Source organism: Ostrinia furnacalis, unplaced genomic scaffold (assembly GCF_004193835.3).
Source record: "Ostrinia furnacalis isolate ACB-3 unplaced genomic scaffold, ASM419383v2 OfSCF5861, whole genome shotgun sequence".
Taxonomy (NCBI): domain Eukaryota; kingdom Metazoa; phylum Arthropoda; class Insecta; order Lepidoptera; family Crambidae; genus Ostrinia; species Ostrinia furnacalis.
Window position 1 is genome coordinate 417253 of NW_021136100.1, and position 144179 is coordinate 561431.

The following is a 144179-nucleotide window of genomic DNA, read 5'->3' on the forward strand; positions in this document are numbered from 1 at the left end:
ACTTCACGAACGGCGAACATCAACGGGATACAAGCTCACCGCAGCCAACGGGACGACCATCGACACCTACGGCTACACGCATCTCAATCTGGACCTCGCACTCCGTCGTAACTACCCATGGACTTTCGTAGTAGCCGACGTTACCAAACCAATTATAGGCGTAGATTTTTTGTGCCACTATAACCTTATTGTAGATTGTAAAAATCAAAAGTTAATAGATAATACTACATCAGTGTCAACTCCAGCTTCACTGGCTAAGAATAACAATAATATTTTATCGGTAAAGATTCTGACCGGCGATTCTCAGTATCATCACATATTAACTCGGGAATTTCCAGAAATAACGCGACCAGCTGGCACACTGCGTACGGTACCACACAACACGCAACACCACATCCGCACAACACCAGGTCCCCCAGTCCACATTCCTCCCAGGCGACTAGCTCCAGACAAATTAGCTATAGCAAAGCAAGAGTTCGAAGCCATGTTAGCAGATGGTACAACTCGGCCTTCAGATAGTGCATGGTCTTCACCGCTCCACCTAGCGCCAAAGAAAAATAACGGCTGGCGACCCTGCGGTGACTACAGGCAGCTCAACGCCCGAACCATCCCAGACAGGTATCCTATACGTCATATTCATGACTTCGCTCACAATATCTCTGGTTGTACTATTTTCAGCACCCTAGATTTAGTGAAAGCCTACAATCAGATACCTGTCTGCGCGGAGGACATACCGAAGACAGCAATCACCACCCCCTTCGGTATGTTTGAATTTCCCTTTATGACGTTTGGTCTGCGAAACGCAGGCCAAACATTCCAACGGTTTGTAGATGAGATGATGCGCGGACTAGACTTCGTCTACTGTTATTTGGACGATTTCCTAGTGTTTAGCAGACATAAAGCCCAGCACGAGGACCACCTACGTCAGGTATTTACACGTTTACGAGAATATGGCATGGTAATAAATGTCTCCAAGTGCGTCTTTGGAGCTCCCGAGGTAACCTTCCTGGGTTATCGTATTTCGGAGAGCGGAACCAAAGCACTTGACGAAAAAGTACAAGCCATACGCGACTTTCCCCCACCCAAGGACGTCAGGTCGCTTAGACGATTCCTAGGTATGGCCAATTTTTATAGGCGATTCGTACCTAACGCCGCCCAAACTCAAGCACCCCTCAACGCCCTTTTGATGGGAGCGGTCAAAGGCTCCACACCGATTACCCTAGAAGGCGATGCTCTAAAGGCTTTCTCAGACACAAAAGAAAGTCTCTCTAATGCAGCTTTGCTGGCACACCCAGACTGCCGCGCGAAGCTTGCATTGGTTACAGATGCATCAGACACAGCAATCGGGGCCGTCTTGCAACAATTGCGAGACGATGCGTGGGAACCGCTAGCTTATTTTTCCCGTAAACTTAGTCCTTGCCAACAGAAGTACTCACCGTATGATCGCGAACTCCTGGCGATTTACGAAGCCATAAAGTATTTCAGGCATATGCTCGAAGCCAGGCACTTTTCGGTCTACACCGATCATAAGCCTCTCTGCTACGCCTTCCACGAGCGAAAGCTCAATTGCTCGCCCAGGCAGTTCCGCCATTTAGACTACATTTCACAATTCACAACCGACATAAGGCATATTTCCGGCAAAAATAACGTCGTGGCGGACACCTTATCTCGAGTTGATGAACTGACAGCCCCAATTAGCTTAAACGATCTAGCCCATGCGCAGGAAACTGATGCTGAGCTCAATAAATATCTCACGGATACCAGCTCATCTCTCCGTCTCAAAAAAATTAAACACGCTGGAAGTCAGACATTACTGTACTGTGATATCAGCACACCGACTCCCAGACCGTTTGTTACTAAAAACTTCAGGAAGCAAGTATTCCATAGTTTACACTCACTGAGTCATCCAGGTGCCGCTGCGACCGCCAAAATGGTAGCTGATAGATTTGTATGGCCTGGAATGAGAAAAGACTGCCGGGAGTGGGCCCGAACGTGCCTATCATGCCAGCGAGCCAAGGTGAGTCGACACGTGTCCGCTCCATTGGGCACTTTCGAATTACCCCGGGCACGCTTCAAATTCGTCCACATCGACTTGATTGGTCCGCTCCCCACCTCACAAGGATTCAGGTACTGTCTGACGGCTATAGACCGATTCACACGGTGGCCAGAAGTCATTCCTATACCTGACATCACTGCAGAAACCGTCGCAAAAGCTCTCATTGCAGGTTGGATATCCAGATTTGGCTGCCCGACCGATATTGTCACAGACCGCGGCCGTCAATTCGAGTCCGCACTGTTTCAATACCTATCAAAAACCGCTGGATTTCGACACAGGCGTACCACAGCCTACCATCCAGCTTGCAATGGGCTCATAGAAAGGTTCCACAGACAGCTAAAGGCATCTATTACATGTCATGCTGACTGCAATTGGTCTGAAGTTCTTCCATTTGTGCTCTTGGGGATACGAAGTGCCTTTAAGGAGGACTTACAAACGTCGTCAGCCGAGCTGCTCTACGGCGAGCCGTTGAGACTCCCTGGAGAATTTTTCGATCCAGGCCAGCAAGGTACATCAGACATGTCTGACTTCTCTGCTCGCGTACGATCATTTGCTGAAAATCTTCGACCAGCTCCAGCCTCTCGTCATGCTAAGCATAGAGTATTTATTTTTAGGGAGCTTGCCACCACAGAACACGTCTTCCTTCGTGAAGACGCCACACGCGCGCCATTCCAACCCGCATACACAGGCCCTCACAAGGTCCTGGAGAGAGGGGATAAGGTGTTTAAACTCCTCGTAAAGGGTAAACCTGTCACCGTCACCCAGGACCGCCTAAAACCAGCCTACGTACTAGCCGAGGACCCATCAGGCGACACCACTATATCGCCGTTACCAACACCAAAAGATACAACAGAAGATAATCCCGAGGTAACGACTACCCCTGTTGTCTCAACGCCAAGAGTAACACGATACGGACGACATGTCCGGTTCCCTGACTATTATCGCCCCTAACTAGGGCTCTGGGGGGGAGTGATGTGGCCTTCCCCCACATTATATTATAGCTACGTTACATCATAAATAAATATATACTATAAATATTAATATATACATTCTTTCAGTCACACATATTTAAACACTTACNTTTAAACTAAGCGGTATATCCTGATAAAATAAAAACAGTAATAATGCTAAATAACAGGCGATGCTAAAAAAATACATAAAATACACAAAAAATGCCAAAAAATAATAAAAAACGATATTTTTGAAAAAAATCTGCTTAAAAATTCGTGTTTTTTTGGTTATTTGACAAATTTCTCCAAAAAATGTCCCTATAACAGGTGGTTTTTATTACTTTGTATTATTCTCTATCGTATTATCTTTGTAAAACCAAAAATCGCATGTCTCTATCCCTATCACAACATTTGCTATGATCGTTTGAACAAAGGCCTGCCACAACATTATTCTCCGCTACAGGTAGAGACAATTTTAATTTTAACTAAAATGCTTATTTTACTTCGAAATCTTTTGTTTTTATTTGAAATCTAACTTGTCTTTATCAAAATTACAAATCTAGAGCTATTTTCAGTTTTGTTGTTAACGAAGCGTTGAATGGCGCGCTCGGAGAGGCTTAGTTCAAACGATCATTGCAAACGTTGTGATCGGGATAGAGACATGCGATTTTTGGATTTACGAAGGTTATACGATAGAGAATAATACAAAGTAATAAAAATCACCGGTTATAGGGGCATTTTTTGGAGAAATTTATCAAATAACCAAAAAACACGAATTTAAAAGCAAATTTTTTTCAAAAAGTATTATTTTTTATTATTTGTTGGCCTTTTTTTGTGTATTTTATGTATTTTTTTAGTATTGGCTGTTATTTAGCATTAATACTGTTTTTATTTTATCAGGTTATACCGCTTAGTTTAAAAGTTATTACCTTTTCTTTACAATAAGTAATTGGAAGAAAAAAAATTCTATAAAAAATTTAAAAAAAAATCTCAAAAAAATTTTGACCTCTTTTTTGTCGATAAAAATAGGTCTAGTTTCATCAATTTTCATATGTACACTTTAACGTGACTCACACTGTATACCATGGACATTAGCAAAAACAACAAAACTATGTGTAAAACAGGATTGAAAAAAAGTGGTCCAAATTACCGGACTCTCCCTTATTAATGTATTTTGCATGAAGAAGCTTTGGTATTAAGGTGATTTTATTTAATGTGTTTTTAATTAATGTTTACGTCATAATAATTAGCATTAAGCGGTTTTTTTTTACAAAATTCGCTTTTATCAGTCTTTTTTATATCAACAACGGGTTATTTAGAAAAAGTTTTAGTCACATGATATTCATAATAGGCTTATCCTATAATAAATTGCTTATTTAAATAGAAATGAATAATTTCCACATTAATTACAAATAATTCAGAAATTTAATTAATTATGTTGTATTGTAAACAACTGGAGAGCTGTACATTTTTATGGCTTCTACGGCAATTTCACGAGCTTTTTCAAAGCAGAGCGCTCCATGCGGCGCTATGACTCGTCTCAACCTGACAGATGCACGATACGATTCGCGCCGTCGCGTCGCAATATTTAATAGTGTAGTGATTTTAATAGACGCTAAAATGTATTCTGGCTAATTTAAACTGAATATATGATTACCTACTACAATATTAGCTCGATAACCACTCTTATTCGATTTCATTTCGGTAAGAAACAAGACAATTTAGCGCTTTGATACTTGTACGTACATACCTCAAAGTTGTCGTTGTTCAATGTAAAGTGTAGGTACTTTAACCTTATCATATAGATAGATATAAGTATTTTGCACATTATGTACTTATTTTTTAATTTGTTTTAGCTTTTATTGAAACTCAGTTTTTTTACAACTAGGGGTGACGGCTACTACACATCGAATTAGAGCGTGGCGTCAAATACTGAACTTGGCTCCAAATATAAGTTATTATGTATAAAATTCAGTGAATTTCGCCACGCAACTCTATCTAATTTATAAACATACGTAACCAACTATATTACATACAACAGTGGGTCTAAAAAATAGATAATTGTCGTCGTTTTTCGAAGACACATCGAAAAGTTCCTCTGTAAACGTTTAGTTCACAGGAACATACTATAAAGAATTTAAAAACTTTGTATACTGGTACAAAATTATCAACAAGGTTCGTCGGGGGAGGTGGGTACGGTCTCGGGAAGCCGAGACGGAGGCAGGTCTCAGACGGCCGGCGGCGGCTCGTCGCTGGCTTCTGCCTCGGGCTGCTCTATGAGTATGCAGGTGTCCGCGGAGGGAGGCGTGGCGGGCAGCGCGCAGGGCGTGACCACGAGGCGCGGCGAGGGCGGCGGCGAGCACAGCGCGGGCGCCGGCGGGGCGCTACTCGCGCGCAATTCACTGTCGCTCCTATCGGACGACAGGTGAACCATCTCCACGGAATCTTTGTTAGCTGCCTCATTATTGTAGTTTCTAAAACAATTTTACTAGTAATTATATATTTATTTGAAATGGTATTTTCGATTTGTTTAATTAAACTTACCTGACTGTGGAGTCGTCCGGATTATGTATGTTGTTTATGCTTTCGCCAGGTGTTGCTGAAAAGACAACATTCACGTGATCATACAAAATACATCTCATCATTGAACACAATAATTGTTCAATGATGGCCATATGGGATGGGCACGGTAAGTAGGTACCTATTACATAAGAGTAAAGCAACTCTCACACAGTCACTACAAGAGTCACGTTATTAAAATATTTTGTAACAATGTCAAAGTAACGTTTGTACGTTAGAGCAATAATGCTACGAAGCTTTTTTGATGCCAACGCCCTACGATGCTACGCTACAGATAACGTTGATCGTAGCAAACGGTTCGTAGTGCACTAAAAACCGTAGCAATTATTCGTAGCACTAGCACATCGCTATACTACGACGCGACGGAATCTGCTACAAAGCTACAAATAACGCAGATTGTAGCATACGGTTCATACTGCCGTAGCAAACCGTAGCAATTATTCGTAGCACAGATACATCGCAATACTACGGCGGCGTCAGCTACTACGCTACAGATAACGTAGATCGTAGCATACGGTTCGTAGTGCCGTAGTAAACCGTAGCAATTATTCGTGGCACTAGCAGCTACGAGCTTAGCAGATAATGGTATCCCAGTAGTGGTAAATGGTCTCAGCTCAGATATAAAAGTTATTACATACAAGTGGTATTTAATCGTATCTATTGCAAATATTTGCGTGTCTGATATAGGATCAAAAGCGGACCAGAACTTATCTCACATTAGGTAGGAAACATGTAACGTGTGAGACCAAACTACTTCAAAAATCAAAGTAATAAGGAATTCTTTGGCCGGTAAAAAGTTGAAGTATCTGTTTACTGCTTAATATTCTGCTATTTTGGTATGGCTTTAGTAGGTATTTTCTGTATTGTTTTAACTTTTTTCATATATTGTAGTTATACTGCATGCTAAATGGTTTTGTTTTGGATTGTATCTTGATATGCTATTTGTGAAAACTATGTAAGGCATTTTTGATCTTAACCGCCTCATCTATTAATAATGCATATATGCTGTTTGTTTTCCATAAAATAAATAAATATATAAATAAATAAATATAGGTACATATTTACAGAAAATAGTACTTACGATGCAGCGTGTCCTCCCTTAGTCGCTGCTGACGAGCGAGCGGGCGGCGTCGCGTGTTGTCGCGCACGCGCAGCGTCACGCCGGCGCACGCGCCGCTGCCGTGCAGGTCCAGCGCCAGCGACGACTGCGACCCGCACTCCGACTCCGCTGCGCTAGCGCTGCGAGCCAATACATTTTGTAATGATCTATGTCCAACACGCTAATTGCTTAAATTTTCATTTTGCTTTACTCATGGACAAGTCTGACACTATACATTTTTTTGGTTCTAATTCTGTATTTACTAGGGCAGTTAATACTTTTATAGGACAAGTACGCAACGGCGCTAACTAATAACGGGGTTTGAAAGCAGGTGAGAATGACTCGATGATATATGGATAGCGGTAGAGTTACCTGACGGCGGACTGCGGCGGCTCGTCTACGGAGAGCGCGTAGCGGCGCAGTGGGCGGCGTAGCGCGCTCGCCGGCAGCGCTGCGCGGGCGCTTCCCGCGCGCAAGTCCGGCGCAGACCCGAACCGCGCGCGGCTCTTGGCTCTGTCATCGCTGGTTCTGTGCCACACACACTCAAAGCCTATCGGCGCCAAAGGAGGACTGCGAGCTGCCGTCCTGATCCTTACGACTCAATGATGTTACCACGATTTCGATTGATAAATTGGTTAATTTTTAAATACCATGTCGGTGATTTTAACTCGAATTACACATGAACATGGATTACTACAAGTAAGCAGGAGGATCTGCATAACTACATCTACTTCTCAATGGTATTTTAAGTACAACAGAACAACGACTCTATCGCGAGAAAACAGCATTTTAACAAGCTTTTATTTCTAAATACAGTTGTAGTTGACGCCATTCACATTTAACTATCGATTAATATTATTAATAACAATTATTATGCAAGTATTATTATGACGTAATAATGTGATTTACCTAATTAAAGTCCAAAATGAACCGATTCTGTGATCTTCAAAATGATCTTAATTTAAAAACAATCAGAGGCTTCCTATTTTGAGCCAGTAACGTAAATGTTGTTTATAATGATTTGTAAAATGTTTTTCATTGGGTCATTAAATGGCGTCAAATACCGTACAGCGTGAAGTTTGCTCGCGATGGAGGCTGTCGGCCGCGGCAGGTACCTGGAGGCGTGCGGCGCGCGGTGCCTGTGCAGCGGCGCCAGCGGCAGCGCGTGCGGGAGTGGTAGAACGTGCGGCAGCCGATATACTCCTGCAAACGGAACGGTTCGGAACAAACTGCATTGAATCTATATTGCATGTTGTGTCAGCCTATAATTGTTGTTGCATTGTAACTTTGTTCATAATTGTAATTTTTAAGTGTACATGTTGTAATGTAACAATGTTGGTAGACCTAATAAATAAATAAACGAACAGTGGTAGATTACAAGGATTAGATTAAGTTTTTGCGAAAATTGGGTTGGGTTTTCCATAAAATAGGTTTTCAGGTGTTGTTATGGAAACCTAACTTGTAACCGAACCTAAAAATATTCAAAGTCCTGACCTAACGTAATTTTTCAAAAACATACTTCTGAAAACCTATCTTTTCCAAAACCGAACATACCCCTAACTTTTCGGAAATACAACTCTCTGAAATCTTAACTTTTCAGAACCCCAACTTTATTTAGGTAACTCCGAAATTTTTGAGAAACTTATCTCTCCGAAAATAACTTACTTAAAACCTACCCATACCCAACTTTAACCAAACCTAGAACATTTTGAAAACCTAACTTAGCCTAACCTCTGCGAAAACCTATGTTGAGATTTTCGTTTTAAATAGTAGAGAGAAAGTTAGGTTTTCGTTTTAAATAGTAGGTACTGGGATTTGAGAGTGTTGTTAAGGATAAGTTAGATGTCCGAGGTTAGGTTTTTATACCCTTACTAATAAAAATTAAACACTCGTTGAACAGTGTTTTAAAAGTGACGTTAAATATGAAAATATCTTTAATACAGTATTCAACAAGCGTGTAACTTTTTATAGAGGGTTAGTATTTAGAATCGGTCCAAAAACTAAATTTTCGAATAGTGCAGTTTTCAGGAAGTTAGATTTTCTGCAAGAGGTTTTCAAAAATGTATGTTTGCTGAACTTGTTTGGGGTTTCGAAATGTTAGGTTTGTTTACAAAAGTTCTATTTGAATTAAAGAAAAACAAAAATATTTCTTAGTTACTCTGCTTTGTAGGTTTTGTTTTTTGCAGGACCATATTATGCCAACTGCAAACCACGATTTTCATGTGATTGAATAGAGAAACCTACCAAGTTGATCAAGTCGTGCAGGCGCCGCGCAAGGTGGGCCACGCCGGGGTACCGGCCGCGGCATCGCCTGCGGCCGCGCGGGCGTCACCTTGGCCGCGCTGTCGCGGGCCTCGAACGTCATCACGCACGCAGCTACTACGATGAAACCTGAAATATTTAGCAAAACTTGTTATTTTCTAGCCTCCATTAGGTGTAGGGGACCTCAAACCGACAAAAAAGGGCAAATCTATGCTGCCATCATCTAGATTCTGGATGCTGTCGGACCAAGGCGAATAGGTCATGTAGTTATCCCACCCTCGTAGGACCAACCCCCTCCCGTTTAGAGACGAGTGTAGTTACTATTTTTTTCCCGTCACAACTCTGGGGTAGGCAGGTACAAAAAGGTAAATCGATACTATGTAACAGGTACTGGTCTGGTTACTGAATTAAAGTTAAATTAATATAAATATTTATTTCATTACGAACACGGTGGTATTGTGAATCAGTATAAGGTAAAAAACATTTTTTTTAATAAATTATTGTTTCTGGACTTAAAATTTTGGACAACCCATGTGCAATATATACATTTATTGACACAACCCTTGTTTAAAGGTCCGTCTATAGCGGGATCTTAGACTATTATCATACATTGAACATATAATAAATAAATTAGATACACTTTACCTCCAAACCCCATGACAATAGGGCCGGCGTAGGACAGGTTGTTGAGGTGGAACCCGCGCGCCTCATCCTTCACGGAGATGGTGGAGTTGCCGCGGATCTCCTGCGCCACCGACAGCGTGTCTGCATAGTACCCTGCAAAGTGAAAATAGCGACAAAGTTTTTAACTGTAACGTAAATACGCAATACGAACGAATATATGTTAGTTAACAACATTATTATGTTAGTTTGGTATGTGATTATGACTAAGCTATGGTACATTTTAAGAAGTTACGTAACCACCGGAATTTTGGTGGTATTTGTACATGGTATTAATAGATTCGTAGTTGGACGTTGGTTTGCCTTGTTTTTACCCGACTGCTTCAGAAGGAGGGTTATGTTTTTGTATAAATACCTACCTGCTCATAAAAGTATTTTCTTATTCGATTCGATACTTCGATGATACAAATACAATGAAAAAAAATCTAAAAATAGAAACGTATTGAAGCATCACCCAATAATGAAATGTCTGACAATACCAGAACTTATTCCGGTAGCAAAGCGAGTCCCATCAGTTCAACAGGCAGGACCGGAGGCATCAAGCCGGAAGTGTCAGCTCCGGAACGACCGCTCGCTGACAGGAAGTGCTCCCCCACTACCCACATCGCGTTGCTCTCCATGAGATGTGGGGGAAATAGGTGTGTTAGGGTTGTCATTTGTTCAAGTATTATCAAAACCTAAATTAATTAGGTTGTTTCTTGCTTCTTAAAATCTTTTAAACAGTACTCAATGATCAGAGATGAAACTCAAAAACTACTGAATGTATCTCAAAAAATATATCATCATCAGAATGCTGCATTATCCCTGAGTAACAATATATATGAGGCTATAGTGAATACACGAGCAAGTAAACAAAAGATGTGTGCACATCAATTTATTACGTTAAACCAAGCATACAACCCTATTGTATTTGTTACACGTGTACATGTATTTATGTATGGCTGGTATGGCCAAGATATAGTATGAGTTTATTACGCCAAAATACACCATTATATGTGCACAACGATTCGAAAGAGAAGCGATGGAAATTGACGCTGTTTGTATTTTCGATTATTGATATTTTGTTATTTTTATCTCGTAACTTCTTGTTATTTATAAAATAAAAAAATAAAAAAATATTTAAGATTGAGTTGGGTCAATCGTTCTTATGACCACTAGCCGGTTCCTTAAAAAAGTAAAGCAGAAGAAAGAGGTACTATTGGTTTTATTGGAAGTTGCTGGTAGGTACTGTTCAGTGAAATTAATAGAGACTGGGCTGATCTAATATACTCAACCAAACTCATTTTTATTCATAAATTAATATAGAACGTAGTTATAAAGTTGTGGTAAAAAATTAAAAGCTTTATGTAGATTCGAAAGTGCTTACATAAAACTAACTCTAACTTATAAGATAACACTTTGATGAGTCGTCCTTCGTTTGTATCTTTTTAGAGGGGTTTATTTTTAAAGTGCTTTATTAACTCATTGCGTAGAGGTAATGTTATTACTTATAATAACATAATTTTATGTAACTTAAGCACCTGAATGGATTTTTGTGTTTGAATATGATTAAGAAATCGCGAATAAAAGGTATTTAGTGAAACTAAGTACTTATCAAATATTTATACCAAAGTCACGACTCCAAACAGTGTAGAGATTATAAAATACATTATGAATACTAATAAAGTTTTTAGTGAGGAATATAATTAGGTACCTATCACTGCCATCGCCGCTCCTAGCAGCATCAGAAGCAAGCCAGCGGACAGCGCGCGGCAGGCATGCCACAGGCACTGCGAGCTCATCTTCCCCCGCACCACCTGCAATCGGTTCATTACGACTAAGGCTGAGTTTCACCACCTTACTATAACCATAACCGTTGTTTTTTGTATGGAGTTTCACAGAATTTTGACGTTTGTTATTATTAAAGTAAGATGGTGCTACACAGCCTTAGTCACAATATCGTAACAATTCCACAATACACAGACGCAATCTCGATTTCAATGTTGGTCTAACCTTTGCCCTTTTCCATGCAACTAAACTAAACTTTGGGCGTTTCAAGACTTTTTATCGACGTGAGGTGCTTCACGAGATTTCTATAAAGTACGAAATAACTACGAAACAATAAAAAATAAAACATTTTTTCCAACAACAATGTACTTTTATAAAGAGGGAAACCTGTCATTGGCTATACTATCAGTCTAAATCTTATAAAGCTAACATTTTCAACGTATCGCTGTTGGTTTCTATAAATAAATTAAAAATGACTAATTGCATGATTACAATTCCAAATTAAATACATAATATTTACTTTTTATGTTGTTTACCAAAATTATTTTTAACATTGACAAATTCTCTCTTCAGTTTTGAATGTAAATAATCGATCGTGATTTGTGTTACATCTCGTATCTGCGTGCAAAACGTTGAAGAGAACAAGGTTTTGAGGGTGCTGTTTGCAGAAGCATTTATTTCCATGGATTGTTTAAAGACTAATATGTTCCAATGTATTCAACAATATCAGACAATAGTTTTAATATATTCAAGAGTGTGAGTTGCGTGCGCAACAAGTTCTCGGCCAACTGTTGAGTCTGGGTTTGGTGGTCACAGTCGCGAATTGCACAAATACCATCAAGTTTTGACAGGTTCACCAGAAACTTGGTAGTTGGGAGAGGAGTACATCTCGTATTGGGAGGTCGGAGATATAAGTGGCGGCTGTGGGTAGAAGATGATTAAGGGAGGTGGTAGCTGCGTGATCGTAGTGTACCTGGACGTTCCAGGTGGCGCCGGAGGCGGGGTGCGCCCGGCGCAGCGGGCCGGTGACGCTCCGCGCGCGTCGCATGTCGACTGCCGCGCGCCCGCTTCGCACGCTCTCCCGCCGCTGCGCGCGCATACAGCCTCTTTGCTCCAGGCCACCTGTGTCCCAATTTACTCAACAAATCGAACCTTAATCGTAACGATATCGAATGACACAAAACACAGTCAACGAAATGTCCAAATATAGGGACCTACTTACTGATTTCAACACAGCACTCTAAGTTATGCAAGCACGCTAGTCTTCACGCATTATTTACACGCGCGCTTATCACCACGCGTACTCCTGTAAGTACTAGATGCCCATAGCTGCATCGATTTCGTATTCGTTAGGTCATAAATTGTGACCTACGACGATTCATGCTGTTTGTCGGACGGATGTTGTTCCAGTGCCAATGAACTCGGTTTGCTAGGTCAGTATTACAAAACCGAGTAAACTTAATTATTTATTAGTAATTATTTTATTTTAGTATAAAATATTATATGCATTGTACTATTTATGGATATAAATTGCACACTCAAGTATAAAGGAAAAAACAAAGAACACTTTCTTTGTCCGGACGCGGCTGTTGAAATTCGACATCTTGCTAACTAAGCTCTTGGGGTCTAAAATAGACTGAAGTGCCCGTTACGACCCCTGCCTCTCGAACGTAGGCGTAATGGTGTGTGAGGTAATGTATAAGTACCTAAGTTTGTTATTTTACTTACGTTTTAATTAAATCAATTATACATATATTTTTAAAATTAATTAAAAACTATATTATGATATGATTTATGATACGAAAAGTAAATTCAAGTAGGTAGTTTTAAATAGTTGTCTTAATTTCAATGAACATTCAATTTCGTAGCTATGCTACGAACGTTAGAATCGTAGCTTTGCTACACACATTGCTACAAACATTGCTACAGTTTTTTCGTAGTAGAGCTATGCTACGAGCATTTTACCAATGTCGTATTTACTACAAAAACACCATAATAATTTACTGTTTTTCTAAGAAAATGCTTGTTATAAACAGTGAATGGAATATCGTACGTGTACAGTATTTAATGTGAAATGAAGTGTTAACACACTCATCCCCGGGGACTTGAGTAGATGGCTCAATCTACGCTTATTGATAGGAGGATTTTTTACAATATTACCTTTAAAGAAATCTACATATTTTAATAACTAATCTAAATATAAAAGCGATATTATTTTGATTTGTATTTTTTGATAGCAAATAAATATTTGTTTCTTTCTTTCAAAAATACCACTGATTAATATCGAAATCTCAGAAACATAACAATAACCTACAGGCTAGAAATTTGGCAGGTAGATTCCTTATAGGGTATACAGGGTGGAAACGTTAAGTGAACGGTAAGAAAATTCAATGTTTCCAGCTTCCATACTAAATGTATGCCAGACACACAATATTAGAAGTGTATTTTTTTTTATTGAATAATAAACTCTTAAAATAAACTCGTAAATTGTATTATTATGTAAAATTCATGGAAAACATTGGTTTTAGGCTTTACTTGCTATAATATTGTCAAGAGATGAGTGTCATGACTGTGGTAGTACTAAATGCATGGAAGAAGGAAACATCGAATTTTTTGGATAGATCCAGTTTATTCTGTAACCTATTATTGATACCATTGAATAGAGCTAGTGAAGCACTTTTAGAATCAGTAATCAGTTTTACGATAATATCATGTGTAGTTTTTAAAATAATGTGATTTTACCAAATGTATGGAAGCTGGAAACATTGAATTTTCGGATAGATCCATTTTATTATGTAACCTATTATTAATACCATTTGATAGAGCTCATGAAGTACTTTCAGGATCAATAACTAGTTTTTTGTTATCTTGTATAGTTTAGAAATAATCGAGTGAGATCACTTATCGTTTCCACCCTGTATAGTCATCTGCTAAGAACGGATTTTACGAAATTCCACCCCTAAGGGGGTAAAACGAGGACTATGCGTTCGAAGTCGCAGGCGGGCGTTAGTGTGTTAACAGTGATTTCAACCAATGTTATCGAATAAATACAACTTCTGCCTTAATTGGATTAGAAGCATAAATAACTTGATAAAAATATCGTTACCTACACACCTAACATTCCTACTCGTATAACGAGCTATGGTTTTATAACGATAGCGGATCTAACACGATGTACCCATGAGAAGTATATCAAAACTAAGATAAAATTACTTAGCTTAAGACATAGGACATATTTTCTTATACCTACGTACTTGAATTCTAAAAGAAATAATTAAAAAACTAGTCCACAATTTAAAAATAATGCTAATAAATAAACAACTTCTACGAAGTTAATTTTAGAAAATTGTAACTTGTCATGTTTCAGTAAAAAAATAAGTAAGTTAATTACTATTAAGTTATTTAAGATTATAAGCTATTTATATGTTTGTTTATATTAGGGGTCATTTGCAACCCGCGCGCTATTTAGGTTGGCCAGTTTGAATTACACCCATTACAGAGCTACATTGTTTTGCGCAGTCCAGTAATTAATATGCAAATAGTGCACTGCGTCGCCCTCGGAGGCTACACTCGGATGCGAGAGACATTCGCCGCGTGTTAGTTCATGGCGCAGTTCTCGCAACTTTTACATATTTCGAGGAAATGTGCATATTATATTACCGAAACTTTTTTACACATTACTTGTTGTAACTCTGGGTGCTTGTTTATAAGACAAACATATTATTATACCATCTAGAGGAGATTTTAAATATTCGTTATCCTAATAAACTAAACAATGAAATTGCTTAACTTATTAGTAACTGGTTATAAAGATAACGGAAAAACTAAATAAACTTTGCTGTTTACAGTTGCAAGAGAAAATAAATAAATCGAAAGAAACCCCAAGTAATAATACTAAACTTTCATAAAGATTTTCATAAAGTATTGTTCTTAATATTGATAATATTATTAAAATAATAAAACGGAGAATTTCCTGTCTCTTAAAAAAAGAAACAGAATTTTGAAGAGTTTACATAATGTGCGTACTTTATCATAACTTTGGAGGAACTTATGGTACCTAACGTTAGAATGAGAGAAGTTCAAAGCTCAAGAGATCCATATTTTGACAAAGGGACCCGGCAATGTACTCGTTCCAACTAAGGTTCCAACAAACTAGTCACCATTGACTCGGGACAAAACTATTTGATTTATTGCTTCCGGAATGTTTTTACCAAACGTATCCACCTAAATCTAATTCCCTATTATTATGCTCGTGGTAAGAGTTGTTGTTATTAATGATGTTCCCTGCGCCGGGAACACAAAGGATTTTCTTCGTAATCTCGAATCCAATTTCCGACTAATGTACCTATGTCGAAGAGTTAATTGATGGCTGACGATTGTGCATCTGAAAGATGTTGTCCGGCGCGGCGGGAGAGGAGGCGAGCGCGGCCGGTGCGGGCGTCGCGGGGCGCGGCTGTCACGTGGAGCTCGGGGCGCCGGCGCGGCCGGGCCGCCCGGGCCTCGCGCTCAGCCGGGCTCAGCGCGCGGCATTCCCNGAAGAAGAATAAATAAAATATTTTATAGGTACAAGCAAGTTTTTATTCTGAAATGCAGTTGTACTAAAACGAAAAAAATAATGCAAAGTTCAAATAATTTCGAAAGCTTGTAGCGCAAACCGAAAAAAAGAGGAATAAATTCCATGCGCGATAATAAAATAAAAAGCTTTTCTTCAAATACTTACATCTTTTTGAAAAAAACTACGTTTTATTTAAATTAAATTGATGGTTTCAAAAAATTACCCAATATTCGAAAAATCCGGATAATCCGGATTTGTACGTAACACAAATCCGGAAAACCGGATTTAAGAAAAATCCGGATTTTGCAATCTCTAGGAGAGGAGGCGAGCGCGGCCGGTGCGGGCGTCGCGGGGCGCGGCTGTCACGTGGAGCTCGGGGCGCCGGCGCGGCCGGGCCGCCCGGGCCTCGCGCTCAGCCGGGCTCAGCGCGCGGCATTCCCCTGCCGGCTGCCGGCCGCGACGATGCGCGCCACCACGCGAGAGCCCGCGCGCGCCGCGGGTCGCCGCTCACCGGCCGTAGCGTCCCGGGCCAGCTGCCAGTGCGAGGGCTGCGTCGGCGGCGCCGAGCCGCGCTAACGGCCGCTTTGTATGGTGGAGCGAGCCGGGCGGGGGACGGGGCGGCAGGTGGCGTCGCGCAGGTGCGGCCCGCGCCCGGCCCGGGGCCGCATTCGCAGCGCGCGGAGGCGCGGGCTCGCCGCGGCGCGCGGCCGCCCGCCTCGACGCGCTCATGGAGCCGCCGTGGGAGGTGGAACTGGAACTGCGGCGGCACATCGAGTCCTGCGCCTGCACGTGCGACCACATGGGCTACGGGAACTACATGGACTACCAGGTGCCGCCGGCGGCACACGCCTGCCTGTGCCGCGCGATCACCTCGCCGCACGCCCACGTACGTGTGTTGAATGCCTGCCCGCTAGCCGCTGCTCCGAGCCCCGGCCCGCATGATCCCCGGCGGTCCGCTAGGGACCGCTTCCACGTTGATTTTGTTTGTAGAGTTCACACCACACATGTCACCCGCACTCGCATCGTTAATGTTTGTAAATGTGTTGTTTAGTTGGATAGTCGCTGTTTCAATGTTCAAGTGAATACTTACTCGTACTAATGTAGTTTTTACTTTCATACAATCATCTGTAAATAAGTTTCTGTATGTTGTCAATACACAATTTAATTTGATTCTTATATTTAATTACTTACGTATTCATATTTACTTAAGTTCATAATCCTCAATCATTGTCCTTAGCCACTAAATCATACCTAACAGCAGCTTCTAGTGTTTGTTACCTGCAAAGATACCTAGGTACCTATAATTCGTAGCAACAACCACTCAATAATTTTATCATTAGTACCGTGTAGTGCCTAGTTTTAAAAAGCTAGATGTTTAGTATTATCACACTCTTACATTTTAGTTAATATGAGTAACGTGGTCCTAATTGAGTCCTCCTGTAGGTCGAAGGTAGAGTTCAATACTTTTTTGTAACGAAGTAAAATAAAACCATACAGTATAGCATTAATATTAAATTTTTTAAAAGAATTATTATTTTGAATTCATAAATTAAAGATGACAATGATGGTCTTAGCTTAATTCATTATGATACTTAAATAATAAAAGTAAAGATAGGGACAGATCGTTTAATATAAGAATCGGTTGGCACTAATACAGATAGGTATTTGGAGCTAGATTCATCATGGTATCAGAACCCTTTTGTGTGGCCCTAAAAATAATTATTATTTACATTAGTTAACAATAATTTAATTTTGTAAACTCCTAGTGAGTCGAATGAGAAAGAATGTCCTATTCTTTTACGTTTATTCAGTTCACGCCAACTTGTAAATATTTAACATTAACTTTGAATAAATTATTTAAAAGTTATTTATTTTGAAATAAAACAAATAAAAAGCCACCAATACGTATTTGTTTATTATTCATCAAACCACTTTAATCGACCTCTTCCAATGCTGGCCAGCTAATATCTGGACCGTGGCTACGAGCACGACATAGCGACTATGCTTTGCAGCGCTGCGCTGCTTGCATTCATTATTTTCTTACATTATCTTCAAGGGCCAAGTTTGTCTGTTGTCTTTTTGATCTGTATAATAATATGTCAAAATAAATTATCCATTGTCGCCCAAGATAAAACTGAAATAGGGATTGGGTTTTCAGTATCTCTACATTACCTACTCTAGAATTTATTTTTGGAAGGTTTTTAGACACCGGTTTGACGCTAGAGTTGGAAGTCGCGAGTAGGTATACAAAGAAGCTTTAAAGCTACCCAAATATCGCAAGAAGTCTTATAATTAACGTATGATAATTTCCTTTCCTACTTCGAATGCTGTGCAAAGAAGTAGGTACTTAGGTACCCAAATATTAAGGAGCACAAGCAATTTGGGCATACTAATATGAAAAGTTTGAAACTGTCTAACTCGTTAAACTGTGTGTAAGTACACACATTCATATGCATAAAATATGTATCCGTTGAAAGTAAAGATCTGTTTAGAAGCGACTACGAGCGTAATTTTATTTTATATCTTTAGGCCAGACCTTGCTATCAGTAGACCCACGCAATGGGTTTCGGAACCTACTTAACATCTTTATTATTTTGGGAGTCTATATATTCCATAGAAATATTTGAGCTGTTATAAATTTTTATATTGTGATCACACTTGGTTATGAGCTAGCTAATTTATTCAAATTCGCCATCGTAAAAAGCATTTGAAGTAGAATGATATAATTGGAAAACTATAAATAAATAAAATCTTTGCATTAGAAAATAAGAAATCAAGCGGTTTACAGAATAAGTACAACAAAAGGTATTCATGACGTTATAAATCGTCCCGATCCTCGCAGCGATGAAAGTCCTCTAGCAAGAACTGTCTCCGGTTACACACTTGATTTCACTCCGAGGCGTTTGCTTCGCCGAGTTCATTCATCCCTAACGCTTGTGTACATGTTATCATGTGCTTTATATTTACTTTTTCGCTACTTTTTGGAACACAATCAATGTTTGCTCTAATGAATGAAGAAAACTGATTAGAAGAACTCCCTACTCCTAGAGACTCCGAGTTAGTTTTGAGAGAGTTGACTAAAATAGAGATAAGTAGGTGCCTACTTAGAGTTATTATAATAAATACGAGTATTACTGGATAGATCTTTAATTCAAGTTGTTCAAAATACAAATAATCGTTACTTTTTAACTCGAGCAGTCATAAAAATCGTTTTACACGCTGGTGTGCTCATTTTGAGGACGAATACTAGACTTAAACACTTTCGTTCAAGGCGATAGTAGTAAATTTTATAGTCTAGTAAGGCTTTAACATCATTCCTTTTAGATTTCCCCAATCCACACTGTAAAGTACGAGCGTAAAAATTATATTGTCCTCAATCTCAACAATAAAGGTCCGTCGTCCTTGGACATACTCGTAAATCTTGAGAGGGTGTTTTGTTAAAGTAGAATGTTAATATATTGTCATAGAATAGGTAGGTACTTAGGTAACATAATGGTAACTTATTACTTACTTACATTGATATGCTTTCTCTACCACTAGAAAATAATATGTTGTGTAAATGATTTTATTGATTTTATAATTTCTTTTTCACGCTTAGCTTGTGCTTTTAATGTTGTTGTTATTGTTTTTATCTGAACAATTTTGGGGCTTGTCGCTATAGGAGAAGTATTTCGTACCTACCTATATTCGTATTTACATACATTTACATTATTGCAGACAACACTATTTTGACTCCGTTACATATTTCTACGTAATGATAAACTAGATAGATATAAAACTCGTCTTTGAATAAACAAAGATTCAATCTGCATTGTTAAACAACAATGAAAGTCAATGGCCGCTGTGAATATCCCAGCATCTACTGTGAAAACTCACCCTTACACACTATCGTTTCGTTTACTCTCTAGTCCAAGAGCTTTCTCCGCCCTTGAGTGAATGTACCTACTTAATTATTTCTTAGCACTCGTCCATACAATGTATCCGTCTAGACTTGGATTTCTTTGTGTTCATAGAAACAACAATTTAACAAGCTCTGACTTTAGTGCTTCCGTGTAACGTAGTTTTATAGAGACACCTTGTTTTATTTGTTTTAGTGTGCCTACGCGCGGGCATCTACAAGGTAGCAGTCATTATAATTTTATCTTAGTGTGATTTTATCTCGAGCTATTAGGTAGAAAAATTCCTAACCTAAAGAAAACCTAAGAATTAGATATTATTGGGTACAATTTATGATAAATAAAGATTAAAGAAATATTTATTTAGTAGGTACCTCTAAAGTGATAATAGTAACTACTACGAAATATTACTGCGAGCCTACCCAATACATTTTGAGTCTGACAAACTGAGCTGTAAATGGAAAGTTCTATTTTAGCGTTGGTGCAATAATAAGGTCAAACTATAGTTAAGTAAATCAATTTTGTGTAGATCCGTATTAATGCAGTTCGGGATAACTAATATTAATCTAAGTAGTATTATGTTATCAGCGATAAATGTTACAGTTTGATAGTAAAATTCTGTGGTAGTAGGCACAGTGTGGTAGTATACCCTAGGTATATCATAATATTAATAAGTACGGTTGTTGTTGTTATTACTAGAATACTTATTTTGTTATTTATGACATGTTTGCTCCTATGAAAGGTAAAAGGATTGAGACACAATCTTCTAATCTTATCATATAGAATGATTTCTGAGTGATATACTGTAAGTAGTTACCTAAGTTTGTGCCATTTCTATTCTTCGAGGTAAAAGTTTTTGTTTGATGTAGGTGCCTAAGTAAACACTATATTTCCAATGAATTACGGTGGTGAAAGTTCTTAAACTTGGTACTTACTACCTATTCGTGCAGGTACCGAAAGGAAGGAAAACATCAGATATCTCTTCCTTAATCATGGCGGGTAAACGGTTCTCCTCGCTCGCTTCTTTTAACAAATATTTTCCTGGAACCATTTTATGAGTTCCTTTCGGCATAGGCACTTAATGGTAGGTATTACGAGAGCCCTGACGTCCAAAATATACGGACGGTTCACGTTTGTTTGTATGTTACAAGATCAAAGTGGTGGTATGCTTCCTTAACACTGTTTTGGTGTAGACTGACTATGCAATAACACAGTAGCAAACGGTCTATTTGAGATATTGATCGGCGCTATCTTTGTAAAGCATTAGAGCAGCGGTTGCTTATGAGGGCGGCATGGCTCATCTAATTTTAAGGGATGACCTAGTTGAAAAATTCGGTCATCCAAAAAAGAATCCACTAAAAAACGTGACAATGCATGCAGAGGGTGAGCACCTAATGTTGTTGAAAGCCTCATCGTACCCACATGCTTACCTGGAAAATATGGCCCACATTAGTTGCCAAAGTTTGTTTCAACACTTTGACAGGTAGGTAAAATTTATGAGAACAGCAAAAAAAAGCAGGACACATTAATATTTACAAAACAGACGAAGGAAATATATATTTTTTAACAGAGAACTCAAATGAGTACCTATTGGTAGCGGTCAAAGGCAACAAGAAGTATAAAATTGCAGTGCCTAACTTACTATAGGACCATATAACCCAATACTCAAATAAGGTCTCCTGAGAAATCCTTTTACGTCATGAAATTTGCATGGAAACAGCTAAGGGGACATTTGTATAGAAAAGAAAGGCTCTTACAAATCAGGACCACACCGAAACCCATAAAATATGGATACGAGTAGAACCAAAGGTCCTCTTTTATTATTTCGTTTGTTTGTTCAACTAAGTAGGTCTATCACGTCACTTACTAAGCTGTGTACGGTGTCTCGTTTGCTATGTTTACTTTTACAGTAAAGAAGATCACTAGGTATACTCTATAATTAGTTAAACTGTTGTTGTATGGACTCTTTATAGCCACCTAAATGAGTGTGCTTAATCAACTTGAAAATAAATATTATTATTAAGCTCAGTGTGAGCATAATACGAAAATTGCACATAATTAACGCAATTACGCGGTTAACCGCGCACCCTAGAATGCCGCATCTCGGTCATCATCAACACATTATTAACACTTTTTGAATATCAAAATATATCACAAAGTTATTGCTACATAGCTGAGTACCTGTAGCTTACAAAGATTACTGAGATATGAGTAAAGATGAGTTGCACATCCATGTATTTATACATATGGTGGGTTGTCTTGTCATACATACAGTACGTTATTTTTGGAACATTGCCTAACTCGTTAAGTGCATAATAATATGACCTCGATTACAGGAATTTCTTTTAAAAAGTTATGAATTATTTATAGTCGCCATATTATTTTGAACTTTGCTAAAATAATCTAATAAGAATAATTACATACCTAATGTTAATGTTTAACACAAGATTTGAAGAGTTAAGGCTTTACTTAACGAAAACTTACCTGAACGCGTTATTACTCATAACTAATTTATAAACTACATATACATATTAAGATTAAGTAATGAATCCATTATTACAATTTTTTACTGTAGTGATTTTTATGACAAAGTGCAGTCACAGTACAAATTACTAGTATACTTAACTGCAAACCGTAAACCTTATTCCTATTGGTATGTATTTTAACCCAACAAGATAATGCGGCTACAGAGATTTTCAATAATGATGTAGTGATTTTCAATGCCAGTATGAAACAAAAACACAACCGGTTTCAATTTCCTGCAAAAATAAAAACGTAAATATCCGATCCAGTTCCATTAACATCTCGTGATTCTTAATATTTATCGGAGCGTGGTCCATGGAGCATCGAGGTCCGCGCTCTATAAAGCGCTACGGGAGGCTGGGTAGTGGGAAGGTAACAAAGGGGCGCGAATTTCACGCAACATTATGCCGGCCGGGGCAGCGGGCGCGTCGGCCGCACGCCACACTGCTGCACGGTCACGGGGATCGCAAAAACTGCAATATCATTTCGTGATGAAATAGCACTTAATGTCGCGAAATGTGGCAGCAATTTAAACTTTTTTCAAAACCCAACTTCTACAAAGTTATAACGGCACTTGCGAAGTTTTTTTTTAGAAAAATATTCTTATTTTCTTGCGCAGACGGGTTATTAAACTCGCATCTTCGTTGTTTTATAACTACGTGTTAATTTTAATCGTTTGAGAGCTTCGTGCAGCTCAAAGCACCTCATTACCGTTGGCTCGACACGATTAATTTTGTAATAGTGTCAGCTTTCATGCATGTCTTCGTAGGATATTAATTTATTAACAACTCACTAAACAATAATTTTAACTCACTAAAACTCACTTATAAAGCAAAATACCAACACATGACTAATTTTCATTTCGTAGCAGACATTGTTTGTATTGACTGCAGTACCGAACTGACCATTCTAGACACGTACCGTTATTGGGAGACAGGTCATAGAACTCCAAGGGTAAGCAGGGCACCTGGCAACATCATCCGTGCCGGGGCCGGCGCCTGGCTGCAATCGATGCAGCTACGCGGCCGGGCGGTGCTCCCAGCTGCCGCCCGTGGTCGGACGCGGCCACCACTTCAACTCCGTCCCAGTGGTCGTAACTTACTTACGTTTTATGCGAACCCAATGCACTTTGCTGGGCTGGGAATATGGGGATAGCTGGCTAGAGTAAGATATGTTTCTTGAGTACCTTAAAGATGGTCTGTTATTTAGTAAAAACAGATAAGAAATTGAATACAGAATTTTATTCAGAAAAATTCATGACATTTTGAAAATGGATTCGGAGAATAAGCTGATAGGTCTCCGCTATTAATAAAATAAATGACTAAAGTAAAAGACAATACATATAAAATATACTTGCTCAAATGGGAAAACAGGTTTATTAGCACAATACGAACTGTTTGAAACGCTAACGAGCTGGGACTCGACGCGATAAACTTAATACCCAAATCGAGTCTTGTTAGCTATTAACTACTGCTAAATGCTATTAATTGCACCCGGGAGCAATTTGCATCCCTGTCGCCTGCACACTTGATAGAGCATATTACTGCGAGTATGCGGTAGACTATAGATGAATATAGACTACCTCCATATACCCAAGAATTCGTACTGTTCGTACAATCAGCTATAAGTGGGGCCGCGTCGTAGGTAGGTTCTGGATAGAGACGTGGACAGCATCAGTGATTGATAATGAGGCTTTTATTATAAGCTCTCTACATCTCAAATCATACTCTCAAAGAAATATTATCTCGTAACTCGTAATTTATCGTATATCACACTTTACTCTTTTATTATGTAAGCTCAGAATAAAATACGCTACTTAGTTATTACAATAAAATAATCTTTACTTAAGAGTATCATGAAATAAATTATACTTGGTACTTAATTATGTTGCGGGGGCAAAAGGAAGAACTACTTACTTATTTACGTTGAGGTATTCAATAAAATGGTTACGATTTACTATGGTAGAGCTCCATAACAACGTTATTTACGATGATTAACTAACTTTCTTATATTTATGGCCATATTTTGTGTGTCGTTAATGTAAGTTAGCATGACTCTAATCTAGTGTGAGTGAGAGTGCCAAGTCGTCCTTTGATATAGCGGGTGGTATGTTTTCTAAACCTTTCGGCGAGGAATTTGCTTTGTGTTTTGAACCAGGGAGCAAAGGCACAGGCGTGTTAAATGTTCATTCCACTCTATCGGGCGAACGAAATTGACCGAGCCAACAGCACAAAGCGCGGTGGGCCTACCTTAATAACCGGAACTGCTTAGGTCGCCATTTTGCCTTCATCCCAGCTCCAGCACAAGCTTTAATGTATGCGCACAGATACATGCATACAAAAGAGGGCTTGCTTGAGCAAATAACAATAGGAAGAGATACAATAGATATTTTCCATTCTTTATTCTCTCACCAAGCCTTTCGTATGAAAATATGACCGTTTTGTTCTCGAGCATTAAATTCTTCGTTGGATCTTGTTTTCATTCCTCCGTGGGGCCATAAAAACANCAAAAACACTTTTATTTAGTCTCACTTCAAATGCTCAAAATAATTAAACATCTTAATTACCGTTTCTATTCTCATGGTTTATTTTTTGCACGGTACCTTATCTATTTATTTCTATAAGAAAATGTGTTCTTTGTCTTTTCTCATCGCATAAGTATCTTCATATAATTTATTTATCTGAAGCGGAGGCAAAGTAGAGTCCATTACCTACAGATAATATCATTTGATTATTATTCTCGATTAATTTAATTACTTTTTACTGTTTCGCATTTTGCATATTACCGTAAATGTAATTAAGCAGAATAGGTATTTTTATTAATCAACCAGATTCGTCCATTTTGAGGAATCCAACCAAATCAGAAGTTTCGTAGCGAGAGCCGCACGTGCCTCCGCTCTCATGTCACGGACGAACATGGGTACTTCTCATTTACACTCAAATTTGATGGTCACACAATAATAGTTCATAAACGGTATAAGTTAGAACAATAACTTTGAAATCAGATGATAAAATATCTATTTAGCTACATACAAAATAAATTTTATCGTAATAGAAGCAAAAATAATACGAAAAAATCACATGAAACGATAAAAAACGGGGTGATTTTTCGCGTTCTCATCGTGTCACACCTTCGGTTGCAATGAAACATTTGGTTACTGCATTCACAATTTTCATTCAATTTGTGTGTAGCATATACTAAAATCATCGTAATTAAATCGGCCATTCTCACGNACAACAAAAATACGAGGCCCTCTGGCCTAAATAAAAAAAAAATGTTGAGAGACTGATAATCAATTAGAGTTCTTTTTATTGAGGTATTGATAATCCGTTTTTTGCTTCTTTAGCATTTCAGAATGCCACCAGTGTCACCCTTAAAACCAATTGCGTAGAATCTTGTAACTTAGTAGGTGACGTAATCGGTAAAATTTTATCTTGTATTTAAGTAGGTACCTATTTATATTATGTTATTGCTATTTATCTATGAAAGTAAGACAAAATATTATGTTTTATAAACACGTATGAGTCATTTACAGTAATAAAGTTTGAAAAAATTATTGCTGTGAAGTACAGAATCACTTTCGTGGCATCAAAAAATTCAAAACGTTAAAGCTTCCAAACGAGACTCACTATTTGACTGATTTACTGAGAATACAATCTTCACATCAAGCGCTACAATTTTTGTTTACAAAAAGTTGAAATAAGTTAGAAATAAAATTCACCACGAAGGTGACGATGAGAACCGTGGCGATGAGAAATACCCACATATTTCGTATACTTGTGTATGTCGAGACCCGGGAACCGAGCCCGGCAGTCCCTGCAAAATTATTATGTTGCTCTCAATTAAGTAGAACCAACGAGCACTTTTTCCCGCAAGGACTGCGAATTACTTTAGGTTTACTTACCTATTTGATAACTATCATAAATACTTAAATGGATGGATAATCTCGTGTAGGTACCTATTGTTTAACAAACACTTTTTTGTACCTAAACTAAAATCAAACTGTAAGTTATATGCCCTTTGACTGTCGCAACAAACGACTGCAATATGAACAGTGTAATATCACTCAGGGCTGTCACCAACAAGTGAAATCCCAGCGACTGCAGGCCTTCGCGCCATTTCTCTGTAAATGGGTCAGAGGCTATTCAGCTCACCCCTACCCCTCCCCTGTCTGCAGCCCATTCTCCGCGTGTGCTCCTTGCATAATTGAACACGCGCAAATTATTGTCACGCCTGACATCTGCAACTCCTCAAGTCACCTCATTCGCGGTCCCGCGTGTCCTGAATAGTTATTAGCTAAGCTCCGAGCACACGAGAACTACCCTTTAGGCACCTTCAAGCACCCCTTAAAGTGGTGTCGGTTATTAGCTTGTTTATGGTTTTATTATGTGTTTACAGCGATGTTGGCCGACCTTAATTGTAAGCTAATTTAATTATTAAGTTAATTATTCGTGAACCTGTTGTTGATTACACAGAACTGATTAAATCTCTACTTAAGTTAATTCTATAAAAATCTTTCTGATCCTTAATTAATTACGCAAGTCGAAAACTTATAGCTAATCGTGTGGAATAATGGCATTGAGGATTATGCGATTAGGATATATACCTATAGATCCGTAGCTAGGGAACCTAAGATTTTTGAACTAGATATTATCTATGTTAATATTTGTATATGTTACCTCTTGCTTTCTGTGTTAGGCTTAAGATAAATTATTGAAGACGTCACTTAGTACAATATGCGAGTCATTTAAATCCATTGTTATTTGAGCGCCTCGCATGTGTGAGATTATATATTTAATCAGGAAACATGGTGCGGGATGAAGGCACACGCACGAGCATAACGAGTTACCTACTGTATATTTATTAGGTTCGCATGTAACTAAATTGCTTACGCACCTTTGTTTATTTGCATGTTTTAGATGACTTACTAGGCTTAATGTGATGTTTTATGTTGCATAACCCAAGCATAAAATCTCACAAGTTATAGCTTAGCCTACAGCATTCCCAGTAGGTATTAATCTTGTTGATTATATTACGACATATTTAGCTGAAAAAATTGTGTCAACTTATATACGACTTTTGAACTGAGACGATGCTAATAAAATTACCATCAGATTTAACAAAATAATGGAACTGCCTCATCAAGTCAACTATTACTCGTATGACGGTTCTTAAAACTTTAACGTGTGCGTTATTTTTGCAGGCCGCGGTACCGGAAGGCATGACGTTCCCGGGCCCCCTGCCGGACGTGGCCGAGCGGTGCGGGCGCTGGGCGCCGGACTCTCTCTCGGCGTCGGCGTCGGGCAGCTCTGACGAGAAGCCGACGCCGCGCCGCCCACGCTGGCGCATCGCGCTCGCGGCGCTCGTCGTGCTGGCCGCGCTCGGCGCCGCGCTCGCGCTGCCCCTGGCCCTCGGCGGCGGCGGCCGCGCCACCCCAGAGCAGCGGCTCACCACCATACGCCGCATGCTACGCGACTCGCCACTCGTCGATGGACACAACGACTTGGCGTGGAACGTCAGAAAATTTCTACATAATAAGATTAGCGAATTCAATCTGAGCGCCGGCCTCGAAGGACTTGAGCCTTGGGCGAGGTCGCGCTGGTCGCATACGGATATCCCGCGGCTGAGGCTCGGTCAGGTCGGTGCTCAGTTTTGGTCAGCGTATGTTCCGTGCGGCGCGAGAGACAGGGACGCCGTGCAGTTGGCTCTCGAACAGATGGACGTTATAAAACGTATAGTGGAAATGAATGCAGCCCATTTAGCGTTGGTCACAGACGCCGCCGAGCTGCTGGACGCTCATCGCGACGGTCGTATAGCTTCCCTCATAGGCGTGGAGGGTGGTCATGCGCTGGGCGATTCTTTAGCAGTGTTACGCGCTTTTTATCAACTAGGAGCGCGCTATCTCACCGTCACCCACACATGTGACAATCGGTGGGCTCGAGCAGCTGGCACTGCTGGTGGTTTAACAGAATTCGGTCGCGCCGTCGTACGGGAGATGAATCGTCTGGGCATGATAGTAGACCTTTCGCATGCAGGGGAGGAAACGGCGCGAGACGCAATAGAAACTTCACAAGCGCCGGTGGTCTTCTCTCATTCTGGAGCGGCGGCACTCTGCAATTCAACTCGAAACGTTCCAGATGAGCTGCTGCGTCTGATCGCCGCTAACGGGGGCGTTGTAATGATAAATTTTTACGCAAAGTTAGTGACGTGCGGTGAGCGAGCAACAGTGGAGGACGTGGTCGCACACATAAACCACGTGCGGAGAGTGGCCGGTGTAGAGCATGTGGGGCTGGGCGCGGGCTACGACGGCATCGACGCGCCGCCCGAGGGGCTGGAGGACGTGTCGCGCTACCCGCACCTGCTGGCGGAGCTGCTGCGCGACCCGGACTGGAGCGAGGAGGACGTGCGCAAGCTGGCCGGCATGAACGTGGTGCGCGTGCTGCAGCACGTGGAGCGCGTGCGCGACCAGTGGCGGCGCGCCGCCGTGCTGCCCGGCGAGGAGTCGGCCGGCGCGCGCCGCGGCGACTGCGTGTACGGGCCCGCGTGACGCAGGCTGAGCGCCGCGCGGTACCGCGGCCAACCTCGTACTGCTCAATATTGACACTTGTTGATCGTAGTTTATACATGTATATTAGTGTCCAAATGTGATTTAGTGATTAAAGTAATCTCTACCTGACCTCGATGCACAAATTGTTTAGCTAAGGAGCCGCGCGCGCTGGGCGCTTCGTCTCGCCGTCGCGGCGTCGGCCCGCGGCCTGCCCGCTGAACTCTTCTCCATCCATGCACACGACTTCGTTGACGAAAGCCCAATGCGATCCGCGATTTATATGATGTGAGCCATTGATGATATAAAAAAAAGGAATAATGTGTTTATAGAAAAATAAATATTCTTTATTTATAATACCCATGGCTTTTATTTATTTTATGGAATAGAAAAAGGTTCCTTGTTGGTTTTTGTTTAATACGTTTGACCTACATGAGAATGAGATTGAAAAAGGAAGATTCAATTCATGTTATCTGAATGATGAAGATTTTGATTTCAGCTGCATGGTCACTCAATTACATAACATTATTTAATGCAATAAGAAACATTTGGGAATCAATGGGCAGGGCACATAGTACGCAGAACTGACGGCCGATGGGGGCTGGGGCAGCAAGGTTCTAAGAGAGGAGGAAGTACCGGAAAACCCACGAGGTGAACCGACGATTTGACCTCATACAGGAAGGGAGCTGGATGCAGGCCTATGTTCAGCCATGGACGTCCTGTGGCTGAAATGATGATGTTGATGAATGTCAATTGGGTATCAAAACATTAACATAACAAAGTTGAATCAATGTGTATGACCTATCTCATTTGCAACTTTGAAGAAAAGAGATGCTGAATGAAGTCACTCTCATCATCCTACATATAAAAACCCCAATGTAGGTACTTACTTAGTTAGGTAATTAATTCTTTCGGTTTCCATTATTCGTTATTCTATATTCTTTTAAACTTAGTAGGCAAATAAACAATTTGAATTTGAATTTGAATTTGAATTTAAATTCTGTGTCCAAAAGGAAGTGATTAAGTAGGTAATTCGTTGCATTATGCTTAGAGATTGAGGTTGAGGAGGTGTAGTGTGAACTGTGTTGTTGAGAAATATTGCCACAGGTTTGCTTGCTTACAAGGCCCACCGCGCACCTTAAGTACCCGCATTGTGTCTACGTGATTGGAATATTGCCCAAACTACGGCCCAAACAGTCTTAATGACAGTAGGGTGCGACCTCGACAACGCAATTTCTAAATTAGGTAGGTACCTACCTACTTACCATCCAGTCGCGGGCATTAATTTGATTTCGAAGATTAGAAAATATAACAAATAACTAAACTTGATTACATCATATAAAACACTGCCTGCCAGATCTTGCTCACAGCCTAAGTAAGGCCATATGGTTCAACATAAAGACTTCTACATACTTATCTGCTGAAAAATTTCTTAGGATTTTCACAACGACCGGTAAGTAAGTAGGTGCGCTGCCCGCATCCAGGCGCTTCCCGCGACCTTCATTCGATCGTCGGTCAACCTAGAGAGAATTACAGGTACCTATAGAAATCAAAACTAAAGATCAAAGGTATCTAAAATTAGGTAGGTAACTACCCTATTTGGATATTATTTTTTAGCGGTTGTTACACAATTACTTAAATTACGATTGCTGGAAACTATTCGTACGAATCCAGTAGGTACAATATCTTCAGGATGGGATGATGTTGGTTTTACCGCGCTTTTGCAATGTATCAGGGATGTTTGCAAAGTTCCTATCCTACTAAACTGATGGCTTCGAAGCCATATTCATTCATCAGGAGAAGGGGTATAGGTAAATTCCCGTGATGCCTACTTAGTCATTCTTATTCTTCTTCGCGGTGAAGGGACACTATCTGCTAATGTTTTCAAGATGCCATTCTTCACGCCCATCAGAGAACTTCTTTTGCGAATGATGGCTTCGAAGACAAAACAGAAATTTACCATCTCTAGGCTAATACAATACAACTGGCAGAAAATGCCTTTTCTATAAGGCATTAAGTTCGTCTTATCGTACCAATTAGATGGCATTAAATCATTAATAAATAAATATTTTCTTGTGTTGATCGCCACAACTTTTTCTGCACTTGGCTCAATAGCTTATTGCTTTTGCCTTTTCCTATAAAAGGAAAAGCAAAAAAAAAAGCAAAGAAACGTCAATGTCAGGATTGTCAGGTGATGTGATTGATTGTCAAAAATGTCATAAATAAATAGTTTTAATCTAACTCGTACGTGAAAATTAAATAAATACTTAGATTCAAAGAGTAAATAATAGTGAAAACGATCAAAATATAATTAACACTGTGGGCCAGTTTAGTTAATCAAAATAATTGACGTCGATTTCTCGTGATAGAACAGTACTCATCAAAAATAAATGCAGAGGTAAGTTCATGTTTTACAATCCTTATTACTCTTGTGTGATTATCAAGTAAAATAGCTTCATGCACGATCGTTTCATATAATTCCTCTGGTATTGCATGCAGCGTTACCTAAACTGAAGATGGATCCTAAGCAAGGTTGGTTCCACCAACGAATTTACGTAGAAAAGCTCATAGAAAAGAACATAAAACAACATTATTGACCTTACTTTTCAAGAATTAAGTTTTTTTAGGATTTGTGAACTTATTGGTATTACAACTGTTGTTGTTTCATGCCATAATATCATTTGGATTGCTGTGATGTTGATACCTACACCTACTCACATCCAACACTAACATTGACTTCCAAACACTGCAATTATCTATCTAAACAATATTTCTTACATGCTACCTACTTTGTGTTTTTAAACCATTTTCCTTGATAGCACTTAAATAGATTATTATCTGGTAATAAAATTGTTGTACTAACATAATGATAATAATTTATTGGATACCTACCTATTCAAATAGCATGGTGCACTTTTTGACATTTAGAAATGCACAAAATATTTCATACATCAATAAAAATATTTTGTTAAATATTTTGTTTTGGTTTTTGCAGGTACTTTTAACGAATCTGTATCTACAATATTAGAGAGGAAAGTACGTGGTTGGCTCAGCGGAGTTATAGACGACATGCGGCGCAGTAGTCCTGTGCAGCAGTGGCTAGACTCGCTCCCTGCTGAAACCGTTCTTGACAACAGCAAGTTGGATGAAGAAACCAAAACTCTTGACATAAAGTCTGATGAGAGCAAACCCGAAGAATCTGTTACTGAAAACACAGTTTTGGAATTCAATGGTGAAGATAGCACCCTTGTGGATAAACAAGAAAAACCACAAGACGACAATAATTTAGAAGTTCCAAGCTCAAAAGACATAAACAAGAGAAAATCTTTAGAGAGTGGCTTATTGAGTGGCAGATGTGGGACGGTTAAGAAGTTGCAGAGAGATTACTCTGTGCAATCGGAAGGTTGTTCACCTAGATTAAAAAATCCTTTGTTTAGAGATCATTCCCTTCAGGTGAGAATTTTACACTTTACTGTGTTATCACATTAATGGTTAGGTATTAAAAGTACTTTTGTTTATATTATCACTGTTGTGCAAGTGACCTTCACAGATAACTTAGTTTATTTTTATAATTTTATTTTGTTTGCAGTCTGATGCAAGCGGATCGAGTGGCAGCTCAGTTTTGAATGTTTTGGGCGCAAGGAAAGTGGATGCTGAGTCAGTATTGATAGCACTAGGCTTTGGTCCAAGTGAGAAGCAGCAAAAATTGCAAAGAATTCCAGATAGATTTCTAGTACCATCTAAGGTAATTAATTGTTATTACAAAATATTTCAGCTTCCAAAGGATAAATCTGCATATTATTTTCAAGTTCTATTTGCAGGAAATAATGTCATTACTAATTTCAGACAAGTTTTATCTGCATTGGTTATTTTTAGCCGAGATAAATTTATTCAGAACATGAATGTTGTGTGAATATGCAAATGATTTTTGTTATATTTCAGTTAAAAGGCATCAGTACAGAAGAATTCATAAAAAATGAACAACATTCAATGCGGATGCATGACTGTGGTGTTTTTGGTTACAGAGGATTGACAGGTATTTTCACTTAATTATTTTAAATACATTAAAATACCTTTACATATTAATAATCTTAAATTAACTTGTATAACAATCTGACAACTAACAATGGTTTTGGTAATCATTTGGTAAATAGTATAAATAATATGCTGTATAGTATACTGTGTAATGTTTCATGTATATTTACATAGTTCTTTAGTTTACTAACCAAATATCATATCATTAATAACGATGGGTGTACTAACAACTAATGCTATTAACTAACAGAGCACTGCACTCCAGTTTGCCGTTTTATGAAACCTGTATCAGCTTGTCACAGGTCATACCAGGTTCCAGAGATTGCGGTGCAGTGAGTATTATTAACTGTGTTATCTTTATAATTTAAAATTGTTTTTAATACTGTAGTAATATATTAAGAGCAACATAAATAAGTAAAAGACTCATAGGATCATGATTTCTGCTTGCTTGGGATTTTCTACTGAATTAAGTTTTACTGTCCTTTGACTGACTCTAATATTTTATAGTGTTTACCTGTTGGGTTATCTACTCACTAAAACTGTAAATACAAAGTTCCTTAATATTCCTATTTAATGTTTGGACTTGTGTTTTAAGGACACTGATAGTCCCCTAAAAATAGAATGTGTCGTATCGTAATTTTAACCTTTGAACGATGACTAAACATTGGCATGGCATCTTATTTATAATAAGTGGGAATGCAACAAAAATGTATTATTTATTTTATACTAGCTGTCCGCCCGCGGTTTCGCCCTCGTGGAATTTTGTCTGTCACAGAAAAACATTATCGCGCTCTTCCCTGTTTCAAAAACCGGGACAAAAACTATCCTATATGCCCTTTCACGGGACTCCAAATTTAATCAAAATCGGTTTAGTGGTTTATGCGTGAAAGCAAGACGGACAGAGTTACTTTCGCATTTATAATATTAGGATAGATGTTGTTAACTGTACATAAAATGAACAATTCAGACAGAAATTTAATGGTAAATTAATTATTCCAGGGAATCCTCATGTTCCACCGTCGACAATTGTAGCTAAGATAATGGAGCGGATACTCCAAGACGACGTGTGCCGCGAGGAGGCGCTCACGAAGGCGCGCCACTCAATCGGGGATATGCGCCTGCCGCCCGCTGCCTACGGCTTCCTAGCGTCCCGGTTCCGAAACAATTGAACACCAGTAAGTTTATATTTGAGTGATCGCTTAATGCTGCAATAACGCTGGTCTACTTCTTAGGGCCCTCGCCCACGGCGACTTTTTCGACAGCATCGCTACTAACGCGCGTTAGTCGCATTTGCAACGCACTACAGAAGTGATGCCAACGTGCTATAGCAGCGCGACTGCATCGCTACAAAAAGTCGCCGTGGGTGAGGGTCCTTAGACAGCGATGGATGGCGGAGTCTTGTTTAGCGCGGAGCGTGTATTAAACAATAAATTAAAAATTTTGTTAGGAACACATTTTTTGGCATGATAGAATTATGGTGACTTTTCCGAGCGCCGTTGTGATTTAGTAAAAATTACTCTGTTCATTTTAATTTTACCACAATTTTAAAGGCCACTGATTGTTGTTTGAAAGAGATCACGAAGCTACGTGGCGAGTTGCTTCTTGATAGTTATGCATTTCATTTAAAATCAAGTTGTCCTGAAAAGAAAATAAAGAATACACACAGTGTTAGAAGTATACACTGTCATACTTATCAAAACTGAAATTATTAGTAACATTTTCCAATATCGAACTCCAACTATGAAAATTAGATTAACTCGCCAACAACTTAAGCGGACTTTTGTACTTTCTGATTTTATGGTTTATCTAGCTAGGGTACTTGATGTGAAGCACATGTTCGGCAAACGCGTTAGCGGTAGCGCTCATGAAATAAACGAAATGAGGTAATAATAGTCCATCGGTATCGGACTTCCGATTCGCGATTTCGTCATCTCCGTCGACCGCAGGATTATTTTTGTATAAGTTCTTGCAACTCACGAAGGCGAGTGAGTTTTACTTCTGTGTGTACGTGTACATGCACAACTATAGTGGAATCAAAACTTTTGAAAAACGAACAGTAGCGAGCCACTACACATGTAAAGCTCACTCGCCTTCGTGATTTGCAACAACTATAAATAAACCCATTCCCGACCCAAGAAAATATTTATCTCATTTGGAGCGGTTAACAGGAATGTGACTTGTTACGAAAGTAATATATCAGACACCTGTGACAAATAATATTCCACTGCCGATTTATATTATCCGGGATAAGGCAAATAGGTTATCGGGGTAGGTTTATAAACTATACAGCAGTGATTTATTAATATGCTTAAATGAATTATTTATTACATAGTTTTATATCCCATTTATAAATAATATAGACCATGTTTATACTTGTAGAGTACGAAATTATTTACAATAGTAATATAGGTACACATGTAATATCATAATACCGTATAAAAGCTAAATGAAATAAAAATAAAAGACAACTATTACGAGTAGAGATTTAAAGTCAAATCTATATGTACCAGTTTCTTATTCTTAAGTCTATCTGTAGTGAGAATTATAATATTTATATATTTTTATCTTTATGTGATTATATCACACTAAGTGATGGTGATGGACGATGATGATGAATAATAGATTATTATTAAGCAAGGCGCGAACACACCGCGTGTATATTCATAGAAATATAAAAATAATAATGATAAATTTGTCAGTATGAGTATGGATTAAATGGTATGGTATGAGTAATCGCTTAAGAAAAACAAAATGAAACTATTGTCGTGAATATTCTAAACTTGTATTTTTACTACTACGATGTTTCTAAAACATTACTACAAATTAATATCAACTTTGGATCTGATACTGAATCTTACAGGCTTAGTCTGTTTAGGTTTTAACTATTTATTGAATTTAATCCTTGAGAGCTTACAGTAGATTCACTAGACATTTTTCTATAAAACCTGACTGATGAGAAAATGTAATATGTATCAGCGTACTTATCATGGAATGTATCTAGGTCAAATACTTATATTTTTACATTTGAATAAATTAAATTCTTAATATTGGTGTCAAACTTGCCTCTAAGTTACATTAAACTCTTAGATTTTTAAGTGCTTATATCTAATGAAAACGGACGTAGTACAAAATTAAATGTCTACTTACATTTTAAATATAGGTCTTGAAATACTTAAAAACATTCTTCCTTGAGTAGTATGTAAGTAGTATTAAATCTCTGATAAAACTATTTAGGCGACGAGTTATAGAAAAAAATTAAGAAATAATTTAATTAGTAGCATTAGTTTTTCAGTAAACTAATAAAAGATGTAGGTATTTTGTGTTCGGTTTCTGAATCTTTCTGCTAATGGGTTTTAATCGCTTTGCACCAGTTGTTACTCTTATTTATTAAAAAATGATCATAATAAAGAGCACAATTTATTGTAATGATCAATTTATACTGTTATGTGATGTCTTTGTTATATTATATGCCACTTACAATTTTATTAGAATAGATGTAGAACTATAAGATTTAATGTTTAACGCGTGAATGTAGAGAAGGGATGGCTACAGAAAATATCATTTGACACGTGCCTTATTGAACTAGGTACATAAAACTAGAATAAATTGCATGTTTTGTTTTGGTTTAAAGTGATTATTCGCTATGAAATGTGTCCCTAATTATAATAATAATGTATAACAGCTTGGCTACGTTTTTACTCGGACAAAGAAAAATAAAATTTAATATTGAATTAAAATTGATTGCACAGTCAGCGTCAAATGCCACCACTTTGGGTGTGACGAACTATTTGACCCTGACTGTATCTCATTGAAATAACAGAATAATCATTGAATAATTATAATCTGATAATTCTACTATCTCCGCCACTGATATAACTGACTGCGGACTACTATTATAAAATAAAAAATATACCTAATGTACTCAATGTAGCCAGACTGTTCAGATATGAGCAATAAAAGTAACGTAGCTAGACTGTTTAAAAGTATCGATGTTTAGACTCACTTTATTGTCGCTACTGTCATCCCTATCGTTTAGGATATTAATTGTTGAGCCTTTTGTGATCATATTTTACAGTGACCTGAGTGTTGCGTTTTTGCTCATTTAAATTATTGACTTAATATGATTGTTAATGGATTGTGGTTTATGTGGGAACAAAGTTATGTGGAAATAAATATCAATATGGATTCCAGTTTTTTATTAAACAATCCTTTACCTAGTAGGTATACTTAATTATGTTTAATAATAGGTTAGATCATTGTACCAGCCTTTAAATAATTTCCTGCGAATGCAATATTTTCTGAACTCGTCAAACGCAAACATGAAGGCTGAAAATGGTAAAGCTAGGAACCACCTGGAAACCACGATTCTAATTGAACTCGTAGGCTCTTTCAAAAAGTTTCATCAAGTTCAAAAGATTAAATACCTTGATACTTGATATGTATCTACTACATATTTAATTAATACCTGAAAGTGGATCGGCTACGTAGTTTGGGAAACTAGTTAAATATTCAAGGTACCTATTAAATTATACCATAAAAAGTTGAAATGTCACTAACCATCTCCATTTTAATGGATACGTCCGGAAGAACACATTAACACTTGGTACGTAACATATAACACTAGATAATATGAGTTCGAATATCAGGCCAGCATTCAGGACGTGATTCTTCATTCCTAAAAAGACAGTTTTAGTATAGGGATCGAAGGAGCACGTACTTATTCCTTATTTAACAAATTAAAACATAAATAATAGTCACATTCTTACCAACATGGAAGAGCGAATTGAATCGAGTCTTGCAGATGATGCCGTTCATCATTTGCGTGACGACCACGGCCACGAAGTAAGCCGCCTGACACGCTCGCTCCAGCTCTTTGCGCTCAGCGTACGTCCACTCTTGGCCCAGGGAGTCTTGGACGTCTGTCACTGCTTCGTTGTCCCATCTTCGTCTTATACCTAGGCAGTATGGTTAGCATACTTATAAAAAAANGGTATAAAAAAAAAGCTTAACTTACTTTTAAAAAAAATATCATTAAGATTTACAAACCAATGAATATTACTAAAGAGCCAATATAGACTATTGCTATATTGAAAGCGAATAACATTCATTGGTACTGTCTGTAGTGATTTTAGTAACCTATTTTTATTGCAATACTGAGATGGTTCATATTTATGTTAGACTAATCTAATAACAGCATTTAGAAATAAGCTTATTTACGAAATTGGCGTATTTCTATTGGCCCATCACTTACGTATTTTGACTACTTATATTGNTAAAAAAAACGTTAATTTACTTTAAAAAAAATATCATTAAGATTTACAAACCAATGAATATTACTAAAGAGCCAATATAGACTATTGCTATAATGAAAGCGAATAGCATTCATTGGTCCTGTCTGTAGGTAGTGATTTTAGTAACCCAATTTTAATTGCAATTGGCAATACTGAGATGGTTCATATTTATGTTTTAGTCTAATAACAGCATTTAGAAATACTTATTTATGAAATTGGCGTACCTATTCTACTATTGACTCGTCACTTACGTATTTTGACTAGTTATATTGTTCATGTTCGAAATCGCCCAAGTTACAAACCGAATAACTGCGGAGGATAGAACCCATGTTCAGCCATGACTATGAAGTAGGCGAACATTCCAGCGGCGAACTCTACCAGGCCCAGATGCCCATACACGAGCGTGAGCATTCGGCAGGACACCAGTGGGTCGTCGGTGCGAGGTGGACGCGCCATTACATCGGATTCCGCTTTTTCGTGAGACAGAGCTACAGCAGGCCACATGTCCGTGCCCAAGTCTATGCAGAGAATCGTCATTACACCTGGAAAGTCAGCGTTTTAATATTACAATTCGGAATTGCCAATTCCTGAAGAGAATGATGATTCAGGACTACGATCACGATGACGGAAACGTTCCATTATCCTAGTGCCGGTCGTAGACGTACCTAAAGGTACATTGGGTGTAATATTTGTATCGTAAATTAAAAATGGCTATACGTATAGGTACCTACTTAATAAATAAACGAAGTTGATTATCTAAAATGTACTAACCTAGTGGCAGAGGAATGGAGAACAAGATAAACATTAATACTGGAAGAATTTCAGGTACGTTCGATATTAGGATGTAACAGACGGATTTCTTAAGATTATCAAATATTTTTCGACCTTCCTCTATCCCTACAACTATTGTTGCGAAGTTGTCATCCAAAAGAATGATATCTGCGGTCTGTTTGGAAACCTGGAATTTGAACCTTTGTTACTTATGTACTCTATACGTTAGATACGAGTACATACAATAATACAAACTTATTCTAATTCCACTAAAACTACTTTTCTACAGGAGGTACATGTAGGTAGAGCACATTACAATTAAAAGAGAGAGATAAAGAAGGTAATCACGCACTTGAGAACCAGTGATGCCCATAGAGATGCCGATGTCAGCGCGGCGCAGCGCAGGCGCATCGTTAACGCCGTCGCCGGTCACCGCCACCACTCCCCCGCCGCGTTGGCACGCTTCCACAATTTGCAGCTTTTGAGTTGGAGATGTTCTAGCGAATACTATAAAAGATGCACGAAAATACTTATGATTAAAAACAAAATAGAGAATAAATCAGAATATAATAACTCAGACGCTACTGAAGCTATCTCTATATAGGTAGGTTGTTCTTAGGTAGGATGAGCTGAAAATGCTGGGTAAAGTTGTAAGAATTAATGTATGCTGGTATTCGACCTATTTCATAATGCTTCTCAAGTGTCCAATTAAGCAAGTCTGGAGTCATATTCCGGAGTTCAGAGCCGGTTAGTACACGACATTTGGGTGAAGTGGCGATGCCGACTTCTAATGCGATTGCGCGGGCGGTGGAAGGGTGGTCGCCCGTCACCATCATCACACGGACACCCGCTTCTCTTACCCTTTGTATTGAATTGCGCACCTGGAATGGGAAAATTTGGTATAATAAAAACAAGTGAACCTTTAAATAAAACGACAGAAGATTCTTGGCCGTCTTGTAACGTCATGTTAGTAGGTAACTCCTAGTTACCTCTTCTCTTGGTGGATCCATCAGTCCCATAACTCCCAAAAATCTTAGGTTTTGCATAGGGAAATTAATTTCTTCAGTATCAAATGGATATTTCAAGGGAAATTCCTTGGGGTCAAGATACAAATCGGCGAAAGCTAAAATTCTTTCTCCTGGCAAAAGTGCATAAAATTGGTTAAAAACATTTTAGTTTGAATAATTTTCAGTGTTATTTTCACTTTAAGTAAATCTTTTATGTACCCGTATTTGCTAGAACATCGCTGGCCTTTTCAGCGGCCACTCTGATTTCTTTCGTCAAACTAATATTATTGTTTTCTAAAGCTAGAGTCGTGCAGCGTTCGAAAATACATTCGGGTGCGCCTTTCATAACTACTATGTACCGTGAAACATTAGTATCTAGATGTATACTGAGCTGCAAATAAAATATCAGCACATCAGTAATAGTTTTCTTTTAAACGGAATTGTTAAATGAGATAAGTATTATGTAATACCATAAGAAAATCTGCGGGGAAATGGCGTGTAGTTATTAAATTACGTGAGACTAGACTACAAAGTAAACCCTGCGATATCTTTTAACTTACCTGTAAATTATTCTGATGTGCATGCTTGAAAAGTAGATAGGTATAGACTTACGTATGTCCTAGTATCAAAAATAACTTACTTGATATTTGTTCACTGAGTTAAAAGGAATTTCAGCGACCTTAGGATACTTATTTCTTATTGCAATCAAGTCATCGTACTTGCTCAAAAACTTTAAAATGGCGGTTTCAGAAGCATCGCCTGATACACCTTCAATATTGAGTTTTGCAGTGCTGCATAAAGCACCACATAGTTTTAACGCGTTAAACGCTACAAGAAAATGTGATTTGAATGTTTCTAATACTAGCGTAAGTAGAATAGGTACAACGTCAATTTTAATGCTAATTAAGCATTGTAATGAAATGAGACGTAAATTACGATTGTTTCATGATCACTGTATTCCAATAATATTATTCAAATTAGACCCACCTTGGTTATTTTTCACGATATCTGAAATGAAATAATAATTGGTACCTAATGGTGTCTCAGAAATACGAGTGATACTTAGTTGGTATAATATCATCCATCACACAGGGTTTCTGAGTGCACATTTACCTATTATAATTATTACTTACTTCATAATTAATTCAAGTTCAATAGATCAAAATCAAAATTTATTTTATTATTAAAAGAAAATCGAGGATGACGTTGATGTCTTTTGTAATAAAATACTGTATGTATCCCGTAGCAAGGTTTTTTTGGGGATATTATTTAAAGTGGCTATGTAAATAAAAATGTACCTATTCAAAGGGGCGAAACATTAAGATACCTTAGATGACTAGGAATTAAGTAAAAAAAGTGGAAACATTATTTTTTCATGCGGACCAAACTTTAGATTAGAAAACTAAAAAGTTTTTGCGCTTACTTAGGAATTGTGAATCTGTCACGGAATAAGTTTTGTTGGCCATCCAAACATGTTGAACACACATCTTGTTTTCAGTGAGCGTGCCGGTTTTGTCAGAGCAAATTGTGGTGCACGCGCCCAGAGCCTCGATCGCTTCCAGATTCTTGATGAGGCAGTTCTTCTTGATCATGTGCTGAGCTGTCAGCGTAAGCGATGCTGTGATTGTGGGTTGAAGACCTGTACATAACATCATACTCGTACCTATATGTAGAATAATGTAGATAGTCCACCCACTGTAGCGATGTCTTTCAACGTAGAATTTTCTGTGAATTTCCACTTATTCAGGTTAAATGGTTTAGTAATTTAAGGCTGAGTTGCACCGCCTTATTTCAACCGTGATTATGATTATAACCATCGATGGTGGTGATCGTTGGTGCACCCCAGCCTAAGTGACTCAAATAAATGAAAGTATTTCTTGGGCAAGAAGACCACCAGATATTTTGTAGGATTTTATAGGGACGCAAGAAAACAGTAGAACACTACGCTTTGAGTATGAACAAAACACATGCAGAGCATGTCTGTTTTTAAGTTAAAAGTTCAATATTTTTTGTTGAATGCTTGTCACAACACAAAAGGTCTAGTAAGGTTCAAACTGCTGACCTTCAGGCACATTAGCGACGATCATTCCGATGACGAATACCGTGGTTTGCATAAACGGGTAGCCCAGGGCAAGCGAGGCTGCAGCTATGAAAACTCCCAGGCTCAGAGCCCACACTGACACGTAGCGCATGAACCGGGATATTTCCCGGGACAGCGGGGACGGCGCGGGACGCAGGCGGGCCGCGAGTCCCGCGACGCGACCTAGGGCTGTGAGATCCCCGCAGCACATAACGACACCTGGAATTTTGAATTAGGTGAAGCCTAAAAACCAATTGACTTTCACTTAAAGGTGGCATTTATGATAATGACTTGAGCATAATAGCTAACATGTTACAATGGCGTATTACAGAACGAAGCTCAAAATATGATAACATGATCAAAGATTTATGCATTGTTTTAGCTATTAGGAGACTATAAAGTTATGAAGTTATAACGCTAGCTTATTACATTGTAACATCATAATATAGGTAGATACTTATTCGTTCGTTTCAGCCAAATGACGTCCACTGCTGTTTGTCAGATACTTAAATAAATAGAAATAGGGTAGACCGGGTACAATAGTACCACGGGTCAATAGTACCATCGGCGATATTTCTTCATACAAGCGACGTTAGTTTGTGTGCATAGCGTCAGAATATGCGCTTTTTGTGTTTCCATCCGCTCACCAGTCGGCGGCGCTTGTGCTGAGAAACGAAGGTGCACAGGAAGGATTTTTGTTTTTTGCCCAGTCGCTGTAAGTTTTTACGTCAGATATATGAGCCCATAAGTTGCCTAATATGCTATTAGTTACCAAGGTATTGTTGTCAATAGTTTATTCGGGCTCTAAACTTTGTATCGACAGCGAATTATTGGCATTCACTGTGAAAATGACTGAATTTTAGGTGAAGATCTCTTGACTACCTACTTGGAACAATTGTACCAGTCTCCATGGGGTCAATTGTAGCGGTACAATCAACCCCGTGGTACAATTAACCCCCGGAACCTTATTTTATACTTACTACATAATATTTTAAATTGGTTTTAAAGTACCTATACTTATAATAAAATAAGTTATTATAAAACATTCACGTGTTTATTATTTTTACAATTATAGGCATACCTACCTACTGAAATAATAGTCTAGGCTCATTCATAGTTGCATGCATTAAGCATTAATTAGATACATACTTAATGTGTTTTATTAAATAAGTAGGTAGAGGTTGATAAAAAGGTGATATAAGTACCTAAATGCCTACTTAAAATATTTTAATATAGGTTTCTAAAACCCTTTTGAATATGTACATTTTAGCTTAATTCAGTAAGTAACTAAGTATTTGAACGTTTTGTTTTAGATGCCTCGGCGTAGAGTCATAGTACGGATCGCGGATCAACGGATCTATTCCTTTATGAACAGGCTTATGAAAAAATCTTAAAAGGTCGAAGCAGTAGTAGGTATAAATAATCAGGGTCAGTTGTACCAGGGGTCAATTGTACCCTCATACAGATTTGATATTTCTATCATTGTTATTATGTTTATTGTTGTTTCAGAAGCAATATCCGAGCCAAATAGATGGAATATTATGTAGAAACAGTTAGTTTTTTCGTTTTTATGGAAGAAAAGTTATTGTTTTGTTTTTAAACTTAAGTGTTGATTTTTCATACTTGTTCCTAAATANATATTAAAAGAAAATCGAGGATGACGTTGATGTCTTTTGTAATAAAATACTGTATGTATCCCGTAGCAAGGTTTTTTTGGGGATATTATTTAAAGTGGCTATGTAAATACAAATGTACCTATTCAAAGGGGCGAAACATTAAGATACCTTAGATGACTAGGAATTAAGTAAAAAAAGTGGAAACATTATTTTTTCATGCGGACCAAACTTTAGATTAGAAAACTAAAAAGTTTTTGCGCTTACTTAGGAATTGTGAATCTGTCACGGAATAAGTTTTGTTGGCCATCCAAACATGTTGAACACACATTTTGTTTTCAGTGAGCGTGCCGGTTTTGTCAGAGCAAATTGTGGTGCACGCGCCCAGAGCCTCGATCGCTTCCAGATTCTTGATGAGGCAGTTCTTCTTGATCATGTGCTGAGCTGTCAGCGTAAGCGATGCTGTGATTGTGGGTTGAAGACCTAAGTACATAACATCATATTTATATGTGGAATAATTTAGATAGCCCACGGCAGCAATTTCTTTCAAGGTAAAGTTTTCTGTGATTTTCCACTTATTCAGTTTAAACGGTTTAGTAATTTAAGGCTGAGTTTCAACCGTGATTATAATTATAACCATCAATGTTTTTTGTGGAGTTTGACAGATTTTTAACGTTTGTTAAAGTTAAAGTAAGTTGGTGCACCCCAGCCTAAAGTGACTCAAATAAATGAAAGTATTTCTTGGGCAAGAAGACCACCAGATATTTTGTAGGATTTTATAGGGACGCAAGAGAACAGTAGAACACTACGCTTTGAGTATGTCTGTTTTTAAGTTAAAACTTCAATATTTTTTGTTGAATGCTTGTCACAACACAAAAGGTCTAGTAAGGTTCAAACTGCTGACCTTCAGGCACGTTAGCGACGATCATTCCGATGACAAATACCGTGGTTTGCATAAACGGGTAGCCCAGGGCAAGCGAGGCTGCAGCTATGAATACTCCTAGGCTCAGAGCCCACACTGACACGTAGCGCATGAACCGGGATATTTCCCGGGACAGCGGGGATGGCGCGGGACGCAGGCGGGCCGCGAGTCCCGCGACGCGACCTAGGGCTGTGAGATCCCCGCAGCACATAACGACACCTGGAATTTTGAATTAGGTGAAGCCTAAAAACCAATTGACTTTTACTTAAAGGAGGCATTTATGATAATGACTTGAGCATAATAGCTAACATGTTACAATGGCGTATTACAGAACGAAACTCAAAATATGATAACATGATCAAAGATATGCATTGTTTTAGCTATTAGGAGACTATAAAGTTATGAAGTTATAACGCTAGCTTATTACATTGTAACATCAAAATATAGGTAGATACATATAGTAGTAAATAAATAGAAATACTAATAACAAGTACTGTCGACTGTGTTTGTAACTGTGTTCTTTATCAGCATGGACTTTACATCAACACGCTTATAATGCCATCTGCGCTTAATGTTCATATTCTTTATCGATAAAAATGGGTATGATAATGACTTTACCTTATTTAGCTATCGCCTATCTACCTATGATCATTTCGTTCGCATTTTAGATAGGTATTTCGAATAAACCGTCTACCAGAAAAACCAATAAAAAACCTATTTACATACTTACAATACCTAAATTACTAATACTTACTTACCTATTATAATAAACGAGAAAGTTTTTAAGGATGTTTGTTATTCTTTAACGCAAAAACTACTGCACGGAATTTCATGAAATTTTACAGGCTGTAATTTATTTAACGATTTCAGGCGTAAAGCCAGTTCTTAAATAAACAAACATAAGGATAATATTATGTATGTAGGTACTTAGGTACCTATGCTAAATATTTATTTGCGTCTGTTTCATCGTGACCTTCCTTAGATAACACGTTACGGCTTACCTAATGAAATTGCGCCGTGCGAGGCGTCGTTCGTTTAGTAGGTGTCATTAAAGTTAATGCTTAATTTCTTGTGTAATGTCGGTAGGTAATCGTTTGTCAAAGTAGTATTAATTAAATATTCAAATCTTTTTACCTGAAGCCCATCCTTCAACGCAGAGGGTGGAGAAAAATGCTACGTTAGGCGATTCGAGTATATTTGCAGTTCCTTCCAGGTTTCCTCGGGAAACAGCCACGCTTTCTCCCGTCAAGGAAGAGTTATCCACCTTTCAATGTAATAAAGAAAGGTACTTGATATGCCTATTGGGCATATGTAAGTAGTATTCTAAGAGTGAGCGGAATAGATTAAATACGAGGTTCTTAATTAACAAGTTTTGTTATCGTAATTTTGTGTGTCTTGAGTAGAATGTGCGATAGCCTCTAAGTACATTATTGTCTGTTTACCAAGAATTGATGGAATAGGTTAACTTACTTTGAACCCTTTGCTATCAATAATGCGGATGTCTGCTGGGACCACGTCTCCAGCCTTCACATGAACGATGTCGCCTTTCACAAGATTTCGGACAAGCGTGTTGGAGTTCAGAACCCCATTTCGAACGCAAGATGCATACTCCGGTATCATGCTATTGAAAGTTTTCATTATCTGTGAATGTTTCATTAGTATTGTCATTAAAGGCAGGTATTGCTACGATGGGAGATTCCATAAGTACCTATCTAATTGTATCAGAAACGAACGAGTGTCTGTGTAAGTAGTTAGGGAAAGCCTTATTCCAGCCGAAAACTTACCTTCGTACTCTTAAAACTTTGGTAAAAACTGAAGAGTCCACAAACAACATCAACTCCAATGAGCACACATCCCAAATACAAGTTGTCTTTGCTAGCATTGGCCTTCGTAGACGTTTCTATCAGATATGCAAGGAGGCACAACAGTGCGCCAAACCATATTAGAACGGAAAACCCTAAAACAAACGTCTAATGAGTTATTACGAGCATGCTCAACATCAGTAGACATTGGTATTTGGTAAACATCATCTTTTTAAGATGTTAATGTAGAGCGCTACCCCTTTACAGGCTGAAAAATTCTAGCGACCATTTAATCTTGGACCATAGGTACACTAGACAGGTAAAAAGCATGCAAGCAAGACCATCCTTCTCACTGAAATTGTGATAGCTAGTAAGACTTCGCGACCCCCTAAGAATAAACTTTATGTACCTGTACATAAAGACAAAAATAAGACTCGTGGCCATCCGTCTTGCGTTGCTGGCGTAAGGCAGTTATGCCCATAGTACATCAACAGTTCAGCAGCCCTTGCACTTGATAGTCCTCGAACGGGATCAGTTCCGAGAATTTCGTAAACATCCTCTAAATAAAAATAGATTGAAATTAATACGTACCCAGGGGCATAGCTACTAAGGGGCAAGGCGGGGCAGTGCCCCGGGTCCAGAAAATCTCAGTTGAACTGAACTTTGAAAATTTCTCTCATTTTCAAAATAAATAGAGAGAAATTCGAAAGCTGTATCAGGAGTAAGTAAGTTTAATGTCAATAAAGATAAAATCTAACCAGTTTAGATTGCAGTGGGGCCCCATGCCCCATTTTTATTTGCTCCAGAGGGCCTTGGTTACCTAGCTACGCTACGCCACTGTATATGTATGTACCTATTTAAGGTTTTGCATCATATTGATGATCCATGATTCGGAATCTTGCGAAAATAATGTGATTTTACGAAAGGTAGAGACTGGAACTTACTTAGTGGTATAAGATGTATGTCCGTTTGGATCTCCTTTTTCAGTACACTCAACCGAGTGCTACTAAGGTCTCGAGACCTCAATCCCTTAGGATTGTTGGGTCGAAATAAATCAGATATGGATGAAAAGCTTGAGCTTCTGGAGTTCATTTTTACGAGGGCTTATGAATTGCAGTAGAGTAATTGACGGTTTTTAATCGGGAAGGTCATGCGTACTTAATTAAAATTAGAAACTAAAAAGTATAGATTAAACTGTATCATTGAAACATAAGCAGATGTAAATGAGGTACGAGTACTTAAGAGTTACTTAATTAAAATAAGTTCTAAGAGAGTTCTTTTAACTTGCAAGTAGATGGCATGGACTAATATCTCAATTGATTGATCCATGTTGTTGGTCACTAAAATTGTCTGTTACTCTACTTTAATTTGTTTGGGTTGCTTTACTTTAATTAGCTTGAGGGATTGTTGTAGTCAGGACGCAGCGGCAAGAGGGACTTTGAGCGTAAGTACCTACTTTAGTTGCAAGTAAGTATGTTACTACTACTAGCGTACCTACCTACTAGGTATAACTTACTTAGTTCATAGAAGTCAAATTTCTAATGTGTGGATTTTGCAATGATAAAGATGTGTTGTTGGAATAAGAATAAGAATAAGAATAAGATTTAAGTAGCCCATACTTTAATTAAAGCAAAATTAAGCAAGCCTTATTTTAATAAAAATATTTTTATTTTTAATCTCTCAGAAATAATATACGACGTATTTCATAAAATTCACACCCTATTACAATGTCTTTCAAAGTTTACTTTTTCCTATTTTTTTAAGTGGATGCATATCATTTACAGTTTTTAACTCTTTATCATTTATCTCTAGCAGATGGTCTTTTATTTGACCCCTTATCAGCTTTTTACTTTCAATCAAAGATTCTCTTTTCATGTTAGTCACTTCAATTATTTTGTCCCAAACTTTGTGCTGCAATTCTTCAGGTTTGTAGAGCTCATTAACAAAACCACATTGTAAAGCTTCAATAGCAGGCATTTTGTAATTAAATAGTAACATTTCCAGTGCCTGAGAACAAAGAAAAGTACATAAAGAACAAAATATTTATATTACACATTTATTAATAGGTACTTATAAAAGTTGTTTTACCTTCCTTTCTCCCATTATCCTTGAAAATGTAAATGATGAACATCCTTCTGCAACTATACCCAGTTTTGTAAATGGAGTATAAAAGTAAGACTGAAAAAACATAATTTATGGTTAGATACCTACTTAGGTACTGCACACTTTTCAGATCTGTCCTGTCAGTGATTTTTAGATCATTTTCCTCTTACCTACTGCTCATTTAACAATAACAATACTTACATTTTCTGAAGCAAATACTAAATCACAAAGTGGTAAGGTTGTGGCTGCTATGCCAATGGCAGGCCCATTAACAATTGCTACAAGTATTTTTGGAAATTCAATAAATGCTCTGATGAAGTCTCGTAATACGGGATAAAGATCGTAAACTCCTTCATAGTTGAATGCCGCTGTGAGGTCATTGCCACTGCTGTAGAAGTCTCCGGTGCCCGTTAGCACTACAACACCGACATTATCATCCCTGGACGCTTCTTGAAGAATATCTATCACCCGACGGTACATGTTCAAGTTCAGTGCATTTTTCTTCTTGGGTTTGTTGTATCGTATCAGTATGATACCTCCGTCACATACCTCGGTTATAATATCTTCAATATCCATTACTTGATATAATTTGGTATAAAATTATTTATTAAATTTATGTACACAAAGAAGTAAAATTCGGAAACATTTGTTAGTACAAAATAAATTATTAAAATTGTTGATAAAGCACCACACACCACACTCTCCCACACTGTTGTCACTGTTTGACGTGATACGTGATAGTCTAATGTCATGTCAGATTATCAGCTGCTTGTCAATGTTATCAGTGATAGCACGCAATAGGGTGAGGCCATTTTGTTTCTTAACACTGTATCTATAAAGGTCAATATGGTACGCATGTTGTATGAATGAGTATGTGACAAGCAAGGGATGTAGAATATTGTGAACACGTGACCGGCATTTGAATTGTTGATAATTTGAAACTGCAATTAATAAATCGATACTGTGAACTTCATTTAAAAAAAAAATCATAGACATGAATGATCATGATACGAAAGAGAGCAAAATAGATCCTTCCTGCTTATAAGCATTTCTTCATTCTTAACAAATGAATGTGTCGGCGCCGGACACAGATGCTGCAAATTATTATTGATGATTAATAGTACCAATCTTAATATTATGTTATCTGTAGAAATCTGTAGAGCAGAAGGTTTGTGATTCCTAAACGTAACACCCGACTGATGCGCAGAAAAAGATAACTGTCAATCAGTTGTGTCATGTCAAGTGTGAGCAAGCGGCTGCGAGGTTATCTTTGAAAGCGTGTTGAGTTTGGTGGAACGTTAAATGGGGATGTTGCCTGGGTCAAAAAGGAAGAGTTTTAATTAGTCCGTCAGTTAACTTATCAAAAAATACTTTACACGTATTTTTCACTTTTTCAAACTAATGAAAATTTAAAGAGATATAGCGCCCCAAAGTTCATAAGAAGAGGCCCGTGACGTCACCGCTTGCTTAAAAATGCCGCACGTTGTGACGTCGTGCGAAACTTCAACGCACCATAACTATGTAATTATTTGTTAGATTGACAAATAAAATTATATGTGTCCAATATTTTTTGATATTAAACATTACGGACTAAAAAAATTTTTTTAGGCAACTAGCCATTGTCAACCATCCAAGATATTATCTCCTTGCCCGTTAACCCACGCCAATGGAGATTCCACCCCTAGAGTTCCTTCTGATAGAGACCCAGTGCCTTTAAATGTATATTGCGCCGCTTTGAAGAAAGCAAAGTATGAATTTAAACAACTTATTATTTTTAATTTACAGGGTGTTAGGTAAATGGGTATAAGAGCCGACACTAGCCCATGTTAACATGGGCATAATTATAAATGGTATGGTGAAGTCAGAAAATTGATATCTTCAATTTAATTATTTTAATTTTCATACAAATCGGATTTTATAAAATGTATTTTGCAAATAATTTTTATAATATGTCAAAGACTGATTCTTAGCTGTTTGCAGTATTTTTATCCGTTCGTATACTGCTGCCTATTTTATTGATTAAATAATAATTTTTGAAAAATCTTTCGTTCCAAGGAAATGGAAGCTAACCTCTTTGCCTCACGGAAACTTATTTATTTTATTTTAAATAAATAATTTCTATGTATTTTGAGTTTTTATAATTTGAAAATGTAATTAATCGATTTCACGAGCACATCACTAGAACATTTCAATCAAATTTTCAATGTCATTTTAATGTCAATTGTGACAGCCGAGCTAGGTTTACGATTTCATTCAGGTAAATTTTTATTTACTTTACTATGTATTTAATTTTTATGAGTAACTGAGTGTAATAGTTATGTTAAAGTGTATTAATAACTTTCGGGTCTGGAAAACTTTGTATTCTATTGATAAAAATATTTTTTACAGTAATGCAATAGCGTGTGGTCAATCAAGAAGTTTTAGCGTGTCCAATAAAATGTTTAAATCTGCTGTATTTAACCTGCAAGATGCTACAAAAGATCAAGTTCAAGAATTTCTGAAGTCTTTTGATACAGTGTTAACTGATTGTGATGGTATGTAAATAGTTTGTGCACTCATTTTGAAATTATTTAAATATGCAATGGCTCAATGCCAGACCATGATTCAAGTAATTGAATTTGATTTCATCATTAACAATACAATTTTCTTATTACAGGGGTGCTATGGATCGATAAAAATGCCATTCCTGGATCAGCAGATGCTATGAACTATTTTCGGAAATTGGGGAAGAAAATATTTTATGTGACAAATAATTCCACGAAAACTCGCAGTGAGTTTGCTGCTAAAGCTCAGGAATTGGGCTTCATTGCTAGCCAGGTATTTTTTTTATAAATATTAAATTAATTAGAGAAAAAAATATATTTGTTCGATTTGTTACTCAAGTGCTCATTATTAATTTATTGTTTCAGGAGGAAATTCTGTCTACTGCTTTCCTTGCAGCTCATTATCTAAAAGGTATTGGATTCACAAAAAAGGTTTACATACTGGGTTCAAATGGAATTGGGGAGGAACTGAAGGCGGTTGGCATTCGGAATTTTGGTGTTGGAGTAAGTATCCCTCTTATTATTGTAACATAATTATTAGATTAACATTATTAAAAATGTTATTTGTCTCATATTAGTAATTTGTGTAATACCAATTACTAAATCAGTAAATCTTTTAAACAATTATGATAAAAGAAAATTATATGATATATGTTATGAATAAGAGTTAAGAAAGCATCTGGTGGCATATGGTTTGATTTTTTATTAATCTATTAGTAATAAAACTCTTTATTTTATTACAGCCAGATCCTGTGAAAGCAGATTTCAAAAATATGCAGCCATCAGAACTGGACCCAGAAGTGGGAGCTGTGGTTGTGGGTTTTGATGAGCACGTCAGCTACCCCAAGTTCATGAAAGCTGCCTCCTATCTCTCTTCTGAGGAATGTCTATTTGTTGCCACAAACACTGATGAAAGGTTCCCCATGGCTGGCTCAATAGTGTTGCCTGGTACCGGTACCCTGGTGCGGGCAGTGGAGACATGTTCAGAGAGAAAGGCACTTGTGTTGGGCAAACCTCATGCTTATGTCAGAAAGTATCTAGAGTCATGTGGACTTGATCCTGCTAGGACCTTGATGATTGGTGACAGGTAATGCAATCATTACTAAAAATAATTTGAAAATATTATAGTAGTTACATATTTTTTTATGGAAACTTGATAGTTTCTCTGCCTACTGATTTATATTTGTTTTTGTATTAAAGAAAATATTATAATATTTCAGATGCAACACTGACATTGAGCTGGGTGTACGCTGTGGGTTCCAAACATTGCTTGTACTCACTGGTGTCACCTCTAAGAAGGAACTGGATGACATTCGCAATCAAAAGATACCACCTCTACCTGATGTGGTCCTACCCAAGCTTGGAGATCTGCTCTCCCTAATACCTTCATAGTACATTTAAATAGCAATTCTGTTTAGTGCAAATCAATAGGTCAATTCTAACCATGTGATAAGCTTAAGCTTTTTACGTAAAAGTATTTTAAGTATTAAGTTTGGTTATTGTTATACATACTATTTGCTGTGATCGTGGGCCATGTGCCATTTTAAACAGTTACTTTTGTAATAAATAATGTGTTATGCACTCCACACAAGTCATTAAAAATTTGGTAGAGTTTGGAACTTTAGATTCTAAAGTTTCACCACAATAAAGTCGGCGACTCCTGTCTGTGGAGTGCCTTATTTTGTTCTCAGTGATTATTTTTGTTTCCATATATTTTAAATAACGAATTACTTAATATATTACAATAAATACAAACCTATGTATTTAACAACTGGTAGTTGACGTAGTGTGCTTATTAAAATGGATTAGTTAATACTCAACAGTAATATTCATTTATTTAGATACGAGCTTTTTATGTAGGTACATTTAATATATCAATGCTGTTGACGCTGTTGCCGTTGAATTAATTGTTTTTTACGGAATATATAATTTTGTAAGAATTTTATTTTGCTGTTTAATTAATAATATCCTTAGCTCATTAGCTGATATGAATATGTCTGATATGTTAGTAGTGGTTCATTATAAAGGCCTTAGTGACCAATAAATCGTAGCAATAAAAGAAAATTATCTGGACGTTTTTTCTGTGATTTTTGACAGAATTTGAATTCAAATTTTATATTATTTATTTTTATTCGTTGAATGTTTTAGTACTTACGAAAGATTTTTTCATAAAATGCAAGGAATGCTCAACGAAGTCCATCTATTAATTTGGTATAGGTACATACATTGTTAAATAATTGTAACGCATTATGAACCAAGAGAGAACCATTATTAAATTCATACGTACCTAAAGGATAACCTCATAATAGTTTAATCATGAGTTTTCCTACAGACCCTACAGTAGCCACAGTTACATTATACTTCACTCAGCACTATAGCAAGCATGATCGCTACAAAAGCATGACACGGTATTTCGAATTCTATTTGTGCTTTCACTGTCTAATAATTTTATGCTGCAGCTGAAATTAGAACATCCCATTCATCATTGAATATCAAAAGCGGGTCAACTGTATAGAGCTGCGCGAGTTATCTACTCAAGAATAAGAGCACGATTCAATGGGTGTTTTCATGTGGGTTGCTATGGGATGGGACACAGGATGTGAAACGGTTACCAACAGCATTATAGTAAAAAATTGTTCACGCATCAATGGCTGGAACTAACGAGCGTAATAAATAGATATATTATTTTTATTCTGGACGTTTTAATGATTATTATTATACATAGGTGCCTACCACCTTGTTAGGGTTGGTAGAACACAATATTGTACATATCTTAGGTCCTTGTAGGGAGGTGACCTTGTTATGTCTTTATGTCAACAATAAAACTTATGCTATTTTTGTTTACAACAAAATAATAGCAGTAAGACCCAAGAGAAGGAATAAATAATGTACACAAAAGAGACTGCACAATTTAGGCGAACTTATTGCTATGAAGCGATCTCGTCCAGACGGGAACCTAGGTACCGTGGTTTAAAAAAAGAAAACTACATTATTCTCTTCTTATTTATTAGTAGAGCTAATCTTCAGTAGACACTAATATTCTAGTAGGTACCATTTAGCACTATAATCGTTGCCAAAGTTCTCAAAAAGCCATTGATTGTAAGTTTTTTCTGCTATTAGGGCAGTTTCATGCCTGCACTATAGGGGCAGATTCGGAATTTTTAATTTCATTAAACCTTTTTTTCAGTTCATACTTAATCTGAGTAGGGAGGTACGGTTTGTTTTAATCAAGAAGTAATCTGTTTTAAGGATTTTAATGCTGCATATTACAAGCAGCTAGCTAAGCACTTAATTAGAAGCCCCATAGTATAGCCGGAAGACTGAGGATTGCGACGCATGCGTCGTTGTCGGGCTGGGCGAACCGCGCGGCGCATCTCTGCTTGTCAACAATATCCGCGGCGTTTCGCGCCACCCGCCAGTGCTAGTGCAACCGCGATCACGCGCGCCGCCGCCACAAACGTCCCGCACACGTTGAATGTGATCTCATACAACACATCTCATTAACTGCACAGAGTAAGTCAATATTTGCATTCATATCCTCTCGTACTGAACCACCCCCGACGGAGGGTCACGAAGAATGACCCGCCATTTTCGGGTTAAAAATAGACACAGATTTATCTGGCGAATTTTGTTTTGTCTAAATATTATAACCAGTTATTCGCACTTGTGATTTATGAAACTTACATAAACAAGCGAAGATAAAACAAGTTTATCAACGCATAAAATTGAGTGGAATCGAAATTCCCATTTGGTGCTCAAATTCGCTTGCCTCAAACAAAGAATTTGGACAGTAGAGGGTGTAGTAGAGCCACCCCCATGGATGTCTCGACACTCCCCCTTGTAACACAATATTAAACGAATCGTTTCTCGTGGGGATATAAAACAGTTTTCATGGGTTTGACTATTTATATTGCTATTAACCCATATTTCCGTACGCTTAATTGCACTGTTTGCGAAGTTTTTCAGGACTGTGAAACTGATAACTAATAATTAGTTACTCACTATTTGGATAGTTCTAATATAATAATTCAATTTAATTACGAAAACAAAAAGTAGTTTTTAATAATCAGTGCATAATTTTATTAATACTCGTAAGTGACACGGTGTAAGCGATTATAAACAATATGTGGTTTCCTGACGATAAGCCTTATCTGAAGTATCGCCGCACTCAAATTTGGACGAGCAATTACTGATATAATCCGATCAAAGCTGTTGCATTAACCTTGGTTTCGTCACGTATAAGTAAAAATACACAAAAGGTAGTAGGTCTCGTATGTGAAATCATGCGGAAAGATTAGCCCCCATAGTAAAAGACTAGTAGAAAAAATTGATCTAACTATGCGTAACTATTAACTACCGATACTAACGAACCTAACTCTATCCTATAAGTAGTAAGTAGTATCTTAATCCTGCAAAGTTAAGTTTCGCAGCGGTATTGTGTCACAATTTTGTTATTTCAGTTCTTATTTTACAGTAGTTGATGTCTATAGCTCTCTGACAGTGTGTCATTTGATTTGCATAATTAAATCTTTAGTCTACGTATAGGTTCAATTTAAATGACATTTAAGAGTATCTATTGCTCTTGACGAAATTAGTTGGATTGATTTAATACTTAGGTACTACATACTCACAATTATTGTCATTATACCTTCAGTTAAGTAAGTATTACTCGTATACTCGTACGTACTCTACCTACCTTCTTGACTTCATTTAAATTAAAACAAAACTAATTAAGTATTGGTTTCTTTAATTGAATTCATTTGCACGTCTGCTCCGATACGAGACGTGCTAAGTTTACAAGTTAGCACATAAATTATATCGGTGAACAGCCATCATTGACGACAATAAAATTTCAAAGTCCCAAAATAATGCAAACTCTAAGAATAGGTACCGTAATTCTTTTTATTAGATTTTCCCTATATTTTTTAAAGCGGGATTATTCGTATGAAAATATCATTTTATATTTATTTTGTTTTGTGAACATGTTAAGTACTTAGTTGAAGTTAAGTTACGTCCGAGGTTGAGACACCTTTGTGCCACGGTGGAAAACTAGACACAATTATAATCATTTTCACTTGGAAAAATTTGATCCATTGAAGAGTTATATCGAGCAATACGAATAATACTCATATTGACAATGAATTAAATTTTAATTGTTACGGTGTTTACTTAATACATTCATGCATCTGTGTGAATGTCGTAAGCGACAGGGAAAGTTTGTATGCCTAGTCTAGAGGTTATAGCTATAAACTCGATTATAGAAACTTGCAAGGCCGTTCACGTTTGTGTCTAGTTTTTCGCACGCTACACACTTTCCCGATTTCCCCCCATTTGTAGAGCAACACATCCAGTTTTTAAACCTTTCGCTTATCGATTTGGTAAATACATATTACTAAGTTATGTAGTAGCTGTTTTAATATAAGTATGTATAAGTACTTACTTACTTGAAGTTAATAGCTACTCCATCAAGTATCTTTTCACAACAGACACGTTATGGAACCAATAACCAAAACCAACTTTTGACGCTATTAATCTGATGGCATACCTATTTTATTTGATACACTATACAATTAAATTAGCAGGTTTTAATGTGTAGAGCTCACTCATTTTAGACTTTTCAGTGCTTAAAGTGTAATTTTTTGTAGGTTTATTTATATTAAGAGGTGCCACTTTCAACTCCAATTAAAACTGAAATAGATAACTACTTAATGAGCGACTACTTATCTACAAAAATATTTATTTAGGTATAATGGTCTCGTGTACCTTTAGGTGATGTTAAGTTTATAGGAAATAGTTTCAAATGGTATTAAGCAATATATTGCTAAGCTTATATTGTTAAGCAATATTATTCGCCGTCTCTGACATCACTCAGACATTGATTAATTTCGGATTGTAATGCTTTGCACGTACAGTTAAATAAAGGTGGATGTCCATATCTGATAAGTACCTGCTTAACTTTTATTCTTACAGCCTATTATGATGACACATCACTTGACTGGTATACATAATAATGTTTACGTAGAGCCGTCAATATTATCACGGTTAGCGTATTATTTTTGTTGTGCTAGTTAGGTATCCCTGATATTAAATAATATTCATCACTATTTTACAAAATATTAAAACAGAAAAAAAAATATTTACACTTATCAAACATAAATGGTCTGCCCAAGTGCATTAAAACACCCGTATCAGTAGATGATATTGATATTTTAAGAATGAGGTAATACCAACAATGATAAAACATTATTTACGAGATATTTACCAACGAGCTACTTGATTGTGAAAAACTTGATTGTATTCAGTGATTTAAACATAAGCGAGCATATATTTTGTTAATTAAATTGATTAAATAAGTTTAATACAACTAAATATAGTAGTGACTTTAGACGTGCTATTGCCTGGATACCTAAGTTCAATAAGGTAGGTATTAGAATTTTTGTTGGGTTTCTTTTTGACTAAAATATGTTTTTACTATTGTTAGATCTAGTAAAAAGAGAGTGAGTCATCATTATAAATGGTGACGCAGAATGACGTCAACTTGCCGACTGGGTCACGCGGACGCGCTATCCTATTCCTATCCTATTCATTAAAATAAGTTTGGCTTACTAATAAATTAAGTTTTCTATTTTTTTCTTTTTTTGTAACGTAATTTNCGGGAACGGGCATTAGCGGGAAAATCCTTTTGTATGAAAAATCTAAACCGCTTAAGTTAGACGCTTGAAATTTGGCATGCAGGTACCTTAGTAAACTTAAAGCTTAGTTACAACAGGATATTGCAAAATTCCCTCGGGAACTGGAATTAGCGGGGAAAAACATTTGTATGAAAAAATCGAAACCGCGTAAGATAGATGAAGGGGGTAAAACGGGATCCACGCGTACGAAGTCGCGGGCGGCCGCTAGTAATAAATAAAGTAATTTCTAAATTAGCCTTGTACCAACGAGCGATCACCATTACAGTATTAGGTACTGAATTATGTCCGGAACTGTTAAACCTTACGGATATTAATAATAATATATCACTGTGCTATCGCGTTCTATCGTAACTTTTGTTATTTATCAACGGTCAGCACATTCTCTAGAAGCCTAGACATTTCCACAAGTAGCTATGTAATTAATATTATGTACCTACAAATATAAATGCCAGTACTAATTAAGCATAGAAAATAAAAGTACAGCATTTAGGTGATTGTTCATGCGTGTAAGAACGTATATTTATAACGTGAGGCCAATGACCCTAGGTGCATAAGTAGGCTAAGAGCGAAGTAATAGCACAGAAAAGTTTAGTTAATTATATTCTAATCATTAATTCAAGAAAACTATAAGGGGTTTCCAGAGGCATTATTAATAAAACAAACCAAGGAAATTAATAATATTTAATTTTAAACCCCCAAAACATGCAAATGCTAAAACAATTTATTGAAGTCTATGCTACGACACTGAAATCTCGTAGCAGCTCGTAGCAATCATCCCTCAATGAACAATCAACATAATAACAATCCCTCAATATTTTGCGAGTTAGATTGTTGCATTTGCAACACACATTTTACAGTTCACAGACAAAAGCTTCACAATCACTATCTAAACAGATATTGCAAAAACTTCGCTTGTAGTAAAATATCTGCGTTCTAATTATATTATCGTAGAAACAACACCAAGGAACTAACTAGGTCGGGGAGGTCTGTGGCATCGACCGAGACACGTTATATGGCCGTCATTTAATAAGTATGCCAGCTGGTGCAAAACAAACAACTATGTAACTATTTGCAGGAAGCGACTAGTTTGTGACAACGGGAAATTAATAGAAGATTGTGCATTTAAACGATAAGCGTAGTAACAGGATAACGTAGCACCTTAGAGCTGGTATCAAATACATCAAAGAAAATTACTTAATACTTAAGTAGGTACATGCAATTAAATTGGTATATTGCGGAAACATTTTTTCGTACAAAGATTTTATCTTACGTTAATAATAAATCGTTACACACTCGTAGGTAGTTTTTTGGCAATACCGATGGGTGATTGATATCTATGACTAACATTTGTGTGCTTAGGTAATTAAAGTAATGACCACTCAACAAACAAGATGAGGATGACTTTGTTCTTTGTGGTAATTTTATAGTAAAGGAAAAACCGGATAGTTTAGTTCCCGAGTTAATAAAAGTAATCAATTTTCTGACTCTACGTTAAGCTCTAAAAAAATGTGTAGGTAGAATACTCAATCTATGAAATACATTCATTGTTCATTGCAAAGAATAACAGTCGCAGTGCGACTTATTGTAACAACAACCAAGGACATAATTTTCATTTCAGTAACCTTCTAGACTAGACAAATGACTTGTATAAACATGCATAGAAATAATGTCTGCCAATTGTTCCATAACAAAACGTAAATACCAAAAGTAATCTAAAAATAAGTACATGAACTGAGTATAGGAGTTACTACAGGTTATTATTAGTATTTCATAGGTTCTTTTTCACATAAATCAAAAGACAAACGATCAAAAATGCGGGACCGGTATAGATAAGTACGATACGATAGAGTGTAGAGCTCATGAATATTATAATTTAAAGATCTCAAGATTGGTTGGCCAGTGGTCGTGGTAATGATTGGCTCCAGGACCTCCGTCGCTTCCTACCTTGATCTGTATAGGTCAGATCATTTAGCCCGGCTAATAGTCAGGGCACCCACAGTTTTAGATCGCGGAGGTGTTTAATAGTGCATTGTTACAGCCCCCACATGCGCTTAAGTGGTTGATAAATGAATTTGCTTCTAGCATATTATCTAAGAGGATTTATGGTGACATGATGTGCATTATGCTATTTCGTTAATAGGATTGGTCTTTGTATTGGTTGTTTACTGTGGGTAAAAGGCTTATGTTAGTTATAATTAACGCATTAGAATTAACTTACAGGCAATAAGTTTGTACAAGTACCTACTTATAAGTAAGTTACTTAGGTTGTTTAAAAGTTATTCAATTGTAAGTTACTTGTCTATTATACAAATTGAAAGCCAGTAGTAAAACTTTTGTCATAAAGCCTTAAGGGATGAGCCTCCTGTTTTAAAATCCATCAAAGTATTTTGTAAGTCGTAAACTTCGAACATTTCAATCAGTCATGAATTGAAGGAGTCTTACCTACTTATTGAGTTCGCTAAGCAAATCTTTGCGTTTCTATAGAACTGACAAGAATCTCAGCTGATGTTTACAAGTTTGCTGCAAAACGTTTCGTTCGCAAGGTCGATGATGTAATTGCCACATTTAGCACCAAACAGCCGCTATAGCTTCGATACTAGATAGTATGTTTGGTTATTTTTGTATGACATCACGCCCGTCCCGATCGTTTGCGTGTTGCCTTGGTGTTGGTAATGGACCAAACATTTTTATGTAGGTAGGTCACCTAATATTATTTCCGGGACGAATGGACGAAATAGCCAACTAGATGGCCGCTTAAAATGAGCAAGTAGGCAGCTTTAAGTAGCTCATGTATTTGATTTCATGAGAGTAAGGCCATACCAATTTTATTCGTTACATGCATATTTTTAAATTACGTGCTTTAAGTGGACTATTTGTTACCTATCCTACTGTATGATTCAGGTTCGTTAGTTTTGAAATTCAGCCAGAGCCTTTCATTCACATATCATTTTCAACGAATGGGCAAAACACAATTTCACAGCGACAAATTTCACAATAAACATGATGATATGATGTCCTGTAGGAAATTTAAGTGAAAATTGACTTATACTAGTAACCTACGTAATCTTAAGCAACAGGGAAAAGCAAGTTATGAGACTCCAATGTTTAACAAACAAGAGAATGCCCCAATCTGGAGGATATCTGCTCATAGTCACGTATTTTAGATTTCAGAAAACGCAAAGATGTCGGAAGAATTAGCGCAGGCGCAGGACTCCGTGGAGCAGGTGACGCGCGACGTGAAGGACGTCTCGCTGGAGAACGGGAACGGTTCGGCGCCCGCGTCGGCCAACGGAACGCCCGCCAAGAACGAAGACAATGCCGTGCCGCTTAAGGTATGCACTCTATAATGTATCGTATAACCAAATTACGTACCACAATAGGTAATTCTCAAACAATGTAAAACAATGAATCACACACACATAAAATCGAAAGTTTATAAGTGTGTATATTTGTTACTTCTTCACATCTAAACGGCTGGAGCGATTTTATAAAATTTGGTATGGAGTTAGCTGACACCCTGGATTAACACATAGGCTACATTTTACCGCGGGTAACACCGCGGGGCACAGACTAATATTATAAATGCGAAAGTAACTGTCTGTCTGTCTGTCTTGCTTTCACGCCTAAACCACTGAACCGATTTTGATGAAATTTGGCATAGAGATTGTTTGAGTCCTGGGAAAGGACATAGGATAGTTTTTATCTCGGTATATGAAACAGGATCGCGCGCGATAAAAATATTATCTGTGACAGACAAAATTCCACGCAGGCGAAGCCGCGGTAGGAAAGCTAGTAGCGAATAAAAGAAGAATAAATTTTAAGGTGATAAGGCGGTGTCGGTGTCGGACGGCTGATTCAAATTCTTTGAATACAAAATAAATGTAAATACGAAAATTATTTCAAATCCAATTGGTGTCTGGGTATGCTAGGTCACGGCCATGGGTCACGGCGGTATAAATCCGACGTCTATGGACCTTCTGATGCCAGGCTGTAAGAGTATCCCGAGACCGTATTGTACATACACGTCGGAGATAGAAAAAAATTGCTCAACAAAATTATTTCTGAAAAGGAACGAACAATGCACGTTGCACGTTTGCATACTAATAAGGAAACTTCAGTTGCGGCGCTAACTAGGACTAATACCTCGAGGGGAGACAATGTTATTAGTATCCATATAGGTACTCATGTGGGCTTTACATTCCATCTATGGCGGTTATGAAATCAGATACATGGAATCAAATACCTAAGCAATCTTTAAGATTACCCGCCTGCGACTACTTAATGGCTTTATTCTTATATCCGTTACAGAGATACCTCACTTATTGTATCAATTTTCACTTGATGATAAAAAAGGGGCAGACTATTCACCATTCCTTATCTACAGGTTCGAATTCAGAGGGTCAATTTAAAAAAAAAATGTTTTGAAATAAGTTTCGTGCGTGTGCTGCCGAAAAACCAGTGTCTGTAACTGTATACTTATTTCAATGAATTACTGAAGTAATTAATTTAGTTTAATGTTTAAGCATTTAATATATTAAATAAAAATAAAAAGTTGTTATAAGTTATTCAACAAACTAATGTTTGTTAAACATCTACCAAAGTACGCTAAACAAAGCCTCTAGCGAGTCCTTGAAACGCTTTTTCACTTTTGCCATTTATTATGCTAATGTAGCACCTAACACGCCTGAAAGGGTGGAGAAATATATGTATAGGCACCCTTGTAACAACGCGAAAGCGGCCCACGTCATAGTTTTAGTTGTGTTGGTTCAATAAGCTAGTTCTGTACGATCGCAGTTTAAAACATAGAATATTTAGGAGGTATGAAAAATATCTTACGAACTAACCATTCAATGTTAGTAACGTATTCGTATTTCTGTTCTTGCAGGATGCGTTCAAAGCCTTTTCTAAGTTCGGCGATCCAAAATCTGATGGGAAGCACATCACTTTATCACAAAGTGACAAGTGGATGAAGCAAGCCAAGGTGATCGACGGCAAGAAGATTACCACCACAGACACCGCCATAAACTTCAAGAAACTTAAATCGCTCAAAGTTGGGCTTGAAGATTACCAGAAATTCCTCGAGGAATTGGCCAAGAGTAAAAAGGTCGAGGTTGAAGACATAAAAAAGAAACTCACCACTTGTGGACAGCCAGGAATAACATCTCATGTAAGTCAATGTTCAACTCAGCTTTTGTACGGTATTCCTTGTACCGGTTCTTTTATTTCTTCTGCAACACTAGTTTCTGTTGTCCCCTTCTGATGCCTACTGCATGGAAGTTTCGCAACATAGCAACTGCTAGGTCATTCCGCTGTACTGAAAGAAATTTTATCTTTATAATTAATGCATGAGATGTGAGCAAAAGTTACCCCAAACATAGGTTAACGTTTCGAATAGCGAATGTATGTAGGTAACTTTATCAAAAAGATTATTTAACTTACTTTTAATCAATGCTACCTATACAGGTGACAAAATCCCAAGCCGCCGCAGCAGCGGTGGACCGACTTACAGACACCACCAAGTACACCGGCTCCCACAGGCAGCGCTTCGATGAAACCGGCAAAGGCAAGGGCATCGCCGGCAGAAAGGACCTCGTCGACGGATCCGGCTACGTGTCCGGGTACCAGCACAAGGACACGTACGACAAAACTCACTAAACAAAACTACATCATTCTATAAAGCGGCTACAAGGTATTCGTAACCACGTATGTAGTTCCCAATAATTGATTGTCAAACACAAACGATTTGATTCGACCTGTGTGTGGCAAGAATTGGCGTCCATTTCAAATTAAAAGTACGCGCGAAAAATACGACCATTTGTATAAGTGCATAAATTAGATTGTGGAAGAGTTTCATTCAGTGCCATTATTGAGTGGCATTCCTCATCCTCTAGCATTCCAATAATTCGATTCAATAGCTTTCTTAATATCTATTACATTACACTATGTTACTTCAGAAAATTTTGGGGCACTGTTAATGCTCCCTGTTTTACCTAATATTTACGCACACATAGACCAATATAAATTACGCCTAACTACAATCTAACAAATACTAAAAAATAAGTTCTCAAACAAAGAAACTAAGTACCTACCGTTTGAGTGACTGATATTGCACAATATTTATAACTCGCATGTTTTACCTCTTTTATAATGTAACTTTTTTCTAAATTTACATTTACGTGATTGAATAATTTAGAAAATCATTCTATAGTTGAACAAAGATCTCGTTTAGAAGTGCAAAAACGGGAATAATGTAGTCGACCATTTATCAAAAATTCTATACCTGTATAAATCGATAAGGATTTCCGCAAACTTTTTAAAATTTAATTAACGGTTAATAATACATATAATTCAATAATAAATATATCCGATTGAATAAATTTGGTATTTCCAAAGAAAAGAAACAAAACAATCAAGTAATAGAAGTTTTAACATAGGAAATAATGTGTTGTCCGTTGTTATTTTATAAAACAACACTGCAAAACTACTAAGAGAAANATAATACAAAAAAAAATTATAATAATTTAGTTACGTATCGCATTTTATGAAACAAAAATACATGAAAAAGCTAGGGTGGCAAACAGGTTTTTGTATGAAAGGTAAAAAAGGACTATTTTTAAAATACTTAAATATTTGGTAATAAGTAGGATTATAGCTATAATTCTTCGTTATCTTAAAGATTAGTATTCATCCTTCAAAATTGTGTGTGTGTTTTTTTTGTGGGATGATTTATAAATATAAAACTTTTGAACTGTTTCAAAGCACACTTTTTTTTTCAAAATGTACATTTTTTTTGAGAAATACTCATTTAGCAAACCAATACAGCTTTGTATGTTGTGCATTCCTTCACATCCTTAACTAGGATTTATTTTTATTCAAATAATATGTAGTAACTTACACTTAGATAAGCACTCATAAGATTCTTGAAATATATTTGTTTTCTAGTCCTAAGTAAGCTGGTAATTATCTATGTTGGTATCACTAAAAGGTATTTAAAATTTTCAAGTATTTACCCTTTATAATATGATCATGAATTCAAATATTTAAGTCCAAAACTTGTAAGGAATCAAAAAGTACAAATTGGAGATACTACACAAAATTTGTATAAAATGATGCAGCTACGACTTCATAAATATGTGATGTGTTTTTTTCAAAAGGTTGTTTTAGTATTTTTTGTACATAAGCATTTTAGTAAATACATATAAAATACGTATGTTGTAAGTTTATTTTAATGTAATATCACACTCACATATTGTTGAGGTTTGTGCTTTATTTATTACTTGAATGGTTCTTGTAAACATGATAATAAGATAACCACTAGGTGTTACACCTAAAATGTATTTTGTTATTTTATCGAAATAAACATATTTTACTTCCAGTTTTTATTTCTAATATTATGCTATATTTTTCCCACCCAGTATTTTTATAAAAAAATACGAAAATCATTTCAATAGGTACCATTTATTTAACTTAAAACTAAAAATACATGGTTAAAGCCCTAACATTTTATGAAAATAATGGTAATACAGAAAATCCTACTTAAATTTTTATATAAAAACAGAATGCTCAAATAATTCTAAGTCTTAATCCACAGAATGTTTGAATTTATAGTTTGACTATAAGAATAAAGCATAATATCACATCAAAAACAAATAAAAGTCTGCTAGCCTTACCAGTCCAATAATCAAGATGTATATTTTCATAATGGCCTGTAAGCGGTCGATGCTTTACATTATGACCGCGGTAAAATCTCTTCGAGTCTTGTTTAGGTTGATAAAAAGCAAATAACTGCAAGATTTTCTAAAACTCCAAAAAGGTTTGATCGCGGTCACAATCAAGATCAGCTAAAAAGGTTCAGATTATACAAGTATCCGAGGCATAGCTCGTCCGTTAGCATAGCGCGTCTGTAAAGTATCTTAAGCTTATAACACACTGAGGCGGAATCTAGAGCCTTATGGGAATTTTTGTAATGTTCGAGTTACTATGTACGCTTCTCGAAGATCCGCTAGCGGACACTTACTGTACCAGCGTGTTTTGGCTTACAACTTTATGTGGTGATTGGCAAAGTAGAAATTCACAGGAAGGAGCTTTCATTCTGAATACGCTTTTTATGTTACATACCTAATAACGTAAAACGACGAGAACATCATTAAACACTGTTCCTGCATTTTTATTGTAATCGTATAAGATTACAAGGAGGTAAGGCTAGCCATTTCGATAAAATAATAACAAATATAACAAGACCCAGCATGGAGCTAGGTAGGCAGAGTAGCAAGCAAGGTAGTAATCTACTTTTTGACTAAATATTCGTAGTCAAATATGAATATAATAATGTACACTCGACGACACAACAATCGTAACAGTTACCATGCCAATGTATTATTATTTTTTAGTAATTTGGGTGCTAATAAGATCAACGTGTAACGTTTCATGTGTTGTTGTGTGTACCTATTAAAAAAACTATTCGTATCGTCTTTACAGTAGATTAAATACAATTTTATTAACAGTAAGTAAAGTTAAAATGAGGGCTCTATTAAAAAACCAAGTCGAATAATGCATGCAAAATGAATTGTTATTTATATCGTAAAATAATTAACATTAAATAACTGCATACACTATCATCAATGTTTCGAAATGTTTATAATTGTTAACAATAATACAAAAGCAAAAGGACATGATTTGAATATACAGGAAAATAATATATTCAATGTATAATCGTTTTGAAAACGTGCATGCGTATAAATCCGTCAAGAGTCAGTCTTTCTTCCATGCTATTTGTGAATGCGTTAATATGAACCTATCTAAAGGTAAACGCACACTTCACCGCAACAGGCTCACGCCTTGGACCAAGGCTCACGCTCACACGTCACATCGGTAATTGGCTAATTCTTTCGGTTCATTCAGTGCAGGTTCGAGTGCGTTCACTTTAATGATTGTCGTGTTTGGTGAAGGATGAATGACAAATAAATGTGAGAGAACTCAACAGATGTCATAGCAATTCAGAACTTATTTTCATGTCACAAAATACAAAATAGAGTAATTGGATTGGTAATTTCATTTAACACCGCCCAATGGTTTAAACGGCTAGCACGAAAAACTTTCGAGTTCAAATAGTTTGCGTACTCGAAACGCCATCAAAAGATTTAGTATGAAAACTACAACAGCGCCCTTGTGAACGTGTCGTAAAGTGAACTTAGTATGAGATGTGGTTGCACAAAACTTATTTTGAGAATGAAAATTGTCACTTTATCGTTTAATTCGAAGATTGAGTATCGAATTTTATCCAGTACGCAAACGATTCGAAGACGAAAGTTGTTCATGCTAGAGGTACTGAAATAAATAATCGAATTACATGTATAAGCACACAATCACAAGAAATACCTTTCAATTTATTTAATAATCTCATTGCTAATAATATTATACTATAACACAATATTATACTATAGTCGAAAACGGTGCAGGAGTATTTTAATGATTCGTATAATCCTCCAATTCACTATGCTTGGTTATTTTAATTAATTTGACCTAGCTAGCGCAGTATGTAACGAAGGAAACCCATCATTCATATCACACCATCTCTATATCACTCAGAGCGACCAAATTTTCGCGACTGAGGTCGTTAATAATAGCGTTTTTTGATTCTATATTTTAACTCTCCATATTTTATTAATTAGCAATGAGATCGCATATGAGTGTAACAATTGATGCAACATGTTTAAATTTAGCTAAATTATGGTAAGTATTAATAATAATATTACTATAATTCAAACAAACTTTTAATATAAATTGGTGATTTTTTCAATATTCACACTCTAATCAACCAATCAAACAACAAACTATACGATTTTGTAGAGCTTAAAATGGATACACTAGAGATTTTTTTCAAATGTTTATCATCGTTAATTGAAATTGAGGTGTGAATTGAAAACCGTATGTAGACTACAATCACCCATAGCTGTCTTTAAATCCTTACAACTGCGCGGACTGACCTCAATGGCCACTGATGTTAATATACCGCGATATTAGTAATTTCGTATGAATGGAAAATTATCAACATTAGTATTATCTATTAAAGAATTCATACACACAGTCATCGACATAATATGTATTCGTTTATTCGTGTTTTATAGTCTATTTTTGTTTTGCGTTGTCTTATCTAATGCAATATTCTTTTACTTCTTTTTATTCAATTTCGGAATTAGAATACATAAAAGAGGCCTGCAGTTATGGTCTGCAATCGGCTATAATCTCGCACCTAAAGTCATATAATGGCTATATTATATTATTCACTGCCTGTAAAGCAGATAAATTATTGTCCTAGAAAATCTATTGAAAATTTATTGCTGCCTATGTCAACAACATACATGATTTGTGATTGCTTGATAGTATGTGGTATTGTAATTAACGCATTAAAATACGATCACCATGCACGATAAGCGACACTCATAAATTATTGTGTCATGGCATTTAAAAATATATAAATTAAGATCCATGAACCAGATATACAGTAACCGACAATGATAACTTTGCTGAATTTAGGTGATCAAGTCAACAACTTAGAAGCTATGAATATATTCTATCGTAGTGGCTGTCGATCAATACATTCCTATAATAATAATATTTGAAATATTAACTCACCGCCCGTCACTGCATTGGTTAAATTATACATTAATACAGTATAAAACCAAACTACATAATAACGCTGGTTACAATATGGAATCGAGAAACCTTTTATATTTTCTAGTCATACAAATTTTATCACAAACTATGTCGGTAATAGTTTACATGGGGCCCTCGATCGTACTCACTTTCATCGCGAAGTAGTAGACGGCGCGGCTGCCGAGGAGGAATGCGACGAGGAACGCTCCGACGTAGGCGACGTAGACGCCGCCGCCGTGCGACTTGGCGGCCGAGAGCGTCCCGAGCGTGACGCCGATGGCGATGGCGAGGAAGATGAGCGCGAGCACCGCGAATATTGTGCCCTTGACGCGCGCCACCCGCGACCCCACCGACGACACCTTGCGGCAGTGCGGGCACCGCACCGGTGCGTTCTTCAGCAGCTGATACTGAAAATTTTAAACAGTGCTTATAGCAAAGAGTTTATTAAGTAGGCAGTAGGTAGGAAATACATAGTTAAACGGCAGTTAGAGGTAAGATAGCCATTTCCTCCGTGGTTGAGGATTCCGGGTGAAGCTCGCTTCCACCTTCGGCCTGATCGTCACTTATCATCAGGTGAGATACAGGCCAAGAGCTTCCTTGTTGTGGATAAGAAAAAATGTTGGTGGCGGTTATGGAATGACTAAGTACTTGGCCTGGCTGCACACGCGGGTCACTATGGACATTGGACACGCGAATAAGATTTCATGTTTGAGTACAATGCGTAGCGCCCACCCCGCGCCCGCGTGATCATTCTCGCCAAGCATTAAGAGGCACACTTAATTATGAGATAATAATTTATTGTTTACTTTTTTTTATACATGCAAGGCGGGTATTTGTTCACAATCACACCTGGTGTTAAGTGAGAAGATGCAGTCTAGGATGGTACATATCAGCCCTGTAAGTGCATATTCACTCTCACCTTGAAAAGGCCCGGATTATAGTGTTCAGGAAAGATAGCATTACATTATTTGTTTAACAATGTTTCAACAGCTTTTATAATTGAATTCCTATCTGTCGTGAAAAATGAATTCCTAATAATGACTGAAACTTGTTTTGTGAAGAAAATAAAAAATGTAGTTCAGAACAAATCAAAATCAACAATATTTATTCAGTTTAGACCACAAGTGGCACTTATGAACGTCAATAGAAAATAATAAAAAAAGAAAGGTAGCCCTTATGGGGCACTTTACATGTCTCCTAAAGGGCTATTATGGCAAAGTCAGCTCTACAAACCAGTTTTCTAAAGTAATGCAAAGCCCTCATCTTAAGAATTAACACATCTAAATTCGACAGTCAGGTTTTGTGCTGAATAGAATTACCATAAATGTCCAGTTTAATGAGAATAGATTTTAGAAGGTATTACTTTAAAGCTATGGTTAAATATATCTTACATTCACATTTTATGTTATAAAAATCAATGTAGGTATGTTGCCTATTTAATCACTGACATATTTTTTCATGCAAAAACTACTGAACGGATTTTGTTGAAACTTTACAGTATTATTGTTTGTAACCCAGATTAATATATAGGCTTAAATTTATGGTAGATATATAAAGGTACAAGTTGATAGGGTAAAGATAAAACTACAGTTATACTTTATTTAATTGAACAACATTGTATCATTATCAATAAGTTGTATTATGAAATTACTCAATATTTTTTCTTAGCTAATAAGGAAACAAAATTCAAAATTATAATTGAGTGACACAGTAAATGTCCACTGCTGAACATATACCTCCCCCAATGATTACTGATTAATTATACCTACATGGTATTGATGACACAAATAATTTACACAATGGGAAAACAGTTGAAAATGACACAAAATGCATAGAAATATCTTTTTTTTTGTTTTGCAATCAGTTGCCAGACTATAATCAGATGTATTGAGTGTCTTTTTATTATTAAAGAGCAGGTGGTCTATGCCAAGCTGTCTTGACATAGGCATATCTAAAATTTTAAATGAATTATTAAGTAATAATGCTAGGACTCACCAGAAAAGTGTCTTGGCAGTGAGCACAGATGACTCTGCACATGCCAGGCAAGGTCGGTACTGGTGGTGTTACAGGCGATGGCGCAAGGTTGATAATCCTCTTGCAGTCTGGTCGAGGGCATGCAATTCGTTGAGAAGAAGACTTGCAAATTAGCAGGCAATTACATGGACAACGAACATATTTTTTCCCTGGGGGAGCATTCCTTATAGGCTGTAAACAAACAAAAATATAATATTAATTGGTGCAAACTTTACAAATATCTTCACTAAAATTAACTTAAGATACCGTATTAACATTGTAAAGGAACTTTCTTCAGTATAATTTAATCTCAAGAATATTGTTTCTACAAACTTATCAGCGTGGTCTCAATTAGTAAAGATAACAAAGATGTCCACAATATGTTTACAATTTTTATTTATAGATGTATCAAATTGAGCTTCATTTGTGTTAATCAGGCTGACTTTAATGTAGTTTGGCTTACCGTAGCTTCGTTACAATCAGAGCATTTAACTACATGTTGTTCTTTCTTCCCGGAGATGTCTATCATAGCCTGACATACTCGGCATGTCACCATGGGCGTCCCTTGCTGCAGATACGGAGGAGGCAATTCGTCTGGTCCAATTGGAGATATTGTGCTGACATTCACCTCCTCTGTCAATGCAAAATTCTAATTAGGCGTGCTTCGACGGAATACGTAACAAAGTTACCGATCAACCTACAAACTTGCACCGAATAACATACATAGTTACACAACACGAGGATTTCGAAAAACCTGTTCACAATCAGCTAAAATCATTTGTTTAGCAACAAAAAATAAGTCTTGGTTGAATCATCAGCTGTCAAAACAACGAAATCTTTGTACACCTACCATCTCGCAGCAAAGGCTGATTTTCACTTTGTCCGTCACCCATTTTAAATTAAACACGGTAAATTTACAAACTCCGACAGCAATTACTTTAGTTGAAACAAATAATCCGATGAATACAATTAAAATTTTTGTATTCCGTCATCTGAGATTTCAACTAGTGTTGTGGTCGAGAGCAGTCGATGAGTCGAGAGACTGAGACTCCGAATCGTAACGAAGGGGCATCATCATAAGGTTTTTTTCTTACCGGTAACCTCCGGTTATTGTATCGTCATATAGCCGTAGCATTAAAAACGTTTAGAAACTGTGTTTAGAAATACTAATTTTTGAACGGAAATTATCCCACATGGTAAATAATGTCAAATTTGACGTTTGACAGAAAAGCGGTCAACAGCGTGCTTTGCAATGTTTTTATTATTTTTCCATTAAATTATTGTATTAAATAATTAAAAATGGCTAGTAAAATTCATAGGGTGCGGTATTACAACCCTACTCCTCAAATAATTAACAGCATTTCTTACAATAAAACAAGTAAAAACATTGCTGTGGCGAGGTTAGTGTTACTTTTATTATTTCTATTTGCTCTTGTACTTAATTCTAGGTTTGTAATAAAAATACAATATTAAATATTTTAGGGCAGATGCTTCCATTGAAATCTGGGATTTGAACTACGCGCCTTACTTGGTGAAATTCATCCCGGGCGTAGAAGATGGATCGGTGGAAGCCCTTGGCTGGGTTAACGATAGATTGTTGTCTACTGGACTTGGCGGTGCGCTGGTGGAGTGGGACCTCGATAAGCTAAATGTCAAACAAACTGTGCTGCTTACTGGATATGCAGCATGGTGTTTAGACGTGAACTCATCCAACACTTTAGTGGCCGTGGGAACAGAGCAAGGTTATGTCAATTTATACAGTGTTGAAAACGATGAAATTGTGTACAAAAAGCTGTTTGACAAGCAAGAGGGCAGGATAATGTGCTGTAAATTTGATAAAACTGGAAGCATACTAGTAACAGGTTTGTAAAATATAATGCTTTTTCTGTGTTGTTTTTCATATTCTAGTAGTTCCCTTATTACTTTAACCCATTATTACTTTCAGGATCCATAGACACAATAAGGGTATGGAATGTAGAGACAGGGCATGCCACTAGCCGTATGCTGGCCAGTCGGCGAGGCAAGGAAACCATCGTGTGGTGTTTGGCGGTTCTCTCTGATAACATTGTAGTTTCTGGTGACAGCCATGGTAGACTTACATTTTGGGACAGAAAGTTGGGAGAGCAGGTAATTTTGCATTTTCATCTAGTCATAACAATAGTGGTGTTATTTTTTAAAATCCTTTTTTCTATATTTAAACTTAATAATATAGCAGACCATAATACTTACATAGCAATAGCAGACATATTTATGTATAAAATATATGAAACAAATATGTATTGTTGTTATTTTATGGTAATTTAAACTTATTTCAGATTGAGTCCTACACTACTCACAAAGCAGACATACTATGTATAGAGGTATCAGAAGACGAAAGCAGTCTGTACTGCAGTGGAGTAGACCCTGTTATTACTAACTTTATCAAAGTAAACAATAACACTAGTAAACATCCTACATTACAGTGGGTTAAGAATGTCCAAAGGAATATTCATGAACATGATGTTAGGTAAATATTATAAACCTCATAAATATATTTACTCAGTGTGATATGCTTGGTGAACTTTGATATTTTTCTTACAAAAATAAGAAAAAATAATCTAAATATCAGAATTTACACATTACAAAGTCGTGTTAGTTACTTCGCTTATAACTCAAGAACGGCTGAACCGATTTAGCTGAAAATTGTCCGGGAGGTAGTTTAGAGCCAGGAGAAGGACATAGGATACTTTTTATCCCGTTCGAAATAAAAAAAAAGTCTGCTTATTTATTGCCATTAAGGCGGAACAAAGTTCGCCGGGTCAGCTAGTTAGTAATAAAACATAAATTTTATAAACATTTCATTAATTAAATATACTTTTAATTAGGTTTTTATTTTGAATTCTTTTCCAGGGTATTAGCATTGAATGATGACAGACTTGTGTCTGTAGGAGCTGATGGCTACATCACACTTTCCAGTTACCCCCCTAAATGGGTAATGAGGATACCACCCATGATACCTGGCCCTAGGTCAGCGGTCTGTGCTAAGAAAAAACTTTTACTGTTAAGGTTAAGACTACCTACATTCAATTAATTATCTCTTAATTTATTTATTTGGACCAAATTGTGAATGTGAACCCATATTAACAATTGGTTTTTTTCCCACAGATATAGTAATCACTTAGAAGTATGGAAACTTGGCTCATATGCCACAACAAACAATGGAAAAGTAGTTTTTTCAAACCAAAGCACAAAAAATGTTGAACAAACAGATAGCAACAGTCAGCTTGAGAAGGACACTCCAATTGCTATTTTAAATAATGCTTATAATCAGAACAACAAAAATAAGAATTTAAAGCTAACAGACAACCCAGTGAAATTGGTTTCAGTTCAGACCAAAGGCAAAAAACAGATGAAATGCTGTGAACTATCACCAAGTGGAGAGTTCATAGTTTATTCAACAGAAAATACAGTGAGAATGCTGAAATTAGATACTGTAAGTCAACAATTTTATTTGACAAAGATTTTCCTGAGATATTTAGTGCACATTAATTAAATATAGGCCTATTTGTTTATCTGTGTATTTATTCACATTATCAACATAAAATACATACTAATTTATTTCAATATTTAGCTAACCACTTCAGATTGACTGATTGTTTAATCTGTCTTACGTCCTGTCTTGAAAATTGATCCATATTGCTCACTGTGAGTTTGTAACAAATTGTAGGATGAAGATCAACAGAACACGTCACTATCAAAAGTACTGATCAACGGCGTGTCGTCGTCCTGCGACCGCATCGCGTTTACAGAGGATTCCCGCACAATGGCTCTGCACTGCGCGGGCAGTATCCTGGTCTTACAGGTGGACCCGCAAGCTGGCGCCACTGTCGTTCAGACGATTTCTACCACCAAGCGTAAGTTAATGATTTTAAAGCTAAACTTACCATAGAATAGGGTATTTGACCTGAAGAGTACGTCAATTGACCACCAATCAATGACGTACTTTTTAAAACTGTCAAAATGAGACTGTCTTATAGATTTTGTATGGCAATACTAGCCTGTGACGTCACTATTTTGTGTTTTTGGGGAATGGTGTCAAATACCCTATTAATCTAAAAGGAAGATAGTTCATGAGCAAGAGCAATGTTAAAGAGGCAACTATGGTTTTTAATATAAATTCACAAACATTTACAATAGATTTCATATAGAATTGTTAAAATCGTCACAGTCGCATTAGAAAAGTGATTCTTGCTAACAATGTGGTTGATCAACAAATAATCTTGCAGATCTAAAAGCCTCATCAATACTACATCTTCACATATCGAAGAAAACTTCGTCAGGAGCGATATATTTGGTAGCGGCCGACACGCAAGGCGCCATCGCTGTGTGGACTAAAGCGAAGAAGAAATATGAGCATTACGTCACATTACCGAAGTATAAGTGTGTTCCTTCGGCGCTAACAGTCGACAGTAAACAAGAAAGTCTCGTAGTAGTTTACGTAGATCAAAAGGTGAGTTACTTTTAAACGCCACCAGAATTTTTGTGATAATTTATTAAAATTCACTCAATGGAAATATGGCCCTGAAAAAAAGAAGCAAAGAAATTGCGTGCTTTATTTTTGTTATTATTTTAAAGTAAAGTTGTCTTTGACCAACATTTTACCTGTTGAAAAGTGATGCAAAGTAACCCTGTAAGGTGCGTACCTACTGCCCGGCGCTACGAAGCGTAATGTAACATATTGCAGAGCGAGAATACTTGCTATCTTTACGGGAAAACTAGCGAACAGAAACGGTATGCTCGATGCGAACGTTACATTACGCCTCGTAACGCCAAAAAAGTTGTAAAAAGAACCCAATTTTACATACTTGTCCCTGCTTCCAGATCGTCGAGTACGAGTTAATTACAAAGAAGTTCGCCGAGTGGGTGAATACGGCCCTACCTCCGGCGTGGCTGTCGCGCGAGGCGGCCGCATCGTCTGTGGCGCCGCACCCCGCCCGCGAGGCATTGGTTATCGCCGATAATACATCTCTGTGGGTGCTGGAGAGAAAACAGGTGAGTTGCAAGCAGTTAAAATATTACTGTTATCATAAGTACACCCGCGAACCATTCGTAGTCGCCGAATAGGGTCTCCGTTTTTACGTGAACACAGCCCTACCGCCCGCGTGGTTGTCGCGCGAGGCGGTCGCAACGTCCGTGGCGCCGCACCCTGCCCGCGAGGCGTTGGTTATCGCGGATAACACGTCTCTGTGGGTGCTGGAGAGAAAACAGGTGAGTTGCAAGCAGTTAGAATATTACTATTATTATAAGTACACCCGCGAACCATTCGTAGTCGCCGAATAGGGTCTCCGTTTTTACGTGAACACAGCCCTACCGCCCGCGTGGTTGTCGCGCGAGGCGGTTGAAACGTCCGTGGCGCCGCACCCCGCCCGCGTGGCGTTGGTTATCGCCGATAATACGTCTCTGTGGGTGCTGGAGAGAAAACAGGTGAGTTGCAAGCAGTTCGAATATTACTATTATCATAGGTACGCCGAGTAGTGATGCCCGCGAACCATTGGTAGTCGCCGACCACGTGTCTATGGGTGCTGGAGAGAAAACTAGTGAGTTGCAGTCTTATTTTTTTTTTTAAACAATAGTCCCGTTAACTCGTTGTGGTAAGCTAAATATGCTTGATTTACGAGTGGGTTCACTTGTGGTGCCACACCCCGCCTGTGAGTCGCTGGTTATCGCCGACAACACGTCTAGTTACAACCTTTGATGTTGTTATATCATAGGTATACTCAGCAGCGTAAGCAGTTACCTTTGCTGTAGGTTGGGAGCAGTAGAGAACTTAAGTAGTCGTAGGCGTTATTGCTGCTGTTGCTTGAAACCTACGAACGTTACTACCCAAAAGAGTCTCCGTTTCCACGTGAACCCAGCCCTACCGCCCATGTCGCCCGGCTGTCGCGCGAGGCGGCCGCATCGTCCGTGGCGCCGCACCCCGCCCGCGAGGCGTTGGTCATCGCGGATAATACGTCTCTGTGGGTGCTAGAGAGAAAACAGGTGAGTTGCAAGCAGTTATAATATTACTGTTATCATAAGTACACTCGCGAACCATTCGTAGTCGCCGAATAGGGTCTCCGTTTTTACGTGAACACAGCCCTACCGCCCTCGTGGTTGTCGCGCGAGGCGGCCGCATCGTCTGTGGCGCCGCACCCTGCTCGCGAGGCGTTGGTCATCGCCGATAATACGTCTCTGTGGGTGCTGGAGAGGAAACAGGTGAGTTGCTAACAGTTCGAATATTACCATTATCATAGATACGCCGAGTAGTGATGCCCGCGAACCATTGGTAGTCGCCGACCACATGTCTATGGGTGCTGGAGAGAAAACTAGTGAGTTGCAGTCTTATTTATTTTTTTAAACAATGGCCCCGTTAACTCGTCGTGGTAAGCTAAATACGCATGTTTTGGTTTTGTTGGTTTGTGCGACGTCAAAGTTTCTTTACGGTACAAAATAATCGCTTGTTGATTGCTCTTAAAAAGTATATCAATTGATTAATGGCATAAAGAGCCTGCTATTTACCGTTTCGCGTGAGACCCATATGAGGTCGTGGGTAAGCTGTATCCATATTTTATCGTACCTTGGTCCAGCTGGCTTTCTACCGTCAATTGATCAATAGTATCCTCAGGCGTCTCTTCACAATTTTAAATGTAATTTTTATTCAGTTTCAGGAACCGACAGAGCCAGCATCTAAAAAGAAACCAAATTCGGGCCAGAATGTGGGCTTGAAAATTGTACCCATAAAGGTGAGTTTCCATGATTTGAATCATAATTAAAGTTTTCTAAATCCATATTAATAAATGTATGTGTTATAATAACAAAAAATGCTTATTTCTGGTATTTCTTTCCAGTACTTGGCTGGTTTCCATTGGGTAGGCGACGACGAGGCAGTGATAGTGGAAGTACTCCCGGAGAACATAGTCTCACAGCTACCACCAGTGATATCCAGAAAATAATTATAAGGGGAAAAGCCATATTAATGAAAATACTTGTTTGTACACAATAAATCGTTTATTTTACATATGATATTGATTTTCTTTTTCATCGTTTAAATTATCTTATTATTTGCGCTAACTACTAAGTCGAAATTCCAATCGTTAATAGCGGCTTAATGTATTGAGCTAAGCGTTTTCTGGGATAGAATAGAGATGCTAAAAGGGGAACTTGCTAAAGAACGCCACAAATCGTTACTATATCAAATTCAATAAAGTACACAATTTCATTCTAACTAAAGCAACTATGATCAAATTCAATCAGTTGCCTTGCACAATATTAGTGTGATGGATTTCGAGTTCAAAGATAAGGTACCCTAGCTCACAAAAATATTGTTCATGGTTTTAAATCATTCTTTTATGGCTTATTTATGCAGTCTTAAGATTCCTGAAAGCCCTCTCCAAGTTGTCCCTGCTTAGCGGCATGACCTCCAACTGGTGCGGGCGGGACCACATCTCTTCTGGTATCTCGGCCTTCGCTGGTGGAATGTTATATGAAATAGGATCGCCATCGACGCTTCTGTAACCATTAAAAATATATAAAAGTCTTAGTTCTNTTTATTAAATAATCTCTGGGTGTTGCTTAAGATAGTAATTCATGCTTCCAAAATCTTAGAAATTCGCACGAAAATGTAAAATGGCTCTTAACAATTGTTTTTTTCCCACAGATATAGTAATCACTTAGAAGTATGGAAACTTGGCTCATATGCCACAACAAACAATGGAAAAGTAGTTTTTTCAAACCAAAGCACAAAAAATGTTGAACAAACAGATAGCAATAGTCAGCTTGAGAAGGACACTCCAATTGCTATTTTAAATAATGCTTATAATCAGAACAACAAAAATAAGAATTTAAAGCTAACAGACAACCCAGTGAAATTGGTTTCAGTTCAGACCAAAGGCAAAAAACAGATGAAATGCTGTGAGCTATCACCAAGTGGAGAGTTCATAGTTTATTCAACAGAAAATACAGTGAGAATGCTGAAATTAGATACTGTAAGTCAACAATTTTATTTGACAAAGATTTTCCTGAGATATTTAGTGCACATTAATTAAATATAGGCCTATTTGTTAATCTGTGTATTTATTAACATTATCAACATAAAATACATACTAATTTATTTCAATATTTAGCTAACCACTTCAGATTTACTGATTGTTTAATCTGTCTTACGTCCTGTCTTGAAAATTGATTCATATTGCTAACTGTGAGTTTGTAACAAATTGTAGGATGAAGATCAACAGAACACGTCACTATCAAAAGTACTGATCAACGGCGTGTCGTCATCCTGCGACCGCATCGCGTTTACAGAGGATTCCCGCACAATGGCTCTGCACTGCGCGGGCAGTATCCTGGTCTTACAGGTGGACCCGCAAGCTGGCGCCACTGTCGTTCAGACGATTTCTACCACCAAGCGTAAGTTAATGATTTTAAAGCTAAACTTACCATAGAATAGGGTATTCGACCTGAAAAGTACGTCAATTGACCACCAATCAATTGACGTACTTTTTAAAACAGTCAAAATGAGAGTCTTATAGATTTTATATGGCAATATTAGCCTGTGACGTCACTATTTTGTATTATTGGGGAATGGTGTCAAATACCCTATTAACCTAAAAGAAAGATAGTTCATGAGCCAGATCAATGTTAAAGAGGCAACTATGGTTTTTTAAATAAATTCACAGTCGCATTAGAAAAGTGATTTTTGCTAATAATGTGGTTGATCAACTAATAATCTTGCAGATCTGAAAGCCTCATCAATACTACATCTTCACATATCGAAGAAAACTTCGTCAGGAGCGATATATTTGGTAGCAGCAGACACGCAAGGCGCCATCGCTGTGTGGACAAAAGCGAAGAAGAAATATGAGCATTACGTCACATTGCCGAAGTATAAGTGTGTACCTTCGGCGCTAACAGTCGACAGTAAACAAGAAAGTCTTGTAGTGGTCTATGTAGATCAAAAGGTGAGTTAATTTAAACACCACATGATTGTTTTTCTAACACTTTAAAGATTTGCTGGAGATAGTATCATGTATAGATTGAAAATATTATAGACCTAAAAATTTAGGGAAAAGAAGTTTGCGCGCTTGATAACTCTTTTATTATTGTTAAAGTAAAGTTGTGTTTGACCAACATTTCACCTGTTGGAAAGTGATGCAAAGTTACAGAGCGAGCACATGTGCTGTCAGTTCGGAAAAACTAGCGAACAGAAACGGTTTTTTAGCAGATGGCGTTACGTATGCTCGCTGCTAACGTTACATTACACCTCGTAACGCAGAAAAAGTTGTAAAAAGAACCCAATTTTACATACTTGCCCTTGCTTTCAGATCGTCGAGTACGAGTTAATTACAAAGAAGTTCGCCGAGTGGGTGAATACGGCCCTGCCTCCGGCGTGGCTGTCGCGCGAGGCGGCCGCATCGTCTGTGGCGCCGCACCCCGCCCGCGAGGCGTTGGTCATCGCGGATAACACGTCTCTGTGGGTGCTGGAGAGAAAACAGGTGACTTGCAGCACTTATAGCCTCTAATATTATTATATCATAGGTATACCGAGCAGTGATGCAGCACCCGGCTCGAAAGGCGCTGGTTATCGCAGACAACACGTCTCTGTGGGTGCTGGAGAGAAAACAGGTGACTTGCAAACAGCTTAAATGATAAGAATCAGTAAATACAGCATATCTCAAAATTATCACGTCACACGTTAGGTACTGACACTAGTAGCTGGGTTTTGAGATATGACCAATTTTAGTCATAAATGTCTATAGAAAAGTTTGATGAGTTTCGAAATATAACGAATACGTTATTAAAAAAATACTTAATAGTCTTGTTCGATGCGTCTTAGGCTCATTTACCTCTGGTCTCAGTGTGACATGCTAATTTTGGGACATCCCGTAGATAGCAGAAGTGTAGAAATAACGAATAATGTCATTCGCAAAGTTGCTTCTGCGACGGCCTTTTCGGTTATATTTTGAGAAAGAGGATTAAAATATTTTATGGTTTCACTTGAGACCCATACGAGCACAAGGCGTTGGGTAAGCTGACCACATATTATCTTGTATCTTGGTTTGGTGGCCATCCTGCTGACAATGTCACTTTACTTTATTAATGATATTAATTATCTTATTTATTTAGTTTCAGGAACCGACAGAGCCAGCATCTAAAAAGAAACCAAATTCGGGCCAGAATGTGGGCTTGAAAATTGTACCCATAAAGGTGAGTTTCCATAATTTCAATCATAATTAAAAGTTTGCTAAATCCATATTAATAAATGTATGTGTTAAAATAACAAAAAATGCTTATTTCTGGTATTTCTTTCCAGTACTTGGCTGGTTTCCATTGGGTAGGCGACGACGAGGCAGTGATAGTGGAAGTACTCCCGGAGAACATAGTCTCGCAGCTACCACCAGTGATATCCAGAAAATAATTATAAGGGGAAAAGCTATATTAATGAAAATACTTGTTTGTACACAATAAATCGTTTATTTTACTTATGATATTAATTTTCCTTTTCATCGTTTAAATTAGCACTAACTACTAAGTCGTAATTCCAATCGTTAATAGCCATCCAATGTATTAAGTTATGTGTTTTTCGGCAGTTATATTTTATTAAGTGGGATAGAATAGAGGTGCTAAAAGGGGAACTTGCTAAAGAACGCCAAAAATCGTTACTATATCAAATTCAATAAAGTACATCATTCTAACTAAAGCAACTATGGCCAAGTTCAATCAGTTGCCTAGCACAATATTTAGTGTGATGGATTCCGAGATCAAAGATAAGGTTCCGTAGCTCACAAAAATATTGTTCATGGTTTTAAATCATTCTTTTATGGCTTATTTATGCAGTCTTAAGATTCCTGAAAGCCCTCTCCAAGTTGTCCCTGCTTAGCGGCATGACCTCCAACTGGTGCGGGCGGGACCACATCTCTTCTGGTATCTCGGCCTTCGCTGGTGGAATGTTATATGAAATAGGATCGCCATCGACGCTCCTGTAACCATTAAAAATATATAAAAGCCTTAGTTCTTAAATCATCAATACTTAACGATTCCTTTAAAACCTTAGATTAATAAATCTATGTTGAAAACATACAGTTTCACAAAATTAGTATGTTTCTATTCACTAAAATTGATAGGAAAATCTTATCAGAAATATTTTTCACTTGAAGTACTTAGGTAAATACGGCACATTAAACAAAACACTGATAGACTGGCAGGCTACTCTACATTTTAAGTTCTTTAAAAATTATGAAAAAACATTAGTTTAAAGAAGTCGGTTAAAAAACCTATAAAAATGGTGCAATTTATCTTCCTGGCACAAAAATTTGTATTTACACCAAAAGAAAAAAATCTATTTTTAACGCTAATCAATCGAGTGTCAATTTACCCCAAAAACACTAAAGTTTGTTTGTAAGGGTCGTAGATCTGGCCGGGGCGCAGTGGCGGGCGCGTAGGGTAGTCGCGGTCGGTCTTCACCAGCCTACCGTATCTCTCCAAGGGACAGCTCGCTCGACGCCCCACCATAGCTGAAACATTTTCATTTCATTTCATTTAAAAAAACAAAAGCACATATGAAGTTTTTCGTCGTCAATATATGTGAAACAAAAGCTGAAAAGCTTTCAGTTGGATCGAAAAATCTACTAAATGCTCGCTGAAACTCGTACGTAGTGCCTTCCGCATGACGTCACTCAAGTTGCTCGTGTGTAGTGTGTAGCGTGCCAGTTTTCTATTAAAAGTTAGTAAACTAAACTTTTCTAATTCTAACTGCGACTCGCGATTCCTACCTAGTACTTTTATTCAAGCGTAAAATTTTCACGTCAAACACATTCTTCGATCTTACCTGAAGAAGTAGGAGGAAGTGGTTTTGGTGATGGGTCCACAACGACTGGGTACGTCTTGGGCTCTGGTTTGCAGCTGACAGTGCGAACAGCCTCGCGGTATTCTTCTAAGGACATGCCTAGAATAGAAATAGTTTTTTTATTAGTTAGTCATCACCTAATAACAATAGAAATAAAATAAACTTAGTAATAAAAAAATAAGATTAGGTAATTCAATTGACGCGAACATAAATGCGATGTAATCAGAAGATAAAAGAATAAGTCGTAATAATTCAACGAAAAAATTATGGTTAATTTACTGTAACTAAAATAGGCAGGTAGCTAATGTACTGGAAAGAAAGACGTTAACATTAAAATGATCGTTATCACCAAATCGGCCTTAATAGTCATCCTCAATAATAGGTATTTACCCATTTTCTGAGCTTCCTCCTCTTGTATCTCTCGAATAAAGCTGTAAAAGCCCCATCGTGACTGCCACAGCTTCGCAGCGTCTCTCGTTTTCTTGGTCACCGACCTCCTAAAACGCCAACAAAGGATTTACATCTCAAAAATTTAAACAACTCTTGTATATTTATTACTCGAAAAGAGAATGGAGCGCTTTTGTCAGAATTTAATCTAAACATCAAAGGGCCTTCTTGTGAGATAATATCTTGAATTATGGAAGTATACGAGTATTACAGAACTCCTTGAGCCTTGACGGCATCTATGGACGGTTCGCGGCGGCCTCCCACGGCGACGGGCGCTGGGGCCGGAGCTTCCATTTTGACTGTCTTCGATATGGCCAAATTTAAAAATATCTCCACAAAACGAAGGCCTTGAACGTACAAACAATTTCAAAGAATAATAAATAAGCATCAACTCCCCCAGGAAACGGGTTGCTAAGCGTTTTAATCGATCAAGCTAATGCAATTGTAATTTAAGTATTGTACCTACCTAAACATCTTTTAAAAAACTATTTGCCCAAGCAAATTATTCATTTTACTTGCTTTTTATCATTCTGACATTGAGTTCGGAAAGGGTTGCGTGTTTGATGGCCATGCCGGGAGATATTAATGTCTGGCGCAAACGAACATCTGTCTTTAGTCATTTGCTTATCTACATTTAACTCTTTAACAAAGAACTTCCTTCTATAGATATAAAAACACACACTTCCCGTGTTTTGTTACGTGAATTTTATTTTATTATGTTAATAATAATAGTGTAAGTAGGTAGAAGCGAGATGTTGAGAGGAACGTGGCGAGGAGGAACCTCGAGGAACGAGGCTACGAAGGATTCTACTTTAGCTGTATTCCAAATTAAGTTAAAAAAGTTAGTCAGCAACTCCTCAAATTTTTGGCGGCCTGAGTGATCTCCCAGTTAGGTGATCACTCAAGTTTGCCCTGGATAAGTGGAAGGGAAATCCTGATGTGAAACAGGTTAGTTGTTCTGAACTTATACCGTCTGCGTCCTACCTACTCAAATCAAATCGAAGTAAGCAAGCAAAATCCTCACGAAATACCGCAATTCGATGGCTAGCTACATTATTAATAGAAAGAAAATACCTAGAGCCATATCAAATTAAATGAGGCAGTAGAACTTATTTAAAATTGATTTTACGTCTTCGATTTCAGTGAGCTGAGACGTAATAAAAGCCGTGATAGATTTTATTGTAAGAGGAGTATTAAGGAAAGCAATTTTATTTAGTTTTGGAGCCTGAACCTCGTTTCACTGGCTAATTAATGAAACTGTTTCCACCAAGCCGGGAACTTGTTTTTACTTTGAAAATAAGTTCAACATAGAATAATCGTGCTAAGTTTTTATCAAGATTTAAATTAGGCAGTGTGAAAATTAGGTAGGTAGTTCTTACGTACTATTTTGGTCCATGTTCTCTAAGCTTAGGCTGACTGGCCTATTTTCCTACTTCTAGGTAAATGTAAAAACACGATAAAGTCCTTTTTCTTAAGTGTACGAATGTTGGTTCAGGAAAAAGGGATTAGGGCTGACAAGGACTAGAATACTACTGAAAACTTTGAAATAGTCATTCATCAGGAAAATCATAATAGGTACACCTACCTACCGAAATATGAGTCAGGCTCAGGCAAAACCAACTTTAAAAAAATGAAATAAATACTTAGTTATTTATAATATCCACATTACGCATAACATCCACAATTCTAGGTATATCGGTAGGTTGGTAAATAGTAATACTTGGGTTTACAGGTTTATGCTTTAATTTATGCTTCAATTACTATAAAAACATCTTAGTCAATTACCTCCTTATAATCATAATATCAAAAAGTTTTTTATACAACTTTGACTCAACCCTATAATATGACCTCTTTTTACTACTATTCCAGCCTTTGTTTTCGTCTGCTTTACAGCTCGTCGGTTTCTAGTGAACGATTCGCTTACGTTTATTTTACGTTCATTGTGACCCCAAAACCAGACAGGTTCGAAGATATAGTTATTCTGTATTCTGCAAAGGCAGAGCGCCTACGAAGGGCGACGGAAGGGCAGACGCTAGCCTGAACCTTCAAACAAATAGGTATATTTCATCTACGTTGAAATCGTTTATCATGGTTCAATCGTTTACAAACTTGTTTGCACAATCATGTTAGGTTTTTCTTCCAAAGTAGTCTTAAGATTTTCAACTTACTTTTTCAGCCATAAAGACTGAAAATGTTTTGTATTTTCAGAAATAAGTTTAACGCTATCTTTCAAGTAAAATTGGCAGAGTACTTATTTAGGTACCGATGAAGTTGTGAAAACAAAAGTTATGATTTACCCGACAGATATGCCAGGTATTTGCTAATCATAATACAATAATATCAAGTTAATACTTAAAACTGCAAAATAGGAATGTATTTTAACGACAGGCACACCGCCACTTAGGGACATGTTACCTACACAATAATACTGAAATGTAATACTGCTGTTAGCTCTACCTGTGTAAGCAAATTATACCTACTGGATTATTTCCCTCAAATGCGAAATAAATGGCGGGCATTAGTGAAATACATTATTTATACAGGCGAGTCCGCCGAACTCCGCCTACGAAAAGAAAATGTATAAGTCGCGTGTTATTTGAAACCATCTCTGGTAGGTCTGAGCTTTACAGTTGCTTGTTGCCACAGCCTGAAAAAATAGCCAGTTCAATTACGCCAGCACTACCTGAAAATAATGTTGGCCGGCCATTTTCAGGATTATGGTTTACATTTAGCCGTTAATGAGATCAATAGAAGGAGTTAGGGAAGACGTTAGTTCAACAGTGGGAGAGTGCGATTCGTGCTTCAAACTTTTAGGTCTTTATTGCGTAAATCAAGTTACTCAAAGTCACTATAATGTACGTACTTACATAATTACTGTAGAGCAGTGGTTCTTAACCTTTAAGTCATGAGGGACCATTATACCAAATGTATGTCTTATCAGGGACCACCTCATAATTGGTCAAAACACTGCAAAAATCAGTTAAAAGTGGTTTTAACCAAGGTGTGCAAGTGCACTTCGTGGACCACTTGGAATGTCTCCAGGGACCACCAGTGGTCCGCGGACCACCGGTTAAGAACCACTGCTGTAGAGCAACAAATTAAGCCGTATTAAGTACTGTTTTATTTTGGCTTCGCAGACGACCATTACCGCGAACTTTCATGCCGATCCTAAATCACTTAATCTGCCTACAAATAATCGTGTCGAATATAATTCACGGAATGAACCGACGGTGACGACTTTTACGACCTTGCGATATTTTATCGGTTGCTGTAAAACTTTCTTTTCTGCGCATTAACTGTACTTACATTAAAAGTTTTTAAGAATTACAAGGTCATCTTTCCTGTAAGAGTGGCTTATTATTTCGAACTTAACCCAGTAAGATCGATCAAAACACTTCTGAAGTCATTATGTCGTTGAAACATCCTGAATAATTTAGGAAATCTGAAATACTCGTATAAGCTCATATATTCTAAGCGTATTAACTCCGATTTCATAAAAGTTACACTAGGGTGTAACTATGGAACTTTTACCTTTACAGCAATTTCATTTCTCTTTAATTTAAAAATCAATGCTTTTTCATTTGGAACGATTCTTTCGGTAACAACGAGGAAATTCAATTCAGAAAACTTTTTTACACCGACCCCTTTTACGTCCGACTCGTTTTTATCCATTCAAGCTTATTCACATTTGTTCATTATGCCGCGTGACCCAATTTCGTAGATCACGTAAGCTCTGGAGCTGGCTGAAGGGGTCGGGAGTATCGTGGAGGCCTATAAAGTGCTATGTACCTATCTAACCTTCCGCTCGCCCGCCGCCCCCGCGTCTAGACGTCAAGGTATATACCTAGTACATTTATTCGACCTATGCTCACAAATGAGAACAAAGGAGCGGATTACCCATTCAGATAAACTACGGGTGCAAAGGAAAATAAAGTAAGATAGGCTGCTTGATCTTTCAGTGGGTTTTTTAACGGCGAGTTCCATGAATCGGCAGCTTCAGCCAGATTACGGGACATCGGTAAAACTAAAACTTTTAATCAAAGTTGGAATAGGATTAAAGGATATATTTTTCCACTTAATTCTTTTTTGACGTATTAGAATTAACGAGGCAATGACTAACTTGTATGCATAAGTCGCTTTGTTTTAAGTTTAATCAAAAGCTCGTTGCCAAAGCTTATTTAAAAACTACCTGCGAGTACCTACCTATATGCTTTTTTTACAACAAAATGTTTTTAAACACTTTATCAATCTCACTTTAAATAAAACTAAAATAAAGTCATGCATTTTTCCATTTTTTTTCAGTCTATGCCACTTTCATTACAGGTGAGATTAAGTTTGTCATTTTATCAAGGACTATTTACTTCGTCATAATCACACAACAATAAATTATACTCAACCACATTATAACATAACATATTTGCATTTGAATGGTAAGAAAGTCATTCAAAACATGAAATACCGAGTCCCAGACAGTGCAGCGCGATTAATTTTTTGGACTTTGAACATTTGACAAATAGAGAGTTTTCCGGTTCCCGACGTGACTGGGTGAGGGGTAGGCCGTCTAGACTGCGCTTTTAGTGTCAGCTCCAAATATAGAAGCGGGACAAGGCTGTAGAATTGGGACTGTTATGTTATGTGAGGAATATTGTTACTAAGACGTTATATCGCTATACAGTTTAATATGAAAATTAACTTTTATATCAGCTTTAAAGGTGTTTTGCGCCACATACAGGGGGATAAGTAAATACAACATATTAGCATATTAGTTATCTAACCTCTATAGGTTGTGTTTATTTATCAAATCAAATCAAAAATACTTTATTTAATATAAACGAGTATTTTGGCACTCATGAAAGGGGGGTATCACCCTGTATGATTGTTTTATTTTTATGTCATAAAACGACAAACATCTTACTCATTTTTCTTCGTGCTTTATTTGCTTACTAAACAATACGTCATACGTATCAATTATTAATAATAAGCCTTTAGTTTTCACCTTCATGTAACAAAAGGGTAAAGGGTCTTTAAACGTATAATTATGTGCTTACGTATTTTATAGCAGTGAGTGTACTTTATTAAGTTTACTCTAGCTTTTCGCAATCACACATAGCTCTGTACACCTCAACATCAGAAGATTTAATTTACCGCATTATTGCGATATGATAGAGCCTAGTCCTCCGTGGTTGAGGATTCCGGGTGAAGCTCGCTTCCACCATCGGCCTGATCGTCACTTACCATCAGGTGAGATACAGGCCAAGAGCTTCCTCCTTGTTGGAAAAAAGTTGTTTGGTCGGACCAGTGGTTACAAAGATTAACCCTAACGGTGAAACATTTTTTACCTGTATAGGAATATCGTGCTCTATTTTTGTCCTTATCTAAGTATTTGGGTCTGTTAAATCCTTTACACGCGTCGGCTTTATCTAGCGTAATATAAAAGAGAAATATCACACACGAACTTCTAAAAACTGTTTGCCTGTACTGGAATTTGGTAGGTATATTTTCTAAGAATAAGATATCTGATAAGGGATAAATATAAGTACTTGATAAGTAGACATTTGTAATAGTTGTATGTAATATTTGTACTTAATATTTTATGAATTTACTTTGACTTGAATATAATGTGCATTGGACTGATTACAAAATTGGATTTCTATCGGTTTTTTCCTCCTCGTAATGCTGCTGCACCTTCTGTGTAACAGCTTGGCCTTCAATTAAAACTTAATCAACGAAGTCCAAGTTTGTCCGCAAGGAAAAGTATTTATTAGTCAACTCATATTAAATGCAAAAGCAAAAATGTTACTTACTCGTAACTTAGTTACTCCAAAATGCGTAATAACTTGAAAAGAATCTTTCCCCTAAAGGAGACTAAATATTTTCAAATGTCTCTACTTGCCAACCTGGGTGTCCCATAATGTTTTCATACCTGGGACAGTGGGCCACACTAGTCCGTTGTTCCTACTTCTGCGGCGGTAGGCAGTGTAGGCACCCTGCCGACTCGTCTGTCCCAGACGCTACATGACATTAATTAGTGTCTCTTCGTAGCTACGCATCACGCATTCTAATTAGGAAGTTGAACATGTTTCGATGGGTATTTTTTGATGTATACCTAATATACTCGTATTTTATAAAATTAGTCTTATAATAGACAAGTAAAACTAGCGAGAAAAATGTTACAGAACAAAATAATTAGAATTACCTAGAAATGTACTAGAGTAAATATCTTGCACTTTCGTTGTTACCGCTCTATAACATTGTGGTCTTTGATTAAATGCAATTATTTAAAAATACTTAGCAACAAACAAAATTTCTATTCCATCTAACTAACATTCTCAAGTTGGCCCTAAGGTTAACTGGAGGAGAATGCCGAATGGCATTAAGTTACCTTATATATCGTGATTTACGTACATTAAAGTTTTAAATAAATATACATTTCGCAATAAAATGGATAGGTAATCCCCATTATACCGTCCCTGATTGACAGGTTAATAGTCGATACGCAGCCGAGTCCTTAATAAGTGTCCCCCCGCAGTCACTCCAGGCGAGACGCATGGCTGGCCCCGCCAGACTGGATGCATTTGCTCGTAAAAGGCAACAAGGCCTTCATCTCACCTCCAGACGGTCGGAACGGTTCGTTTGTTGTCCTACTATTATTCACTACGCGTCTAGACAAGATAAATACGATCGCGATTGACTAAATGTCGCTATGCACCGGCTTTAGTGCGCGCATTATCTTAAGCCTACATTCAAATCTAAATGAATGCATTTTCTCTGTAAGCCGCTTGAAATATTCGGAATTATTCATTCGCTACGGTCCGATGACACCTGTTTATCGTATGGGTTTTTTTCGCGCTTCTGTTGTGTTTTAGTATAATTTTAAAATTTAGATTTTAGTATAAAATATTTTTCGGAGCTAGCAGGATGGGTTTCGATTTCTACGTCTGATTTTAAATTTCGTATATTTGTGACTTGACAAACCGTTATGTTTCAAATAATTGTCCCTCGCGGGCGAATTGCTAAGCTAGCCTTAATTAACAAAGTTTGTCTAGGAGTAAAATAGGACGGAATCTAAAAAAAGTTTTCTGGCTCTATAAATGGTTTTCTATTTAGTTATAATATGTATACCCAAATTCTTTAGTTACATGAATGTAACTTAATAAATACGGCTATAAGTCATAGCTAATGCGTGGTTAATGATGTTTAAAATCTTAATACCCTTTCAATCTTTTCTCTCTCGAAAATAACTAATGGCTCATTTCCATTTAATAGTCTGGGTCATGAAAGGTTATGTTGAATTAGATACTCAGCTGAATTGTATTTTAATTAACAATGAATAGGTATGAAGTGCTTTACTGAAAATTTTATTATAGTGGTCTGGTCTAGGTAAGAATTTACATTGAAGGGTTCGTATTAATTACACATAGGTGTTTAAAGCAACTAAGTTGAGTAAACTTAAGGCNCTTAACTAAGTTTCTAATTAAGATTACGTTGTTAAGCTTTACTTTAACAGACTTACTAGTTGTTTGTGCTTTGTGAAACAAATTATTTTGAAACGATTGTTTTTTTAATCCTTTGAAAAGTATATTTTCTTAACTTAAATCAGTCTAGTTTTATCACACAATAAAGACATACTTTTATTATGAGCTTGTTCTACAAGGTGCATTAATTTAGTTTCACAAACAGATAATATATAATAATTTATTTTTTATTACACTTCTTTGTTTTATTTCGATCCCAAGAAGAGTGGAACTCTTTACAGAAACTTGATTCGTCTCTACATTCAGATATAAAGGTTTAAAATTGCTCTGAGACTTTGATATTGCTCATTGAAAATTCTTGTAATGTATGTAGATCTATAGGTATATAAAACGATGTCAGCTTTATTTTATCCCAACGGTATTTATTTGGTTTGATTTAAGAATGGATTCCTAATACATTATTGAACTTTTTCCAAATTGAATAACTTTACTGTAAATATTTATCTTGTGGAGTTATAATCCATTATAGAATAGAGTATCAATTTATAATATTAACAAAACATCTAACAAGATTGCCTTTTGTTAATACAGACGATAATTTATGGTTAAACAAACTTACCTTAAGTGAAGTTTGACCGTAATTATACGAGTCGCTGCATCCGAAGAGATTTTCATATTTACTAGGTAGTCCACTTCTCATTGTACTAGGCATCGAACATTTTAGAGCATACAATACAAAAAAGTACTTGTTGTGACTCGATATCCGGCGGTAGTGGGGCACGCTTACGTCACACTCCTCCAACCGTCGAGTCGTCATTCATTTCAGAGTATGATTNATTTAATTTTTGCGGCACGAACGAGAAATTTCGATGTTACGATGCCCGCACTATCGAAGCGAATGACGACTCGACGGTTGGAGGAGTGTGACGTAAGCGTGCCCCACTACCGCCGGATATCGAGTCACAACAAGTACTTTTTTGTATTGTATGCTCTAAAATGTTCGATGCCTAGTACAATGAGAAGTGGACTACCTAGTAAATATGAAAATCTCGAGGATGCAGCGACGAAGTATAATCGAAATGTCTCTTCGTTCCAGTTTAAATTACTTGTGTCAACACAGACGACACTCATAGACTTTGTGTAGTTCTCCCTTGTGTAAGCTTAAGCACATGTCATAATCAAAGTAGATCGATATATGTGACTGGTTAGCTGGTGATTAGATGTGCCAGTGTGAGTACAATAAGGTGAATCAACGTGTGTGTGCCGCGTGCATTACGCCGACTTGGTTCACCTCCAGACGGCGTCTCCGCTCCGCTCGGCACGTGTTCTCGGGCGCACTTTGTCTAGTCTAGACGAATTGCATTATGGAAATTTATATACCTAGACGGCTATTTACACAAACCGTATCGAATCCAGCTAAGAATTTCACTACGTAATCCATTTGCAGTGGGCCACATTGAAATTGGTATGCAACGTTGCTAATAGCACAAACAACTGCCGACTGCTCAACAATTTGCATTTGAAAATACTCGTATTACAGTTGAAATGCATTTATGAATTATGCAGTAATAACGTATTTATGTACGTTAATTATTATTGTTGTAATATTTGTCATCAAAGAAGGTTGATTGCTAATATCAGCATCAACAATTGTTTCACCTGTTGTCGTTTAATAAAGTAGGAATGTACGTACATAATCTAAAAAGCTTTCATGTGAGCTCGACGCCCAACAAAAGGCCATAGGTCAAATTGAGCATTCTCTTTTTTATCAGACGCAGACGGATTTTATTTCAAATTGACCCCTGTGAGGCGCGACAGTGTAATCTTAAATTGGCCAATTGTCTTTTTTTAAAACAAATAAAATTGTTTTTGCAATATTATCTTTTTGTTATTTTGATCGTACGAGTTTTTGAGTAATGTAATGGATAGTAGTTTAAGGATACCTATGAATATGTTTACTGTACTTATAAGTTTCCGTAGAGGCACTTACCTAAATTAATTGAAAATGTGATTTTACAGCGCTTTTGGTAGAGCTTCTGCCGGTGAAGGTAAAGATGGCCTATAATACTTAAGTGCATGATCAAGATTCTTCAGTTAATTATATTTTAAAATGAACTCTTAAATGTGTTACGAATTATATTTTTATCGACGCGTAACACTTGTACATGGTGTGCTTGTGATAGTCGACGGTTGCGGTTTTTCACAAAGATAATAAAGAAAAGAGAGAGTATGAATTAGGTACCCGACCCAGCCATGTTTTATAACTTGGCGTAGCTGGCTGTAGCTCGGGAAGGTGCGCCCTCGGAAATGTGTCTCGGTTCCGGCAGGAAGCCGAGCTCTAATAAATTCTGGGCGTGCTGGAAAAGGAAAAAGTTTTATACATATTTTCGCGGAGTAAGATAGAAGATTATTTTACTTAGTTACCTGAAAATAACTTGTATTTCCAAAACTTCATGAAATTAAGGTATTGTTATTTTGATTAGAAAATGCGAATCAGTTACAGTTACTTATTCGTAAATTACAATCTTCTAATAAGGTCCGCTTACTCTCTTAACTATAGCAAGTATTCTTTATACTTTCCCAGGCAGACTAATGCAATTTCTACTCATACGACTCATACTCGTATTCGCAGGATAAACAATTCTCTAATTTCATTTGACGCATGTCACAAGCAATTTAATAATGCGATTGTGGGGACGACGAAGGACAAGGGAGCCGTAGGCTCCACGCGTTGAGCGCTGCTCTACGTTTTATCCTTAGACTAATGTTGGGTCATAATAAGGCCTGGTAAGACCTTTGTTATAGCAGTCCCTAAAACTAGTAGGTAATTATGTCCATTATGTTCCTAATAACACTGAAACCATTCTAAGGTCGAAAGGTTCAAATTAGATGTAACGTAGTTCATCCAATCCGAAAGTCATCAAGACTAGAATCACAAAGTTCTTCAAAGTTATAAGTACTATTTTATATACTAAAACTTAGTATTTAGATTTTGAAAAATACTTAGATCCATATGCGTGCATAGTAAAGTTACATTGCAGCCCCTGTTGTTAATACTAATTTCCGAGTTAATGTCTAGAAAAATAGATATAGTTAGATAATTACTGTGGGATGTAGGTAAGCCTGGAGGAAACGCATCCCATCGTCCTATTTCTGCCGCGCAGATTGTCGTAATCGCGCAGACGACGCCGTGCCAACCGTTAGTTACGGCCGCACCGGCCACTTTAAACCTCATCCATTTTAATTTAACAAAAGTGCCGGCCGATAGCGCGGAGGAAGGACTCATATCCGCAGCGGGTCCCAATTGACTCACGCGCCGATAAACCCAATAGCGATTTTGAAATGAACCTGCTGAAACAAAGCGCTTTCATACCAGCATCGCTCACTGATATTGTATTCAAATCAAAACGGTACTTGCTTATAACAAAATATTTACCTTTAAACATGACCATCCATACACAACGTATAACCTACCAGATTGTAATACAGTTAGGTATGAGTTTTCAGTGTCAAATTCTGAATAGTAGAATATAAATAGCCTGCTGAAACGATGCGCTTTCATCACAAATCAAAATGGTACTGACTGACAACGAAATACCTATGCACATCGTCCATACACACGCATGTATTGAGATACCCGATATACAATCAGGTATGTTGTTTTCAGTTTCAAATTCTGAATAATAGAGTATCATAAATGTAGAATGATAATTTTGAAATGAACCTGCTGAAACAATGCGCTTTCATGTCACCGCTCACTGATATTGTAGTCTGATCAAAATTGTCGCTACTGACGACTGAAACTGAAACTGCTGCTTACTGCCCTAAACGTCATGTGCACGCATGTTTATCCATTCACCTGTATTGCTAGTCAATCAGTATGTAGTATTCAATTCCCAATGAAAAGCATAATATCGTCTCGATTGTGTGGAACACATCAAAGTTAATGTCACACTTAATTTTTCTATACTATATGTCTAAACACTTGGTTAAATTAGCTACCACATTATTTAATATTTGAATAATTAAGTATTATAAGAAATGAAATAGGCACATGAGAGAAACCTTTACGATCTTGTTGAAAAGCGGCGGTTGCTATGCTCGAACAAACGAGGCGTCTGCTTTATACAATCTGGAGGCAAGCGGTTGGTTTGCTGAAGACTTATTTTTAATACCAGTAGTCAGTCTAGACGCCTTGAGTGGCTTTTTATTGTTCCTGTCTGAAGTTTATTGCTTTATGTATTTCAAATATGATAGTTACTCTCGACACGTTTAAACGAACTTTAACGTCCGAAGCGAGACTGATTCGCACTCATTAAGGCTCGCTGGCCTGACTATATTGGATTACTAAGTAGCTGTTGCACGCGGCTTTAAAAATGCGTGTATTCGGATTTTCAATCAATTTTCAACGGATTTTTATACAAATTATTTATAGCTTTAAAAAGTGGAAAAGCATCATTGTAAAACTTTACATTAGGTATTTACGTTAGTTAATATCAAGAAGCCTAAGCTACTTCTACTCATATCATGCTCATAAGCTATTTCAATAGGGTTATTGAATAATTATTTACACACAATTAGATACAATCAAGATAGTAACGAATCTGTTATTCCTTTATAATTCACGATTTTGTTCATGCTAAGTCACGCATACAATAATCCAAGTTCCATTCCGTAATTAAACTAAAAGTTAACCACGTGATTTCCATTCTATCGAGTCCTGAATAATCACCGTACATTACGTAAGGCGCGGGGGGCGCGGCGGGCGGCCATTATTCCGCGTCCCCTTACACAATGTCGCCCGTGACGTCACGTAATGGCATCTCGTCTGCCGGCGGACAGTCTACCGCGCTGCTCTATTCCACAGACTGGGCTAATTGGTAGTAGTATCTATGGTTCTGACAAAGACCGATATCGTAGAACGGATTTCAGTGTTCCTATAAACGAACTGCGAGCTGGAACTGAAGTGAGAATGGCTGTTAGGACTAAACTCCACGTAATGCATAAGCCGGACAATTAACCACCTGCAGACTTCTATGCCAAGATCAGCGACTTTGTGAACATATTTATGATATTATTACGTAAACAAGAAGGAAATATGACATGACAGAGTCCTTTTGCATCCATTTATAAAATACAATGATGTTTGCTATCATTTCGGCTATAGGTGGACAATTTTTCGCGCTCCTTCTACAAATCAATATATTTTATGCTAAGTTTCCTCCGCTACTTTATGTTGATAACTAATAAAAATTTAACTCTACATTTGAAGGTGGGTACGTCTTTACTCTTAGAACACTAGAACGAAAAGAATTGATAGAAAACCACCCCAGTGCGTATTACATTCGCGTGTAGAGAGTTCCAACAATTTCATCATATTAAATTAATTCTACGAGTAGAAGATGTATTGTATAATTGAATATTTTGTAGAGCTTTCAAGCTCTCTCATTTTATCTACATAATTATATGTATATTTGAAAGTACTCGTATTAAGTTTTTCTACAGAGTAGGTAGTAAGTATGTTTAAAAATTGCATTAAACACTTGCATAAAGTAGTTCCTAGGTACGTCAATGTCGTCGTTGCTATGTGGTACGGTTTTCCACATAAGCTCATTAAAGCACGCTACACTAATTTTAAATCACAATTTTATTATGCAACAGCATTTCAACTCCAAAAACTCTTAAAGCTACTTTGTTTGTTATTCAAAGTACTCACTCTTCAACTAAAATATGTAGTAAGACACGGGTCTTAACGCGACGTTTATTAATAAGTTACATTATGTACTCACGGCTTGACGTTTCGGCTACTACGCTGCAGCCGTGGTCACAAGCAGTCTGCTTGTGTCTTACGCCCGTATTCACAAAAATTACTATGAGGTCTCACAGTGCGCGTGAACGCACAGGGTCACACACGAACGAATCACAGAGTTCTATTCAACGCTGTGCGTTCGATTTGCTGCTTCATATAAGCAAGCATCGTTTGTGAATACGTTACTATTTTAGTTGAAATGGAACGTGAAAGTTTAAAATCTTATTCTCACTCTTCAGTTATTTTTTCTAAGAACTAACATACTTATTTACAACTTACGAGCATATACTGTGTGATGATACTATTACACATCCAAAGTTGAGTTATACTTACTCGTATTGTATGCATACAACCTATGTAAACGTCAAAAAAAGTTTCAAGTATTGATTTTATAGTAGAGTTTTACGCATATGAGTGGAATATGTATAGAATAGTTTCAAACAGCGCGGCGCCTGTAACTAGGTGGGTATAAGTTACGAGCCAGAGTTATGCGCCCCAGGCTGAAGCCGCCCGCCCGCCCTTCAACGACATAACCGCCTATAACACGGTGACCTTACTTCTAAATATGACGGTGATATTTCTAACGCTGCACTCCATAAATCACGTTCAATTTGATTTATTAATCTCTTTTGTTGCTAGATTTAGTATTTTTGTTGATAATACTAATTGTGATTTATTCTCGGTTACTTATTATCTGTTGAACCTGTTGTTATAATGTGCGAAATAAATCAGCTTTTTTAGTCTGCTCTCTCTCAATCAATTAATAATTCGTTCTGAAGGTATTTCACACAGCATCACCTAGTCTCGAATAAAATAATTATAGCTTACCTGTAATGGAAACCCATAAATTTCATATAGCTATGATGTATGATGAATTGATGATAAACAGTATTATCAAGTAATGCAACAAACACAATGACAATGCACAATGTTAAATAGGCACATACGGTTCGGACGGAGTAGTAATATAAAATATTATTTAAGATAGAGTTGTTTGACTCGTTTCGCTACAGTAACTGTTAGTACAACCCAGTAGCAACGAAAGCAACTGCCCGGTACAATCGGTTTTCGTCATAGCGTCTATTAGGACATAATAATATTATTATCATAGGTTATGGTCTTATGGTTGAACTCGTATAGAAATCAACGTTCATTGTTTAAAATGCATTGTGTTAAGATTATCAAACAACATCAAAAATTAATTTCTCTACTAGAATCTGTAACAAGTCTAGTAGGACGTAAGTATCATAGGTTATGGTTGAACCCGTATTGATAAAATCATGTTCATTGTTTCTAATGCATTGTGTTGTCTTGTTACCTTTATCTAATAACAACATCAGAAATGTAATTCCTCTACTAGTAGAGTCTGGAACAAAAATATAATGTCAATATAAATAATGCAGTCCTCTAACAAGCTTTCGTAATTTATAAGTTGCAACAGACTCAGACGGACATCAAATTGCGACGTAGATTGCGGCGTCGCGACGTCTACCCTCCATTCATACAAAAAATCCGCAATGATACAACGTGCATAGGCGAACTGGCTTGGGTCGGGCGGGTGGCCTTAACCTTGAACACAACCGTCTGACCCCTGCGCCCCCCTTCTCCCCCCACTACCCTTTACGACCCCTTCCTTTCCCGTCTAGCCTCAGACCCGATAAATGAGCCTTAAGGGCGTGTTAAATACACGCAACGCTAAGTCCACAAGTCCATTAATCGCCGAGTACAGCTTAGAGAAATGGAAAATCCGGTAATCTTTAATAAGTTGTGACATCAAAGCATTTATTATATCTTTCACATGATAAACTGAAAGTGGAAACATAGATAACCAGCTAACCACTAAATATTTATAATTTTTGATAATAATAAGTGGTCACCTTGAGCATAAACTTGAGTCCCTATATTCTGGTACATATGTAGAGTTTGTCATCTAGCGAGAGGTGGCTATTCAATTACGAAATGTATTTAAATACTTTAACGTTTAACTTCTAATAAACTTTCTCCCTGACTCATGCAGCTAAGGTCACTCTTTGTTTTCACAAAAGCGTAAAGGCACTATATCTATTTATGAAATACACTTTTAAAGTACCTATCAGTATTTCTATTGGAATAACTTTAAAAGTTTAATATTTTTGCTCTGTAAGGAGATCATTTCTAAGAAATTTGAACATAATTTGCATTGACCTTTCGTCTTTTGATGCGGCGCAAAAGTATTGTTGAAGGCATTTTTATACGTCTTTGGAGATAGACAGACTAGAATCATAGGAATTTAATAATGTCGCACTTAATGGATTCCTAAGTATTCAGTAATAATACGATTAAATATTATCAATAGGAGGTGTATTTTTATTGATCACGTTGTAAAACTTTACAAACAGTAACACAAACATTTTAAAAAGCTTTTAATGTTAATTTTCCGAGAAAAATCACTCAGGCCAAAAGTTTCTTTCATACATTTTTGATAAGTTGCTGTAGGGCGTGTAGGGCTTAGGTAACAAGTTGTTTTATTAAGGAAAATATACCAATACATGCTACTTTTCAAAGTTTTCGAGTCATCCTGAAATACCTACTAAGGATTTATTTTTATGTAAATCCTAATCTATTAACAGCCTTTATCTAGTTACTATATCTGTTGGTGCGAAACCTGATTAATACATTCGCAATCTAATATGAAAATTGTTTTATGGAATTACCTAGGTGTCCTCTCCTAATTAGAGATAGCGTCACGATGGCCTTAATAATTGTAGGTACGGAATTGAATAAACGTCAAATCTAAGAGTGCTTTCAGCGTCGTTTCATGGCAGGATGTGCCGTTCTTTTCATGATGCGGTGCACGTTCAAATGTTACGTTGCGAGAATGCGAGTCCCCTCGCTTCGGGACTTGCATCTCCTCGCTGGAATACCTGGCTTTCGGGAGCTCCTTTGCGTAGCATGCATCGTTGTCTTCACGAAACTTTTATTACATTCTTAAGACGAATTCTTTTCGTTTATTAAATACTTACCAACTTACAGCTGCTACTTTGTGTCTGAAAGCGGAGTATATTCTATGTATAATTCAGACCAGCAGTCATATATTTTTACAATTCATTTTATTTTTTCTGGTCCATTTATCATCGCTATACCTAGCCCCAAAACCACTTCCATTTTCTTTCGAGAAAGTTGTAATGTATTCTTCAGCTAAATTATTTTCTGTTCATGTGTCACTGAAGTTTTAATCATACTCGTATTTTGTCTAATTTAAGACATCGTTAAGGTTGTCAGAAAATAATTGAATATTAGATTTTATCAAAAGCTAACGTGTGCAGAAAACGTGTAGTAGATACCAACCTATTACTTAGTACCAGCAGTAAAGTATGTAGGTGTCTGTCTACCTACGTATGAAGTTCTTTTATTCTCAAATGCTTCTTAATAAATATCTATGTCTGAGAGTTATTCATTTTCAGAAATAAGTTTCCACTAAATGATTCATTCAAACGTCATTTTCTTCTGTATGATTAATATAAGCACTAAGGTTATCTACTTCAAAAAATCTCGAAATTTCATTTGTTTCGCTGGTGATTCATTAAAAGTTTCCTATTGTATCTTATCTACCGTGGATCAATCAGACCGTGGTGTCAGCACAATGGGTCACCGCGACCTGGCGTCCTCCAGACGGCATGGCGACCATGCCCTCCTGTCGCTGTACACCTGACACCAATTATGCTGAGTGTAAGCGAGTCCGGCGCAGAAGCCGCAATGCATTACGAAAAATAAAACGGCACGAATATGATCTGCATTCCATAAATATAAATTGCTTATCTCATCATCTGAGGCGACCATATCAGTTTCACAAACCGTCAAATTAGCATTCAAATCTTGTTTACATTATTATTGGTGATTTATGCATCTAACACAAGATAATGTTTATTATAAACAAACATTTGTGACAGCTGTATGTAATAAAGTGGTAAAAAAAGTAATCAAACTTTCTTTTTCTATGCTACTCGTACGTCGTCTGAGTCTGACCTTACTCCTGAGGACGCACTGCACCGAATAACCTAACGACTTTTGCAATAGTCTTGACTTGATTGACAAGTCGTCGGGACCTAAACCTTAAATCTTGCAAGTCATCTATAAAAAGGCTAATTCAATGACATTCATAAGTAATAATCGTCTGTCTAGTCGCATCGTATGAGCTTCGTCTAGCGTGGGAGTAAACGAAATTGTTAAGATTTAAGCATTTTTATTTTTAAAAGTTCACTTTATTTAACGAATATACTTAGTTTTTTTAAACGATGTTACTCGACCCTCTCGACTCTCGTTTGTGTAAAGTTAAATACAAACTGCAAGTGTATTTTGCGTAGGTATACCTACCTAGCTAATTTCAAACGTTTTCTTATAATTTTAAAGATTAAGATTAAGTAGGTAGATACTGCCTATTATTTCGATTTTAATATCTCTAATAATGAAACGTGAAACAAATTACGAGTAGACAGCGTTTTTCAATAATATTTATGAAGGGAAATTGGCGTAAGATCTTACTCGTTTTTCACCAGCTACTCATAAAATAATTTTCTCCCTTAACATTTTCTGACTTAGCTACAAAGAACTTGTAGGTAGGTACTTACTCAAAATTTTTTGGAAGATTAATTTCATTTTTAAGTTGCACTTTACAATTGCGTTTAACAACCCCAGTGACAAATTGTATTCGACTTTGATACATAATGATTAATATAATATGTAAGCGTGTGAAAAACGACAAAAATGCCTAGGTATTTTCGCTTTTATGTTCGTAGATAGGCTATGATACGAATGACATGTAAATGCAATCGTAAAGTAAATTTTCATGTCCATAACTATCCAAAGAATTTCAAATTACAAATTTTATGTAAGTACCTAGGTGTTGAACTGATAAATTAACATATTTTAAACGTTAAAATTTCAAATATGCGCTTTAATCAATGAAATTTACGTCCACGTGTACCTACATACTTAGTAATAAAAATGTGAATATTTTGAAAGTCCTATAAAAGGTAGAAACTAGTCAATACGGCTTTGTATCACACTTGACATTTTATTGAAAACATCAAGATGTTGTTGTTTAAATTAAGTCTTGTGATACTTCTTTGTGAAGATGTTTTTGGGTATTGGAATCCCAACAGAATCTCTATTCTAACGGCACCCAACAAGACGAAAAAACCTTGGAAAAAGACAACCATTCAACCGACTACTGAAGAAAATATTACGTCAGGGAAAACCACACCAACAGAAGAAAATACCTCACCAGAAATAATAAGTACAACTGAGGCCTTACCACCTTCCACGGGTATGGGAAAAACTATTTTGTTATTTTTAATGCAAGTTAAAAAAGTGCATTTTTGTACAAAATGATCGTTTTATTTTCAGAATCGCCTGCTGTGTGCACCACGAGTTTACATAGCAAAGACGACCTGTTACTTATAATTAATTTCTTGGAAAAGGATAAGAAAATTTATGATAACATAATTACCAGTTTCCGGTCGGAAGCGGAAAATGTGCGTGATAAACACTTAGGTGAACTTGAAGCCTTCCATAAGTGGTTCCAAAATAGACCAATGCATTTAAAACACATCCTTAATGAAATTAAAAAGACACGTCAAGAGTTACTGCCGCTGGTCGAAAATATTTCTGAATCATTAAAACAATATCCTGAACTACGAGATACATTTGAAGAAAGTCAAGCAAGCGTGGCCAAAGTGTTCAATAACTTGGAAAGGCAGAAACAAATATGTAAACTTTTGTGTGAAAATGAAGAGTTACATGGTAAGATATTCATTTTACCATGGAAATATTTAGAAAGTCGATGCATAAAATAATTTGTCTAACTCTTTGCATTCTTTTATAATTTCAGATCGACAGATGATCCTTAAAGAAGATATATTTTACGATAAAAATGAATTTTACTGTGGGTCAATAGCAGAAGTTCACCATGAGATACAGTCCAAATTACTTAACTTTTCCGCAGACCAACAACAAGCCTTGAAAGCCAAATTAGATCATGATGACGTCCAGTACGACAACAAATTAGAAGAACTGAAAAAAACACTAAAGAATGTAGCACTGAATGAATTTGGTTTCACTATGTACGATATTTTGAACTTGCAAGATTCTTACTATCACTTTTCAAATGAAATTCATAATGCAAGTGTAAAAGAAACTCTTGATGGAATTAAACAAAATATTGCAATAATTAAACCAGAAATGCTCGCATTGGAAATGTCCGTACAAAAACTCGCAAAACATTGTACAAGTTGCAGTAATAGTCTCAACTTTGTGTCGCGGCAATCTCTTCGTAAGTAATCTTTTATTTTAGTTAACGGAAAATAATCCGGCTGAAATGTGAAAATTCTATGGACAAAAAATTACCGAAAACAGTGGCCGGTAGACGCTATCACTCGCTTGTTATTGATTTCGAATGCAAAATTACTTATAACTAGTATACTTATTCAAGGCCGATTTAATTATTCGATCTTGTTAAACCATAATATCATCGTAACATGTGCACAGCAGGTTTCGTAAATAAAATCAATTATTAATTCTAAAAACAGGGCCATGCACGAAATACATTGTGTATAACGATCGGGTTTTACTCTGTACCTACTCTGTACTGTAAAAGTGGTGTGTTTCCTTATGAAAATGCTAATGTATAAATTTTCCTTTTAGATTCAAAAGAGCAACAAACAAAGGATGAGCCCAGCCCTAAAAACAATAATATATTGCATGAAGTGTTGGCTGCAAAGTTACAAAGTCTTGAAGATAACATTAAAGATAATTACACATCCATTTTCGATGTCCTCGATCAAAAAATAAAAGAAGCCAATTCAACTAATGTCTACATTGACGATATCAAGCAAGTACAAGCAGAAGTTGTTGCAGCAACTAAAGCAGAACATGATGAGTTAGCAAAACTTAAACTTACTATTCCCACGCAAAACCGCACGAACTTGTTACGACTAGACAAAGAAGTAAAGGATTTACTAGAAAAAATCAAAGCAGATATACATTTTGTTGAAGAATACCATAATTAATATGAAAATCATTAAGAACTTCTTCCTAAAATAGTATGTTACGCACATAAAAATGTGCATCTACACAACTTTAAATAAATTTTTACTAGCATTGATATAAAAATGCCGTTAAAGTTATTTGTTCCATTTCCACAATTTAGATTTTTTTCTGACTAATCGGACCAAAAGGTAAACTACTACTAATATTGAGTGTTAAAATGAGATATGATGTGAATTTTAGTCATCATCATCATCATTTCAGCCACAGGACGTCAACTGCTAAACATGGGCTTCCCTCAATTAGGTACTTCCACGGACTGAAAGCTGAAGTGGCAATGGGCAGGGCACATATAGGTACGAAGAACTGACGGCCGATGGGCAGCAAGTTTCTGAAATTTTAGTAATTGCAAGGATTAAAAACAATAAAAATAATTGAACAGGGGTTTCAATTATTTAAACGATTTTAAACATATACAGATAACACACATAATCAAAATAAGTTCCTTAGATTTCTTTTTTTAAATGATTTACAATACTTAAGCAAATCAATTTCCAAAAAGTTAAAAAACAATCAAAGTAGGTAATGTATGTACGCATCGGGTACCTATATTCTTTGAACAAAAATATCGGATTGTAATGCCGAAACCGATTCTTATACTCGTATTCATTCGTCCTACTGATTAACTCACAACATTTGACATTCAGACAACCCTGGAGATGTTTTGCGAACGTTTATTGTTATGGCAAATAAAATGAAATTTGAAAAATGCTTTTGTCCTGTTAAAGTTGTATCCTTTTGGCAATGTATTAATAATGAAGGGTGAGTGACCGGGCGGACAGTCGATTACCGATTCAGCGCTCCTCAATAAATCTGAATAGGTATTGTGCGCGGGCGCATACAAAGGTGTTGTTACTTATTGCATTAAATTCGTAAAGCGAGGGTTCGAAGAGGCATTGACATCAATCCGCGGACGTGTCGTGCTTGCGACGCGAAGTAGGTGAGCGCGTGCGCGCAGGCACTAAGCGATGATTCTCTACCGGGTTAACTGTCAACACGTAGGCGCATTAAGATCGAGGTTGATGTTTAATGATGTAATTAGGGAAAACAGACGATCGTGGTTTCATTTTCATGACATGACTGAAAGTTTTATAGACAAAAAAACATTTCTATCTTGGTACTTAAGTGTTCTGGCTGCAGCTGAAATATAATATGCAGGTCAATTGTTAAGTGTAACGTGAAGAGGATAGAACTCTTAATACCTTTTAAACATAATTTACCTAGGTTTTATTTAAGTTTGTTTCATATTCAGCGGCTTTCTTATTTAGTTTCTTGAGATGAGACAAAACTTTAACTCTATAGCTTCTCTACAGCAATTCATACCAATAAGAAGTAAAAATTGTATACTGAGTGTTATAGAAGATAAAAATTGTCCTCTCAGTTGATCATGTAGGTAGGTATAAAATCCAAAAGCGCAATTAAAATGCAACATCACGACGCGGCGCGGTACCGACGTCGCGCCCGTGTCCGACGCGCGGAGGGAGGGAGTAGGGTTGACTGTTATTAATACCTGCAGTACTAAAATTCCCACTATAATAAACTTCCGAAGCGTGTGGTTAGTATACACTACTGAGTAGAGATCCAATGCTGCAGAAGGGACTGCAGTTTCACAAAAATCGCGAGGCTACGACATCACAGACGTCTGCGGACTGAAATTATAGGAAAATTCAAAAACTCTACTTTTTAAGTGGAGAAGACTACGCCAAATTGGATAATAATAATAGTAGTGTTCTTGTTATTGTCATAGTTTTATATCTGTGGTTTTATCATCATCTTTTTACTATTTACTAGGATGAGCATAACGAATAATACGTTAGGCTGGTTAGCGGTGACTTCTGCCAACATTTGAAATCAAATCTTGTAGTTTTTCTTTCCTGATTGGCTATCAGGGTTTTATAAGCTAGGGATGATGTGAAACAAGCCTAATACTATAAATGTGAAAGTTCTCTTGTTAGGGTTTCAACAGTTAGCATTGATTTCAAATAATTTTGATATGACCGTAGGTAGAGTTAGAGCGGTATATTAGTAGGTAGGTTGAGAAACACATTTATGCAACTTTACTTGACAAAATCTCTTAAAACCTATATATATATAAAAGAAAGTCGTGTTAGTTACTCCACTTATAACTCAAGAACGGCTGAACCGATTTAGCTGAAAATTGTCAGGGAGGTAGTTTAGAGCCAGGAGAAGGACATAGAATACTTTTTATCCCGTTCGAAATTAAAAAAAAGTCTGCTTATTTATTGCCATTAAGGCGGAACAAAGTTCGCCGGGTCAGCTAGTATCAAATAATTTGTATTTCCTTCCACCCATATCTTGGCAACCCTAGAAGGAGCCTGCACGCTCACAGATTAAACAGGATTGGCACGGCGGCTCCTGCCGTAATGTATTAAGAGAAATTACCAGCTTTCAATTGACGAGTCACTGCGCCCGGCGGAATATTTGCCTGCGTACGACCGGTTCGTACCTACCTACATTGTGTATTGTGTAGGTACAATAGTCTGGACATGTAAAAGAATTGAGTGGAAAAATTCAGAAAACTCGGTAGTCTGTTCATAAGATTTGTTACCAGTTTGGTTGGAAATTTTATATGCAGTCGTGCATTGCATATCGATTCCTAACAGCCAAGATGGAATCAAAAGTATTTTATGAGATAAAGTCTTATTGCGCAATCATGATTTCTTCAATTTAATGTACCTAAATTAAAACGCGACCTCTAATCTTCGTTATAGATAAAAGAATCTAAAAATAAGTAGATGTAATTATAGTTTCCCGCATTATTGTTATGTGCTCTACAAAAACTAAGCCTTAAATAATCCGCATAATAAATTGAAAATTAACAAAGATAAAGCGTTACTGCTACTACGACTGACTCACACATTACACAAATTGGTCGTAGCAAACCTTTATGATAAAGAACCAAATGCCTTTGTGATAAGGACCTTGAAAACTGTTTACTTTTGACCTAGACTGTGCACTACAGCGTGCAAGGTGCATGCACCGTCCGCGACAAGGGCACGTAGGGCGCTGGAACGCCCTTGCGTCCCCGACCCGCGCCGACCTACTCGGCCCTAAGGACTGATGATGACATTGCACCTCCTTGCACGCAGAGGTTAAAGCAATCAGACGACTATAAAAATCGGTCGTTCGAAATTTGAATGTCAATAAACATTTCGGATTTAGAAATAAAACAAATTAAAGTGAACCTGTTTGTACAGAGTAATTAATTTTTCCTTCAAAATATATTTTTTAAAATTACGTATTGATTTGATTTTTTGCGAAAAACAAATCGGAGCGAGACAGAAAATGTATCGAATAGAAAGTGTATTACAGTTTTATTTTGTTCATGATTCAAGGGGTGAGGTGTCCAAGTCCAGAAGTAAGGTAAGGGTGATATAATTATCTAAATTAAGAAAAATATTACCCAACTATAGTAGTTATGTAGACTAATTACACCCCACCTTAGGAGTTGCAAATGACTTCATTCAATGTTATGAAGCTACGTTAGCTAAGCTTAATGAACTAGATAAGTATCAGTGAATATTCATATGAACTATCAGTCTATAAGATTATCTTAAAATATTCAACAAAGAATAGACCCAAGACACATACCTTATTACTTAGCCCTGAAGCCTAAGTTGGTAACATCTTAAAGAGAGATGTAGACGTAGTTCGTGGAATCGTGAATAGTAACCGCTTTATATTAGTTGTTAACAAATGTCTGCAAAGTCATTGTCAAACGTAGACCAAATTAAAAAATATTTGTTTTGTAAGCCTTTTTTCGTATAATACGAGTATGTCTAGACACTAAATCATTTTAATGCTTTAGACCTTTCAAAAAACAAAGGGCTGTAGAAGACCCTACGCTACTGGGCTATTATTAGACATAAGGTATCCTTTCATTAAACACAATGGACACATTTTTTTCATCAATTGTAGAGTTAAATATGAAGTCCAGAGCAAGTACGTACCTATATAATAAAAGCCAATTTAAAGTTATCTGAGTAGAATGCGCCGTAACGAGGTGTCAAGTCATCTCATGTAGTTTTCAGTTGGCGACACGACCACGACTGAATTACAGGTAAAGTTTCAGCATGGCAATTTTAACGAATGTTCTGATTAGTTACTGCTGTCAGGTAGATTGTATGTATGTATGTTATAATATGTTGCGCACAATGTATTTTACCTGTGATTTAACTTTAGAACCATAGACCGATGCTGCCCTTAGTCAACTACACTCAACATCAAATAAATCGCACCTTCCGCGACGCGAACTTTAAAGATTTTCTTCTGACACAATCATGGTGCCCCAACAATATAGGTGTTATTTGAAAGCCCAATAAATATCCTTAAAGAAAAACACATTTAATTTCTAAATAAACGATTAACATGCACCACAAAATTAAATATGACTTGAAAAAATACTTTTCTTTCTTTCTTTCTTTCTAAAAAAAGACCTCACTTTGGGTTCACCTCTAGGATCAATAAGACCAATTTTTATGGTTATTAAAACCAAATAATGATCTCACGTGTCGTGTTTAACAGATGGATAGCGATTAATCCCAACTTAACAGTTTTATAACCATAAAAGTTGGCTCAAGCGTAACCAATTTTTTGAAGAAGTGACTCTGGATCCTTCTAAAGACACATTTATTGGGTAAAAACCTTCCCTTTAATGAAATGAAGTTTAGAACTAGGCTTTTAAATGGTGCTAATATTAGTGGGAAGTGGGGATACATACGTTTGAAAGTGCTTGTCGCGGGAGGTGTGATTTATTTGATGTTGAGTGTAGTTTTCACTACGAAAATCAGTCAAAAGTGGTACTAAACCTTCTTTGCCCGATTTTTTTAGTCAAAAGTCGTTTTGATCGGTTATGAGTTTTGACTGTAGTAACTTAAGTTTGTTCACGGGGAAATACATTTGTATAAAATAGGAAAACTACTCGTATTAGGCGTGACCTTTGTGCTTGTTAGGTTAATCTCTGTTGTCGGTTTAGTTATGGGTAATACCCAGTTCGTCATTTCCAAAAAATACCTTTTTTGTATGTAAAGGCATCACCTTTACACAGATACATGCATCAGAATTTTTGGAGGAAAACATAATACCTATTTGAAAAATGTCTAAAATATTAAATTATGCCAATTATCACTCAGGTATTATCTTAAAAACATGTACAATTTACAAACATTTTACAAAGGCATTTTTACAAAGAACGTCTACGTCACAAAATATTCAATATTAACTTACTTATTCCTCGTATCAATGGTTTGCGGCTTAGAGGGGTTAAGTTACAAAGGCACCTGTCGTGCGATCTAAAAAGGATTAAGTGCCGTCTGCAATGCAGTGTCAATGCAAGGACGGAGGTCACCGTCTCGCCCGGCCGAGACGTCATCGCCGACCGCGCTAATTAAACTTCAAACCGTAACCTGGCCGATAATTTTTGATAAATATCAATTGACCAACATTAACATGATTCACGATTTTAGTGACTCATTTCGTCACAAGTTACCATACATTTTTAGAAACTAATTTTTATTTAATTTTTATTTTAGTAGCTGTTATACATGATATTTTATTATTATATTTTTAGAATAGGATTTACAATGCAAGGACTGATAGAAAAAAAGGCACATTACTGAGTCCTGATTCCATACTTGTTTAGGTAAACTGCTAAATTGTGCTTTTGCCTAATGTTTACAATTAACTTTCATAATATTTTTACCGCATGTTTTCTATTGCATATTCTCCTCTATTGAAAACTACCCTAATGCTATACACAATTACACATTTCCCCAATCTACAGTTATGCTACGAACTGCTACGAAAGATACTTATTTATGTTTTGACTACCGGCGGCTCTACCAGCGCGTTAGCTCCATGTATAATATTCTGTACCTACGTGTAATGCAGCTTAGATGTAAATATTATGCCTGACATCACCCATATTGCTACGTATCATTAATCACAACGTAAAAGACAAAGAATAAGTAAGTATACAGTGTGAGTCACGTTAAAGTGTACGTATGAAAGTAGATGAAACTAGACCTATTTTTATCGACAAAAAAGAGGTCAAAAAATTTTTGAGATTTTTTTAAAAAAAATTATAGAATTTTTTTTCTTCCAATTACTTATTGTAAAGAAAACGTAATAACTTTTAAACTAAGCGGTATATTCTGATAAAATAAAAACAGTAATAATTCTAAATAACAGGCAATACTAAAAAAATACATAAAATACACAAAAAAGGCCAACAAATAATAAAAAAATAGACTTTTTGAAAAAAATCTGCTTTTAAATTCGTGTTTTTTTGGTTATTTGATAAATTTCTCCAAAAAATGTCCCTATAACCGGTGGTTTTTATTACTTTGTATTATTCTCTATCATATTATCTTCGTAAAACAAAAAATCGCATGTCTCTATCCCTATCACAACGTTTGCAATGATCGTTTGAACAAAGGCCTGCCACAACATTATTCGCCGCTACAGGTAGAGACAATTTTAATTTTAACTAAAATGCTTATTTTACTTCGAAATCTTTTGTTTTTATTTGAAATCTAACTTGTCTTTATCAAAATTACAAATCTAGAGCCATTTTCAGTTTCGTTGTTAACGAAGCTTTGAATGGCGCGCCCAGAGAGGCTTAGTTCAAACGATCATTGCAAACGTTGTGATAGGGATAAAGACATGCGATTTTTGGTTTTACAAAGATAATACAATAGAGAATAATGCAATGTAATAAAAACTGCCGGTTATAGGGGCATTTTTTGGAGAAATTTATCAAATAACCAAAAAAACACGAATTTAAAGGAGGTTTTTTTTTCAAAAAGTACATTTTTTAATTATTTGTTGGCATTTTTTGTGTACTTTATGTATTTTTTTAGTATTGCCTGCTATTTAGCATTATTATTGTTTTTATTTTATCAGGATATACCGCTTAGTTTAAAAGTTATTACGTTTTCTTTACAATAAGTAATTGGAAGAAAAAAAAATCTATAAAAAATTAAAAAAAAATCTCAAAACAATTTTGACCTCTTTTTTGTCGATGAAAATAGGTGTAATTTCATCTATTTTCATATGTACACTTTAACGTGACTCACACTGTATTTTGACAGTGATCCACCTAGTCACTTGGTTTTCCCGGTATTAATTTACCTAGTTACCTAACTGAATAATAAAATTAGCTTTAGAATCTAGTTTTGAGTTATTAAAGGCTAAGATTGTACCAATTCATGTAATCAATCAATTTTTTTTTGCATGAACTTCTATTACTTACCGATATAAAATTATCATAACCACAATATTGTTTACTGCGGGACATTTATTACGTTATTCTTTTATTTACCTGTTTCGTGACAACTTTATTGCTGAGGCGAACTCTTTGCCTACTTTAAATAATCTGAAGGTGCCCTTTTATGTTATTTCAATTGGTCATAAGATAACGTTAAACGCAACTTTAAATAGATACTGTTTTATTCGTTAGCCAATATTGTCTGTCTGTATTCACACAAAGTAATGGAAATTACAAAAGTTTGATATACAGTGTGAGTCACGTTAAAGTGTACATATGAAAATAGATGAAACTAGAGCTATTTTTATCGACAAAAAAGAGGTCAAAAAATTTTAGAGACTTTTTATATTTTTTTATAGATTTTTTTTTCTTTCAATTACTTATTGTAAAGAAAACTTAATAACTTTTAAACTAAGCGGTATATCCTGATAAAATAAAAACAGTAGTAATGCTAAATAACAGGCAATACTAAAAAATACATAAAACACACAAAAAAAGGCCAACAAATAATAAAAAAATATACTTTTTGAAAAAAATCTGCTTAAAAATTCGTGTTTTATTGGTTATTTGATAAATTTCTCCAAAAAATGCCCCTATAACCGGGGGTTTTTATTACTTTGTATTATTCTCTATCGTATTACCTTCGTAAAACTAAAAATCGCATGTCTTTATCCCTATCACAACGTTTGCAATTATCGTTTGAACTAAGCCTCTCCGGGCGCGCCATTCAACGCTTCGTTAACAACGAAACTGAAAATGGATCTAGATTTGTAATTTTGATAAAGACAAGTTAGATTTCAAATAAAAACAAAAGATTTCGAAGTAAAATAAGCATTTTAGTTACAATTAAAATTGTCTCTACCTGTAGCGGAGAATAAAATGTTGTGGTAGGCCTGTGTTCAAACGATCATAGCAAATGTTGTGATAGGGATAGAGACATGCAATTTTTGGTTTTAGAAAGATAATACGATAGAGAATAATACAAAGTAATAAAAACCACCTGTTATAGGGGCATTTTTTCGAGAAATTTATCAAATAACCAAAAAAATACGAATTTTTAAGCAGATTTTTTTCAAAAAGTATCATTTTTTATTATTTGTTGGCATTTCCTGGGCATATTGTGTATTTTTTCAGTATCGTCTATTATTTAGCATTATTACTGTTTTTATTTTATCAGGATATACCGCATAGTTTAAAAGTTATTACGTTTTTTTTACAATAAGTAATTGGAAGAAAAAACATTGTATAAATTTTTTTAAAAAAATCTCAAAAAATTTTTGACCTCTTTTTTGTAGATAAAAATAGGTCTAGTTTCATCTATTTTCATATGTACACTTTAACGTGACTCACACTGCATATCCACTTTTTGCTTGGACATAGTTTATTTATACGTCCAAGACTTTTTGTTTCAATTATTTAATAAACGAATTTAAATTACCTATGTATGACGAAAATGTTACAAACAATGGAGCAACAACTAGCAAAAAAATCATAGTCATTTCCATTTTTTTAATAATATATTGCGAATTTAAGGCGTTATACATCTTCGCACATCTCTTTTCTTAAACAAAATGGTATAAGTACTTATTCTCATTTTCGCGTGTCTCGCTTAGCATCCAAGATGAGCGAAATGCTCCTTATTTTTGAGAAATGGAGCTGTAAAAAATATTTATTATGTTTGTAAATAAGTATCTGATTAAGATAAGTTGTTACTAATATATTGCATGCGGTGTTTACCTTAAATTAATTGTGCATTAAGTTATTATCACTATGGCTGTATGTATACTGTGTAAGCATCAATGTAACAATTTCTGGTAAACCAAATAAAATAAATAAATAAATAAGTAATGATAATAAAGCTCAAAACACCTGCTAACTAAGGTATATAATCCTTACCACAATCACGTATGTAAGATGCGTCGTAGACCCATTTTCGTAGAATCATAAAACTGGCACATGTCCAGAATTTCTCCAGGTTGCAAGCGATCTTTAATGGAGCCACTGGGGCTAGTTTCGTAAAATACGACCCGGCAAATAGTGTTCCATAAAGAATGCAATTTTGTTGGCAAACCACTGATGGCCTAATTCACCCTCGAGGCTTGACGTCATACCTTTGTAAGCTTTTTTGTAAGTAAGTAGGTGACTATTTTATAAGTTGATTATTTGTAGGTGTTTTAGGTAATTGAAAATACGTGTTCACAGATTGATAAAGTGGATGATAAAGTCTTCAGTAATATAATAAAGCTACGAGAGGCATTTTCACAAATGCAAATTGAATAAATTACCTGTAGAAAAAATATAGGTTCGACTAAAATGAAGTAAAATCTACGCTATTCATTCTCTACTTTTCAGTAATCTTTCAAACTGTATTCTTACAGGCTAAGCAATATATCAATTTAGATTATTATGATAAGTTTGTTACGACCTTTTTTACGTAAACGGAAGATCAAAAAAGAGAGTAGAGAGAGCAATAACAACTAACTTTATCGAATCAATTTCGAACACGAATGTTACATTGTCTGCAGGTAAGTTCTCTTCCAGTTTAAGTGCAGTGTTCGCTGTAGCAAACGTAATAAAAAGAGTCATGACAGCGGGTGAGAAGGACGTACCAAGGTGGCGCAGGTATGGAGTATGTTAGGCAGATGACGACCGCAACGCTAACAAAAGGGTCTACTACGCAAAACCAATTCGATAATCAGCTGTGACCATCTCAATCGCTCATGTTATCCCAAGGGGAGTGAGAGAGAAGTATTCGTAGGCATACTAGCCTGAACATTTATTAGAAGTTGAGTCATACTCGTAATACTTATCCATGCTTTATCAACTATTGATTTACTGCACTATTCTATCTTATTTCAGAGTCAGACATTCAAGTCTCAGAAAACCTATTAAATTCTTAATCTACGCCAATAATACAATACAATGGTCAATTAGTATCTGCGTTCTTTAGTAGTAGTAGATTACCTATTTCAAAAATGCATATGAGCAATTAAAATTGTCGTAATATACTAATGAAACATTTACTTTTATTAGACCCGTGAGATTAAGAAACATACCTACAATTCTTGCATTGTTAAAAATGTACCTACACAATCATTGTTCAATAAATCAAATCTCCAAAGCAACCGATTTCCTATCCTCAAGCGTGCCACATCCATTTTGGGCAGGTTGTGTTTATCACCATTTGACTGCAGCTTTAAAATTTTAAATCCAAACATACATTTAAAAAGGTTTCATATGGCGCATAATAAATGTCTAAATATGGTTGATTCATGAAGCAAGGGCGAATGAAGGTGGCGCAGGTAACGACAGCGGTGACACAGACTGATTGATGCCAACTTTGTTGTTAGGCAATGTAAAGTTATAAGGATGAATTTTTAAATAAACATATTAATCCATAACACGTATGCGCTCCCGAAGTCATGATGTATTTTTATATTTGTTTTTTTGATTGCGTGCTCCACACTAATCAACAGAGGTTACACGTAAAATCTATATGGGGACGAAGTAAATGTAATTCGATATGGTGTCCTAATGGAATCTAGCCGTTGAAATTACTCATATCTCCCAAATTAAGTTAATAAAAAACAAAGCAATGAGGTTGATGATACGTGGCACTTTATAGGAATTAATTAAAAGAAAACGTTAAATAATTCAAAGTGCTCGCTCACCATCAGGTCTTAAATATCCTTTGTTCCATTCCAGCTAATAAAGTAAGGCGAAAGGGAAAAATACAGTCGATTTCAGTAACCTCTTATGGTATTTATATTATGTACACGTTATCACAGTTTGCCTGAAATCTTGTTTACAGTTGAACATAATTCCGAGTCTAAGATAGAGAGCATGAGACGCTGAAACTGAAAATCTCAATTCACAAACCGCAATTGTCAAAACGCACTACGTAAATTATTAGATCCAGTGATAAACTTTATCTACCTAGAAGTCCTAGGCTTGATTTTCACGTTAGTTAACACTTTTACAGTTTCACAGCTTTCAGCGACCCCAGAACTAAGTTAGCTCAATTTGTAACCTTGTGAGCTATTTCAGGCTACGTTTTATTGAAGGACAAACAAAGTCTTTTTCACATGGGTGTTGTTGAAATGCGAATGGAAATATCGCGCATGCTGCAGCAGTTTTCCCCTACTGTTTTTTACGTAGCTGTGGCAGATAAACTAAGGCGGGTGCTGGCACCGGCCGGCGGGTAGACGCGGCGTTTCAGCCGGCTTCCGGCCACTCTCCGTTTCACGCGCTGCTGACCAAACAGGACTCCCATCTTACCGCCTCGCCGACGCACTTCCTTTATTGCCGACCACGTATAAACGTACAGCTAATTTTTACGGGGGTTAATGTACCGACAATGATTTATCTGTAGGCCTTCGTTGGAGGCTTATGTATTAAATAGAGACAAATACCTAACACATAACCTTAGAATAAGTAAATAACTGATTTTTACTTCAACTCTATTGGAATAGAGTTTTTGTAATTACATTAAAGGACATCATCCATTTTGGTCCAAAATCAAAAGTGCCGGCCAAAAAATAAAAGTGCTGTATTCTGATAGAATACGTCCGCCTTAGCATTTATTACTATGGCACCAAAGCTGTGGCACCACTGTGCATCGTAGTATTTGAGTTCTAAAAATATATGAAACGACTGACTTTGATCTCAAATACCACGGACGCACAGTGGTGCTACAGCTTTGGTGTCATAGTAACAAATGCTAAGGCGGACGTATTCTGTCAGAATACAGCACTTTTTTTTTTAATGGCCGACACTTTTGATTTTGAACAAAAAATGTATGAATAGTCGATGACTTTTAGATCTCAAATACTCGACGCACAGTGGAGCTACGGCTTTGGTGCCATAGTAACAAATGCTAAGGCAGACGTATTCTGTCAGAATACAGCACTTTTTTTTGTTGGCCGGCACTTTTGATTTTGGACCAAAAATATATGAAACGTGGATGATGTCCTTTCAAGTTAAACATGCTTATGAAATTTCATTTCTGTTACAAAATAAGTTCACATCAAAATACGTAATAGCAAAATATGAAAATATACACCAACATAATAGCAATGTCACCAATGCCAAAGTTATTCTGAAGTTCAGTTAGACTTACCTTCTTTGAAAGTTTCAAGGTGATTTGTATTCTCCACTAGCGGGCTGTCGTCGGTATAAAAACTATTATTTATGAGGTAAGTAAGTGCCAAGGAACTAGCAAGACTAGAGGTTTGGCTAAACCAACGCGTGCGACTGCAGGCTGCGTGCGCGATCAGTGGGTCTAGACATAGTGGACATTTTAATCGCAAACCAGTCGAAAAATGGTCGAAAAGCCTGAAAAAAGTATGAAGTTTTGACAGATTCGTTTTGCGTTTCGATCAAAAAGTGCAACTTGTCTAGGGGCACAGATCAGATGTCGTGTCATGAATTTGTAGCGATGAATTCACATCAACGCGTTGTCGTGGCGATCTATGCAGTGATCGCCATCGCCATCGCCATCGCCGACGCCAGCTGCACGCGTTGGTTCGGCCGAAGCTTAGCAACACCCACGAGTAGACTCGCCGCTCTTAATGGTTCTAAAGTGCAAGTTCCGACGTGCTGCGGGTTTTCTTTATTTCCCACCATTCGTATTGGAAATACTGCGAAATTCATTTATTTTGTTCATTAACGTTAACAAGTCGGCACAGAATTAAATTAAAAGGACAAATAAGAAAACAGAATTTCTACAGTCACAATAGAAATAAAACAATGATACGCTCAGATGCTGATCAAGTTAGTGTTAAAAACTTTTAATTATGAACTTAAGACTTGATTTTTAAATACGAGAATATTAGATTGATTAACTGTTGAGCCAAGGTGTGGAAATCTTTATTTATTCTTGAGTTTATTTAAAGAAGTAACTATGTAATTAATACCTCACATTAAGCAAAGAAAGCCTGATTTCGTTTCAGGGCATTGAAAATAGGCACTACTTTCGTCATTGTACCGAATCATAGCCCTTTGTGTATCCTGTTCAATACTCAATATTTTTTTGCCAGGTGATGTTACACAATTATATGCAAGCTTGAACCAACTTAAGGGCTGCATAATCATTACTTAACTTACACAAACGAAACTTTATTATGCTTTATTCAGACAGTCCTTTGTTAAAATAGTCAAAGTGCAACTGCAGCGGGTGCATTGCGCTGGGTTACGTGGATATTTCATAAGTATTGGTGAAATCGGTGGCATTGGCCAGCGGAGGCGGGCGACGGTGCAGTACAGTGCACCGATGCACCGGGTTGCCACGCGTTTGTTAAGTCTGAGATGGATTGCACCAGAATTTTACGTTTCTAAGGTCCTGAAATGAATTATAATAGTACTTTTACAATTGCGTATTTGAAAAAATAGAGTTTCCTTAGGTGATATGAGGAAAATAGGATCAAATAAAATAGCAAAACGATACCGTTATTAAATTGTACTCCCTTCTTTCCTACTCTTCTAGAATATGTTAAAATTCCTGAAATTTTATTTCAGGTGTATCGGAGTTTTAGAGCATTTAAAGCTCTGACCCTACCGTCCTCTGTCCTGAAAAAGGGGTAAAATATTTAGCAACCCTAAATGCACCCCTGCCCTCCCCTCCCCGCGGCCCCCGCACTTGCATCAATTCGCTGCTCGAATAACCCGTGCATTGACGTCGCGATTGCACCCATAATCTCGCTTCGTATGGACATGCGCTCATTTGGAATGTCCGCGCAAGACGCTGGGGCATACCGACCGTATTTACGACGAATAATAATCAACCTCTTTCTATAAAATACAGATTTAAATACCCTCTAACTCTACTATCTATTCATACTACCTACTTTAAACCCAATACATTTCAAGGGCCGGATATACCTACCTAGCTATTTAAGCGTCAGGTTTTTTATAACATGGAAATACGTCAAATTGAAACATTAAAGTTTGAGGATCTGATAGGACCTATTAAGTAGATTGGAAGTCGTTATTTCTCATCATACTAAATAACTGCATGTACTTTGTTTACAGTTGAAATCATTGTAATAGTAGGGTTAAAGCTTAGAAAGTTCGACTTTTATGATCACGTCTTAGGTTCGATTTCGATTAGGTCATCTAAAAAACTTAAAAATCCCACTTTGTTTTTACTACTTAAAAAGACAATAAATACAAGCCGTTTTAGTAAGTCTTAATATAAAATACTACAGTTTCATTAATTCAGTCGTCGCCATATTAAAAAGAGTTACGTTCCCCTTTTCCCCCTCTTTAGTAGGGTGTTTAAAACTGAAATTACATGTGAAATTGCAGGAACTGTCCGTTAATGCGGTTATTCGGCCTGATGGCCTGACGTGATGAAGTTAAGGGCCCGCTGACAACGGCGGCGAGACTTTAATCAATTTCGACTATAATTCGATCATCGGACAGTGAAGGGGGCTTTTTAATCACTCGAAAAGAGCAATCCGATGATAAACAACATACAAAAAGCTATTACAAATTCAAAATCATTATTTTAGCTGCTATTTCGTTCATCAAGCTCGTGCAGTTTCGTTGGGAGAATTCCGTCAAATTCTGCCTATAGAGGTAGAACTACCTATACCTACTTCCCTACTAAAAATACATTTTTATATCAAAAATAAAGGGATAAGATGACAAAAAAGTGGTAGAGTATGTCAACCTTTATGTAACCTTTAACCTTTACAAGTCAGTGGTGTGTAGAGATTTATTTATTTATTTAATTAGGACAACCAAAAATTAAGAGATAAAAATAATAGTAGCATAACTACCTCAAGACGTAAATAGCTGGACAACCCAAGGATTTCCACAACGAATGAAAATAGGATACCTAAAACTTTTCAATTAAACATAGAAAGTCTCTTGTAGCGCCTTATAAGAAAATTCGTACACCGGCAAAAAGGTGGCGTGGCACAGATATCTGCGGTGCCACGAAAAAGAAGTACGCACGCATAGATGCGTAGACGGTTGCGTAACCGGGCGCGGGAGGTGAGACTTGTGGTGCTTGTGTCCGAGTGAGCGGAGGTGCGCGCGGGCGCGGCATGGGGGGGGGGGCTGTATTTCGGCGGCCTTCCTGAAGAGCCTTCAGGCGGCGCGACGTTGCGTCTAGACGTCTGGCTCCTACCACGCACCGCTCTCTGCGGTTTCACGTCACGTCTCTCGCTAACCGGTTGCCGCTTTTTCAATTTGCACTTTTTTGCAACTGTACCGCTTTTTATTATTATTTTAAATGTCATCTGGATAGTTATTTAAATTCGTGCTTTTTGTTCGTCTGCGTCGGAGTAACATGTCATTATTTTAGACGGCTGAAATGTTGCGTTGAAGAGTAAATTTTACGCAGCTTTTACCATTAAGCTACAGTCTGAAATTCTGAATTTGTTTCTATTATGCATTTTTATGGAAATGGGCTTGAAGACGCAATTTACATAAAGTTTTCATGGCACGTCAGCCTGATTTTCACATAAGAGTTACTTACCTACGTAATCGCAAGATTATTTAGGTCTAATTAGTGGATAAATAAAACAGTGGATAGGTAGTTACCTTGGTACGAGTAAGTATTCACGATTCGTTATATCAACCCTGAAAATGTAGACAGGTATGATTTTTTGATTAGCGTCACTTATTTTAATTAGAGTAACATTGAGTGTTGTAATTATGATGAGTGTGCCGATTCTGGCATCTAATCTAGTAAGTGTGACGCAATTCTGATTAGCGACGATTAGCATTTTGTTGTATGTGTAACGAATTTGGATTGGATGCGGCGGATCTCGCACGCAACTCGCGTAACAGTCACATCGGCGAGTCGAGTCCTATGGTGACGCATCAATAAATCCGTGTCGAGACAAGGTCGGCGCGAGGGCGCGGGCCTAGTTCGCCGCGCGGCCGCCGCGCGCGCCACTGGCGGCAAACAGCGCGCAGACGGCGCGTGACTCAGCGCGCGGCTACGCTTGTTTACGTGCCCTGTGCCCCCGCGCTCACCTGTCTGCATCGAAACACACACAAACGTCGTCATAATGCATAAGACGGCGACGCGTATGACAATGGATAAGTACAGGAATTCAGCCTTTGTTTACAAAATTAATTCTTGATAAGAGCATAATCCATTGTCACCAGACAATGGTTTAAAACAGTAAGGCTTTGAGTTATTCGTTTATAGAAATAAAGTTTTCGTAGGTTAGTCCGTTTCGTAGTCAGTTCAGTCTCTACATTATTACGAAATAGTNCAAATAGTTATTATGTACCTTTGCAAATAGTTGCGATACGTTCTACTTGACTTTAATTTGAAAGTATCTCTACATTACTTATCTAGAAGTAACCTGTTGCGAATATGGCGTAAGAGTAAATAATAGATTAGTGAAAATTCCGTATCTCTTCTTTAGTGTAGATAAACAGTGTAGGTATACATTCCATGACACGCTTCTACATATCAATTGCAAACTATCTGATTTTGGAAGTGGGTATACGACCAGTGGACCCACATTTCTCGTCGAGCGGCGCTATAAATCGCGGGGGCACAAGGCCAGTGCAAAGGCCGGCTTTCCAAGCCACTGTTTACGGCCACTGTCTTTCACAGCTACACATAATGTCTAGTAGCAACTGTAAATATATACTGGGTACTCTAGATGTAGAGCAAACATTCATTTTTATCGCCAGTTCGGCGGCGCTTGTCTGAAATTTAAGAAAATTTAGGAAAATGTGGCGTTAGTTCTTGAAACAAGAATGCGGTTCCTTTTTTGGACCCATAGGTATACCTACCTATGTGTATATTTGTATTTTAAGTAGATTCGTATAAGAATGTATTTAGAAGATACTAACAAAAACTTCATGTTCATGTTGATTTGCAGAGTGAAATGTGGACCTGAAAAATCCTAAGGAAGGAAAGGATAATATAAATAAAAACCCAAAATAGTTACAAAGAAAAACCGATGGCTAGATATTTGCCGCAAAGTGGAAAACTAACAAAAAGACGAATTTGAATATTTTGGTGTACCTATCATGAAGGTATTTGGTATTACCTACTAGGTACTAGTTTATTTTAGAAAGTCATGAAAAACAATGAAATCTAGTTAAACCTAGTTTTTCATGACTTTGCAAAAAACATCTGTTTTTGGCAGTCAAATGCTATAAATAGAAGCCGGCAGAGGTAAGAAGAAAATTTCACATGTGTACATACACAAAAGCTATTGTTTATGACAAACCGCAAAGTGACGCAAATAATTGTGGAGATAATACAAAGGCTTCTGGAATTCTACGCCCGACATTCCCCTCTTTATAGTCGTGCTCCTGAATTTCCTTAGGATTTCAGCACAATACCCACATGGGATGAATACCTATTTCACGAGTACCAAATTAATAAGAAATCGAATCCAGGCTAGACTAGAACCGAAAGATATTATTATTCCAAAATCGGTTAGCTCTACTGACTTAATTTTTGAAATGTGTAACTAAATTATACAGCAGATAGTAATTTAGTTGCTTTTCACAATTTCTTTTCATGCTTTATTACCCCTCCTACTTTTACATTTAGGTGTGTGGAATATAATGAAAAAATGATTTTATTAGATTTAGCTCTAGGCTCCCAGATACTTAACTTTGCCTTTGTTGTTCTCAATAACAAGTATGAAAATAAAAGAAAAGAAATAAAATTATATCTTGTTACTTTTTTCAGGTACACGTGGAAAGTGCGTTGACACGTGAACACATAAAATGGTAAACTTAAAACCGGTATCTTGAATAAGATAAAAAGATTATGATCACGAAAACCCCACGATATGGGATAGACAGAATAATGAGAAACGAGGTCTATTTGCCAGCCTAGAAAGTTTGCGATACATGAGATAGCGTCTGGCGACGTCTCAGTCGTGTCACGAGCATAACAAAACGAGATAAGTCCTGATATAAACAAATGTCTGTTTCTGTACAGCTGCAATGCAGATGTCTTTGCTGAGTAATATTGATAGAACTCAAAGGTAACTAGAGGATATCATCCTAGTTTGTGTTCTGGGAACACAAAACTGTTTGTATCTCCTAAATATTGGTAAGAATACAAAATAGAGTTCTCAAAGGACGTTTGATTGATAAATATGTTGTCTGTCTTATGCAGGGATTTACCGGATCTTACAGATAAGTGGATAAAACAGAGTTATTTTAACGTTGTAGATAGATTTCAGGAAACTAGGTATGTAATTAGAGCTCTTTATTTGATTATTACAGACATTACAATCATTGTCATGAAGTGTGTGTGCTCTAGCTCTAACTATTGTATACTTTGTTATTTGCGAGGCCGTTACCGCATAGCTGAAACAAATTTGTAGACAGATATCAGTGCTATATCAGTCTGTTGGCAACACCAACACACAGGTAAGTACCCACTCATTAGATAGCGACAGTGTGGCCGATAGGCGATTATCTCACGCCAATACAGCGCTATCGGTGGATACCACTTGATACGGTTCATTTGCGCACTATTTCAGCTTGTCTGGGCAAATGTTTGTATTAGTTATGGTCTGCGCTGTAATAAGGTCAATGCTCATCGCATAACGCTTGTATAGCTTTTTATATGGAAAATTTTCAGACGCCTCTTCGCTGTCTGTGACACAATGGCCTTATTTTTAACAAGATTGAAGTTTATTCATAGCTAGCTCAGACGTATTATGAGTACGTGCGAAAAATACCAAAAGTGTTGAATAAAATTATAGTGAGCTTACAAGACATTTTCGGGAAAATCTGCCAAAAATGCGATCTTGAAAATGGTAACAAAATAAAGCTTTGATAAAAAAACATTTAAACATTTATGTATGTGTATAATATGCGAAGATATTATAAATGTAAAACATTTCTCTTTAATTGGCCAACTTTATTTATAGTATGTACCTACTCGTACCTCTATTAAGACTGAAATTACAATTGACTTGCATAATACCTAGGTATGAAAACACTGAAAGGTCTTCAGAACAATGGGCTTTGTCCAGAAAAAGCAAAAGAGTACTTCCTACAGGAAGTTAATTGGGGATTGGGGATCAAGTCTTCGGGAATCTAGGTTGAAGTGATCTGTCAAAGCTGAACATAATGAATGAAAAAATATACATATACACCTCGAGCTTTTTTAGATTATCTGAAAACTACGAATATGTAACGCACCTACACTCAACATCAAATAAACCGCACCTTCCGCGACGCGAACTTCAAAGATATTCTTCTGACACAATCATGGTACCCCAACAATATTGGTGTTATTTGAAAGCCCAATAAATATCCTTAAAGAAAAACACATTTAATTTCTCAATAAATGATTAACATATACCATAAATGTGACTTGAAAAAAGACCTCACTTTGGGCTCCCCTCTGGGGTCAATTAGACCAAATTTTATTGTTATAAAACCAAATAATGATCACACGTGTCCTCTTTAACAGATGGATAGCGATTAATCCCAACTTAACAGTTTTATAACCATAAAAGTTGGCTCAAGCGTAACTACCTATTTTTTGAAGAAGTGACCCTGGATCTTTCTAAAGACACATTTTTGGGGTAAAAACCTCTCCTTTAATGAAATGAAGTTTAGAACTAGGCTTTTAAATGGTGCCAATATTGGTGGGAAGTGGGGATGCATACGTTTGAAAGTGCTTGTCGCGGGAGGTGCGATTTATTTGATGCCGAGTGTATATACATGGCGTACCTACGAGTACCCCACATGTAAGTATTTATTTAAGGCCATGTATTTAGATAATATTGACATACTACTATTATATTGCTACATATTCAAGGTAAACTTTCTTAGACTGCAGAATCATGGTTTCAGTTTCAAGATGAGGCACAGAAAATTAATTCTGTTACAATATATTGGATGTGTTGGTTGGAGCCAAGTTGAGTTACCGATAAAAACGTAGGTAGGTAGTAAATACGTAGCTTACACGAGTCTATTTTAATAACATCAAACTTGTCTAGCTCCTGACATAAATCATAGGATAAAAATGTATAGTACAATCTAATCGTCTAATCTAGACGCTGCTGCTACACGTGACTCAGATCATAACATTATGTCATTGAAACACATGAACTAATGCTGCTTTGTTTTTAGTGAGTAGACTGACGGTATGTACTTATTTGATTTAATTATTTCTTATTACTCGTAGTAGAGTTCGCTAGATGAGAATAACGATAAAACGATAGGGGAGAGTTCGGTATATTGTACCGCCGGGTAAATGTACCACCCTCATATTTCGTAAAGTATTTATTGAATGTCTGTGATTGCAACACTCAGCGATACACAACTAAATTCAATTAATATCGGCCATGTGGTTTTTGCCGTGACAACGAACACGTGTGTTTTATTTTGAAAAGTATTTTTTCATTGTTTTCAAGTAACTTTTGACAATGCATGTTTAGTTTGTAATTTTGTTAAATTTAATCACAGGGTGTTTCTAATATATTATTTAGAAGCGTAAATTAGTGTGGATTACAATTATTTGAAACATTTTTCGGTATTTATAAGCTGTATTTTTTACCGATTTTTTAAAAGCACTATCACCTAGTCGGCTAAATTGTACCACATCAAGTTGTATGGAACTTTACCAAAGGATTTTGAATTTTTTTTTAGTAAATCATATTTTGAAGTTATAATAGCGTAGTTATGTTTGACTAACAATAAATGAAAGCAAAAGACTGGCAAAGTAGATAAGGTACAAGTGTGCGTTACNAATATGCATACCCAAGCCTATTCCCAACGCTCTGCGTTGAAAATGCAACACTGCTCGATAAAAAAGCGTCGCGTTTTAAAAGCGCCGACGTGTGAACACGTACTTGGGTATGCATATGTTCTATTTGAACGCTTTTTTAACGGACGTTAAAAAAGCTCTCGTGTGAATTAGGCCATAGGCTAAACATTAGTCGCATGTGAAATGGAGTTCGTGTCGGGCCGGCTGTTGTGCTACATCCTGCGGAACGACAACAGGATTTGGGCGGACTGAAGAGCCTTCAGGTGACACAGCCGTCTAGACGTCTGGCGCCTACGGAGTGTCGCGCGTGAGCCTCCGAACGGCGAATCCACATTTGTGGTAGGTACGTGGGTACTTACGAGTTTATACAGGTAAGTAAAGGTAAGTAATAAGGTTTTTATAAAATAGATGTTTGATAAGGTATTCTTTAATCTTTGAACTAGTCCGAATAAGAAATATTTAATTGACAGAATGTGACAGTGTTTTAAGCTCTGAAACGTATACTTCATATCTTCGTAGTATCTTTGCGTATAGAACGTTTCGCAGAAAATTGTCATAGTCAACCTTTGTTTACGAAAAATATTTTACCGAAAGAAGAACATTTCGTAGAAATTGGTCTCAGTCTACTGTTGGTTACACGAAAAAATCTTTTGTTTACCGATAGAAGTTTCGCCGAAATACCTTTTTTAGTTACGTATCTTTTACCGACTTGATTCTACAGCCCAGCATCTCATTCGCTGCTCATTTTAGTTGTAGTTCAATAGGTTTCGTTTTATCCGAGATTCCAATATATGTATACTTCCTGAAAACCTGAAATATTACTGAATTAAAGTAAGTATCTTATAAACCGATAAGGTCGGCATTGGACAGCCGATTGTAGAATCACTAGTTGTTCGAACTCCGTCCACCGCTACTGGATTATAGTGGTCAATCCATTTCTAATTGACAAGCATAATTTGTGTACCTAGTTCAAAAACTTTTCAGGAAATATCTACGTCACGTTTTATTAAGTTTTTGGCGAAGTCATGACATCTTTTTAGATTGATTTATTTATTTTTATTGCAGCACCGTATCTATCATTCATAATGATGCTTATCTCAAATTTCTAAATCCCCTAATCTCTCAAAATCCCAGTGAAATTTCGCTCGCTTTTCAAAGATTATCCGCGCCGAGCCCAACTTGCCATCAACAATGTATGTAGGACAACGAAGCAACGCTACTGCGAGTCACGACCTTTGTCGTTATCCGCCATTCTGGTGAATGCACGTAAATTGCAATGTCATCCATTATGCACACGAGACGGCTGCGACTTGCAACAGACAGTTGCAACTCTTAGTACACAGTTCTGCTATTTCATGACTTGAAATTATAAGTTGAACAATACATGCAATTTGCTAGACAATATGAATGTACTCTACCATTATCGAGTGGATCTTGTGTCACGTGTAGCATTAAAAATGTTGAATACTTGATAAAAGTTAAATACAAAGTAGATACTCGTAGATGACATACAAATACAAACCTATATCTGAATAATCTGTGATTTATATAAATTGTAATATCTACCTGACATGCGCTATTTCGTCGGCCGTTTGGTGTAGTGGTTCAGAAAGGACTACGATGTCGAGAGGTCCCGGGTTCGATTCCCGGCCGGGCAGAAATTGAAATGATGAATTTTAATTTCTGTGACATGACGGGTCTGGGTGTGACTATGTATAATATGTATGTATTTAAAAAAAAAGTATATACTTATATACTTTTTTTTACGGATATACTACTTAGTATATCCGTTAAGCTAGCACCCATAACACAAGCATTAAGTTGCTTACTTTGGGGCTAGCTGGCGCTGTGTGAAATTGTCCAAAGATTTATTTATTTATTTATTTATTTCTGAATAGTATTGTTTTAACTCTTCTCGCCACTTTCAAAAAACGTAATTGTAACACGCATAATTCCATCAGTTGTCTGGCGTAGTCAGAAGGAACAAAGATGTGAACGACCTCATGACACTCAAAATGTACCCATAGATGTACCGTCAGTTACACGGGTTAAGTACATTTCTATTAATGCCACTTTTGCCGGTAGGCACATTTTTCTCAGGCGACGGAGCGTGTCGTCTAGACCAGACCCGGCAGACGCGGTGGGGCGAAAGCGGAAGTGCGATCGACTCAACATGTTACATGTCCTCAATGGTTGCGTACTGACTGGGCAAGCCTCGCAAGGCTACTAGGCCTATACAAAAATGATAATTGACAAAAATACTTAGCATCTACTATGTTCTACATGTTGCAACCACCATATTAGACAACAATAATGGCAGGAACATCCATAGTTACAATCAAAGATTGCTTCGCTAAACTACGCCCGTCCGGCCAGCAGCTCTTGCCACTAAAGGCGTTGTACTCGGCCGACATGTCCACAACATAAAATGCAAATTCGACTTTCAATAACCCAAAACGGCGATGTTTTGGCGACCACACATCAGTTTTTGGCACAAGCGTATCGTCCAAATTTCTTTGGCGACACTCGAATAGGAACAGTGGCTAAACTTTGATGCCTCGACCTCTTTTCATTGTTTCCAGCCAATAAAGCTGAGGAAACTGTGTTTATTACATCGCTGTCGATACTGACGACGAGTGTATTTACGACGGCATGCATTTTAATGGTCAGCCTTGTATCTAACCGTTTCAGCAAACTCGTTGTCTAGACACGTCGCGATATCTTCTGTCTTGTCTGTTGCAATCTAAGTTGATTTGCATGTTAAATTGACCGCAACACATTATTATAAAGCACATCTCATTTATTTCCTAATCGTAATGTTATAACACCTTGCACAATAATAACATTCAGGGACTGGGTAGTCAATGCGAAAAAACGCTCAACGGTTGGAATGTGCAGGTGTCAAAATGTCCATACGGACCGGTTGTTAGTGTGGCAGAAAGATTGAACGTCAAAAAGTTCCAGTGCCAAAATGTACATTGTTACCATGGTTACAATGGTTTAGTGACAAATGGTACACATCACAAAATACAAGTACAACAAAAGGTGTGATAGATAAAATGATCAACTGATATATTGTGCTCATGGATAAATTAATAAAATTAAATGTCAAAATGTTCAATGTTCTTGTAGTCTAGTCAATAAAGTTTTTTTGGACATTTTAACCTTGATGCATTTAAACACGTGTTCACGTTAGCTATTATACAATAAGACGCTTGTTCAAATAAACCCGAAGACATTTTAACTTCAGATCATTTTAACCATTGCTCATTTCGACGTTCATACTTTTTGCCACACTAACAGCCGTTCCGTATGGACATTTTGACACCTGCACATTCCAACCGTTGAGCGTTTTTTCGCATTGACTACCCAGTCCCAGAATGAATAATAATAAGCATTACCTAAAAGTGATGTATGTACCTAAGCTTTATAAAGTTCATAATCTCTGGTACTCTTTGTTTTATCCAGTATTTAATGATATTAAGGTCAAGTTTATCATACTAAAATGTGTTGATTTTAATGAGGTGCTAACCTACAGTACAGTCATTTAGTATAACAAGTTGCTATTAATTATCGTATCTTGTAATTATCCATATTGATTTGAACATATAATGAAGTCATCTCACATGGATAATTACATTGAGAAAAGTGATAACTTTTCAAGAATGTACATATAATGTATAAATAGCACACACAAGGTGAGGGTTATTATAATGATAACAAGTACAAACATTTCTGTCTACGCTGGTACTGGGACTAACTGGCCTACGAAGTACTATAGTACATAATCATGTACTTATTCTATGTCCAAACTTCGGATTTCACTAGATGGGCGGTCATCCATTAGTTCATCTCCTTAAGTTTGGTACGCTCTTTACGGGACATCCTGTATATTAAATTATGTACTTGATTTTAGTACTACATCAACAGTAAAATTTCAAGGTCGTCTCCGTTCGGCACAGCCTGTATAAGCAGCACTGGAGTGAAATACTAACGAGCACCTGCCCTCCCGCTGGCCGACATGAAAACGATCGGGAATCTGGATCTGTCCGAGCCACCGATTCGTAACTGAAATGTTCAATGAATTTACATACATTATGTTACCTGCGTAATATAAATTCAGTGAGCACGTCGTGAAATGTGAAAAGCAATGCGAGGCACACATGGCGGTGCTTATGCTCAGTAAACTGCATTAATTACGCGTTCTTTCATTCACTGAAATTAGCGGAACGTAACGCTTTGATCTCTCGACGGGTGAGACAAAGTTGAGATCTTTTTGCTCATTGAATTTACAACAACTTTGTTTCGTTTTGTGCCAAATAACCAAGTGGCAGAATGCTAGGTGCTCGTAAAAGCACTTATGAGATATACAGTGAATATGGGGTTGATACTCGTACGTGTGTGTCGAGTGAGTATTGAGTAGCAAAAGGGGAGATTAGGTCCACATAATGCAGATTGCCCTTCAATAAGCTATACTGAAGTTGACTGTTCTAAACTTAACTTACAAAATAAGCCACTTTACAGTATTCTTTAGAAACTAAAGTTTTGAAAATGATTTTTACAAAATCTTCTTTGAATTCTTGATTAGGCTTTCCTATTAAACGAGGCCTCTAATTTATATGGGAGAGCGTCGAATACAGAGGTCACGTCATATGGATTCGTGGCGAGCGAGCGAATCGAACCCCGGGCCTCTTGCATTGCATTCAAGGCTATAGTGCCGCTCCACTGCACCTTTGTGTTGATTCGCTTCTTTAATATTTGCCATGAGAATAGTAATTGAAGCATCTTAAACGATATGTATAACAAGTTCTCTGTTTTCGTCTCTATCTGTCGATGTAGGTTACATATTTCAAAAGACTATTTTGTTTGCACTCTAGGTCTTTAATACTATAAACTGTATTATTTCGACAATGTAAATAACCGTCTGTCGTCCTAAAAAACCAAATGGCTAAAACATAAAACAAAAATATGCACTAAACAGCAGCATTAAACTACAAACTGGTATTCTCTACAAGGTGCAGACATTGGTATTTTCCGGGGTCGTCCCCCAACACACCCAGCCCGCCAGCCAATTATTATTTACCTGACGCACACAGAACCTGATGACACTTTTTATGGATGACTTTGGCGCTGCATGTTCATTTGACATCTTGCACCTAAAAACAAGACTACGTGCGTCATGCAAACATGAGCTAAACATCCTGGTGGAATATTCAGCTACTTATTTATTTTTCTGGTCATCTACCTCATATTATAAAACAAACAAACCGGCCATACTGTTTACATGGCATTTTAACATTTATTATTTATTTAAATACACGTTCGGTGTATTTTATTATGACGTAAGCAAATAAATTAGATTTGATGTTTATACTCAAATCATAAATATCTTCGCATTTACTTGAGACTCATCAGTTTTGTTTATCTTACACGTGGATGTAGTTTTAGATAAAAAAAATATCTATCATAATATATTTTATAAAAGGTACCTAGGTAAATCATGTAGGTAGTAGAGCCATCAAAGAGTTAAATTGGTTAGTATCTTGCTGCTGGTTTTATTTATAGTATTTAATCATTAAATACATTTTTTATTTTTTTTATTTTTTAATCAGTTCAGTTAAAGTTGAGCCCAGTTTTAAAACGTATTCGAGATTTATTTCATATTCTATGCCCGTCTCATTTCTTCATTTGAAAACTTTCTTAATAATATTATAAGTACTGCCACCTAAACGCCACGCACGCTAGTAACTGTGGTATAGTGCACGTTATTCCGCTTCATTTTGTGTAGATATGATATCACGTGGATATGACTAAGTGATATAAAATATTTTGATTAGATACAGCGGATCAGATTTTATCAAGCTGCTCAGTGCTCAGGTGTACAAAGTCTGATGACGAGAGAACTCTACCTTTTTGTTAGCCGTAGTTATCTGTCTGGTCGAGTAAACATATTTGGATTTCGCAAAAAGTTACTGGATTTTCCCCTTTGAAACACTTGATAAACATATGACTAAATGTAGGCATTTACGTAATAGGCTCTTTATAGTTACTTTTACCGTAAACAGTCATGAAGTTTAGGTATGTATTAAGATTCCTCGTTTTATTTTTCAAAAGTGACGATGCCAACCGTAAGTCTAGACATCTTTTAAGCCTCTTGATTCACAGTATTTAGAGACCTTTGTACCTAATTATCGAGATAATATGGTTTCAATAAGTAGACATAATCTTTATTTACTTTAAGCTAGTCTAATGCTATAAAAATTAATTACCTACAAAAACACAAATATTGCTTACGATAAGCAATCATAAGAAGCACGAAGTGTTATTTGTTTTTATGAATTCTGTTAGTTTCATTATTTTGCGTTGGTTGCTTGCTATTGGTTAATTACATTTGCGCTTCTTCTTTTCCCCTGCATTAATTGTGAGCAATCCTGCTGGCACGTGTGGATCTCACAAATCAACAGACAATGTAGTGTTTAATGACGAATTTTGTAACAACAATGTTTTTGTAATAAGACATCGCACCTATTTAAAGTTAGGTAGGTAGGTACTTAGATGAAATAATTTATATGAAACGTGATTTGAACTTATCGAATGACGATGTTAGGTTTATCCAAAAATAATTGGCGTTAATTTATTATGACTTGCTAGTGGCTGTCTGAATCGATAGGTTGGGCTATCTTTGTCTGTGATTCGTTACAGATAAAGTACATAACAATAATATAAAGTGTTTTGAAGATGAGATATTATGTGATTTCGATTTTGAATCGAAATTAACTCTTATTATATTGCCACATGCACTGAAAATCTCATATTTCTTTGTGCAAGAAACTATCTGTCTTATCAATCATGAAACAAAATATTTACTAAATTGTTATCTCAGGACAATAGATAGAAAGTTGACCCCACCACCAGTCAATTGATTTACTTTTTATGGCCTGTTCTCTACTCTTTTGTTGCCCTTCTTGGGTCCTTATTTTGTATGGAAAAGACAAGAAAATAGACGTCACTCTTTCGCCAACACAATTGGCTTAACATTTTTAAACGAAAGCTCACTAAAGCTTTTTTTTTACTTGCTGGGCTTTCAGGACTACAATTTTGTGTTCTTTTAGAGAATCGGTGTCTTGAAATTATTAGTGGATGGATGGTGTCAACTGCCCAATTAAGGCTGAGTTGCAACACCTAACATCAACGGTAACGTTAACCGGTGCTTTTTGTATGGAGTTTGACAGATTTTTGGCGTTTGTTAAAGTAACATAGTGCAATCCACCCTTAGAATTACATAATGGTTCTTTAGTTGTTTGGTGGAGGTTCTGCAGCGGTCCGCACGGTGGCCGCCGACCGGTGACCGCCAGCTCTCGGCTGCACATATTCGGTCAGTGCACATTGTTGTTTACCGACGGTATCGCGAGGCCGCGTGACGTAGCGTCTAGACGGCCGCGCGCCCGCCCCGACCACCGCCCCCCGCCCGTCGGCTATGCACTGTTTCGATCAGCGGTTTATCTTTTCAAACGGTAATGTTGCAATGTAGCGGTGCAGCACAACACCCGCCGTGTGCCCTCGATGCACCGTCGATGACAGCCCTCATACTCGCCTTATAAGGATTACGGAGCTGTACCTCTAGTAGGAAAAACTTTCGAGTTCGTTTCGTTGCGTATTCAAAGTGTCATCGAAAAATTTTGTATGAAAAATTAAACAGCGCCCCCTAGGGCGGCTATAATATAGGGGGCGCTGTTTAATTTTTCATACAAAATTTTTCGATGACACTTTGAATACGCAACGAAACGAACTCGAAAGTTTTTCCTACTAGAGGTACTGATCCAGTCGACCGCCAAGTTCGATTAGGCTAATTTAGTTTCGATACAGTTTGAGCACTTATATTTAGATTGTAAACATACAACTTTCATTGATATTTATAGTATATCATAAACTTTTTCAAATAATTTCCATCTTGTTCCGCAGTTACTAGCTCTACTTTATTTGTATGTTTTAGTAATCTCTCTGGTGTCATTAATAGTGGTAACAAGAATAGTTTTGATTAAAAAAACTCAATACTCTTAATTTTATCATCACAAGATCATAAAAGAGACTGGTGTCGTTGTTCCATTGACGAAACAAATGTTTGTTCGTGTAACCGGGTGCTGTAATAAAAACTGACACTCCGCTTGCTGCTAGGCGAAATGAATCATCGGTTTTAACCAATGAACTGGCATTTGGAATATACGAATTTCTAAATATACTTACTCGTAATCATTACACGATAACAAGAGGAATGTTGAGTTAATATTATAATAATATGCTGAAGGTTAATTATTACATCATGCAGCTGTCAATCTCGACGTGCGTCCGACTGATTAGAGCTGGTTTCAATGGACTGATTTGTAGTGGTAGTTTCGCCAAGTTTTAAAAATAGAAAAACTAATCAAACATTGCCTTAACCTATTAGTCACCAGTCACCACAGCCAGCCATAATCAGACAATGTAGTCTATCTATGAGATAAACCGCTCGGGCAGACTAGTTGATGAATACCGCAGACAGCTTACATCACGGCTACACTACACTAATTCGTTGCCACAACACCTATTGTGAAAATAACACACATTGAGGTGTTTGTAGCTCAGTGGCGACAGCGATTATCAACGTTAAGCAATTTGCTTTACCTATGGCTGATTCTAAAAGCGGAAGGAAATCATTATTCCAAAATTCATGATAAAAAAATATGTCCATACTATTCGATACAAATAATCGTTATTTTGTGACTCGTTACTTATGCCTAGCCATGATAAAATCTGACAGAAGTTCAAGTAAGTTGTTTCAAAAACCATAGCTCACCCCTCCACTAATGCACATCACTTGAAACTCAATTAGTCTACCGAGGTGGAATATGACCAAATCCGCACCACAGTTGGGGTAAGTCCCGCCGCCGCGTGTGCAAGCTTTACCTAGGTACGTACTAGTATCTATAGGGCTATAGTGTTAGTTCAAATGAGATAATAAAATGTAGAGTCAATATAAACGTAGGTAATTAATATACAAAGTACCTAATATTAGAACAACAATTGTAGTTGAAACATTTAGTCACCACCACGGGTAATTCTAGTAAAGTACTATTTTTCCTTAGTTTTCCGAGGACTTCCCACAAGATCGAGTAGTAGCAATTTCCTTCAGAGAGGAAAGAATCGAATTCCATTACCCCGCGCTTGAAAACAGACGGAAATGAAATTGTCTCGAGTCCTGAATCAACTTACGGCCACTCTGGCTACTTCAAATGTCATTGTTATCTTCACAATCGTTCATTATGGCATACCCATGAAAACGTAATGTCGGTATATTTTTTATAACTAGCCACAATATATAAAACTAAATCTTATTATAATTTTACTAAACTTTTGAGATACAGACGGGTTTTAAATTCCAATAAACTATTAGCACAGTATCTACTGTGCTATTAGGATAAGCTACAAGCAGCCCTTGTATCTCTATGAAAATTTCACTTCTGAACCGTTTCTGAAGTCCGGCAAAACATTTCGAAATAGACGAAGATCATTGATCTCATTACGAGATCAATGTCAGAGAAACAAAACATTATGTACTTTCAAATGTAGCGTTTCAGCTCAGTGTCAATTTTAAATTAGTCACACGTTTGACTACCAGTCTGGATCTGACGGATGAACGCACGAGTGGGCCCGATAGCTTCCGCTGTCAAACGTAATGTAACATAATAGTAACGCAAATTATTTCGACCCGCAGCTAAAACGGTAACAAATGACCTAGACAGCCATGTCTGGCGGATAATTGTCTGGTTGGCAATTAAACTAGATGTGCAAATAGCTGCTCTAAACGGTCAGGTTTCCGAACACCCACTCGCCGATACCCGTAACTATTAAAGCCTTGAAAATTTGCTGAAGCACTCTGAATTTCCTGAATTTTAGAATTATTAATGGGCTCTAGATCCAAAACTTTGTTCCATCTACCGCGACTTTTTGGATCCTAATTCATTCGTTTTCTTAAATAAAAGGTACTCCGATCCAGGTACCAGTGAAAGTCCTATGAAAATAATTCCATTTGATTCGGACATCAGCCGGAACAAACTCGTAGACAGACAAACAGAAAAAATATAAAAAGATTATGTTTTTGTTATAAGTGTACCTTTTATACAAAACTTTCATATTACCTACTAAGCATTAGTAAGTGGGTAAAACTGTGTCGTTTTGAGATTACACACACACTGACTAAAATTCTGCTTATACACTTAACCTGATATTCACATAAATGTCTAGGTATATTCAATACAGACAAATAAGTATTTCGGCAGACAAATTAATCATAAAAATTATAGATATAGAACATGCGTCCGGTGTCTGAGAGATAACGTTACAATATTATTAAACACAATCATGCTCATAATAAGCGATGTTAAAACACCACTCGAGATTTCATCTGGTTTTACCGCCCACAAAGTACTATTACTGTAAAATAAAACAAAACACCACACAGTTAATAGCTCTTGTTGCGGTAGAGTAAGCAATCGTTACAAATAATCAATACTAACTGATCAGTCAGTATTGAATTTCAAGGAAATAATCAAAAAAGTATTTTCTATTGATCGACCTTCTCGCATAATATTAAGTTATTATGACTGACATTATAAGCGAGTGTTAAAAGATGGTTCAAAAATAAATAAAGAACCGAGAAAAGTGTACAATTACACCATGTTCGAAAACGATGACTAACATAAATTTTATTGCGAAATTTCATTACGAAACGAGTTTCACGCGTCGTTAATGCGCTGGGTGCACAAAAAGCAAACTGCTAACGTTTGTTACTTTATTTTTTATTTGCCCATCCTAAGAGAGTAACACCAGTAGCCAATTAGGGTCTATACTTTAATTTTATACACGCATTTTGATCAATATTTAACGAATTACGAATTCAATCCAAGGAAATTATTACATTCCTCTGATGTCACAACTGTAAATGATTTGTTATCGTATAGGTATTTGATTGTTTTAAATTAAAAATTAATTAGTGTTGACTGAACTGGTTCTTGCAAATCAGACTGAAAGGAAATAATTTGACGTTCGTTTTGTTTTTACATTCTGTTAAGTTACCTACCTATTTTCACATTTGATAGTTTATCTCATCTTATCAAAATACCTATAAAATTGAAGTCTTAAGTAAACAGGTTTAGACTATTAGCAATATTTTGGATGCGAATTTAATTAAGTAGAGCATTATCATAATCAGAAGGCAGAGTATCACCTGGCATCTTAATTTCACGCCTACTTAGTTACGCAAATAATTTGTTATCATCTAAATCAACCTTGTCTGTAATCCACATATAAGGATCAAATAAATTTTAATCTATTTCCACATACCATCCATAATCTTATTATACACATAAGTGAATGAAGATATTATTATTAGGTTACATAATATTCTTCCGATTATTGCTACAAAATGCGTTAAGGCTTTATAGGAATTTCATCACAAAGACATATCTAGCTAGTAATCTAGTCAATGTCCAAGAAATAAACTTGGTAGAGTCGTAAGTACATATTTGTCAATTTATATGTATCATTGGAACGGTTATCATTAGAACTTGATGAACATCTCATCTTTACACAACCATGAAATACTGCGTTGTCACACAAACACCTAAACATTCAGATAATAAAATTCTGATTGAGAAAACGAGATAAATGTGTCAATATCTGGAACAATGATAATGACAACATTGAATTACAGATTTCTACGTAAAAAACGTAATCGTATCACAAATAAAGTTCACTCATTTGATGACAGGTGTTTGTTGGTCATAAGTTCCCTCTAAGGAAGCTTTTAAAAATTATAAAGCCTCATAGGCTAGAAGCATTTCATGAGTAATTAATTATATTGCCTCATATTATATCTCATTTTGTATAACTTAGGTATACACCTTCCTTTCATGTTTTTACTAAATTACGTCAGAACTATTCGCACAGCGTCTTTGTTTCCAACATCGGCTGAGGAAAATAATGACTTAATGATAATCACTTTGAAATCATTAAAGTGCACTGTCCGCCTAAATTATAGACATGTCGCGTCGTGTCTGTAGTAGATAACATAATCATAATTGTGTAAATGGCGTGCGTGTCACCTGGTTTTGCATGTCTGGGCTGTTGCTTCAGGGCTATGAATGAGAAATCAGGTTCTGTCATGATAGAGCAGAATTTTCTCAGAGAGGAAAATGAAATGAAATTATGATTGGTGATGTCTAGAATCGATAATCCACGATGCAAATGTTTTAAACGATATTAAGCGTGTCATAACTTAGGTAAATGTGTCATCTAAAGGTTTTAATCCGCCTTCGTGCTGTGTCATTTACACTTGTTCATCGTTTGTATAGCTGTAGTAATCCGTCTTCGTATAGTTTTAATTTCATAGTTGTCTCTAGACATCCACATATTATGACGCTTGTTAAAATAAAATTGATCTTATAATATTTTATACTCATTAAAGTTACTAACGCATCTGACTCTCTCAAACAGTAAAAAATAAAATATGTCAGTCCTTATCCGACATAACACCTTGCGGATACCGGTTTTTGCATTCTAATAAGTCAATGATGTGTAACATTATTATATTTTTTACTTTGTTACATCATCATCATATAAGTAGAGATCTAATATTGTGAGTGCCTAATTCATCTAATCTTACCTTTTAAAATAAAATTATTAGAACTTTAACACTAAACCAAAGAAACTATAAAAACCTAATCGTAACATGTAAAATAGATTTAATTTCGCTAATCTTAGACACTTATAAGTAACTGTATTATAATCATAATAAGAAATAAAAAGCAAAGTTAATTTTATAATGAGCCAAACACGTAATGCTAGACATTAAACCTGTCCACAGACATGCTATATGATGCTACTCGGTAGAGTAAAAGAACAAAGCCAGACTACGCGGCGAGAGCCCGAGTACCTACAGTTCAAATACTGATGCAATTTGTGCTGCACCGACATAATCAAATTATGTAGTTCGTGATACTCACATGTTCAATTAACACATTAATTAGTAACCGATGTTGCATAATTTTCGACGAGTTATGTATTCGTTAAAAATATGACGCCTAATTATGTATCAAATCATTACATTTAAATAAATCACTCGATGTCTGCATGAAAAAGGTGTCACGATATTAACAGGCTCTAAGCATCAAATCATAAGCGTGATTATTATTGAAGAGTGAGATACCTAAAGAAGACTGTTTACTTATTTTCGCAAATATGTGCCTATTACATGATTATGTAATTTATACATATTATTTCATTGATCTACCTAGATTTGAATTCAGGACATGAAAACCATACAGAGGGCTGTTGGTGATTTTCTTTTTCCATTGAATGATTGCCATTTTTGTCTAATTCAATGGGGTGACGGTTTGTTTCCCCTGTCGCCTGGGTTACAGCTGCGTCTACCAGTCGCGGCCGCGGCGCATTCCACACAATGGACAATCAACAGACAAATTATACGCTTACATATTTTATCAGACGGTTCAAAAGCGAGCGGCGTCCGTTCGTTATGAGTTCAAGGCTCTATTATGACGGCCTTCTCTATCAAAAGTAAAGGTGACGCACCTTTATCCGCTATTGCTGCAAATGTCAGTATCATCTGCAAAAATGCAAAACTGGATTTTTGTGCTGAACCATTTCAACTAATTTCAAGATTGCGATAGAGCAATTAAGAACAACAATAAAGCTAGACAACATTACATTTCGAAACGTGAAAAACAGGTCGTCTAGACATTATTAACTTGTACAATGACGATGGCTGAAAGATCAACACCCCAACAAAGTGAGCTAAACATATTTGCGTGCCAACTACCGCTTGGTGTCTAACATCCACGTCGAATTGCAAATCAATTGCTGCATATGCGTGCCGATTACATCCGACCGCGACCCGCGCCCGTCGCGGGAGAGATCGCGCAGACGGCTACCGAAATTTGGGTTAGGCGCTTTTTTGCGCGGGCACCGGTGGAAGCGCAAGCGCCTTGAGGTCGATGAGCCCCGAGCGGCGGCCCCGCACCCCCGCCCGCACCCCGCGACCAGTTCCAAGGTGCAGCGGCCGCTGAGACCAACCAACCCTACATACGTACCACCTGCCAGACACTAAGTGGGTATAATATATGAACGGCCTCAGCCCCGACAACCTACGACTTTCAAGATGAACAGAAAAACACCAGACAACCATCTTAAGTATCATTGCTTTATTGCCCGGCCCACTGTAACTGGAAATGTGTTTTGTGCCTCTTGAATTTTGACTACCACATCATATCACCACTGACAGGCTAGTATCGGACTGATATCGATATTAGACGACACTTGCATGGGTATTGTCTCCAATTCTTAAAAGATGTTAGAATATGAAATTAAATTATGTTAAAATTAAAATAATGCTAGTAGAGCAGAAAAGGATTTGTGATGTAAGTAATTATAATTGATCCGTCATGATGTCACTCATGATGGTGGAGATACAGGGACAGGGTGGACAACAGGACCCTCGACAAACAAACAAGTTTTTAAAATAATAAAGCAATATTTAAAATTGCAACTAAATTGTGTATCTACGAGTATATCCTGTATGCAGTACTTCACCTACTTAGTGGCTATATCTAGCCTTGATATTGTAGGTCTCGGTTTTGAATATCGACAAGACAAAAGTGTTATGAAAGTATACAGTACGTATACTCCGAATAGAACAAAATTATGATTTACATAATTTTAAATTAAAATAAAATTTGGTTGTATTTAATTATTAATTTGAGCAGCTTTTAAAATTTGTATTCGATTTATAATCTGTCTACTAACTATAAATGATGATGATTCGCCAAAGCTGACAGAAAATTGGAATAAAATGTTAAAAAAATATAGATACAAAATATAGACTACAAAGTCTTATCTAGATATTTATTTTACATTTGGGAACCTCAATCGCAAACTAAAATCTGCCAGCATTTTTAGTACGAACAATAAAAAACCTACGACAGCGATGGAGCGATGTTTTCCTCCGAAAACAGGATACTTTGTATCGGCAATGTCGCTGCGGTACTTAAATTCAAGTCCATTCAAAGTGGATAGCCCTGAAGTAAGTATTTAATTAAGTACGATACGCAAGTAAAAGTCGAAATTTGCAACATTTTTATATTTGATCGGCGTCTTGCGTCAGTCGCACTTAGACTGGAGACGGTAAAGTTTAATGACTTTACTTAATGTAATATCAGTTGCATGTCGCCCGATGCGCAGTCGTTAATTGGCATCTGTTTTTCAGCCGTCTCGTAGACGCAGAGCCGGTGTGAGACCAGTCACCATTTTCATTACCTGTTGCGCTTACTTTTACTTATTTTTTAGTTTTGGTTTTTATTCTTCAACATTCGCGACTCGCGTACGCTGACCTGACACAAAATTATCCAACTTCTCAGCATGGCTGGGCTAATAACACAGGAATAGAGTAATTACTCATATTATCATGAATGTCATGCATCTTTCGTATTTAATTTACCTTGACATACATTTGGCTTATTTGCCTGGAGCTACCGTTCGACAAACAATTTTTTACAAACGATTGCATTCTAGGGTACCTACTTCACAACAAGCAGATTTTAATATAGTAGCATTCTTATTTCTCTAATTGCATTTGCTGTCTAAACACAATCTCTATGTTTAAGGCGTACGCTTTAGATTGTTACGTTTTTTGCTAGTGTTATCGAGATCAGTCTGGAGATAGACGTGTATGAATGGCGCGTCTAGACATGCCATCCGATCCGGCTCAGCACACAATATGCGTCCAAATGACGGCCGATGCGCTTAGCACGAATATTTTGACATTTTGTAACCTTTAAAAAGGTACGAACTGAAATGATTGATGCAAACTACTATTACTCGTACACTTCTTTCTGACCTAACCTCCATTTTAAGATCTTTTCTTGTTATATTCACTTTGATGGTATACGTATATCGCAATGTTTTCCTGCTACCGGCACATTGGCCCTAGGTATTTGCTCAGCGCACAGTCTGGCACTCTCTTGTGTGCATAGAATAAAATGATTGGCACCGCGTTTTTGCAGTCATATTCTGTCCTATGAATAAAAATTAGTCTGGTCTACAGATTGGTATCTTCAGACTCGTGTCATGTCCGGCTATTGAATTATCCTCATATTATTTAACGCACTCATAATTTACTGAGATTGATGGACTCGCTAACTTTGGAACCACATACATACAATTTTGGCAAATGGAGGTCGGGGTAATAAATGAACGAATTGAAATCAATCACTCGATAATCGTTTTGCTCATAACACAATGAATAAATTATGGTCTTTCAAAGAAGATATTTTTTTAAATACTTTTACCAAAACCAGTATCACTGGAGAGTCAAGCAACGATGTAGAGCTACAAGTTTTAAGAATTGCTTGCACTAGTAAGTAGTACCTACAACCACTTACTTATGTATGTATGTAAATTTAAATTAAATGTTTACAGCTAAATGATGAATCATTTGCGATTTTAAATGTTTGTTAGTAAGAAATCTAAAAATATTTAGCAGCATCAGTCACCACGCACGATAAGAAACCGTGTGCCGGCCGCTTAAAATTTTTGCTCATTATTGGTGTAGGTATCGTAATCACACATAAACGTATGTCTCTATTATGCTTCCCACTAATAATGATATGTTGGATTTGCATTTCGTGAAACTAGCTGTAAATTCATTATTTATAAATACTATCAGACTGATGCTTTGTCTAAAAATCTGTTTTGTGTAATAAAAGCGAAATGGGTATAATAGTGATTTGCAGAGGTGAGTGGGTAGATATAAGTCCGTCCATCCGTCCGGGGAGCTACAGCGGATCGTCGACTTGCAAACGTCTGGTAGTGCTGGCATTTGTTTAAGCGAGATGTCCCAGATTTCAGGAGATGGAGATGTGTCTCTGTTCAAAATGCCCTGAAATTCAGGACACCTGCTTGTACCTGCAGGACATTTGCTCTGATGTTTGTTATGTAGAGAGGACGTTTGTTTCATCAGCGTCATACATGGGAATGATATGATTAAGCCACAATGCTAAATGCTTCATTGTGTACTTACAACAAACATTCAAGTAATTTAGAAACCAGTAGCATAAGACATGAAATACGATGTCCCGATTTTTATCACACTGGAACTTGCAACACTAGTCTGGAGTTAAATTATCTGCGGCAACTTGTAGCCGACGAGAAAATTTCATTACAACTGCATTCTGCACTCGCATAAAGTATGCATCAGCCACTATGATACGAGTATATCAACTTTACGAGCGCTTCAGTCCACCGTATTTACCTAGGGTTTGAAAGCTAGTATTTGTTATTTTGATAATAGAGAGATACCTACCTCGCTTAACTCATTAAATTACATGATAGTACATTATAATAAACGTAAATTGGATGGTGCGATAATAATATTTAATTGGTAGGTAACAATTCATTGTTTTTAAGTCTATTTGAAATAAACTATTAATAAACAGCAAGTTAGATAGTGAAACTCTTATCTACTTAATGTAATGGAAATTAACTAGTTTTATCGAATAGAAGATTGATGATCACGCTGAGCGGGGGAATTTGCTATGCTACACCAAACCTACGCCTCATTTTACGTGAATTAGAATTCGACACTTAAGACTGATATAAACGTATTATGTAGCTAAGTAGGAAACTAAATTTTAGTGAAACTTAATTGTGATTAATGGCTTATACCAAAACACACTAAAAATTGTATTTTATACATATAATGCATTTTTGTCAAATTTCAAGTTTTCAAAAATTTACTCCATAACCTACTCCTGATTGTACCTGAATTAGAATTCAACTCCTAATCCATTTATTGGTCTAAAGATTTCATACTACGGCCCCATGCCATGCGGCGTGAAATCGTATCAAACTAAATCTACTTACACCTTTTAAAAAGTGACTCTAGCTCCGTTTTATAAATCAAGTGAGACGTATAACAACTTATCATCTTTCACTATTCGTTTGGTCATAATTTTGAAGGTGTTAGAAAGTCAAACGCGACGCGACTATTTGGTGTTGTTGTTTGGGCTCACTTCAGAAATCAAAAGCCAAAATATTGATTTATCTTATGTTAATTTTATTTCTTTTGTTGTTCTATAAAGGCATTGTTACAAATCATACCACTTTTATAAAATTGGATGCGAATTTTACAAACACGTATCAAAAATATTAATTAAGGAATGATGATGATGATGATTAATGGGCGTTTTATCAAATGTAGAGTTACCAACTAAAATAATTAAAAATGTATATTAAACTTGTAATTGAATCAAACATAATAACTGTATCTGTAAATGAAACACTTTAGAAAACAAATATATTTTTCATGAACAAAGACTACAGCCAGAATGACTAAAAATGAGGAAATATACGGTGACGTCATAAAACATAGGCTTCATGTTAGTTCGTTACATGACTGTTTGTGGTGTCGCGTCGCAGTGAGCGGGCCGTCTAGACAGGCACCAGACGAATTTTTAATACAGCCGACCGCAAACGACATAGGTATAGTTATACGTGTCACGTGATCCGATACGCGTAGACTCGTAGACTAAATAAAGTAATCCAACGGCGTAGCATCCATCAGCTTCAAATGGATTGTTTTCGTAAAATACAGAATACCTACAATAATTAAAATTTACTTACTGGGCTGTCTGAATGATCGCTACTTAGCGATAGGACCGCCTAAATTGTTCCATTATTTTTTATTTTTCTAATAATTGCTAGATTGTATCGTGTACAATTCGGAGTAAGAGAGAGATCAACTCAAAAAGGCAACTTAACAATAATAGGGATGTTTCCTGGGTCAAAAAGCAAGAGTTTTAATTAGTCCGTCAGTTAACTTATCAAAAAATACTCTACACGTATTTTTCTCTTTTTCAAACTAATGAAAATTTAAAGAGATAAAGCGCGCCAAAGTTCATAAGAAGAGGCCCGTGACGTCAATGCGTGCATAAAAATGCCGCACGTTGTGACGTCGTGCGGAACTTCAACGCACCATAACTATGTAATTATTTGTTAGATTGATAAATAAAAATATATGTGTCCAATATTTTTTGATATTAAACATGACGGACTAAAAAAAAGGAATTTTTAGGAAACTAGCTCTCACAATAAAATCAATGGTGATGGAATAAATATTGTAATCAGTAAGTACCTGTTACTTACTTCTTTCAATAGCAGTTAACTTGCTCCTCCTAACTCTACCAACCGTTGCTGACTATGATTTGTGTCCTTTAAAACATTTCATATGGCTAAAATACTGAGATATACGCCGGTTTTATGTTAGACGTAAGATATAATTGAAGTTTTGACATCTGTCATAGGAATTAAGGTATATTTCTAGCGAATATGGGCTCGATCCACCATAGCCCATAACTCAGCCGAGCCATTTATCAAGCCAAGGACGCCACGCTCACGCTGTTACACTGTGAATAAAGTTTATAGTTATTACTCAATAAATTATGTAGATTTTGCCATAAAGCTGATAGACTTACAACGTTGTCTCCATAAAAACATCGATAGGTGTACAATTTGTGCACAGGCAATTTATAAAACAATTCGAAAGATAGCGACGAGGAAAATTAATTTTAAAATTGTTTCCAACGTTAATTAAGGATTCAGTTGTTATAATTACATATTACTGTGTGATAACGTTAAGCATTAATAATTTTATAATAATTACATATGTATTAATAACTGTTGTATCTACATTTTGCTGAAAACGAGAATCTTGTAAGTTCTGTTTGACTGATCTCAATTCTAAAGTGACTCTACAATATTTAGATTTATTTTTACTGCAAAATACTGTCTAATTATCGGACTCTAATACAACTACGTATAATATGCTACAGTGTAAATACTTTTTGATGAGCCGTCATCTGTCTTTACCATTTCTATTACGCTCTAACTCCCAAGGAAATCAAAATAATTATGCTATTAGTTTAATTCTATGTTTCGCATTCAC

The 144179-nt window shown here is 36.7% G+C and overlaps 11 protein-coding genes across 18 annotated transcripts; 6 read left to right on the forward strand and 5 right to left on the reverse strand.

Annotated features, from left to right (window-relative positions):
• Window positions 1-5233: 5233 nt before the first annotated feature.
• On the reverse strand, window positions 5234-12443 carry LOC114361615 (uncharacterized). Its single transcript, XM_028316715.1, has 9 exons — window positions 12369-12443; window positions 11322-11424; window positions 9593-9724; window positions 8930-9076; window positions 7801-7888; window positions 7058-7213; window positions 6668-6825; window positions 5551-5605; window positions 5234-5480 (listed from the first exon to the last, which is right to left on the reverse strand). Exons 1-9 carry the CDS (start codon window positions 12441-12443, stop codon window positions 5234-5236), a joined length of 1161 nt encoding a protein of 386 aa, XP_028172516.1.
• A 4193-nt stretch (window positions 12444-16636) lies between these two features.
• LOC114361649 (dipeptidase 1) lies at window positions 16637-29223 on the forward strand. The gene is made up of 2 exons (XM_028316766.1): window positions 16637-16836; window positions 27573-29223. Exons 1-2 carry the CDS (start codon window positions 16678-16680, stop codon window positions 28914-28916), a joined length of 1503 nt encoding a protein of 500 aa, XP_028172567.1. The 5' UTR covers window positions 16637-16677; the 3' UTR covers window positions 28917-29223.
• Window positions 29224-31143: 1920 nt separating this feature from the next.
• Window positions 31144-36647, forward strand: olf186-M (Ki-ras-induced actin-interacting protein-IP3R-interacting domain olf186-M). Of its 3 annotated transcripts, XM_028316750.1 has the most exons (6): window positions 31144-31311; window positions 31909-32366; window positions 32503-32658; window positions 32856-32949; window positions 33199-33280; window positions 33948-36647. In XM_028316750.1, the coding sequence occupies exons 2-6, from the start codon at window positions 31983-31985 to the stop codon at window positions 33982-33984; spliced, it is 753 nt and encodes a 250-aa protein (XP_028172551.1). In that variant the 5' UTR covers window positions 31144-31311; window positions 31909-31982; the 3' UTR covers window positions 33985-36647. The 3 variants fall into 3 exon arrangements, with proteins under 3 accessions (XP_028172551.1, XP_028172549.1, XP_028172550.1); XM_028316748.1 differs by lacking the exon at window positions 33199-33280 and having other exon boundaries at window positions 33948-34999; XM_028316749.1 differs by lacking the exons at window positions 31144-31311; window positions 33199-33280.
• A 375-nt stretch (window positions 36648-37022) lies between these two features.
• On the reverse strand, window positions 37023-47526 carry LOC114361635 (sodium/potassium-transporting ATPase subunit alpha). The gene is made up of 18 exons (XM_028316747.1): window positions 47379-47526; window positions 46844-46993; window positions 46417-46589; window positions 46103-46273; window positions 45767-45896; window positions 44615-44851; window positions 43978-44193; window positions 41005-41025; window positions 40658-40845; window positions 40237-40408; window positions 40000-40148; window positions 39690-39891; window positions 39363-39517; window positions 39011-39197; window positions 38542-38781; window positions 37715-37903; window positions 37506-37623; window positions 37023-37300 (listed from the first exon to the last, which is right to left on the reverse strand). The coding sequence occupies exons 1-18, from the start codon at window positions 47524-47526 to the stop codon at window positions 37186-37188; spliced, it is 2961 nt and encodes a 986-aa protein (XP_028172548.1). The 3' UTR covers window positions 37023-37185.
• Window positions 47527-48094: 568 nt separating this feature from the next.
• Window positions 48095-49257, reverse strand: Dci (Dodecenoyl-CoA delta-isomerase). The gene is made up of 3 exons (XM_028316769.1): window positions 48739-49257; window positions 48523-48612; window positions 48095-48441 (listed from the first exon to the last, which is right to left on the reverse strand). Exons 1-3 carry the CDS (start codon window positions 49111-49113, stop codon window positions 48169-48171), a joined length of 738 nt encoding a protein of 245 aa, XP_028172570.1. The 5' UTR covers window positions 49114-49257; the 3' UTR covers window positions 48095-48168.
• Window positions 49258-50752: 1495 nt separating this feature from the next.
• On the forward strand, window positions 50753-52770 carry LOC114361650 (glycerol-3-phosphate phosphatase). 2 transcript variants are annotated; one of them, XM_028316768.1, is made up of 6 exons: window positions 50753-50794; window positions 50926-51071; window positions 51194-51354; window positions 51447-51584; window positions 51824-52167; window positions 52301-52770. In XM_028316768.1, exons 2-6 carry the CDS (start codon window positions 50975-50977, stop codon window positions 52470-52472), a joined length of 912 nt encoding a protein of 303 aa, XP_028172569.1. In that variant the 5' UTR covers window positions 50753-50794; window positions 50926-50974; the 3' UTR covers window positions 52473-52770. The 2 variants fall into 2 exon arrangements, with proteins under 2 accessions (XP_028172569.1, XP_028172568.1); XM_028316767.1 differs by lacking the exon at window positions 50753-50794 and having other exon boundaries at window positions 50830-51071.
• Window positions 52771-54461: 1691 nt separating this feature from the next.
• Window positions 54462-63929, forward strand: LOC114361655 (tubulin polymerization-promoting protein ringmaker). Of its 2 annotated transcripts, none has more exons than XM_028316776.1 (4): window positions 54462-54593; window positions 60937-61104; window positions 62658-62939; window positions 63236-63929. In XM_028316776.1, the coding sequence occupies exons 2-4, from the start codon at window positions 60955-60957 to the stop codon at window positions 63425-63427; spliced, it is 624 nt and encodes a 207-aa protein (XP_028172577.1). In that variant the 5' UTR covers window positions 54462-54593; window positions 60937-60954; the 3' UTR covers window positions 63428-63929. The 2 variants fall into 2 exon arrangements, with proteins under 2 accessions (XP_028172577.1, XP_028172578.1); XM_028316777.1 differs by lacking the exon at window positions 54462-54593 and adding an exon at window positions 57360-57500.
• Window positions 63930-67293: 3364 nt separating this feature from the next.
• Window positions 67294-71468, reverse strand: LOC114361656 (type 1 phosphatidylinositol 4,5-bisphosphate 4-phosphatase). 2 transcript variants are annotated; one of them, XM_028316778.1, is made up of 4 exons: window positions 71292-71468; window positions 70905-71074; window positions 70424-70633; window positions 67294-68835 (listed from the first exon to the last, which is right to left on the reverse strand). In XM_028316778.1, exons 1-4 carry the CDS (start codon window positions 71332-71334, stop codon window positions 68551-68553), a joined length of 708 nt encoding a protein of 235 aa, XP_028172579.1. In that variant the 5' UTR covers window positions 71335-71468; the 3' UTR covers window positions 67294-68550. The 2 variants fall into 2 exon arrangements, with proteins under 2 accessions (XP_028172579.1, XP_028172580.1); XM_028316779.1 differs by lacking the exon at window positions 71292-71468 and adding an exon at window positions 71165-71266.
• A 177-nt stretch (window positions 71469-71645) lies between these two features.
• l(3)72Dn (UTP4 small subunit processome component l(3)72Dn) lies at window positions 71646-80941 on the forward strand. The gene is made up of 19 exons (XM_028316716.1): window positions 71646-71841; window positions 71924-72303; window positions 72387-72568; window positions 72757-72947; window positions 73331-73486; window positions 73586-73913; window positions 74148-74334; window positions 74707-74930; window positions 75302-75472; window positions 77122-77202; window positions 77308-77410; window positions 77826-77970; window positions 78096-78444; window positions 78679-78865; window positions 79193-79416; window positions 79780-79950; window positions 79994-80080; window positions 80582-80662; window positions 80769-80941. Exons 1-19 carry the CDS (start codon window positions 71741-71743, stop codon window positions 80871-80873), a joined length of 3453 nt encoding a protein of 1150 aa, XP_028172517.1. The 5' UTR covers window positions 71646-71740; the 3' UTR covers window positions 80874-80941.
• A 16-nt stretch (window positions 80942-80957) lies between these two features.
• Window positions 80958-85699, reverse strand: LOC114361653 (uncharacterized). 3 transcript variants are annotated; one of them, XM_028316772.1, is made up of 5 exons: window positions 85616-85699; window positions 82692-82798; window positions 82284-82400; window positions 81831-81969; window positions 80958-81435 (listed from the first exon to the last, which is right to left on the reverse strand). In XM_028316772.1, the coding sequence occupies exons 1-5, from the start codon at window positions 85663-85665 to the stop codon at window positions 81285-81287; spliced, it is 564 nt and encodes a 187-aa protein (XP_028172573.1). In that variant the 5' UTR covers window positions 85666-85699; the 3' UTR covers window positions 80958-81284. The 3 variants fall into 3 exon arrangements, with proteins under 3 accessions (XP_028172573.1, XP_028172571.1, XP_028172574.1); XM_028316770.1 differs by lacking the exon at window positions 85616-85699 and adding an exon at window positions 82960-83157; XM_028316773.1 differs by lacking the exon at window positions 85616-85699 and adding an exon at window positions 83215-84064 and having other exon boundaries at window positions 80960-81435.
• Window positions 85700-95171: 9472 nt separating this feature from the next.
• LOC114361672 (uncharacterized) lies at window positions 95172-103121 on the forward strand. The gene is made up of 5 exons (XM_028316796.1): window positions 95172-95201; window positions 101034-101337; window positions 101418-101813; window positions 101902-102342; window positions 102714-103121. Exons 2-5 carry the CDS (start codon window positions 101103-101105, stop codon window positions 103076-103078), a joined length of 1437 nt encoding a protein of 478 aa, XP_028172597.1. The 5' UTR covers window positions 95172-95201; window positions 101034-101102; the 3' UTR covers window positions 103079-103121.
• Window positions 103122-144179: the final 41058 nt, after the last annotated feature.

Coding starts and splice junctions, on each gene's coding strand:
- LOC114361655 (XM_028316776.1), top strand. CDS start 60,955: ATGTCGGAAGAATTAGCGCAGGCGCAGGACTCCGTGGAGCAGGTGACG. Junction 61,105..62,657: donor ACAATGCCGTGCCGCTTAAG/GTATGCACTCTA, acceptor CTGTTCTTGCAG/GATGCGTTCAAAGCCTTTTC. Junction 62,940..63,235: donor AGCCAGGAATAACATCTCAT/GTAAGTCAATGT, acceptor CTACCTATACAG/GTGACAAAATCCCAAGCCGC.
- LOC114361635 (XM_028316747.1), bottom strand. CDS start 47,526: ATGAACTCCAGAAGCTCAAGCTTTTCATCCATATCTGATTTATTTCGA. Junction 40,846..41,004: donor TATCGTGAAAAATAACCAAG/GTGGGTCTAATT, acceptor ATTTTCTTGTAG/CGTTTAACGCGTTAAAACTA. Junction 40,409..40,657: donor ACTCAGTGAACAAATATCAA/GTAAGTTATTTT, acceptor TTTTATTTGCAG/CTCAGTATACATCTAGATAC.
- LOC114361653 (XM_028316770.1), bottom strand. CDS start 83,042: ATGGAAGCTCCGGCCCCAGCGCCCGTCGCCGTGGGAGGCCGCCGCGAA. Junction 82,799..82,959: donor GTCAAGGCTCAAGGAGTTCT/GTAATACTCGTA, acceptor TTGGCGTTTTAG/GAGGTCGGTGACCAAGAAAA. Junction 81,436..81,830: donor CAAACTTTAGTGTTTTTGGG/GTAAATTGACAC, acceptor TAATGGTTACAG/GAGCGTCGATGGCGATCCTA.
- Dci (XM_028316769.1), bottom strand. CDS start 49,113: ATGGATATTGAAGATATTATAACCGAGGTATGTGACGGAGGTATCATA. Junction 48,613..48,738: donor TAGTATTTGCTTCAGAAAAT/GTAAGTATTGTT, acceptor ATGTTTTTTCAG/TCTTACTTTTATACTCCATT. Junction 48,442..48,522: donor GGATAATGGGAGAAAGGAAG/GTAAAACAACTT, acceptor CTTTGTTCTCAG/GCACTGGAAATGTTACTATT.
- LOC114361649 (XM_028316766.1), top strand. CDS start 16,678: ATGGAGCCGCCGTGGGAGGTGGAACTGGAACTGCGGCGGCACATCGAG. Junction 16,837..27,572: donor TCACCTCGCCGCACGCCCAC/GTACGTGTGTTG, acceptor TTATTTTTGCAG/GCCGCGGTACCGGAAGGCAT.
- LOC114361672 (XM_028316796.1), top strand. CDS start 101,103: ATGTTGTTGTTTAAATTAAGTCTTGTGATACTTCTTTGTGAAGATGTT. Junction 101,338..101,417: donor GGCCTTACCACCTTCCACGG/GTATGGGAAAAA, acceptor TTTTATTTTCAG/AATCGCCTGCTGTGTGCACC. Junction 101,814..101,901: donor TGAAAATGAAGAGTTACATG/GTAAGATATTCA, acceptor TTATAATTTCAG/ATCGACAGATGATCCTTAAA.
- LOC114361656 (XM_028316778.1), bottom strand. CDS start 71,334: ATGGGTGACGGACAAAGTGAAAATCAGCCTTTGCTGCGAGATG. Junction 71,075..71,291: donor TCAGCCTTTGCTGCGAGATG/GTAGGTGTACAA, acceptor TTGCATTGACAG/AGGAGGTGAATGTCAGCACA. Junction 68,836..70,423: donor ACTGCCAAGACACTTTTCTG/GTGAGTCCTAGC, acceptor TAAAATTTTCAG/TATCAGCTGCTGAAGAACGC.
- LOC114361615 (XM_028316715.1), bottom strand. CDS start 12,443: ATGCGACGCGCGCGGAGCGTCACCGGCCCGCTGCGCCGGGCGCACCCC. Junction 9,725..11,321: donor AGCGGCGATGGCAGTGATAG/GTACCTAATTAT, acceptor TTCACTTTGCAG/GGTACTATGCAGACACGCTG. Junction 6,826..7,057: donor CCGCCGCAGTCCGCCGTCAG/GTAACTCTACCG, acceptor ATTGGCTCGCAG/CGCTAGCGCAGCGGAGTCGG.
- LOC114361650 (XM_028316767.1), top strand. CDS start 50,855: ATGTTAAAGTGTATTAATAACTTTCGGGTCTGGAAAACTTTGTATTCT. Junction 51,072..51,193: donor AGTGTTAACTGATTGTGATG/GTATGTAAATAG, acceptor TTCTTATTACAG/GGGTGCTATGGATCGATAAA. Junction 51,355..51,446: donor TGGGCTTCATTGCTAGCCAG/GTATTTTTTTTA, acceptor TTATTGTTTCAG/GAGGAAATTCTGTCTACTGC.
- olf186-M (XM_028316748.1), top strand. CDS start 31,983: ATGCGGCGCAGTAGTCCTGTGCAGCAGTGGCTAGACTCGCTCCCTGCT. Junction 32,367..32,502: donor TTAGAGATCATTCCCTTCAG/GTGAGAATTTTA, acceptor TTTTGTTTGCAG/TCTGATGCAAGCGGATCGAG. Junction 32,659..32,855: donor GATTTCTAGTACCATCTAAG/GTAATTAATTGT, acceptor GTTATATTTCAG/TTAAAAGGCATCAGTACAGA.